The sequence below is a fragment of the Trachypithecus francoisi genome, unplaced genomic scaffold, assembly GCF_009764315.1.
Source record: "Trachypithecus francoisi isolate TF-2019V2 unplaced genomic scaffold, Tfra_2.0 Lachesis_group13, whole genome shotgun sequence".
Classification (NCBI taxonomy): Eukaryota; Metazoa; Chordata; class Mammalia; order Primates; family Cercopithecidae; genus Trachypithecus; species Trachypithecus francoisi.
The window spans coordinates 119,988,473-120,131,802 of NW_022681458.1; the positions used below are offsets into that span (position 1 = coordinate 119,988,473).

The window sequence follows — 143,330 nt, forward strand, 5'->3', positions numbered from 1 at the left end:
CCCAGGAGGCCATGCTTAATGCCACATGACCCTGCACCCAGTCCTTGGTCACAGCTTTAGGGGACAGCGATGGGCCCCTAGCTCTGGAGGAACTGGCTCTCAGACTGCTGGGTTATCATTAAACTGAGCAGCCTAGCTCTACTGGGCTACAGAGATTCTCCCTGAGGAATCTGAGCCCGGAAGTAGAGAGATCATTTGCCATGAGGGGTGAGGGCTGCTGTAGAGCCGCCATGAGCTGGAGTCCGGGCAGGAGGCTGCAGTGGGTGGCGAGGTGGGGAAGGCAGATGGTGGTGGGATAGCGAGATGCAGATGTTGCAAGTATGGCTGGGTTATCTCACCAGCACAGCAACAGGGCGGGTCTTACAAGTTCAACTCTTAAAAGGGCCAGCAGGTGACATGGAGGACAGACAGAGCCAGGGGTAAGACTGGTGGGGCCCACAGAGCATAGCCTGTCCCTAGGGCAGCCCTGCAGGGCTGTTGCCATTGTTCCCATCTGGCCAAGTGATCCTCAGGGTTCCAGACTGTCTCATTTTCAAGAGAAGTCAGGGTTGGGGCTCAGAAAATGATACCCCAAAATGTGGTGCTTTGACTTGCTGAACTGAAGAAAAAGCCTCTGACCGTCTCTCTGATCTTCCCCGGCTCCATCCTTACTCTCCCAAAGAAAAGAACGAAGTTGTTCTCTGAAGTTTCCTAATCTGCCTAAAGTCTGGACCCACTGAAGAAGAAAACAATGACTCCTGGTCCTTTCCCTAAGTTTTCATTAACTGAACATGGCAGGAAGCCCGAAGTCTGTCAACGTACCTGGGCAGGCTTTTGTCCCAAACTATTGTCTGCTCTGCAGGCTCAAGAGACTCTGTCCCAGGCCATTGTATGTTCTTCAAGACCACTGAATTCCCCTAAAGATCACTTAGCACCCCTCTGAAATCATTCACACTTCTCCATCTCCCTCTCCCCTAGAAACAAGAGTACAGAACCATCTGTACCCCATTGTGCGGTGGGGCAACCATGCTGTGATTCACTCCCTTGCGTGCTAATACATTTCAGTGCCACAACTCCTTTCTCAAGTTGACTTTTCAGCAAACCCTCAGAGGGTAAGGGAAGTTTTTCCTTGACTGACCCCTACACCAAAAATCCAGAATTTAGCCTAAAATCCTCAACTTTTTCTTTTTCTCCTTTTTTTTTTTTTTTTTTTTGGAGATGGAGTCTCACTCTGTTGCTGAGGCTGGAGTGCAGTGGCGTGATCTTGGCTCACTGCAAGCTCCGCCTCCCAGGTTCACGCTATTCTCCTGCCTCAGCCTCCCGAGTAGCTGGGACTACAGGTACCCGCCACCACACCTGGCTAATTTTTTTGTATTTTTGGTAGAGAGGGGGAGTTTTTTTTTTTTTTTAACTAAAAACACTTTGAGGCTGGGCATGGTGGCTCATGCCTTGGTAGGCTGAGGTGGGAGAATTGCTTGAGCCCAGGGGGTTGAGGCTGCAGTGAGCCATGATGATGCCACTGCACTACAGCCTGGCCAACAGGGTGAGACCCTGTTTCAGAAAAAAAAAAAAAAAAAGCCACACCCAACACTTTGTGGAAAAAACAATACAGGACTACAGGCTGAGGATGATGAGCAAGTGCTGGCTGAAGGTCCGAAGTCCATCCCCTTACCCTATTCTCATGGGGAGGCCACCCTGCCCCGAGTAAATTCCCCAAGAGATCCCAGTTTCCCGTATTGCTCCTCCCAGACCCTTTGACCCAGACTACTTTCCTTGTAAACATCTAATCTAACAACCTAAGTGGTGGGGTATTTCCTGGGTTTCCCCAGAGCTTAGACAAAGCCCTGTGTAAACCATTTAACTTCCATAGTCATCAGCCCAGTTATGCCCAGTACTCATGCCCACGCTGTTTCTTCTTCGTCCCTCATTGGTCATTCCGTGCTCACCAACCAACTCTTGGTGCCTAACTTTGCTTCTTGGGCATTTTGATCCCAGCAGGGGTACCCCGATGAGGAAAGAACACAGATCCACTCTGGGGAAGAGATGATCTGGCAGTCTGTGCTGTACAATAACTCTGGGTGCATTTGTTTACTGTCTCCAAGAGACTGAGTGTCCCAGAGTATGCTGATGAGTATAATGTCCAAGTCTGCGAAGAAAAAGTTGATGGAAGCCTCTCCCGTCGGGGTTCGGCGTGTGCCTGGAAATCTGTGGGGTCCTGATGCCTCCAACTGTCTTGAGGGAGGACTTGACTTTGGAAAGGCAGGCCCTACAGAAAGGCCACCCTCAAAGGTCCCATCTACATCATTCTCCCTCTCCCCACCTCTCTGGTACCACCTCTAAATACAGAAGCACCTTCAAAAAACTCACGCGGGGGAAGTTTCCCGTATATAGACACGTTTAGGAGAAAGTTTCCCATATACAGACACATTTAGGAAAGATACTAGTTCCTCGTTTCATTCATCGCTTCAAGCATAGCCAGCCCACCCCTGCATTCCCCCTTAGATGCTGGGTGTCCCCGATGAAGCTGCTGACTGACAGGCCCTTTCTTCAGTTGCAAGGTGAACATCATACCTGTGATCCTTCCTCACCCAGGAGAAAGGCAAGAAGGAAAGACTCAGGGCAGGGTGGGGAAACTCTTTGGCCCCCAGCCAGCTCACATTAAAATGTGGTAAACAAGCTCTGTGTTGCAATCAGGCGCCCGAAAGGAGGTCAAGGAGGTTGAATGCCGGGCTGGGGCTCAAGGCAGAGGAGGCAAAGGGCGTGGGGAGGCCTGGCTGGAGGGAAAGGAACCCAGCCTGGAAAGGTCTGGAATCAGGGAAACCATGGGGTGGGGGCTGGGAGAAGAGGAAGACCTGGTGGGTAAAGGCGGGGCAGCAGGAGGAGAGGAAAGGGAAGAGGCCATGGGCCACAGACAAGGCAAGGCCTGGGGAGGTCAGAAGTACAAGGCACAGGCAGCAGGGAGGGTGGGTCATCCTGGCACCACACAGCTGTAAAGCTTGCCCAGTGAGCTTCAAGAGACTGCTCCTTGCCGACTCCCTGCTATTACCTCTGGGTGTTTGAAGTGTGTCTGCCCCAACTCGTCCCTCCCACCTTCCATCTCCTCAAAAGAGAAACCTCCAGCACTGGGAACTACCTCCAAGACTAAATCTCCGCACAGAGGAGTCACCTCTCAGATCTAAGTTTCCCTGGGAGCAGGGACCACCCAAACTTAGAGCCCCTGGAAACTGGATGGTCAAGATCATGAGTTATTCGGACTTATGCATATGCGGGCCAGGACAGTGCACCTGACACCTTATGCACATTGCCTCATGGGATCCTCACGACACCAGGAGGGAGATGCTTTCCAATTGACAGAAAACTGAGAAGCACAGAGTGGAAGTATTTGCTCAGAATGCGTTCGAAGCCTGGTTCCTCTGTAAGCAAGCCTTATTGACCAACCCCTATTTAGGGACTGGGCATGGAGTGGTGAAAGAGGGAAAAAGTCCCAGCTCTCATGGAGCTCATGATATTTTAGAGAAGGAAAGAGACAATCCAGGAAATAGACAAATAGCCACGTTCAGCTAGTGATCAAGAATTTACAAAGGTAAAAGGGTGGCAAGTGGCGGGGGCGGGTGTTATTCTGGCTGGGAAAGTCAAGAGATGCCCCTGAAAAGGCCCTAAGGCCCTGCAGACACCCAGGGGAAGGTCTTGGCAGGAAAGTGGGGGGATGGGGGGCCAGGAACCAAAGCTTCATGAGCCTTGGAAAAGAGGGATGGGAAGATGCTTGAAGGGACAGAGGAAGTGAGAGTGAAGGCTGTTCCACAGGCATCCAGGCTAGAGAGGAGGGAATCTGGGGTGGGCTGAAGTCAAGCAGGCGCTGGAGGGGCAGAGAGGAGAGGATGGAGTATATGGAGGGTGTGAGGGCAAAGAAAACAGGAGGATGTGGAGCCTGAACTAGGGAGGCCCAGGAAAGAGGAGAAATGGAGAGGTAGGTTTTGACTCTAGCACTCAAGCACTGTTCCATTGACAGGGACTTTGTCTTTTTCTTCTTTGTCCCTCATTGGTCAGGACAGTGGTGACTACACAGTAGGTATTCAATCACTTCATTCATTTAGTCAATGAATATTTATTGAGAACCTACTACATACCTGGCTCTGTCATAGGCACCGGGGATACAATGGTGAACAGGACAATGTCCTTGGCCTCTTGGAGCTTACATTAAAAGGGGGAGACAGGACAAGTAAATATGTGTATGTGGGCAGAAGGGAAAAGAGAATGGAGGGGCTGTTTTAGATGTGGGGGTCGTGATAAGGTGACATCTGATCCCAGACTTTAAAGAAGTGAGCTGGTGAGTCTTAAATGGGAGAATCTCGGGGAAGAACATTTCAGGCAGAAGCAGCAGCAAGTACAAAGGCCCTGAGATGACGACTGTTTGTTGACCGAACAACAGATCTAGTGCTTGTTGACTGAATGATCAGGAATTGTGTCCCTACCAATACACCTGAAACTCTCTAAGGAACATGCCTGGGTCTTCCTCATCAGAAAAGAGTGGTCAGAGGGGTGGGAGGGAGCCACTTCCTGCCTTTCTTTACGCAATTCCTCTTTCCCCAGCCCTGGCCAGGCCTAGAAGCAGGGGTCAGGGAGGATCAGGTGCTAAGTCTGTCACAATCTGGAGAAAGGGCAGAGAAAGTCAAAGAATAGGCAGGCTCTGTGCTGTCCCACAGCCCAGCACTCATGCCCACCCTGTTGCTACTTTTAACACCTGGGGGTCCACCCGGTCATCCAACCCCCACCTCTGCCCCTGCCATGACCCCCCTCACACTAAAACTCCTTACTTCTCTGGTCATTCTCCTGGCGCGTTATTTGTCTCTGTAGGGTTTAAGGGAAAGCTTCTTCACCCTCTGAAGTTTCAATGAAAAATAAACTCACAAAAGGCACATTAAATGGAGAAAAAGGTATATCCATGAACTCAATGTGTACACCCGGGGAGAATGAGAGAGTGATGCCCACCCCTCAGCAGTGCTCAGAAGCTTCTATACTATCCTGGCAGAACAGGTGATGGGAGAGGGGAGAAGAGGAATTCTGTAGAGGACTGAATGGATCAGGGAATAGAGATTAACTTGCCCGGTGTGGTCACATTCTTGGTCCTACAGGGAGGAGGAGAAAAACAATCATTCCTTTTGGTGGCTCTGGATGTTAGGCAGATAAAGGAACTTCAATTTCATCCTGTGTTTTGGGAGAGATGGTGAAGGGAGGGAAGGTCAGAGAGACCTTTAGACTTCTTCAGTTGGGTAAGTCAAAGCGCCATGCTTTGGGACTTCTGACCCCAATACTTCTCTGGCTATCTCACCAGGATTTGAGAGGGCTGTGGATGCTGCCACTCCCCACACCACTCCCCACACCACCCCAACCCCCTAAGACACAGAGGTACCTAGGAGACTCCAGGTCTTAAAGTCTTAGCTCAGATTCCACCCAGATTCTGGCCATATTCCCAGTCCTCATGTGAGCATAAGATGATCAGAACTGGATAGTCACTTCCTCTTTATTATTCTTAAGTCATTTCTGCTTCTCCAACTATCTTGCTGACAAAGACATGTTGCTCTAAATTCTACTGATTCAAGACTTTTCTATTCTTACCAACAAAGCATAACAGGCTGTGAGAAACATGCCTGACCACACACAAAATTGGAAAAGGCATGCAGTGGGTGCAGATGACCCGACCTAACTGTTCCTTCTGATTTTAATTCCAGGCACTTCCCTCTTGGCCAGGTGCGATGCTATGATCCAGAAGGTGTCTCCCACAGGGCATTCTTAGGGCTCAGTGAAAGAACCCCCACCCCCAACAGGACAGGTCTTCCTTTCCCATGTGGGCTCTTTATCCAGAACCCAGAGCTGCGGAGGGTCTGGCTTCTGGGACCCTTGACTGGGGAGAAAGCAGGTGGGGGCCACCGAGGGAAGGCCGGAGAGCAGAGAGGCACCAGGTTGCCTGAGCCTGGCCAGCTGCCCTTTGCCTTAGCTCAGTGGTTATCAAAGCCTGGCCCCCAGGCCAGCAGCACCAACATCACTCGAGGCCTACTCAGCCAGAAACTCTGCAGTGGAGCCTCCCAATCTGTTTTAACAAACCCTCCAAGTGACTCTGGTGCAGAATGGTGGCAAGAACTCAAACCTGGACTAGGCCTGCCGGGTAAGTGGAGTCCTGGCTCTCCGGCAGACTCAAGTGTGGGTGGCCTGGACCAAGCCCGCCTGTGCCTGGGCCATTTCTCCGTTTGTCAAGCCCTAGGACTGGGGTAAAGGATTTGACAAGGTCTCTTGGGCAGGGATGGAATCAGATGAATATCTAAGTGGAAGATATATAGACAATTGTAACTACTCCTCTTTCTCACATGGCTCTAAAGGGGAAAACAGATGAGTGCAGTTGCTTTGTCTTTGGGTAAAGTCACTAGGAGCTGCCTGCCTGAGTGAACCAGACAATTTAATTTATGCCATTTAGTGAAGGGTCTTGCTTTACCACCACATTTGAGGAGGGGCGGCATGGAAGCCTCTCTGTTGGAATTTGTGACCCTTGGATGCTTCTCCCACCTCCACCCTTTTTGGGCGGGAAAAGCTTTTAGGTGCTGCCTCTTTAAGAACTCAGATCTGGCCGGAGGCCGTGGCTCACCCCTGTAATCACAGCACTTTGGGAGGCCCAGGTGGGCGGATCACCCGAGGTCAGGAGTTCCAGACCAGCCTGACCAACATGGTGAAACCAGTCTCTACTAAAAATACAAAAATTAGGAGGGTGTGATGGGGCGCGCTTGTAATCCCAGCTACTCGGGAGGCTGAGGCAGGAGAATCGCTTGAAAGAGTTTGGGGTTTGAACCCGGAGGGGAAGGTTGCAGTGAGCTGAGATCGCGTCATTGCACTCCAGCCTGGGCGACAAGAGCAAGACAATGTTATAAAAAAAGAAAACAACAACAAAAAAAACCTCAGTTCCTATCGAAGTGAAGAAAAAATAACCACATTCGTTTGGCGTTTTTGCACTTTTAATAGTCCCTGAAGAGTTCAGGAGGAAAGCAGGGTTTTACATCCCCTTTGAGGGACGCAAGTAGGATTGCCCAAAAGGTTCCACTCCGTTTACACTTAGCGAGGGCCCAGCAAGAGCCCCACCTTTCACATTCATTATTTCCCTTACTAACCGAGGCTCCGAGACGCTAAACAAGTAGCCCAAGGTCACACCGCAGGGTGAGGGCAGTAGAGCCCCGGCGCGTGCCTCCTCCCTTCGGACCCTGCCGCGTTCCCAGAGGCTCGACTCAGCAAGCTGGAACAGGAACCGAACCCTCGGGCCCTCTGTCGCCTTCCCGGCCCTCGAGGAATCTGCGCCCCAGGAGAAGCGGTCCTCGGAGGTTCGGGAGCGTCGGAGTGACTTCCCGATCCTTTACCCTGGGACCCGAGGGATCCCTCTCCCCGAGTGCCGGGTCCTCCCCGCGGCTCCCCAGGGCCTCCTCCGGCCGCCCTCGCTGACTCAGCGTAATCTGAGCTGCGGAGGGCGGCGGGGCTGGCGGAGCCCGCCCGGGGTTAATTGCCGAGCTTTGAACGCCCCCTCCCGCCCCGCCCGCCTCCAGCAGCCGCCCCGCCCCCGCGGAGAGGTCCGGGGCGGGCGCCAGCGGCCACAGCAGAGCAGCTGGAGGGAGCGAGGCTGCGGCGCGGCCGCCGGGCGCAGCATGACTGCTATCGGCGTGCAGGTAGCCCGCGCCCGGCGAGGCGCTGACCCGGGGTGCTGCCCCGCCGTGGGAGGTGGGGGTGGGGGACGGGGGGAGGGGCGTACCCACCGCGAACTCCAGCGTCGGCCCGGGGGTGTGAGCGCCCCCCGTGCCCGCCCCCTGTTGCAAACCTGGGTCCGGAGGAGGCTGGGCGGGGAGCAACCTCGAGGAGCCTGCCTCGCATAGCTGCTCCCGGGGCGCGGACTCTGGCTGCCTCTGTTCGCGGCCTTGCAAGCACCCGAGGCTCCCAAACTTCATTGAGAAATATTTCTTCTCTTTGGGGTCACCAGTGACTTACTGGTCGGTTTACTATAAGGGTTCCCCTTTGTGAGAAATGAGGCGCATCTGGGGTGGAGGAACAGAATCGACTTGCAAAGTGAGGCTTATGTAACAGGATGCGTCTCTCGGGAAGCTAGACTTTTCTGGGGGTGGAGGTTAGGAAGACTGTCTCCCTCCCCAAAGCTGCGTTTGGGGTGCTGGGCTGGTGGTGGACTCGCTGAGGCGCGAGTCCTGTGGGAAAGGCTCTGGGGAGGGAAGAAGCCCGTGTCTCTGAAGGCTTGGCTTCTCCTTAGCGGAGTGCAAGATGTTTATGTTGGCTAAGAACCTACACATTCCTACCCGCTCCCTCGGGTCTGCTGCTCCCCGAAGGGAAGTCAGTGGGTGGCGGTACCGCTCCCCAGCGGGCGAGCTTCTTTTCCGCGCAGCTCGCCCGCTGCAGAGTCTAGCCGCTGGACTGTCCCCGGGATTACAGGGGCCCGTTGACTTCGTGTTGAAACGCTCAGCCACAACACTGACCTAGTAGATACTGTTCGGCCCATTTTATGGATGAGGTAACCGAGACTCGGAAGTAACGTGCCCTCAGTGGCTGGACGAGGAACAGAATCAAGATTCAAACCCAGGCTTTCTGACTCCAAATCCCACTGGCTCCTCCTGCCTTTACCTAACGGGAGAAACCCTATCCACAGGCCACCCCCAAAACCTCTTCTATAGCCAGGACCTAGGCACCTGGGCGAAGCTGGGCATGGGGCGCAGGGAGTTCCTCCCCTTTGTTCTGGAGCATGTCTGGAATCCCGGCCAGGCAGCGTGCTGGGACAGACCAGGTGTGGTCCCTCCCCTCCAGGAGCTTACAGCCCATGTGGGGAGAGAGACTTGGAAACAGGGCATGGAGGGAGCGAATGCTCAATTAAGAGGTGCAAAAGTTGCCAGCTGGGGAAGAGGAGGAAGCCTGGTAGCAAGGTGAGAGCTCAGCTGGGGAGGCCACAGGCTCCAGGGGAAGGGTGGGTGCTGCGGCCACTTCTGGGGTAATAACTCTTCATCCCTACAACCATGACTTGCCGGGGGCAAACACAGGTAGGAGGCAAGTTCTGGGTCATGCAGGCAGGGGTGGGCCCAGCTGGGGCTGAGAGGAGCAGAGGCAGGGCCGCTCATCAGAGGCTGTGAACTTCCAGGATGTTGATGATGGTCATGGCCTCACCTGGGCGGCAGGGGGAAAGTGGGTGATGAGAGGGAGCAAATACTGGAGACATGTTGGGGATGTGGCGAATGAGTTGGGAGGAGCTTAGGTTGTCTACCTGGGGGTGCTTTGGTTAAGGGGAACGCATGAGGCCCTGAGTTAGAGGAGGAAGACCATGACATTGGACTCAGTACCCCAGTAGTGTCAAGTGACCCTATTCTATAGGTCACAAGAAATCATTCAGGGTTACAGATGAAAAAGGAAAATGCTTACATTTTTAGCGGAGAAGTTAAGGCTCAGAGAGATTTAAGTGATTGCCTAAAGGTACCCTGCAGGGGTCCTCTAGGTCAGGGGCAGGACTTGACCCCCGCCCCCGCCCCCGCCGTAACTTCTTTTCCACTGCATACCTGTCCAGCTGCCCTCCAAGAGCCGTTTCAGGCCCTGCATCACTGAAAGCTGGCGGAGGTGCCGGGTGGTTAGGAATGAAGACTTCAATATGTGTTGTTGTTACTAATATTAATAGCTACCATGAGTTGGGAGCAGTCCGTGTACCGTGCATCTTTATATACAGGATCTCATTGGGTTCTTGGGAGTTTCAGTGGTGGCTGGAGAGTTTCAATGAAGCTCTGCTTTGGGGCAGGAGTGGGAGGAAACGAGATGAGGTCAGCTGTCTTCAGTTTCTGATTCGGACGTGACATCTAAGGGCCTGGAGATTAAAGTCCAGTCTGCCTAGGACAGGTGGGGCTGGGGAAGGGACAGGACGTGCCTGTTTTCCAGCCAGCATGCTGTCTAGGGTTAAAAGGTTTCTGGGTCCTTTGACTTATTCTCTGCATGTGGTGCTCCTCCTTTTTAGGACCAATTATCATTCTCTAGGGACCTTGTAACCTTGCCAGGTGCCTTCATGGCTACGACTTTCCTGCAAGTGTCATTAACTTCATTTTCTTTTTTTTTTTTTTTTGAGACGGAGTCTTGCTCTGTTGCCCAGGCTGGAGTGCAGTGGCACAATCTCGGCTCACTGCAAGCTCCGCCTCCGGGTTCACGCCATTCTCCTGCCTCAGCCTCCCGAGTAGCTGGGACTACAGGCGCCCGTCACCGCGCCCGGCTAATTTTTTGTATTTTTATAGAGACGGGGTTTCACCGCGTTAGCCAGGATGGTCTCGATCTCCTGACCTTGTGATCCGCCCGCCTCGGCCTCCCAGAGTGCTGGGATTACAGGCTTGAGCCACCGCGCCCGGCCTATTAACTTCATTTTCTAGATGAGAAAACCAAGGGCTCAGTAAGTGAAGAAACTGCCCAAGGACAAACACCTCTAATGGTTTGTGGAGTAGACATAGGTTTTCAAAATTTCTTTGGTTTTTTTCTTACCGGTAGATTTGTTTTGTGTGTGTAATAAAATGCAATACAGACTCCTGGACCCCCAGTGTCCCAAACAGGTACAAGGCTCAGTTGAAGTGAGGAAGGGGGTGCAGCGCCAGCCTGCTCAGCTTCCCTGCCCACCTGGCTTCAGCACTGGAAGCCCCACCAGGAGCAAGGGGACACAGTTTGAGAAGCACAGCCCATACGCATAGCTCTGTGGTTTTGACTGCACCCAGGCTGCCTTCATCTCAGCACCTGGTCCTAGCTCTGGCATGGCCCTTGAGGCATCCCTCTGCATGCACCTTCTCACCAAGCCGGGCATGGGGCGCAGGGAATTCCTCCCCTTTGTTCTGGGGCATGTCTGGAATCCCGGCCGGGCAGCGTGCTGGGACAGACCAAGTGCAGTCCCTTCCCTCCAGGAGCTTACAGCCCATGTGGGGAGGGCTGTAAGGGCTCAGTACTGAGCCCCTAGCACAAAGGCCCTGTCCTTAGAAGGCCCTAGTCAGTATTTATTCACTGAATGGATTCCACCTCCTGTATATCATACAATTGTCTGGGCAACCATAACAAACTTCATTGCAATTTAAGTGAGTGATCTTGGGCAAGTCACCTGCCCTCCACATGGTTTCCTTCTCCGTACACCCACCATGGAGCCTCCTACTTTATCAACCTCATAAGTTTGAGAATAAAATAGGATCCTACTTAAGGCAGAGGTGCTGAAAGAAAACTGCATCCTTATTCTTGTACCCCTGAGGTTGAAATTAGTGGTAGCTCCTGTGTCTGGGGCATGTGAGCAGATACCCTTGCTGGGCTCTTTGATCAGGAGTCTCCCAGAAGCAGGGCTTTATTTTATGTCTCACACAGAGAGGAGTGGCCCAGACCTGCCTCAGGAAGCCTCCATTCGCCCACGGCCTAGGACACACCCTGTGTTCCTCATTGCTCCATTCTCCTAGGTCCTAGCAGTGACCGTCATGCGTGCCTATTTTGTCTATCTCCCAAATTGAGGTGTAACCTGGCATCTTCTAAACACACTTCAAAGCAGGTCATTTAATGTGTGACTGTGCAGGAGACTCGGTTTAAAGGGAGCTTCAGACGGAAGTGACAGTGGTTGCAAACGACCTTTGACTTATCTCACAGCTCTCCCTTGAGCACCCACTGAATGCCCAGGTATTGGGGACACAGCAGTGCATAAACACAGAATGTGGTGGTGTGGTGGTCAGGGGCTGCCTTCCCAGAGCACACAGTGTTGGAATGAGACAGAAATAATATGTAACTACAAACTGTCCTCAGAATGGTGAAGAATTTGAACAGGTGCCTGACACAGAATACCAGGAGGGGCCTGACTCTGGGTTGAGGGAGCAGGAAAGCGCTCCCTGTGGAGTAGACTTTAAGCTGAGACATGAAGAATGGAGAAGAGGTGTTGTCCTGGCGGGGTGGCAGGAGCTGCAGAAGAGCCTCTACAGGCTGAAGAGCCAGTCATCTGAGGAAAGAAAGTTCTAGACATGGGGAGAGGGGAGTGTGCTGGGAGTTGAGGTTGGGTAGGGAGGCGGAGCGGATTGTGAGGGGCTTGTGGGCAGTGTAAAGAGTTCCTGAAGTCGGCTGGGCGCGGTGGCTCAAGCCTGTAATCCCAGCACTTTGGGAGGCCGAGACGGGTGGATCACGAGGTCAGGAGATCGAGACCATCCTGGCTAACACGGTGAAACCCCGTCTCTACTAAAAACTACAAAAAACTAGCCGGGCGACGTGGCGGGCGCCTGTAGTCCCAGCTACTTGGGAGGCTGAGGCAGGAGAATGGCGTAAACCCGGCAGGCGGAGCTTGCAGTGAGCTGAGATCCGGCCATTGCACTCCAGCCTGGGCGGCAGAGCGAGACTCCGTCTCAAAAAAAAAAAAAAAAAAAAAAAAAAGAGTTCCTGAAGTCTTTCATTTGCTTTCTGGGTCAGGGCTTGGTTGCAGTGCCCGGGTGGTATCCTTGAACTGTGAGATGAGACACCTTACTGGACACCTAGCCTGGAGACCGGGGTGGGGGCACCTCCTTCCAAGGCTGAACCAGAAGTGGAGGAGAGCTGCAATGGCCTTCCCATGCCCAGAAGCTGCAGGAGCAGACAATGGGGTTGGCAAGCTCTGGATAGGGTACGGGCCGCACAAGCCTGAGGGCAAGATGCAAACATCACTCTCAGTACCAAGAAAAACAAGGCAATAACCTAGAGTCCTGGGCTGAACGTGGACAGCTCAGAATGATCAGGTGGGTGGAGGTTAGGACAAAATCGTGTGTCCTGGGCAGATGGAGGGAAACAGAGCCGTGTATTGATGTGCTAATGTCTCAGTGCTTGGTACAACCCTGGCAGCTCTGCCAGGCCGTATTCTTGTTTTTCGTACAAAGAAACCGAGGCAGGCTGCATGCTCAAGGTCATGGGAGGCAGGCACGACAGGTTTTCTGAACTCAGAACTGACTCAAATTTGTCAGTCGGTTTGGACTTCTCACCCACTGTGAAGATCACGAAAGAAAGCAAGCTCAGGGAACTCTTAGTGCCCGGTGAATACTGGATGGCAAATGCGCACAGGTCTAGAAGGGTGGAAGGGTTCCCCAAAAACGGTGTATCTGGTCTGTTCCGGGCTTCACAGGAGACCGGAGCAGAGACTAGGACTGTGTGGAGTGGGAAGGAGGCCTCAGGGGTGTTCCCTGCAGAGGTTCCTGGGGACATGGCAGGGCTGTGACTGACAGGGTGCTTCCTATGGTGTTTTCCAGGCCCAGAGGCCTTTGGGCCAAAGGCAGCCCCGCCGGTCCTTCTTTGAATCCTTCATCCGGACCCTCATCATCACGTGTGTGGCCCTGACGGTGGTCCTGTCCTCGGTCTCCATTTGTGACGGGCACTGGCTCCTGGCTGAGGACCGCGTCTTTGGGCTCTGGCACTTCTGCATCACCACCAACCTGAGTGCACCAATCTGCTTCAGAGACCTGGGCCAGGCCCACGTGCCCGGGTTGGCCGTGGGCATGGGCCTGGTGCGCAGCGTGGGCGCCTTGGCCGTGGTGGCCGCCATTTTTGGCCTGGAGCTCCTCATGGTGTCCCAGGTGTGCGAGGACAAACACTCACGGCGCAAGTGGGTCCTGGGTTCCATCCTCCTCCTGGTCTCTTTTGTCCTCTCCTCCGGGGGGCTCCTGGGTTTTGTGATCCTCCTCAGGAACCAAGTCACACTCATCGGCTTCACCCTGATGTTTTGGTGCGAATTCACTGCCTCCTTCCTCTTCTTCCTGAACGCCATCAGCGGCCTTCACATCAACAGCATCACCCATCCCTGGGAACGACCATGGAAATTTTAGCCCCCTCCAGGGACATCAGATTCTACAAGAAAGTGTGGTCAAGATGGGACTTTTCCAACATGTGGCCTCTGGTGGGGCTGAGGTGGGACAAGGACCTTGAAACGGCTGCCTCTTTGCCAGGGACTTGTGGGTGGCCAGCCAGAAATGGCCGGGGGACCTCTGCAGCTGATGTGCAGGACCAGAGGCCAGGAGGGTGCCTCAGGGCCACCAGCTGCACAGACCTAGCCAGATGTTGATTTTAGAAGAAGAAAAAAACATTTTAAAGCTCCTTCTTGAATTTTATTCCCTGGACTGGAACAGAGTTGGAAGCAGCGGCGTTAACTGGTGCCCGAGCTAGCTGCACAGCCAAGGATAGTTCACGCCTGTTTCACTGACTCGTGCTGGGATAGGGGCTGCAGAATCCGTGGGGCTCCCAGGGTCATTAAGAATGGATCGTTCTTCCAGCGAAGGGTCCAATCAGTTCCTAGGACTTTCTTCCACCAGCTCAAAGGGCCTTTGTATGCGTGTCCCTGGCTTTAGCTTTGGTCGTGCCAAAGAGGCAGAGTTCAAGATTCCCTCAGAACGCCCTGCACACTGTAGGTTTTCAAACCATTTGACTCGGTTTGCCTCCCTGCCCTTTGTTTGAACCTTTCAAACCCTGGATAACCCCAGCTTCTAGCAGCTGGCTGTCCCCTCTGGGAGCTCTGCCTTTCAGAACCGTACCTTAAGGTGGGTTTCTTTCTGAGAAGAGTTCTTGAGCAAGCCCTCCCAGGAGGACCCACCTGACTGCTAATACACAGCCCTCCTCAAGGCCCGTGTGTGCACGTGTCTGTCTTCTGTGAGGGCCAGACAGCCTTAGGGCACCATTTTTAATCCCAGAACACATTTCACAGAGCAGGTATCTAGATCTGCTGGACTCCGCAGGAGGTGAGGGGGAGCAGTGAGAGCCTGGGTAATGATTAACACCCATGCTGGGGATGCATGGAGGTGAAGGGGGCCAGGAACCAGTGGAGATTTCCATCCTTGCCAGCACATCTGTACTTCTGTTCATTAAAGTGCTCCCTTTCTAGTCCTTTTTCTGCCCAGAAGTAGGTGAGGTTATTGAAGTAGGTGAGGTTATTGCCCTCAGCCCATTTCTTTCTACACAGACTCCTTCCCCCTCCCTCACCTGGTAAATTCTGGCTCCCAGCAATTGTGTGGGTTTTTGGTCTCTGCCCCGCTCTTGTCACTGTTGCAGGTTCCTTTCCTGGTCTGGGCTGAGCACCTGTACCTACCTCTATTGTGATGTTTTAAAATTCTTATTCCAGGATGCATGGAGTCATGAAGCAGTCTGCTTTGTAGGATGTAAAGCCATGGACTTTAAGGTTGAACTATCAAGATGCCCAGAGTCCATGGAGATCATCCCAGAAAGGTTTCCATGAATTGCTCGGTTTTATGGAGTATGGAGCTCATCAACTACACAGGCGGCATCTTAGCCTGGGAAATGGGAACCTGGAGCAATCTACAAGTTTCAAAGGGGATGTGTAACCCCCTTGTCTTCACGCGGAGGGGATGCGTGGCGGTGGGGAGTCAGGGCCCAGAGAGGGATGCACTTGTCCAGGGTCACCCAAAGCCAGGAGTAGAGCTGACCCACCCACCAGCAGGATGCCTTTTCCTTGACACGGAAGGGAGTTTCTCTACTTCTCTCCAGAACGCTACCCCCTGAGCACTAGTAGGTTTGGTTTTGTAGAAGCATTCAAAAATTGAGTCCTTTTTCATCCTCTCATGGGGGCAGGGAGCGCAGATATTCACAGGAACCGAGAACGAGAGTGGAGGGTGAGACGGAAGTCCCTGGGGGCTTAGAGGGGCAGCAGGGAGAGCACAGACACCGCCTTGGAGCATGGGCATTTGAAGTCAAAGGCCCTGGACTGAACTTCCGCCACCTCTTTGCTTAGTAGCTTGGGCAAGTCATAGGACTTTAGTGGACCTGTCTTCTATGAAATGCGATCATGCCCCATTTCCTGCTGTGTCTGCCTCAGGCTGAGGACATCTGTGTGAAAGGGCAGGAAAAACAGGGGTGTGCCCCTCACACCCTGTTGGGGATAGGAAAAGGGACTGGGGGCCCTGGGGCTTCCCTGATCTCCATGGTGACTTTATCCTATTATTTTAGCTGTTGTCCTGAAGGTTTGGGTGCGAGCTACTAACCAGGTGAGTTACAGTAGGAGACAGACAGGATCTGCCGACGGCAAACATTTTGTGTTGGCTGGGCCTTCTAATCTTGTCCCTGAGTAACTGAGCTGGGGGACCAGCGAGGAGCCCTCCTCCTGCGGGAAGGGGTTGGAAGCAGGCCAGAGCATACACCCTCACCTTGTGTCAAGGCAAAAGGATGGACAAATACAGATCAAATCTCGTCCCAGGCACCCTTTATTTCCTTGTCCCTTTCTGGGACCCCTGAACTTCTCTTCCCAGAAGAGCAAACAAACCAAATCCCAGGCTCTTGTCCTGCCCCACAGTGCCCCACATCCCTTCGGAGAGTCCAAGGCCGGGGAAGGGGCTTCTACAGCTGAAGGAGGGTATATTATAGGGTGTCTGCTGGGAAGACGCGCTGTCCCGCAGCAGTGCCCAGCCGTCCCAGGACCTGTCTTGGTTTCTGTCCGTGGGTGGCCCTGCTCCAGCCTCTCAGATGATGCTGGTCCTGCAGGTGTCCTGGCTCTGCTCCAGGTGGCTGGCCTTGGTGCTGTTGCTGAAGGAGGAGCTGAGGGCCACGGGGTGCAGTGGGAGCTCACGGAGGTGCCACTGCTGCCACTTCTTCTGAACCTCCAGCTGCACCTGCCCGGGAGACCAGCCATCAGCCCAGGAGGAGAGGACAGTTCTGTGCCTGGAGCCCTGCTCACGCCCCCGGGGACTCCATGCAGGCCCTGCCGCTCCTGCCCAGCTGTCCTGTCCCCTAGCCTGCAGGCCACGCAGATTGACTGTTTCCAGCCCTAATGTCCAGTAGTTACTGAGGGTCACCTCTCTCCTGGGCACATGCACCTACAATCTCATTACATCGTGTCCTGAAGAAAGGACTTGTGCACCTTGGAACAAGTGGATACTTATTCCCATGAAGCCACCCAAGCTCAGAACTTATCTGGGACCCAGGGAGTCACTCTAAATTTCCTTCACAAGTGCCAGCTGCAGCAGCTGAACGTTTGAAGCTAGGCTTGATGTTTGAGTTTTGGGAAACATCAAAGGTCATCCCCATTCAAGTGCAACAAACCAGATAGATGGTCAGTAGTCACAGAAAGGCTTAGCTCATGTTGACTACATAGCTCTGTATGCCCAGAGCCTGGCGTCCTGACCCAAATGCTCTGTGTGAGGCTCGAGTCCTCAAAGTGAGTATGCAGTCTCCCAAGGAGTCAGTGCTCATCTAGAGGTCCCTAAGGACTGAGCTGCAGACAGTTCTGAGTCACCCATTTTACATATGGGCAGACTGAGGCCCAGAGCAGGGCAGTGACTGAGATCGCCCATTGAGCAAGCAGCAGGGCAGTCCGGAACCTGGGTTCTGCTGAACTTTCCTCCTGCATTTGCTGAACAGATCAACATTGGCACCAGGAGTGCTTGTTAAAAAACATTTTCTCAGACTCCAGCCCAGATCTACAGACTTTATTTCTGTGGAATGAGAAATTAGGAACAGGGTCCAGCCATGGTTTTAACAAGCCCTCCAGGTGATTCTGTTGCTCCCATTAAGACTTATAAAAAGGCCGGGCGCGGTGGCTCAAGCCTGTAATCCCAGCACTTTGGGAGGCCGAGACGGGCGAATCACGAGGTCAGGAGATCGAGACCATCCTGGCTAACACGGTGAAACCCCGTCTCTACTAAAAAAAATACAAAAACTAGCCGGGCGAGGTGGCGGGCGCCTGTAGTCCCAGCTCCTCGGGAGGCTGAGGCAGGAGAATGGCGTAAACCCGGGAGGCAGAGCTTGCAGTGAGCTGAGATCCGGCCACTGCACTCCAGCCTGGGCGGCAGAGCGAGACTCCGCCTCAAAAAAAAAAAAAGCCTTATAAAAAAACTGACCAAGCCCCCTGCCACCATATCCAGGACTCCCTCTGACTCTTTCCATCCCCCTTCCTACCACCCCTCCCAGGTAGCTCCTTCTGACCCGGAATCCAATGGCTAGGAGCTCTCCTGGGTACCTGGGTGACCTGAGACTACTCACCTCCCCGTTGAGGAAGCAGTAGAGGACGGCCACCACCAGTCCCTGCCAGACGAACAGAGGCAGCAGGGTTAGCTCAGGTGCTCAGCATGTGACCTGAACCAGCTGACCAGCTGCACCCTCCCCAGGTCTCTTAATCACCAGCTACAGGCTCATTTCCCCACCTCTCTTGCCTCACTGGGAATTAGGCTACCTCTTGTGGGCTGGGCTGCCCACGGTGCCCCTGGCTGTGCTGGCTCATCCAGCGTAAACTGTGAACTCCTTGCAGCCAAGGGTAGGCTCCCTTTCGAACACATGTGGTGTCAGGGACAGGTCAGTAGGGGCTGCTAACCCAGTTAGCCAGGCTCAGGAAGCTCACCTGGGAGCCACGGGGATGGGTGGCACCTGAAGTGTGCCCACTCTGCTGGGAGGGGTGTAGGCAGCCCAGGGTCTCACCCTGGGCCCTGCATGGTCTTGTTTCAAGATAAGCTGGAAATCTGAATATGTTTAAATGTAGATAACTAATTCAAATTGAAAAACAAATGTGTAGGCAGAACAAACTTTGTACAGGTCCCAGCCAGCCAGCGGTGAGCAGGGCTGGACCTCCCTGCTTAATGGACAGGTGGGTGCACCTCCATGCTCAGAGTTTTATGTTCCCTGGTGTGGTGAGGTCTGTGCCCGTAAGACCCTCTCTCCCTGGTATTTGGAGCTCCCGATTTCCTGATGGTGCCCCCAGGATCCTGGTGTGGAGCTCTGTCAGGGGAGGGACTCCAAGCAGGCTGGGGTCTTGCAAGATACAAAACCATACACATCATGATCCCAGTTATGTGTGTCTTTGTGAACAGAAAAGAGACGGAAGTAAACACACCAACATTTTAACAGAGGTTATTTCTGGGTTATGAGATTCTAGATTTTTTTTCTTATTATTTTTCTTTTTAAAAAAAACTTTTCCTTATTTCCCAAATTATTCACAACGAGCAAGCATTATTTGTACAATTAGAAAGAGTAAATACATTTTTTTTTTTTTGGAGATGGAGTCTCACTCTGTCACCCAGGCTGGAGTGCCATGGCACGATCTCAGCTCACTGCAACCTCCACCTCCCAGGTTCAAGCGATTCTCCTGCTTCAGCCTCCCGAGTAGCTGGGACTACAGGCACACGCCGCCATGCCTGGCTAATTTTTTGTATTTTAGTAGAGACAGGGTTTCACCATCTTGACCTGGGCTCATGCAATTCACCTGTCTCAGCCCCCCAAAGTGCTAGGATTACAGGCGTGAGCCACCGTGCCCGGCCGTAAATATACTTTTAAAGAGTATGTGACAGTGATGGTGTTATTACAGTTGTATGTGTTCTTCTTAAGCCCCGCCTTTTAGAAATGCACACTAAAGTGTTTGCAGATGAAATAACATGATGTTTTGAATTTACTTAAAAAGATGGGGGTAGTAGGTAGGGACAGAGATGAAACAAGACAGGCCATGAGTGGATACTGCTGAGGCTGAGGATAGGTAATGGGGTTCATTGTCCTACTCTCTTCACTTTCGTATATGAAAGACATTTTTATGTGTATATATAAGAATATATATGCACACATATATATTTATAAAACTTTAAAAGATCCTTTTCCTTCAACAACATTCCTATGAGAACATCAGAAAAGTGCTTTTGGTTTTCTCTTGACAAGACATTTTCCCAGGGAGGTAGTCCACAGTCCTAACCATTAGCCCCAACTCTGAGGGACAGGAAGTCTCTATCCATGGCCAGGCAGACCCGGGTGCAAACTCTCAGCATGGTCCGTTTCTGAGCCAGGTCAAGTCCTTCCACCCGACTGGTCCTCAGATCCTCTACCTGCTAGACAGGCCATCGTGTGCCCAGCCTCCCTGGACGTTACAAGAGCAGTGGTGGGGAAAGCTAGCTCCCTAGCCCCCAGGCTGAGAGGAAAAGAATCCTGGATTAAGCCAGAGGCTGAGTTCTCTGGAGGTCTGGGGCACTGACGGGCTACTGGGCAGAGCCAGCTTAGAGGAGGGTGTGGTCTGAAGGTGTGGGCAGGGCAAGACCTGACTCCACTTGGTGGGTCCCCAGTGATGCATCCTCCCTAGAACCTTTAAATAACAGGAAGACCCTACCCTGAACAGAGCTCTGGGGATGAGGGGAGGGTTTGAGCCCCTACTCACAGGCTGAGGCCACCCCATTGAAGGCTTGGCTGGACAGTCTTGCCCTACTGTGGAAATGTTATTAAGGACTAAGTTCTTTAAAAAAACCAACTGGGAGAATTTTGTCTCAGGCCCTAGAGCCTATAATCACTGGCTTCTCCTGGCCATTAGTTGGATTTTGTCTTATGGATATGAGAAATCCTGAAACAATTGTTTCGTCTTTGCTTTGGCTACTGGGAAGCTCCCTACCACACTTACGACCCATCTCTCCCTCCTGTATAGAAGTTTATCGTATTTGTTTCTGTGTAGCAACCCAGGCAGTTGTATATTCTTTTTCTCACTGATCCTTCATCTCCTTATTTTTTGTCCTTTGTATGTTTTTCCCAAAAGCGACACTGCATTATTTTTGGAAGGAAATAGCTATGAGTAAATAAAAAAACGGCATTGTGAAGTTTGGGATTCATGTTCAGGCTTCCTCTGTCCAAACACGTTTACTGTCGTTGTTTTTTTTTTTAACTTCACAACATCTTGTTGAATTAGTAGGTAAGTGATTTTCCACCTCACTTTATTTTTTAAAGTCAGTTTTTAGTTTTAGTAATTTGCATATGCACATGGTTTCAAAGAATCAAAGGATTCCTGTTACAGAACCAGCAGCCTCCTGACGCCCCGCCCTCACTTCCTATTCCTCAGATGCGACTACTCCTTGGAACTCTCTTAACTGCTCCTAAAAATTATGCTGATGTCGCTACTTGAGGAGTTTTCAGTCTAAGGCATTTTCTATGGACTTCCCAGTGTGAAGATGACGACAGTGTTCTCTTCCAAACATCCGCCCCACACTCTTGCAAGGCTCATCTTCCTGCCTCAGTGTTTGATGACTCAGCCATCTGCGCTTACGTTATTTTGACCATGCATATGCTATTGAGAGTTGTACAATATAGTGTACTGGGGCTACTTTTCCTTTTTATTTTCCCTGAAGTCAGTTTCTCTGTCTTAGTTTTATCTCCCACTTCCATTTGACTGGTGGGGACCAGGGGTCCCTCTCAGGGACCTGTAGCACTGTCAGGTCCGACCCCTTCTTCCCCTGGGCCTCCGCCAGATAAGGCATCTGGCTCACTGTCTCTACGCCCTCCACTTCTCCCTAAGCACAGAGAGAACTCCTCTTTTCAGCAGGCAGCCCCAGTCCCGGAAGCTTACCTGGAATGAGCCAAGGGCCAGTTCAAAAAACAGCTGGATCTCCATGGCGTCCTCTGGGGAGAAGGCGAAGACAATGTAGTGGATGCCAAAGAGGGGGATCAGCAGGAGAGTAGACCTGGCCAGGCGCCTGGGGACACACAGAAACTGCAGCCTCCCCTCTGCCTCCCTGTGCCCTTCTCCTCCTGCGGGCACACAGCTGTGCCACTCCCAGCTCGGGACTGACTGCTGAGGCTGGCTAGCAGTGCCCCACACTTTTTTGTTTTCATTTTTTATTTAGAAAATTTCTAACTCTCACGTATTTATCACTCAGATACAACAATTTTTGACTCATGGAAAAGCCCCAAACTTTCTGATCATGCAACTCCATCAGTAAAAAGAAAAAAAAATCGGTACCTACACCATTAACTTTATAAATTACATGCCTATATCACTGCTACTCTATGTCTAACATCATATAAGCAAAGCCGGCTTTCTCATTTGCTAGATAATAAATACCTATAAGGATAAATTCTTGTATTTGCTTCCCAGGTTAGAGTTGCCAAACTTAGCAAATAAAAATACAGAATCCCCAGTTAAACTTGAATTTCAGATAAACAGTGGACACTGTGTGGGGGTAAAGATACTGAAAAACGATTTGTTGTTTATCCATAATCCAAATGTAACTGGGCATCCTGTATTTTACCTGGCAACTTCATCCCAGGCCCCCAGGAATCTGACACCAGGTAATCCAAGCCACTGCCAGATTCTCAAACACAAAACACCGTGGAGAAGGTCTCTGGGGGACACTAATTTGTCCTGTTATTGTTTTGTTTTTTTCTTCTTTTTGAGACAAGAGTCTTGCTGTGTTGCACAGGCTGGAGTGCAGTGGCGGGATCTCGGCTCACTGCAACTTCTGCCTCCGGGATTCAAGCGATTCTCCTATCTCAGCCTCCAGAGTAGCTGAGATTACAGGCACCCTCCACAATGCCTGTCTAATTTTTGTATTTTTAGTAGAGACGAGGTTTCACCATCTTGACCAGGCTGGTCTCGAACTCCTGACCTCAGGTAATCCACCCACCTTGGCCTCCCAAAGTGCTGAGATTACAGGTGTGAGCCACCATGTCTGGCCACTAATTTGTCTTTAATATAATTTATGGGCTGAATTATGTCCACACCCACTGCCAAATTTTTACACTGAAGCCTTAGCCCCCAGTACCTCAGAATGTGATTGCATTTGGAGAAAGGTCTTGAAAGAGGAGGCTAAGTTAAAACGAGGGTGGAGTGGGGCCTAATCGATCAACTGGTGTCCTTAGAAGAGGAAATATGGACACACAAAGGGACATCAGGAATGCCCACACACAGAGCAAAGGCCCTGTGAGGACACAGACAGAAAGGCCACAGAGAGAGGCTTCAGAAGAAACCAAACCTGTCGCCACCTTGATCTTGGACTTTCAGCCTCCAGAACTCTGAGAAAATACGTATCTGCTGTTTAAGCCACCTAGTCTGTGATATTTTGTTACAGAAGCCCTAGAAAACAAACATATTTCTCTCTGACATTTGAAAGGTCTTAAGTATTTTTGGATCACACACGTCCCTAAAATCTGATGAAACCGAAGGTCATCCTCCTTTGAAAAATACACATACTGTTCCTACACACATTTGTGTGAATTTCAGTCTTTAAAGCCCATGTGGAGACTCCCTAGCCTTGCCCCAAGGATAAGATCTCTCTGCCTTCGGGCTTCCTGCTCAGATGTCTTAGTGTTTCCACCCCCATACAGTGTCTGAAGCTCTGCAGTCAGACCATTCCCCCCAACCGCTCCCATGTACCTGGTAAACTTCTTAGGACTAGGTCTGCAACTTTTCCTCCATCTCCAATAGCTAGCACCAGTTGAGTAAACAGTAGGTGCTCAGTAAATGCTTGCTGATTGACCATGCCTCAGTCTTTGCCCTTCACTTACTTATAATGGCTGACTTCATTTCCTCTTGTTTCTTGGGTTCTAAGTTTTCTCATCAGGATTCTTAGAATGTTTATAAAAAGGATGAAATTAATCTGCAAAACACAAGGCAGAGGTGGAGCTGAAAGTATCTTGCTTTTCCAGCCACCTCTCCTGGCCCTGTCCCCTGGACCTGAGGGCAGAGAAGACATTGCAGACATCAGAGCCAGGATGGCTCACCACTGCTGGCCCCCCTTTCCATCCCCTCCCCACCCCCAGTCCTGGTGAAACTGTCTAGAGTCCATGGCTGGAGGCAGCACTCCCTCCTACCCTGGGCTGCAGGAGCTCTAAGGTCTGCTCCGTTGCAGGGCAGATCACTCACCCTTGCAGAGCATTGGATGCCCCTGGGGATACTGTTAAAATGCAGGTCTGGGGTGGACGTGAGATTCTGCATTTCTAACAAGCTCCCAGGTAATACAATGCCAAAGCTGACTGACTTTATAGCAGTGGTTCTCAAAGTTTAGGGTACCCATTGCTGGGCTCTAACCCCATAGGCTACAGTTCAGTAAGTCTGGCGTGGGGCCCAATAATTATTATTTTTAACAAGCTCCCAGGTGATGCTGAAGCTGCTGGTGTGAGGACCAGTTTGCAGCTCAATTGCCAGCTTCAAGAAGCCACCCTTGATTACTTCCCTTTGCTGATTCACTGTATTTAGGGATAATATTACTGTTTAAGAGCACTTAAAATATCTTTTTTTTTTCTTACCAATTATGATTGGGAGATAAAAATATCTTAAAAGCCGAAATGCATGTGTCTGTCAAACATCTATGTGCCTACTTATCTGCCAACTCAACTGCCAGTTCCTGAAGGACAGAAATGCAGTCTTTTTATTCATTTTGGTGTCCCCTCCCCCAACCCCAGTGCCCAGTGCCAACAACATTAGGAAGTTGCCCACGTGGTAGCATCTCTCCCTCCCTCACCCACCTGCTCCATTTTATAGAAGCAGGGATCAGTGGAATCACCCAGCCTCACACCCGCATTGTTCACACAAGCAGCCCGGGGGCCTGGGAACGCTTGCCAAAAGACACAGGATTAGTGGCTGTCTAGGACTCCGGGCCGAGCACTGCTTTTCGGGGAACCCTGCTTCTCTGCAACTTGTTGTAAGCTGGCTATGCATGCTGTCAGCTCATTAAGGCTATTTAGTTTAATTTTGTTTGCCTTAGAGTTGTATTTAATTTAATAGGGAGCACTGGAAGGCAAAAAAGAAAGGAAGAAAGGAAGAAAGAGAAGGAAGGGAGGGAGGGAGAGAGGGAAGAAAGAAGGAAGGAAGGAAGGAAGGAAGGAAGGAAGGAAGGAAGGAAGGAAGGAAAGAAGGAAGGAAGGAAAGAAAGAAAGGAGAGAAAAGAAAAGAAATCTTTAAGGTCCCAAGAATGAGTCTATTTTTAAATAGTAGAATTCCAGGCCCCATGCTAGGTTGATAGGGAGATATTTTGCATCAAGAGTGCTCATCCAACATCCTCAATTGCTGAATAAACTGCCGTCCTCTGAAACCAGCCCCGGACACTGGAGCTGGCTGTCCTTCATCCAGGGTTGTCCTGGGCTGGGCTGTCCAAGTCCCAGAATAACAGCAGGGCTGGCTTAACTAAATGAGGAAACAGCCTCCGGCATGAATATTATGAAGCCATGGCAAATCAGTTTCTCAAGGAATTCCACATGAAACAGGAAAGCACACATCTATTGCTAAGTGAAAAACAAACAAACAAAAACCTAATTAAGGCTTTTGAAAAAGAAAAGTATGTCTGCTCAAAGAAAAAGATAGGAAGGCAAACACATGGTCATAACATATATGTAGCTGGGAGAATGATGAATGATTTTTTTTTCCTTTTTAAAAAATACATTTTGTGCCCGGCACAGTGGTTCACGCCTGCAATCTCAGCACTTTGCGAGGCTAAGGCAGGCAGATCACTCGAGTCCAGGAGTTCAAGACCAGCCTAGGCAACACAGTGAAAGCTCATCTCTACAGAAAATTAGCTGGGTGTGGTGGTGGGAGCCTGTAGTCCCAGCTACTCTGGAGGCTGATGTGGGAGGGTCACCTGAGCCCAGGAGGTGGAGGTTCCAGTGAGTCATGATTGCGCCACTGCACTCCAGCCTGGGTAACAGAGTGAGACCCTATCACAAAAAGTAAAACCAGAACAAAAATTTTGTATTTTGCATTTTTTGCTCAGATTATATACTTAAAAAAGAATAAAAGGTTGTCATAGAATGGCCCCCTCCTCTCAACCAATCCCAAGATGCTACCCAGGCAGCTACTGGAAGAGAAGGGGCCCTGTCCTGTGCCCTCTCCCCCTACCCCATGCCAGCGAGCCTGCACAGGGCATTTGCTTTCAACTGGTTCTGCAGCCTTGGGCATCCCTGAGCTGTCCGTGTGGTCGTTATTTCCAGCCGAGGGACTGCTTCCATCCACGAGATGATTCCCATGTGTCCCCATGTGCCTTCCCTCATCTGTCCCCCTGTGCTGAACCATACCCATGGGCTGGGCTACAGGACTCTACCCTGGACACAGCAGAATCGCCTGGGGACCACTACCCAGGCCTCTTGCCAGAAAAAGAAATAGAATCACTAGCTATCAGTATTTTTAAAAAACTTCCAGGTGATTCGAAAGGGCCACCAGGATTGACACCCGCAAGCTCCTGTCCAAGATGGCCACCCAGCATCTCTTCCCTGGGGCCGCCCCTCCAGGCCTGAACCCACTCGCAGCATTGCAAAGTCCCAAGACCATGGCCCCACTGAGCTTCTCCAATCTGCACTCCCACCCTCTTCAGATCTCAGCTTAGTGACTCATCCCAGGTTAACGAGCAAATCCCTAGAAAAATGCTCAAGGCCCACAGGTCTGAACCAGTGAAGGTGGAATTTCAGGCCAATGGGAGCCAGCCAGTTTAGAACAAGGAGCTCTGCTCACCACACTTGAGCTGCTGCTCGTGGGAAAGAACCAGGTTCGCAGGCTCTTGCCTCCAGCCTATCCCTCATCCCACTCCCCAACATTCTGTAGGGGGCAGAGCTTCCACACCCCCCGCTGCTTACCAACATCACAAACACTGTGGTTTATCCCTCCTGGCACCTACAGGGAGCCCTGTCCCTCCGCCCTCTGCACCTGTGGGCTGGTCACCATTTCCGTCTCTCCCACTGATCCCCAGCTCGGGAGAGGAGGGCCACTCACCAGGATGGAGAGGATCACAGGCCCACGAATGATCCACCAGATGGATGCGTTGGCATTGATGTCCCAGCACCTAAGGGAGGGACAGCTGGGCATGGTTACGAGTGGGAGCTGGGCTGACCAGCAAGAACATGTTCCCTGAGGTGGCCCTTGGTATGAAGGACCCATGTTTGTGGCACTGAGCCCCTGCAGTGGTGTGCCCAGTACCATTAGAACCCAGCCCCTCCTGCCACCCAGGAGCACTGCTGAGGCTGAGGGAATGGCCACCTGTCTCCCTGCGAGAACCTGAGAGCCGGGAGACTCCCAGATCCAAAAGTTAGCTCACTGTCAGAATTCACCAGCGAGCACGGTGGCAAACTCAGCTACCGACAGAGGCCAGGAAGATGACATCAGTAAGGGAAGTGATGGATGGCTGACATGCGACCTCAGGATCTGGGGACATCAGGCCTGGAGAGTACTTAGCAAACTGGGGAGTATGTGCCCTGTCCAAGACAGCCACAGCTCTGCTCCAGCTCATTTTTCCACGAGGAAAAATGGAACATGTTAAAGGACCTCTCCATTTTTTTTCCTAGACAAACTGAAAATCCAGACCTTTAAAAAAAGTGAGTTCACCCAATACAAAAATTAGTTCGAAGCAATGATTTCCGGCTGAATTTGGACTATAGACACTTGGATGTCTCATTTGACCTCATCCACTTATTGGCCTGGTTGTGTCATTATGCTCCTGAGAAATCAACTCCCATGCTGCTCCACTGCCTCGCCGCTACCCTGCTGCCTCTCCTCTTCCCCAGCTTCTTTCAAGCCTGCTTCCCGTGTACCTACTCCCAGGTGCATCCCCTGAGCTCACTGCCACCTTTAATGCCTGACTTCTTTAGAGCCTGGTTCTGCAGGGCTCCTAAACACCCAGGGGTAGAGAGGCATCCAGGAGGGAGATCTCAGGAGGAAGAAAAAGCTGGGCTGGCCCTTCCTTGAGCTTCCTCCATGGAGCAACACCTGCCTGGAGCCCCGTAGCTCTTGTCTGGCATCTGACCCACACACAGAGCGGACAGGCAGCAAGAAGACAAGACGGCCAGGATGGTGCAAGCATGGCCAAGGCTGCTCAGCCCACCTGGAAACTCACACCTTGGGCATTAGTCCAGGGAACTCATCTGTGGCCTCTATTTTGAGAAAAAGGCCTTTTCTAGATCGCTCCAAAGAAGTAACGATGCTGTTTGAAAAGCTGGACGATGTCAGAGACATTCTTGTTATCCTCCTCCCATTAGCTTACCCAACGTCTTCCAGAAAGTGTCTGGCGATAGCCCACAAAGCAACAAAAATGGCTGGAGAACCTGAGGATTAAAAATAAAGGGAGGGGCAGAGGAGAGAGGACTCAATTTTCAACACACATATGAGAACAGGACAATCGGTTACCCCAGTTACTGAGCAGGTGCCAAGATTTAGTTTCCACAGAAACTCCTCTGCCATCTTGTGCCATCTTGTGTAAATGTGGCACCATGTGCCTCAAGGGTGCCGGGCATGCCCTGGGGACTACGGCAGAATCAAAAGGATCCCAAAGGTCACTTGGTGTTAGGGGTCTCCTGGTAACCCAGGCCGGACTCCAGAGGACCACTGCAAAGTATAGAGGGGCTGGGACTCCTGGGCAGGCTCGTGGACCTATGGAGGCAGCTGGTAGATCCCCCTCCTATACTGCGATCTACCTGGCCATGTGCAACGGGGAGGAGGAAGCGGAGAAGGGGTGGACACAGCTCATGAAAGAAACGTTGATTTTATTCAAATATTGGCTTGTAAAAAGCTTGGCCATTTAACGGCTAAGGTAAGCCATCACTGTCATGTTTAAACAAAAATATATTTTGGACTAGAGATGAGATCAAGTCCACAAGAATTTAGAAGAGAAAATACAACAACATTTCCTGACTTGTAGTTAAACATGGCAAACTGAACTTATACATTTATCCCTACTTGCCCTGAAGCCCCTCTAAAATGATAATAAAGAAATAGAAACGGGGCCGGGCGCGGTGGCTCAAGCCTGTAATCCCAGCACTTTGGGAGGCCAAGACGGGCGGATCACGAGGTCAGGAGATCGAGACCATCCTGGCTAACACGGTGAAACCCCATCTCTACTAAAAATACAAAAACTAGCCGGGCGAGGTGGCGGGCGCCTGTAGTCTCAGTTACTCGGGAGGCTGAGGCAGGAGAATGGCGTGAACCCGGGAGGCGGAGCTTGCAGTGAGCTGAGATCCGGCCACTGCACTCCAGTCCCGGCGACAGAGCGAGACTCCGCCTCAAAAAAAAAAAAAAAAAAAAGAAATAGAAACGGTAAAAGCCTATAAGGACAAAGACTGAGAAGGAAGGGCAGAGGAGAGGAGAGACAGCAACAGGCTTAGGCACACAGAAGGTTGGCAGAGGAGTGGCAGCTGATGTCCCGAGCAGAGGAAGCTGAAACAGAAGTGTTTTCTGGGGCAATGCTGCTGGGGAAGTACCCAAGGATGCTCTAGGGCCAGGGCACTTGGTACCCAGGAGGCAGGTGGCAGGGTGGGGCTGGGGCAATAGGATGGTTTGAAGTCTGGATAAGAAACAGATAAGCACCTGAGGCAACCAGCATTACCCTCATGAGACCGAATAGTTAACTTCTGATAGTTTATTCTCTGCAAAAACTGAGCCAAGGAGAACAGGGCTGCAGCCCAGCAGAGGGCCGGAGGGGGTGCTCAGCTGAGCAGGAATGGAGTGATGGTCTACACCAGCACTCAAGGTGGCTCTTGAACACCTGGTATGTGGCTGGTCCCTACTGAGTTGTGCACTAAGTGCAAGATAGATACCAGATATTGAAGACTTAGTACAAATAAAATAATGTAAAATATGGCCAGACGCGGTGGTTCACGCCTGTAATCTCAGCACTTTGGGAGGCCGAGGAGGGGCAGATCACCTGAGGTCAGGAGTTCGAGACCAGCCTGGCCAACAGGGTGAAACCCCATCTCTATTAAAAGACAAAAATTAGCGAGGCGTGGTGGCTCATGCCTGTAATCCCAGCTACTCAGGAGGCTGAGGTGGGAGAATCGCTTGAATCCAGGAGGCGGAGATTGCAGTGAGTCGAGATTGCACCACTGCACTCCACCCTGGGTGACGAGAGAGAAACTTTGTCTCAAAAAAAAAAAAGAATGTAAAATATGTCATTACCAATTTTTATATTCATTATACATTGAAATGATACTATGTTGGTTGTGTTGGGTTAAGCAGAATAGATTATTGAAACAAATACCACCTGTTTCATTTTACTGTGTTGATTGTGGCTACCAGAAAATTTTAAGCTAGATGTATGGCTCAGATTCTTTTTTTTTTTTAAGCAGGAATACTTAAATCAGATTCTATTTCTAATGGACATGCTCAAGCTGAATGGTAAAAGCCCCAGGCCTGGGGCTGCTCAGTTTTCAGGCCTCTACTGAACAGGTTTCTACCCCTACCCCAACCCTCTACCCTCTGCCCGCCTCCCTGCCACTGCAGGCTGGAGATGAAAGGATTCTCTAGAGGAACTGAACAGCCCCAGACAAAAGGCCTATAGATAGCCATGGGGGGACCCTCCAACACTTCCAGCCCAGTGTCCCTTGAGAGACAAGCCCCACACCCCCGACAGCCATTAGCCGGCTCTGAAGTGATTCATCCTTAAATAGGAACAGACAGCCAAGGTCACCAACATCTTATTACATAAAAGACAAAGACCAAAACAATCAGAGAAAAGGAACTCAGAGGAAACAGACCATACAGGAAGCAGAAGGAACTTGAACAAAACAACTCTAAGGAACTCCGTAGGAGAGATAAAAGGAGAGATAAAAGGTCGCATCTACAAGACACAAACAGGATGCTGTCAACAGGGAGTGCTCGGAAAACAAGAAAGGAGGCTTAGGAATGGAACATATGATAACCACAACTCAACATGCAATAGATGGGTTGGAAGATAAAGACTAGGAATCTCTCAGCAGAATGAACAACAGCGGAATGAAAAGCAGGAAAAACAAATTCGAACATTAGAGGTTATTCCAGGATGTACAACATTAGACTAAAGGGAGTTTCAGAAAACAGAGGATAAAAAACAGAAAGAAAGAAACAATTAAATAGATAATGTAAGAACATTTTCAAGAAATGAAAGACATGAATTTTCAGATGAAAGGGACACCGTATGCCAGGAAAAGAGATGAAAAAAGACTTGCATCACAGCACATCCCTGTGACATTTCAGAACACCGAGAGAAGATCCTGCGGTTTATGTAGAAAGGAGTAAAAAGTTCAGGAAGCAAAATGGCATGGCACTCCCATAACGCTGATGCCAAAACAAAAGACCCTCAAAATTCTGGGGAAAATGATTTTTCAACCTTTTTTTTTTTTTTTTGGAGATGAAGTCTCACTCTGTTGCCCAGGCTGGATTACAGTGGTCTCAGCTCTCTGCAACTTCTGCCACCAGGGTTCAAGCTATTCTCCTGTCTCAGTTTCTTGAATAGCTGAGATTACAGGCATCCACCATCACACCTGGCTAATTTTTGTATTTTTAGTAGAGACAGGGTTTCACCAGGTTGGCCATGCTGGTCTCAAACTCCTGACCTCAAGTGATCTGCCCACCTCGGCCTCCCAAATTGCTGGGATTACATGTGTGAGCCACTGTGCCCAGCCTTCAACTTGTTTTATGTCCAGCAAAATGATGAATTAGGTGTGAAGGTTGAACAAAGATATCTTCAGATGTGCAATTTTAAAAAAATTCCTTCTAGGTGCTCTTGGTCAGACAGATACTGGAGGATGTGCTCCAACACAACTAGAGAGTAAACCAAAGACAGGGAGACGGGAAAGAAAGGAAACAGGATTTATGGAAGAAGGTGAAAGCTAAGGGAACTGAGTGAATCTGGAGAACAGCCAGCCCAAGTCAAACAAGAAGGCAGAAAGCTCTAGAAAAAACACTGGCAAGTATATCAGGTTGAATAGTGTCTCCCCAAAATTCATGTCAACCCAGCACCTCAGACTATAACCTTACTTGGAAATAGGGTATTTTCAGATGTAATTGGTTAAGATAATGTCATACTGGAGTATGGTGGGCCCCTACTCCAATATGACTGGCATCCTTATAAGAAGGCCATAAGAGACACACAGACAGAGAAGACACAGAGGAAGAAGTCCACATAAAGACATAAGCAGGAATGAGGCTGATGCAACTACAAGCCAAGGAATGCCAAGCATTGCCAGCCACCACCAGAAGGTAGGAAAGAGATATGGGACAGATCCTCTATCACGGCCTCCAGAAGAAACCAGCCCTGCCAACCCTTTGATTTCAGACTTCGGGCCTCCAGAACTGTGAGAGAGTAAATTTCTGTTGTTTTAAGCCACCAAGTTTGTGGCAATTTGTTAAGATAGCCTTAGGAACTAATATAGCAGGAAACAAACAAATACGAACTGATAGATTTCCTATTGCATTTGATGATTTGGAAAATAAATAGCTTTGGAAGGTTGTCCAGAGAATTGGAGAGAATTGATGCTAGCAATATATATATAATATATATATAAAAAAAGCAAATGAAAAATGATTCCAGGAAAATAAAAAGTTAAATAAGATTGAAAGTAAAATTATTGTATACCACTTGTCTCAGTAGTAAACACTATTTACATAGATATGATAATGTATACACTGAATCTGATTTAACCAAAAATTATAAGAAACTGTAATGGAGGAATGGAGGTAGAGGATTAAGAATTTTATATTCTTGGTCGGGTGCAATGGCTCACAACTACAATCCCAGCACTTTGGGAAGCTCATGCAGGAGGATCGTTTGAGCCCAGGAGTTCAAGACCAATCTGGAGACACGGCAAGACCCTGTCTCTATAATAAATGTAAAAAATCAGCCAGATGTGGTAGCATGCAACTGTAGTCCTAGCTACTTGGGAGGCTGAGCCAGGAGGATCGTTTGAATCCAGGAGCTTGAGGTTGTAGTGGGCTATGATTGCACCACTGCACTCCAGCTTGGGCAAGAGAGTGAGATTCTCTCAGAAAAGAAAAAATAATTTTATATTCTTATCTTCCACCATAAGGAGTCAATAACTAATGCTTCAAACAGACAAATCAAGAAATAGTAGTGTATTGTTTAGAAACACAAGAGTCAATCTTAGGAGGAACAAGTTAAAAGAGTAAAAGGGCATTAACTCTGGAGGCTGAGCTCGGGAATAAAAAGTGAAGGCAGGAGACAGCTTTTGTTTATTATAAACCTTGTAGTCTTTTGTTTATTATTTAAACCAATTACATGAGTGACTTTGATAAGAATAACAATTAAACAAATGCCTTGGGCTGGGTGTGGTGGCTCATGCCTGTAATCCCAGCACTGTGGGAGGCTGAGGCGGGAGGATCACTTGAGGCCAGGTGTTCAAGACCAGCCTGGGCAACATAGTGAGACACTGTCTCTACAAAAAATAAAAATAAGTAAATAAAAATTAGCTAGGTACGGTGGTGCATACCTGTAGTCACAGCTACTCAGAAGGCTGAGGCAGAAGGATCACTTGAGCCCAGGAGGCTGAGGCTGCAGTGACCCATGATTGAACAGTTGCACTCCAGCCTGGGTGACAAAGAGAGACCCCATCTTAAAAAAAAAAAAAAAAAAAAAATCTTGCCTCAATTCTTGGTGCTTTGGGCAAAGAACATGGGTTCTGAGAGGCACTTCTTCATTATCTTCCATCCTTGGTGCCAAGTTGGCGGGAAAGTTTGAAAAATTTGTAATGGTTTAAGTTGGTGGCTCAGTGTGGCCACTGGACCAACATGAGCATCACCTGGGAAAATGTCAGAAATGCAGTCTCCGGCCACCCCAGACCCACTGCCTCAGAGTCTCTGGGCAGGGAGTGCAGCAAGCTGGGTTTGGCAGATCCTCACCCATGCTGAGGCAGAACCGCCAGCGCCAGCCACTCACTCTCAGTCACTGAGTGGCAGCCTGGCTCATGTATAAAGCCTGCACTATCACTCTTTCCTGGGCACAGATTCAGACCTCAGCCGCTCTGAAAAAGTCAAAGCTTTGCGTAAGTATTAAAAACCTTAAACGTGCTCCCTCCTTTCCACTCAGGAATCCATATCCTGGGATTCTGTATTACATACAGAAAACACTTTGCCCATAAAGGTATTCATCACTGTGCTATTTATAATAGTGAGACAACCTAAATGTCCAAACAGTAGGTATGTGGTTAAATACATCTATATTACATCTATCCATCTATATGGTAGTTTAAAATGTTTATGAGAGAGTTGAAATAATATAGAACATGCTTATGTGTTAATGGGAAGAGGCGAAATTCAAAATTCTTCATAGAGAATGACCACAGCTATGTGAGGAAAAACTGCAAGTAGAAAAAAAGGTTGGGAGGAAATCTCAAAAAAAGTTCAATCAGTGGGAATAGGGTAATTTTTTTTTCTACTTAAAAAAAATTTTTTTTGCGAGGTTTTACAGTAAGCGTGTACCCATTTAAGCAACCTATCTTTGGGGAAGTCAGTATAATTTCAAGCAGGGGCCGTTACCTTTGCATGAAAAAAGCTTCTTACAGATAGAGGGGCTTCAGGCCTTCCAGGGACCCCTTTGGTGTCTGGCAAGCAAACAGGCCAGGAGGAAGAGAACCATTGCTGTTTTATACGTTACTCAACTCTCAGCACCCAGCACAGGGCTGGCGTATAGTAGATGCTCCATAAAGATTTGAAGAAGAAAGGAACGTTCTTATTATTTCTTTTTTTTTTTTTTTTTTGAGGCGGAGTCTCGCTCTGTCACCCGGATTGGAGTGCAGTGGCCCGATCTCAGCTCACTGCAAGCTCCGCCTCCGGGGTTTACACCATTCTCCTGCCTCAGCCTCCCGAGTAGCTGTGACTACAGGCGCCAGCCACCTCGCCCGGCTAGTTTTTGTATTTTTAGTAGAGATGGGGTTTCATCGTGTTAGCCAGGATGGTCTCGATCTCCTGACCTCGTGATCCGCCCGTCTCGGCCTCCCAAAGTGCTGGGATTACAGGCTTGAGCCACCGCGCCCGGCCGTTCTTATTATTTCATTCAAACATCTTAAAATCCTGTGACAGAGATGTTATCACAATGCAGCTTTGTAGTCTCTGAACACAGGAAGTGCTCAAAGAATGTGGAATAAATTACGATCCTGGTATTATAGATGGGGAAACTGTCCATGTTCATACAGCAGAATCCTGGCATATCTGGGACTTAAAGGTTAGTGAGTTGGGCTCAGGGAGTTGGGTGCTTTTTCCTGGCAGAGCCAGCTGCATAAGGCAAGTCCCTGGTCCCCAGGCTCTCTGGGATTGCTGACCTCTGGAGACACTGGCAAAACCCTACAACCTCCCGCTGGCCGAGGGTCAGGTGCTAACTGCGCTGCCAAGGTTCAGAAGCAGGAGGGCTCAGCCAGCTCTGCCAGCTCAGGCAGCTTCCCTGATGGGGAGACAGGGCCCTTGCAAATAAGGATTTAGACCAGCAGAAAAGGCAGCAGAGGGCACTCCTGGCAGGGACACTTCTTAAAGGCACCAGGAAGAAACCAAAAGAAGCTAATGCCGGGTGTACATGACTATCTCTGTAAGCCTTTGAGTCACTCACAGGAACCTGGCTCTCTGTCTAGAACTCCTTAGGGTAACTTTCACGTTTACCAAATGAACAACTAATGGATGAATGGATACAGGAATGGATGGAAGGGTGGGTGGATGTGTGCATGGGTGGATGGGTGGATGGGTGGATGGATGGATGGGTGGATGCATAGATAGATGGATGTTAATGGCAGGGTAAAAGTTACAGGGCTTTGGAAACAGACAAGTCTTGGCTTGAATCCTGAGGTCTGTCTTTGTTTACTGTGTGAGTTGAGTATGTTATGTTGTGTCTCTGAGCTGAGGTCTCTGAGAGGCCCCTGGAGATTGAGATTGCTGCGATGACTAAATGATACATGTAAAGTGCTGAATCCAATGCCTGGCACACAGCAAGTGCCCTCAAAATGGAAGTTGTTTATCGTCTTCATTGACCGGAAAGGAAAAGGGAGAGAGATGGAATGGGGGCTGGCACTTGGCTGTCTCGCTCTCATTTCCCCTCTTTCCTAGACAATGAATCCTGAGTTTCCTTTGGGAAGTCATGTGGTTTCAGTAGCTTAGGCCAATCAACATATTTCATTCTCTCAGGCCTCTGTGACTAGTTCAAGGCGTCTATGAGATTTAAGCAGTCCAACCAGAGTGCACCTTAGAATATTCGCTGTGAATGCTGGACAGAGTCTCTTCTTTCTCTCACTGGAGATTGGTACAAGGAAGTCTCTAGCCCAGAAGCTGTTGGCCATTCCACTAGAAACAGCAGCCTAACTATAAAGCCGATGTTACAAAAGGCAAAGTAGAGACAGAAAGAAACAGTGTTAAGCTGCTGGATTCAGCCTCTCCTGAAGTTGGTGATCCCTGGACTTTTCAGTTATATGAGCCAATTGATTTCGTTTATGTTTAAAGCTTGACAGATTTTCTGATGCCAGCAGTCAAAAGCATCCTAATGCAGAAAGGAAGCAAGAAAGAGGATGTAGGAATGGACCGCCTAAAGGCAGATGAGGCAACGAGTATTGGGTAGGAACGAACTGTAAAAACATCTAGATGCCAGAAACTGGGGCTAAATTTCCCACTTGACAGATAAGTAAGCTGAGACCAGAGGGTTAAACATCAAGGAACTTCTCTAAGATTACACAAGTTAGCTGGAGGCGGTGGCTCACGCCTGTAATCCCAGCACTTTGGGAGGCCGAGGCAGGTGGATCACCTGAGGTCAGGAGTTCAAGACTAGCCTGATCAACATGGTGAAACCCTGTCTCAACTGAAAATACAAAATTAGCTGGGTGTGGTGGCACATGCCTGTAATCCCAGCTACTTGGGAAGCTGAGGTAGGAGAATCACTTGAACCCGGGAGATGAAGGTTGCAGTGAGCCGAGCACCATTGCACTTCAGCCTGGGCAACAAGAGTGAAACTCCAACTCAAAAAAAAAAAAGATTACACAAGTTAGTTAATTGTGGAGCTGGAACTAGTAGCCAAACCCTCTGACTCTCGACTCAGCGCCCACATACCATGCAAGTACCAGACCCAGGGAGAAACATACCCCATCCGAGTGCCACAAATCCCTGGAGGTACTTTCTTTCGGAGAAGAAGGAGATGGCGAGGAGAGTGTGAAGGTAGAGGCCTTCCACCAGCAGCCAGGAGTAGTTGGCCATGATGCAGTACTGGAACAGCACCATGACCAGCTTGCAGCCCGCCTGGACAGAGAGAGGCAGCTGAGCCCAGGCCGGGTGGCAGTGGGGTTCCCTCTGGTGAGTGGCCCCAAAGAGAGCAAGAGGGTGTTGTAGGGGCAGGAGCCAGGCCACAAGAGCAGGCCTCTGGGGTTCAAGGCCATCTTCTGTGGCCTTCCTCCATCAGGCCTGCAGTATTTTCTAGAGAGTGGGAGTCCACAGGCCTAATGAGTTCAGTCAAGCTGGCCAATGAGCCATCACAGGAGCAGGAACTAGGTTCACATACTAGCACTGGCTGCCAGGCTAGATGAGGAGACAGTCCTTCAACTACAAAACTGTGCCGGACACTGCCCAATCCCCTCATGTTTTCAGATGAGGAAACCAAGGCCTAGAAAGGCAAGAGATGTCTGAGCAAAGGGTTAAAAACAATCTTTTCTAAGCTCAGTTCCCTTGCAAACACATAATGAAGGGATGTGCCAACTCTGTTAGGAGGCACCACTGATAATGGCAAAAATGACCCTGGCTGGTACATTGCACTCTCCACATATCCGATGGGAATGTCATTGAGTCAGACTTCCCGGATGCAGTGACTGACTCTTTTCACAGGCATGTCCCCTGCAGGGATCCCTGGAAGTTATGCTGATAGAATTGGGGGGCACCAGGTTTCTACACCAGCACAGCTTCTGTACCTCTGCCATGGTAGGGCCTTTGTCCTTTTCTTTGCATTGAGCTGTGGGATAGCCCTAGGGCTGCCGTAAAGACAAGCCGGAGAAGGAGGAGCACCCAGTGCTGCCTGTGAGACCGTGGTGGTTCCTGCCTTATGGCCTTCCCAGAGGCTCTGACTCCAGGCAAGGCCCATTGTTGACTTGTGAGTCTAATGTTTAGTAAAACTTGAGAAAGTTCCCTGCTGGGGCGTTGCTGGCCTTGTCCACTGCTGGTCAGTAATGAAGCGTGGCTAGGATTTAACGCTCCTGACTCCCAGCAGGTACTCTTGTTTCATCCTGGAGACCTCCTTGAGAGACATGGATCCTACTTGAAGAACCTCTCAGTCTGAGTCAAAACATACACACACACACACACACACACACAACTATGAACAATACAAACAGATGAGTGGTAGGAAATGGCAGGCAGGTTGGCTGAACTAATCTCAATTTCCAATCTCTTTTCTCCCTTGCTCGCCTCTACTATCGACACTGTGACAGTAAAAAACTCAATCACCCTGCTTCCTTTGCAATTAAGTGTGGTTACATGACTCAACTCTAGCCAAGGAGATGCAGGTAGGAGTTTCTGGGGAGGGTACCTTTTCTCAACAGAAAGGCAAAGCTGCCCAAAAGGAAAAAAAATGTTTAACCTTTTACCATGTAAAGCATGACATCAAAGGCCTACTCTAAGGATGGCAGTGCAGAAACAGGGAAAAAGACTGTGTTCCTCATGGCATCACGCAGCCATCGCGCAGCCTCATCTGTGGACTGCTTCTATAGGAAACAGCTCCCATTTGTTTAAGACTCCAATATATAGTTTTCTGTTATTTGCAGCAAAAGGAATCCCAATTGACACACAGGGTGATTGCAATGAATTGAGTCATCTGGGTATTTGTAAGGAGAAAGGGGGTTAGATTTAAGAAAACACAACTGTTTTATCACAAATGCATTTATACAGACATACTGGCCCGTGCTCACTCTTTTCTTTTTATGACCAACCCCCACCCTCTCCAGACTGGGTCATCTTTCTTCAGCTAGGAACTGGCAGAAGCAGGGAAAAGCGGAGTCTCCCTATATATCTAATTCCTAGAGTGGCTAGTTCACTCCTGGACACTGGGAGTTTACGGCAACCCCCACAAGCTTCTCTCCTACATGACCCAGATTGTGCACATGTGGCTGTGGAATCTCCCTGAACCTCCTGGCCCAGCGTCAGCACTGGTATTAAGTGCAGCCTCTGCAGGGGCTTGGGGGAAGGACAACTAGGCTACTTCCCTCTCCAAAGCTAGGCTGGGGAAGGTAGGCAGGCCTGGCGACACCCCGGGGCACCCAGGCTTATTACCCTGTGGGCATCGCAGTAGGCGACATCATCTGAGGAGAAGAGCACAGCGTCCTTGATGAAGTTGGACAGGGCGCGAAGGATGAAGGACACGAACAGGTGCATGTGGATGTAGTTGCGAGTGCAGTGGAGCCTCCTGCAGGGAGAGAATGTAGGGTCATAGAGTCCAGAGCCCGCTGAGGAGCTGGGACTCAGCCAGGCCCACCTGCCCCCAGTGCACTGGGGAAACTGAGGCCCTAGACTTCAGCTCTTTCTGGGTAACACATTCTGTGAGCATAACCTGAATGAGGACGTGGGTCCCCAGATGACCAGTCTAATTTGCTACATGCTGTAGTGAAAAAAAAAAAAAAAGGCCGGCCACAGTGTGGCTCACACCTGTAATCTCAGTACTTAGGGAGGCCAAGGCAGGAAGATCACTTGAGGCCATGAGTTGAACGTATTGCGACCTCTGTATCTACAAAAAAAAATTTTTTTTTTTTAGTTAGCTGGACATGGTGGTGCTTGCCTGTATTCCTTGTACAAGAGGCTGAGGTAGGAGGATCGCTTGAGCCCAGGAGTTCGAGGCTGCAGTGAGCTATCATTGCCACTGCACTCCAGCCCCAGCAACAGAGCAAGACCTTGTCTCTAAATGAATAAATATAAAGCTGGGGCTGTAGGGGCAACATTGTATTCTGCCCTGAACTACCACCATCTCCAGCTCCCAGAATTGTTTTGCGGGAGGGGTGAGGATGGCAACCAGAACAGGAGAGGGCTAGGGGCACAGAAAGAACACAGGCTGCGGGGAGAAAGCAGACCTTGGCTCTGCCACTTAGCAGCTATGTGACCTTGAGCAAGCCTTTCCACTTCCCAGAGTCTCAGCGTCCTCCTCTGCTGCAGGGGACAGAAGTCAGTTACTTGTTCTGCTTCTTCTGGGACCAGAAACAGGCTTTCTTCTGGGAAATCCATTCCAGCTCTGGATTGGAAGGGCTCCACCCTTCTCACCCTCATGACAGACTTGACCAATCAGAGTGCTCCATCACTGTCCATATTGATTGGCTCAGAATTGAGCATGTGACCTAAGCCTGGCCTATGAGAACTCGGGGCCGGGCGCGGTGGCTCAAGCCTGTAATCCCAGCACTTTGGGAGGCCGAGACGGGCGGATCACGAGGTCAGGAGATCCAGACCATCCTGGCTAACACGGTGAAACCCCATCTCTACTAAAAATACAAAAACTAGCCGAGCGAGGTGGCGGGCGCCTGTAGTCCCAGCTACTCGGGAGGCTGAGGCAGGAGAATGGCGTAAACCTGGGAGGCGGAGCTTGCAGTGAGCTGAGATCTGGCCACTGCACTCCATTCCGGGCGACAGAGCGAGACTCCGCCTCAAAAAAAAAAAAAAAAAAAAAAAAGAGAACTCGGAGGACTTTTACTGGAACCAGGAGGGAAGGGGCTCTCGTTGGCCCTGGTGTTGCTGAGCTAGCGGGATGAATGCCAGTAACTACTGGTGGTTGTCTCTGCCACTTCTGCAGAAAGCCTCCCAGAGGATGAGGCCAACCCAGAGCAGAGGAATGGAGGGAGACAGACCTAGCGCTGCTGATGCCGCTGAACACCTAGATCCAGCCACGCCTACAGCAGATGCCTCTGAACTTGCCACTTACGTGGGTCAGGTCGCCTTTGTTTTCCTTACGCTGTTTCGAGGTGGATTTCTGTCTCTTGCAACAGAATCTCGCTAGTACTCCTGTAAAATGGGGTTCCTGTTACCTATCCCATAGCATTGTGTGAAAATTAGAATAATACATATAAAGCGACCGGCCATAAGTTCTCAATAGTGCTTAGTAAATGTTGAACAAATAAAGGGATGAATGAGGTGACAGGAACATCGATGTTTTGCCATAGGTCAGCTTTAGATCAAGAGATGACAAGGTAGTTTACTCAGACCTTCCTCTTTCTGTCCTGGGTGGCTGAGAAGGGACCCAAAGTCTGTGCCTGCGGAGGGCTGGGGTATGGAGAGCTGGCAGTGTGTTCTCACCGGAAAGCACAGAGGATGCCAAGGGCGACCAGGAGCATGACCAGGGAGGAGCTGTAGCCCACGGTGTACATGACTTTCAGCTTCAGCAGGTAGGAGTGCTGCAGAGAGAGGCACGTGTCAGCCCCGGCGGCCCTCCTGGCTAGCTCTGCCCTTCTGTGCCTCACTGCACCCGCTTCAGGCAGCTTGAACCCCACCAACGCTGCTATTCTGTCCATACCCCAAGGACGCCAATACACAGACACATAACACCGTAACATCTTGGCACTGGAAAAGTCCTTAGGGATCATCTGATGCCAATTCAAACTTCCACCTTATGTATAGGGCCCCTTTCCAACTCTCTGAATTCAAGCCTTTGCTTGAATACCTCTAGAGACAAAGTGCTCACTGCCCTTTGAGAAAGTTATTTGGTGTAAAACAGCACACAATATTAGATTTTGTTTATGTGAAGTTAAAATATATTACTTGCACCACCTATTGGTCCATTTTGTGCCTTCTGGAGCCACTTAAACTGGATTTGTCTTTTATATAAGGCCGGTTTTATATATCAAAGTTACAAAGGTCATACAGGGAGGCCTGCCATTTTTTAACACAGCTATTCTGCCCATCTGTATCTTGTTCATTTTCTCTATGTCAAATATTCCCTGTGTCAGTCAGGTGCGGTGGCTCATGCCTGTAATCCCAGCACTTTGGGAGTCTAAGGAGGAAGGATTGCTTGAGCTGAGGAGTTCAAGACCAGCCTGGGCAACATTGTGAAACGCTGTCTCTACAAAAAAATTTAAATAGCCAGGCATAGTAGTGCACACATGTGGTCACAGCCACTCAGAGGCTGAGGTAGGAGGATCACTCCATCCTGGGAGGTCAAGGCTGCAGTGAGCTGTGATCCAGCCACTGCACTCCAGCCTGGGTGACAGAGTAAGATTCTATCTCAAGTAAATAAATACATACATACATACATACAAAAATATTCCCTGTGTCTTCAACCTCTTTCCACAATCCTTCAACCATTAGTTAAATTAATATGCTCCAGTTTGTTAATGTTCTTCTTAAATAAGACCCCCAGAACCACATAGCTGAAAAGCTCCAGAAGCGTTCTCTGACCAGGAAGAGGTAGAAGGGGTCCATCACCTCCCATCTCCCCTGATCTAGACATTGCGTGCCTATGCAGCCAAGCAGGCATTCACTTATCCAGCAGCCACTTCACACTACTGGCTCATCTTTGAGTCAAAATGATCTAAGTGGAATATTGGTCAGAAAATTAAAAGATCTGACCAGGTGTGGTGGCTCACACCTGTAATCCCAGCACTTTAGGAGGCCAAAGTGGGTGGATCACTTGAGGTTAGAGTTCGAGACCAGCCTGGACAACATGGAGAGACCCTGTCTCTACCAAAAATACAAAAATTATCCAGGCATGGTGGCGTGCACCTGTAGTCCCAGCTACTTGGGAGGCTGAGGCAGGAGGCTTGCTTGAACCCAGGAGGCGGGGGATTACCGTGAGCTGACATTGCACCACTGTGCTACAGCCTGGGCGACAAAGTGAGACTCTGTTGCAAAAAAAAAAAAAAAAAATTAAAAGATCTGCATTTAGGTTCAAAAAATAAAGTGGTCGGCCGGGCGCGGTGGCTCAAGCCTGTAATCCCAGCACTTTGGGAGGCCGAGACGGGCGGATCACGAGGTCAGGAGATCGAGACCATCCTGGCTAACACAGTGAAACCCCGTCTCTACTAAAAATACAAAAAACTAGCCGGGCGAGATGGCGGGCGCCTGTAGTCCCAGCTACTCGGGAGGCTGAGGCAGGAGAATGGCGTGAACCCGGGAGGCGGAGCTTGCAGTGAGCTGAGATCCGGCCACTGCACTCCAGCCCGGGCGACAGAGCGAGACTCCGCCTCAAAAAAAAAAAAAAAAAAACAAAAAAAAAAACAAAAAAAAAAAAAAATAAAGTGGTATCAAAAAGAATCAAGGGAATAAAAATTAAAAGAACAATGTTTACCAACCAAACTAACAAATATTTAAAAGTAATAATTTTCTCTGCAGGTGAGGGTATAGTGGGACTAAAAACTGGTTCAATTTTTCTGGAAGGTAATATATAAATATATATCAAGAATCTTTGAAATATGACCCTTTGACCTCCCTTCTTCCTCCAGGAATTGATTCTAAGAAATAATCAGAAATTTAAAAGCATATTTATACATGAAGACGTTTATCACAAAAGTATTAGTGATTTAAAAAACCCAAATGTCCAACAGTAGAATAGTTAAATCCATTATTTTAAATACAAATGACTTTCACACTATACCACTAATAAAATGTTGTTTACCAAGAGTTTAAAATAAGTCAGGACATGCTGATATATTATTACATGAAAAGGCAGAATTCAAACTTTACACGTGCAATGTGATTCCAGCTATATGTGAAAACATATTAGGTTGAATTATATGAAAATGGATTCTGCTGACAATTTTTTTAAAAAATACATTTTAAAAAGAATTATATGAAATTACCTTTTTTGTAGATCAAAAATGATTGAATATCAACAGAAAAAATAAAGAAAATTAAAAAATTGAATATCAGCCATTCCATGTGGTTCAATCTCATACATACAGAGAAACAAGATTGTAAAGAGATATGGTCGATGTTAACAGTGGTTAACTTTGTATTATAGGCTTGCAAATAGACTTGTTATTTTCTTTTATGATTTTTCTATACTTCTACTTTTTCTACAGTAGATAAGGGCTATTTATAACCAAAAGAAAAGGGTAATTAATGTTTTAAAAAGGCACAAGAATAGAATAGGGGAAACCTGGCTGACAATCTTCATGGGAAGATAACCTTGAGGTTAGAAAGTCCCAAGCTCCATGGTGTCACACAGTGTACTGTAGAGAAAGAACACAGGCTTCAGAGCCAGGAGACAAGGGTTCCAAACCTGGACTGTGACTCACCAGCTGTGTGACTTTGAGCAAATTATTTAACTTCTTTGAGCTTCATATTCCTCATCTGCAAAATGGGAATAATAGTATCTACCTTGCAAACTTGTTGGAAGAACAAATATGGTGTCAGATAGAGTACCTAGACAATGCCTTGGCATGTAAGGAAACACTCAGTGTATGGTAATTTTAATTTGTCCCCACCCCACCATCCTCCTTCAAAATGAGTCAGCAGTTTGAGATGGTATGAATTCTGAGGCATGAAATAGCTCAAAAATTAGCTCTATTCTCAGTTACACTGATGGAGTGCTGTGGGCAGCTGGCCACATGGGAAGGTTTGGAGAGGCTGGGCATGTTATTTTAAGAGTCACATTAATAAACTGAAGTATTTCTGGAGGAGGGTGATTGTGTTATCTGAAGAGTACATGAAAAAACTGGGTCCATGACACCTGGAGGGGAAAAACATGCACTTAGAGGAGGAAAGTGTTAGACTGAATGACATGTAGAGGAAGGGCCGGACCTCGTGTGTGAGCTCCAGTTGGGGGAAGTTTCCAGAAAGGAGGTAGATTTTTGACTCGGGGTGACTGAAAATTTTCTGACAGCGGGAGGTGGCCTTTGATGGGAAGGCTACCATGTGACATTGAGTTCCTCACTGATGTAACTGCTCTCCTGAGAGCCAGGAGTCACCTCTCAAGGATGAGAGGAAGACCCTTGAAGGGCAGTGAGTTGCCTTCAATTAGTGGTTCCTGGGCTTTGGGACATCAAAGACCTGTGAAATGTCAAAAAATTGAGGACCACTGTGTTAACCTGTAATCTCGCCATCTACAGATGAGCCGCATTGCGGAGGGCATCAGCCTCACTCCTGGGGATGCCCAGACTAGCCTGCAAGAGCCTGAAAAGGCACAGGGTGACAAGGGTGGGGTCAGGCAGAAGATTCTGCACTGTCCTGCAGCTTTGGCAATTGCCTGTCAGGTGACCAGCCCGCCTGTCATGTAGACCCGTTCCTGCCTTGTAAAGCAGGAACCATAAGCCCTCAGCCATCCAGAAACAGCCTTGCTCCCTGGAGGTTTCATGTGACCTTTGGTCCTTAGTTTTTTGTTTGTTTGTTTGTTTTTGAGACAGGGTCTCACTCTGTCACCCAGGCTGAAGTACAGTAGCACAATCATGGCTCACTGCAGCCTCAACCTCCCTCAACCTGATTGCTCCTGAAGCCCATTCTCTGCATTTCCAGTTACGCAAGCCACATATGCTTATTAAACCAGTTAGAAATGCGTGTTATTTGCAGTACAAAGCCTTCTTACGAACCTTCATCCTGCCACCCATCAAGATATCATTCCTTTTTAGTTTTATGGATTTTACAAATTTGATGCAAATAAGTCCCCTCTTTTCATATAAATCGATGATAGAACTGTTCCTCTGTAAAAGACAGAGCCCACTCACCATCCCTCCAAGACCACAAGTGCCCACTCCTTGTTGAATCTCCTTATTAAATCGTCCCACTCTGACCAGATCTGAAGACCTCACGTATATTCCCAATGGGATGACAAGCCCTGGGAAGGAAGGAACTGCATCCTTTCCCTTGGAGCTCGTCCTTCTTCACGTAGAGCAAGGCTGATGCGCTAGAGAGAGAGGGGTCTTTGCGAAATGCAGAAGAGGGTGTGCTCTGCCACCCAACTTCCTCCTTTCTCCTTGAATTCTGCCACTCTCCACCCGTGCCTTCTCCCATGACCTCACCCTACCCTCCTAGGGACAAGCGAAGCTTGCCCATATTCCTTCTAGGAAGTTTAGCCAATGGGACCTGCTGAAAGTGTACTCCTTGGGGGGACACACACCTTATGGGGAGGCATCAGAAGACAGAGGATGGAGCCCTGGCGCTTTTGGAGCTAGACTTGGTTTAAATCCTACCTCCACTACTTTATAAGCATCTTCCTTAATCCCTGAGCCTCAGTTTCCTCTTCTGCAAAGTGAGAAAAACAATGAATGTACGGGGTTATTTTGGGGATTTAATACTAGCCACCAGCCAGGAAGGCACTCAGTAGATGTTTAAGTGCATAGCAAATATTTACTGGGCGCCCATAGGTGCCAAGCATTGTACTGGGCACTGGGACCTGGAAACGAACAAGACTCTCTGATTTGCCCAGACCCAGCCCTGGCTCATAGCAGGTCCTCAGTGAGCGGAGTGAATGAATGCCTTTGAGGAGCGTGTATTGTAGTGAGGGAGGTGGAGGCGTGTGGCACATGCTGATCATTTTAATGTAACATGGTAGGTAGTAGTCAGAGGCCACCGCCGAGCTCTAAGGGAGCCCTTCCCGTGAGGAGGGGAAGAAAGGGCTGGCATTGATGGGCTCGAGTGGAGTCTCGAAGGATGTATAAGAATCAGGAAGGAAAAGAGAGGAGGAAAGTGCTTTCCAGGCAAGGGGCCCTAGCAGGGACAAAGGCCCAGGAGGCAGGCAGGATGGCACGGTGTGTATGAGATTTGAGAGACAGGGCCATCCTGGGAAAGGACAGTGATGCAGAGTGAGCTGAGCCCAGACAGGGCCCTGATGGCCACCCTCAGAGGAAGCCTCTGGAGGTCCCCAGAAGAGGTCAGCCAATTGCTGAAGGCAGCATCCTCTCAGCTCGGGTAGCTCTGCAGCCAGGAGACTCCTTCGAATGCTGTAAACATTTTTTTTTTTTTTAAGAGACAGGGTCTCACTCTGTCCCCCACTGCCCAGGTTAGAGTGCAGCGACACAATCACTGCTCACTGCATCCTTGAACTCCCTAGCTCAGGCGACCCTCCTGCCTCAGCCTCCTGAGTAGCTGGGACTATAGGCACGCATCGCCACGCTCAGTTAATTCTTAAACATTTTTTGTAGATACAGGGTCTCACTATGTCACCCCACTATGTTGCCCTGGCCTCAGGCAATCCTCCCACCTCATCCTCCCAAAGTGCTGGGACTACAGGTGTAAGCCACCACACGCAGCCAAAAGCAAACATTTACCGCGCACTTGCTGTGACCAGGCACCCATCTCAGCATGCACATACATGAATTCACTTAGTTCTCATGACAAGCCTACGTTGTCAACATTATTAACACCATTTCCCAGATGAAGAAACTGAGGCACATTGTGATTAAATCTTCCCCAGCCCCACGAAGGTCAAAGTCGGAATTCAGATGCAGCAGCCTGGCTCTGAGCATGTGGCCACGACGTTAGTGTCTCTTTCAGTTGAATGAATACAGCACCCCCAGTCTCGCGGTGGTGTGTGACGGTTCCTACCTGTGCCCGGGGTCCTCCTAACCCTCAGCTCCGGGTCGATAGACCAGGGCAGTGAGGCAGACCCACTGACACCTGTGGGAGTAGGAGGCGGGGGGACAGGGGGCAGCCCTTACATCCTGACCACTGTCCCAGGCCTGCGCCACCCTGTCCTCTCCCAGGGCCTCCTCACCCCACAGGTTCCTGTCCCCGGGTTTGTGGGGTGGAGGTTGACAGGCTTACCCGCTTCTCGTTGGAAGAGTCGTTCACGTTAACACCACAGGCCAGATTAGGCCTGGGGAAGGTTTCTGACCAGCCATCCTGTGTGCAGTTTCGGAACAAGGATCCTGTGGGTGCCAAGAGTCCTGTAGGTGAGCTGTGGGCCCAGGCACTGTGATTTTCACAGTAACATCTATTGTAACATGGAGCTGCTACAACCACTTTATAGTGTGGAAACCGAGGCACACAGCAGTTCTGGAACTTGCCCCAAAACCACGCCCCAGTGAATAGGGGGAAAGTGATTTGAACCCTGGGGCTCGGGCTCCAGAGCCCACGCTCTTAAGCACACACCACATGCCAATCCCCCTTCTAGCCCCAGCCGGGTGCTGCTCCTGACCCCAGACCCTGCCACCGGTTAACAGGCGGGTCCCCCGGAGAATCTGTGGTGGCTGCCCAGCACCTGGCCACTCCCATCGTGATTTTTTTCTCAGGCTCCTATTTTTACTCATCTTGCTCCACGGAAGTTCTGTTTTAAATGGAACTTCATGCCCTGCTCATGCAGCCATTTGAAACTCACCAGAGGCCAGGTGCAGTGGCTCAAGCCTGTAATCCCAGCACTTTGGGAGGCCGAGACGGGCGGATCACGAGGTCAGGAGATCGAGACCATCCTGGCTAACCAGGTGAAACCCCGTCTCTACTAAAAAATACAAAAAACTAGCCGGGCGAGGTGGCGGGCGCCTGTAGTCCCAGCTACTCAGGAGGCTGAGGCAGGAGAATGGCGTGAACCCGGGAAGCGGAGCTTGCAGTGAGCCAAGAGCCAGCCATTGCACTCCAGCCCGGGTGACAGAGCGAGACTCCGTCTCAAAAAAAAAAAAAAAAAAAGAAACCCACCAGAGTGCCATTGAGATGAACCCCTCCAGGCAGTGCCCCTCACGGAAGGGTGGAGGGTCCTTAAGCCACGACCTGTAGGCGACCCCTCTGCATTTCACTGCATAATAGATCGTGAGACCACCACAGTCCTCCAGTTCAGCTGCTCACTGCCCCCCACCCCTGGCACGAGGCCACATGCTGGGCCCTCTCACCACGTGGGCTGTGACTTCCCCGCCTCCCCAGTACCTGGCCCAGAGCCTCAGCTTATCAAATGCGGGCTGGCTGGCTGGACAGAAAGGCAAACTGAATGGGGATGAAGAGCCTGCCCTGAACTCTTCTCCTAGGGAAGAGGAGAGCGCTTCCCCACTGGAGCTTTTACAGCAGGAGCCCAGCCTGCTGAAGGGAACCATCAGCCAGGAAGGAAGTGTTGGAAGGCCACCGTGAGGAGTTTCCCTCCTCGGGCAGAATGGCCCGGCTGCATTCTGTACTCTAAGCTGCCAAGGAGGGCTGGGATCTGGCTCCCCAGCTCGGTTCGGTGTAGGCGTTGCAGCGTGCAGGGTAGTGATGGCTGAGTCCTGTGGGTGGGAGCCCTGCCACCCCTTTGCTCTCACTGGAGCCTTAACAGCCCCAGCTGAGCGTGGCATGCTCCTTTACACAGACCCCAGGGACTGGGCTCCTGGCTCACAGGGTTTAGGGTCTAATCCTCACAGTGCCCCACTGAGGGAGGTGCTGCTGCCCATTTCACAGGCCAGAACCTCAGGGCCCAGAATTGGGCTATGGTGCCCAGCCACAGTGTATGCCATCACTGTTCTGCCCTCACACCGGGCCCTCTTCCTGAAGTCTCAGGGGCAGCGTTAGTACCAGGAAACCGTGTCCTCTGAGATCCGGGCATGCCTGCCCTGTGAAGCCTCAGGAGGCCGGGGGCCCGGGTTTAGAAGCAGCCAGATCTGAGTTAGAAACCCAGTGCAGCCTGTTGGTCGCTGTGTGACCTTCGGTGCGTCATTTCTCTGTGCCACAAAATAATCACCCACACTGCAAGAGTGAGCAGGGAACATGAGAGCACACGGAAAATGCCCAGGCTGGTGCCAGGCACAGAGCGGGCACGGAGGCATCATTCCCCCTCTCCTTTTGGCCTTTCTAAAATAGGCAGGAGTGGGTGGGGCTTGGAATCTTGGAATTTAGGGGAGGGATGGGGAGGTTTCTGGAATTAAATCAGGGGAGTTAGGTTGTCAGATGGGAAACAACGGTGGTCAAATTTAGGCTGAGTGGACGGGAAGGCGATTTAAGGGAACACAAACTCCCCCAAGGCCAGAATCGAAGGTTATCAGACAGCGCATGCCTAGAGGCTGGGCTCCCTGTGGGCTCGCCCAGGGCAGCACGCCTGCCTGTTTGGGGCCCTCTCCTCACTGACCCAGCAGGACTCCCAAGACAATTGCTGCATGTGACCCAGGCCAGGTGCCCAGAGCTGCTAACAGGGCAGGGCCCCCGCCTTCCACTCTGCAGAGCTGCAGAGGAGCTGCCTCCCCACTTCCCCAGGGCTGAATTCCTAATAGGTAAGGGAACCTTAACTGGGCACAGGCCAGTGTGCACCACAGGGGACCCCCGAAAGGATGTTTGTGCATATGTGTGTGTGTGTGTGTGTGTGTGTATGTATGTATATATGCAGTTTGGGGAAAGGCCAGTCCGAAGCTTTTATCTGATTTTCAAAAGGCTCCGGGACCCTAATTAGGTTGGAAAACATGGCAGCTTTAAGGCCAGATCCTCACTAAGTAGGAAGAGAAAGAGGGCCAAGGGGACACCGCTGGGGAAATGTGTCTTTTGATAAGGAACTCTGGAAGACCAGCGTCCTTTTCAGAATCAAAGGAATACACCCTTGAGGGAGCATTCTAGGCCTGGCATGAACAGAAACAGCTGGGGGCAGAATCGGCCTGCGGTTTCTCCAGTCACACGGACCCCACCCCCCGTCAGGACCCATGTAGTAGCTGCCCTGAAGGAGAATTAATTTATTTTCCAGAGCACCTTGTCCTCACTGGGCGCTCCCCCTGGGGTTAGGGTTGGGGGCACCACCTAGGGAAGCCTGCCTTCCTGCTGGGAGATGAAGGGGCAGGGGTCTAATCAGACCCAGAAGTAGATCTATGGGGAGGAAGGTGGGGTGGGTGGGAGTTCTTGGTGACAAATTGAGGCCGGACAGGTGTTGACCTGTGCTCTTGGGCCACCCTCCCCGAGGCTGGGTATGAACAACGTGGCCCCCACCACCCTGGAGCGAGCCCAGAGCCCAATAGGCAGGCCTTTGGAGTGGCCCTGCAGCCCCACAGCGACACCATGTGGCAGCGAGAAGAAACTGCAGCAGAGTCTGCACAGGACCCCAGCTTCCATCCTCACGTTGTGCGGACATACCGGGACCCCCTGAGCTTCCTGCGGTGGACCATGAGCAATCCAAGGGTGGGGGAGCCTCAAGAGAGAGACACTGAGCCTTTACGTAATGAGGCGGGGAGGGGTTCAAGCAATTAATTGAGAAAGAATGTGACAGGACTGGCACCTGGTCCCTTTGCGGCCGTGAGCACCTGCTCTGCCTGTCCCCTCTGCAGAGGGGCAGAAGGGACGGTGCTGGGGGAGGCGGAGGCACTGTGGCTCTGGAAAGGCTGAAAAGGGAGGGCTGTAAAGGAGAAGAGCTTCGAGTCCTTTCCACCAGGAGAAAACCCCGTCAGCTGTGGAGGAGCACTGCACGGGAGTCAGAAAGCTAAGTCTGGGCCTGACCTTGCACCTGACCAGCCTGGGGCTCTAGGTCCCCCACATCTGGACTCATCTCCTGTGTCCTGAGCTCCCAGGACCCCAGAGGCAGGCATGGAGGGGCCACGCTGGCAGGTAAAGTTGGTAAGCTTGCAGGGGTGTGTGTGGCAGGGGTGAGGGAAGGAAGGTGGGAAGGAGAAAAAGGAAAAGAAGGGAGAGGAATAGAGGAGAAGGGACAAAATTTATTTCCAAGCACAGCCTTACAGGGCAGGTCTATTTATTTTCCCCATTTAACAGTCAAGAAAATTGAGGCTCAGCAACAGTGTGCAACTTGGATCCTGGGGCTGACTGGCACCCAGCTAAAAGACATTTCCCCAAGTCCCTTGCAGTTAGATGTTGCCATGTGACTGAGTTCTAGCCAAAGGAATGTGGGCAGAGTGGGGTCCTTCCCAGGCCAGCCCCTTATGAACCTCTGCCATGTTGTCCTCAGGGTCCCTTCCCCTCTGCCAGTCAGCCTGGAAACTGCGTGACGCCACAGTTGTGAGGTGTGGGGTGCTGGAGTCACTGTGTGGAGGAGAGCTGCATGCTAATCAGGAACACCTGTTTCCTGTTTTGGAGTTTTTGTTTTTGTTTTTTGTTTTGTTTTGTTTTGTTTTGTTTTTTTGAGACAGAGTCTCATTCTGTCACCCAGGCTGGAGTGCAGTGGCACGATCTCAGCTAACTGCAACCTCAGCCTCCCAGGTTCAAGTGATTCTCTTGCCTCAGCTTCCCAGGTTCAAGTGATTCTCTTGCCTCACCCTCCTGAGTAGCTGGGATTACAGGTGTGCACCACCACGCCTTTCTAATTTTTGTATTTTTAGAAGAGATGGGATTTCACCATGTTGGCCAGGCTAGTCTCAAACTCATGACCTCAGGAGATCCACTCACTTCGGCCTCCCAAAGTGCTGGGATTACAGGCGTGAGCCACCATGCCCGGCCTGTTATGGACTTTCTGTGGACAAATTTGCATGAAGGCTTTGAGATGTGGGGCATTGTCTGTTACAGCAGCCAGCATTACCACGCCAGGAAGTGGAGGAGCGGGGTTCAAGCCTGTCTACCTCAACCTCCCCAATTCCCATAGCGTAGGGTGTTGAGTGAGGCTTCAAGGGAGCAGCATGTTCCCCAAATATGTGTGTGAGTGTGCACACATGTGCATATGTACAGCAGAATTATGGTGAGAAGAATCTCCACTGCCTTCCCACAGTCTCTGACCCATGGTCATCTTTGCCTTGCCTGACTTTGAAAGGCTGGTGGGTTTTAGTGTTAAATCACCTGTTCTTGTTCAGGCTTCATCAGGCAGCTTTCCTGTCCTGCATGGACCAGGAAAGAGGGGCAGCTGCACAGCTTTTCTCAGTTCCTGTTATTATTACTCTTTACCGGATTAAGGGAAAAGGCCTGTGATCTGCAGGGCGGTTTATGGTGATTAAATGAGCCCATGTGTTAATATAAAAATGTCCAGTGCATGGTCGACTTCTAATCAATGTGAGTCAACTAGGAAAATTCTTAAAACTGCAGTTGTCCTCTGGTAAGAGAACCCCCTGCCCCAGGAGGCCAGGGGCTCCCAGGGAGCCAGTTTCTCAGCAGGGCCTGACAGAGGAAGGAAGAATTCTGGAAGGCCAGGCCATTAGGGAGCCTGCCACTGCCAGGAGGGGATCCAGACATGGGGACTGGAACAAGGCCCCTAGTTGCTAAGGGGACAGAAACATGGAAGGAAGGAAGAGCGCTCCTAATTGAAGGGCCTGGGGAAGACAGAAGCAGGCCCAGGCTGGCTCCCCTACTGCCTTCCCCAGTGCACTGCCTCCCGCCCCCTTGCTTGAGACCCTGAGAATTGAGTCCACCCCACATTCCCAAGCAAGGCTTCCGATTCTTTGCAGTGATCTCCCCCCATCATTGTACCTACACTTGTCCTCAGAGAAGGTTCCTTGGCCTCCTGCCTCTAAGCTGAGGCCCCACCCAGAGGGCCACCCCCCAGCCTCTCCGCCAGGCCCCATGGGCTGAGTGGTTACCATTTCTGCTGGTGAGCATCCGGAGGAATCTCGGGCACTCCACCTCCACCATCCGGCCAGGCACAGAAGAGGGCCAGCAGCTTATGTTGTCCCACATCCCCTCACAACCTGCCAAGAAAAGCAGCATCAGACAAGGATGGGGGATGGACCGAGGGCTTCCCTACCATATTGTTCACATCACCAACACCCTCGTCTGCCTGGACTTCCCATTAGACTACTTCCAAAGTTCCCAGTAGGTGCTGACTCCTTGGGATCAGGAACCAGTAGTGTCTAATGCACCTTTTCCTCTTCGGGCCCTTGGACTCTGCCATCTACATGGTAGTGCTCAGTGTTGAAGACAGAAGAAAGTAAGAAAGGGAGGGGGGAAGGGAAGAAGGAAAGAAGGAAGACACATCTGTCGGCCAATCAGTTTGCATTAAACGACTAAGGAGCAGTGGGCCTCCCTCCTAGCTGCATGGTACCACTACCTGGGGAGCTTTAGAAATAGACATAGCCGGTGTGGCACACAGGGATCCTGCACGAATTGGTTTGGGTGGGCCCAGGCATCATGTCCTTTAAAAGCCTTCCAGGTAATTCTAACGTTTGACTGCAGGGTTGAGAACTCTTGTCCCACGGTTCTCAAATTTCAGCTTGCATTAGAATCACCCAGAGGGATTATTAAAATAGATTGCTCAGTAGGTCTGGGGTGGGGCCTGAGTATCTGCATTTCTAACAAGTTCCCAAGTGATGCTGATGCCGTTTGTGCTGGGACCACACTCAGAGCCACTGCCCTGGCCTATGGACACAGCTCCACAACGGTCACCACTTATTTGCGGCAAGAATATTGTTGAGGATGTTGCTTTCTCCATCACTTGAGTTCCCTTGATGAGGCCCCTCCCAGAAGGAGAATCTGGTCTCAATGCAGTGAGAAGCTGAACTTATTGTGAACAGCTAGTATACATAGACACTGCATTTGAAGCTGGTTTCTTCTTTGATTTGGCTGCTAGGAAGCTCAGAGCTAGATGTGTGGCCCACTTCTGAAAACTGAAAGACTTTAAGATGAATAAAAAAAAAATCACTAGGGTGTTTTCAGTGCAAAACTAGGCATTGTCTAAGTACAGCTTTCTGGATTATCTGATTCAATGGGGTGTCAGGCCTTTTGTTGTCTTCGAGCTTTTCTGCAACTCTGTAACTTCTAGATGATTGGCAGCAATGCGAATGATTCTCGTCCATAGGCACAATAATTATTGTCCAGTTGAAATACGGTTAATTTCACTTCCCTCCCTGTGTATTCAGCCAGCTTTGCATCTATTTGTAAATTCATATTGCCATTCTGTCTTATAGGTATGGTACTGTATTAGTCTGTTTTCATGCTGCTAATAAAGGCATACCTGAGACTGGGTAATTATAAAGGAAAGAGGTTTAATGGACTCACAGTTCCACATAGCTGAGAGGCCTCACAATTACGGCGGAAGACGAAGAAAGAGCGAAGGGACTTCTTACATGGCAGTGGGCAGGAGGACGGGAGTACACGTGCAGGGAAGCTCCCCTTTATGAAACCACCAGATCTCATGAGACATATTCACTATCACAAGAACAGCGTGGAAAAAACCTGCCCCCAAGATTCGATTACCTTCCGCCAGGTCCCTCCCATGGCACTTGGGAATTCTGGGAGCTACAATTCAAGATTTGAGTGGGGACACAGCCAAACCATGTCAGGGACTTTGAATTCTATGAACCAATGATCAGATCTTACGGACTCCCTCACAAATTAAACAAGCTGTTCGGCAGGTATTCATTTTATATTTGCGTGTGAGTTGTGACTGTACTGTCTTTTAAGACATCATTTCACGTAACCACCCACCAATTCTCCCAAAGTTGATCCGAGGGCAGCCACGCAGGGAAACTGCTTCCTGAGACAGACTTCTGGAACCCGTGCCCTCTGAGAGGTCATCGCTGGGGCCAGGCTTGGAAGGGGCTGGAAATGAGCTGAGGGACACCCATGAGGCACAGGGCAGAGCCCAAAAAGAAAGAGCCTGGACTCGAGTCGGCTGACCCGGGCTCCAGGCCCGCCCCACCTTGCCAGCTGCCCTGCTCACTTGCTCGTCTCTTCTGGGAGGACCAGCCCCTCCCTCCTGAGGCTATCCAGAGGAAGAGCTCAAAGCCCACCTCAAAAGCCTGCCTGGAGCAGGCACTGGGACTGGCAACCCCTTTCCCACTGGCCTCCCCAGGCCTGTTCCTTTCTCATCTGGACTCAGGAGGTTGGACTAGGCTGGGTCTCCTGAATGGTGGCAATTCTTAGCTCTGGGGACTGGGCGATGGATGCGGTGTGCAGACATCGCGGGAGTACGCAGATGGCAAATGCTCAGCTTTTTAAGGAGCAAGAATCTATTTTCAGGCATTAATCTGACCAGACCCAGAGCATCCATACTGTCCTTGGCCCCGTCATCCCCTCTAAGTGAAATCTCCCTGGCGACCTGTCCCATTGCAGGAGCGTGAGCCTCCAGTCCACATCAGAATGAGCTGGGTGCCTGTCAGAGATATGCAGATCTCTAGGCCCCAGATCCTCCTTGTGAAGCCAGACCCAGGAATCTGCATTTTAAGAATTCCCCAAAGACGCTGCTGCAGTGGTTCCAGGACTTGCTTTGAGAATTTCCACTCTGAGCCTCCCTGCTCCTCACAGCTGAGCGTTCCTCATTTCTAGGCTCAGCGCTCCCCCTGGCTCCCAGGAGTAATTCACAGAAAGTGAGACAGGCAGTCACAGACCTACCAGTGGGGGTCACTGCCAGCTGTGTCTTCACCTTGGTGCCTGGGTACAGATGCCTCCGCCACCACCAGGCAGAGAGCCCAGGAGAGCAGGCTCCTGGGCCTATGATGGGCCAGGCATAGCACAGGTGCTCAGCAAACACAGCAGATGAACAAATGAAGGGACGCCAGCTGGAACCGCTGCCTCCTGCACCAGTCCTCGCCAGGCATCCCTCGTAAACGGGCTTTCACCTTGACACCCAGTTGACTTCTACATTCTGCATTCAGGGCCTGTCAGCTCTGGTGTGGCGCTGCTGGGGAAGAGCCCTGTGCATCCCACACTTGAGCTCATGTAATCCCATGGCAGTGCCCCCAGTTCCCGAGGTGCCTGGCTCTACCTCCACTTTATAAACGCGGCAATCAAGCAGAGCCAGAAGCGGTTTCCCAGGCCACACAACCAGGGAATGGAGGGGATGAAAGCTATCTTCACCCAGCCCTCCACCCACCTGACCTGTCTCCAGATGACACTGGCCCCAGCTGCCTAGTGCCCTCCTTGTTCAAGCCAGGCTCTGGGAACTGGAGAGAGGTGGGGGGGTGGGGAAGGGTAGGGTGGGCAGGGCCAGGGCCTGGGTCAGGGAGGATACTGGCCTAGAGCGGGGAAGCCACAGCAGGTGTGGCCTGTTTCTCCCTGAAGAGAGGCCCAGCCCCCTAGTGGGAGAGGAGAAGTGGGAGGGCCCAGAAAGGAACCCAGTCCTGAAATCACGATGCCTCTGGGGGCTTTGGAGGTGGGGCAGTCCCAGGAACCACAAGGGCAGGCTGCGGCCATGAGCAAGGGTATGGTAGAATTGGAGAGGGACACAGAAGGCCGTGTGTGGGTGGGGCTTTCATAGGACAGTGGAAGCATCTATGAGGCCAAGGAGCAGGGGTCTGTGTCCTTGGAGGCATATGGGAGATGAGGAACCCCTTGGATATTCCAGAAGCTTCACCTGCAAGAGGAGGAGCGGGAGCTTCCCTCTGCTGCGCACTCCCCAGGGAGGGCTCCGCCACTCTCCCGAGGCTGCCTGTTCACATTCCAGCTGTGGACGCTGCTGGGAAGAGCCCTGTGCATCCTGAGCAGGGTCTCGGGAACTCCGCAGGCCCGCCAGGTAACCCTGGGCCTACCCAGATGCCTGTGGGATGGAGACTTGGTCCTGAGGACCCTTTACGGACAGCCCACTGTTTGTCTCCGTGCTGACCTAACCTGGCACCTGGAGTTTCGGGAGGCGGAGGCTGACCCGGGGCCCTCTTTCCCTTTGCGACCATCTCAGGGTGGCAGCAGGATGCCTCGTTTCAAGTTGCAGCTCCCCTGCCAGCTTGGGTCAGCCTCTCTTGCATTGGAAGCAGCTGGGGCATTTCCAGAGCATGAAAAAAGGCAGGAGACTTTTGCCTCACTTGGGGAAAAACAGATTTAGCGCTGGCTGGACTGGCCAGGTCAGCCAGGGCACCAGCCGCAGGCTGGCTGGCTGGCTGGTTGGCCAGACAGATGTGGACGGTGCCAGCACGTCTGAGAAGCTTCCTAACTTGGGTCATGTCAGGCAGGGCCCCCAGGGACGCCTGGGGACAGGCCATGCCAGGCCTGTGCTGGATGCACATCACACATCGGAGCTGAGGTTGACAACAGCCCAAGGGTCAGTAGGGTCACTGCCCCACAGCAGAGAGGAGGGAGCTGAGGCTCCAAGAGGGGGAAGTGACAAGTGTGGGTGACAGAGCTGGTGATAATGGAGCTGGGATCCCACTCAGCCTTCCCATCTCACCAGCCTGGGACAGGCTGCCTCCTCCAGGCTGGCCTCGGTGGCAGAAGACCTGGCTGCTAGCCCCACACAGCGTTGCTCGTTTCCTGAGAACCAGTGACACTGCCTTGTTCTCTGCCAGCCCTGGCTCCACCATCTGGGCACAGAAGGCACAGAACAGACCCACGGTTTCCCAGCGTGCAGTGAGCTCACCACTCACTGGTGGCCTGTGCTTTTGGCTGGTATATGGTTGAACATTTTTTCATAGTTGCACTTTTTAAAAGAAAATTTAATGTGTATTAGAAACATTATAAAACTAGCATATCACAGCTGTGATTTTATAGCTACTATTGTTTAGGATGAGGCTATGTTTTTTAAAAGTCCATTGATGGAAAGGAAAACATAAGAAGGAAACCATAGTACAGGAGGCGTGTGGCTATAGCCGGGCTGGAGGGAATGTGGCTTGGGGGAGCCGGCCAGTCCGTGTGGCCTCCTCGGTGGAGGCTGCCTTGCACTGTCTCCAGGCTTTGAATGCAGCATCTCGGACCCCACTCTTGGACTCCCCAGTCCCCCAAGCCAAGCATGAATGAGAGGCAGGGGAGAGTGCTCCTGGCTTAGCTTCGGATACCTGTCCTGGCTCTGGCCTTCCCAGGCAGCCATGGCAGGGAAGGGACGCAACCCAGGACTGGGGTCACCCTGGGCAGTTCTAGTTCCAGAGCAGCACAGTTCACTGCCTGACTCGGGGGTGAGTGGCATTCATTGAGATAGGGGATGGAGGAGCTTTGTCAATAGTGCCACACTTACTGAGCCACGAGGGAGGGGTCACCGCCCCAGGAGAGCCAGGGCTAGAAGAAATATACATTAGCTGTGTGGGCAGGCACATCCAAAGCATGTGAAGAGCAGACCTCCCCACCCCTTGTTGTCTCTGATGGCCACCTCCGCCACCAGCTGTCTGGCTGGAGGGGGTTGGATGGAAGGCTGGGAAGTTTAAGTGGGGAACCAAGAGAAGACAATGCCAGCCCACAAACACCGCCTGGGGAGGAGGGGCTGCCTGCCCCAGTGCCCGTGGCCCAGGAGGACGGTATGGGATACCAGGTTGAGGGAGGTGGTGTGGTGGAGATAGAATGGGCTTTGGACCCAAGCCTACCTTGGGTATGACACTTAACCTCCATGAGCCTCAGTTTCCTCATCTATAAAATGGGCACAGTAATATTTCCCAGGATTTTTGAGAGAATTAAATGATACGTGGGTAGAGTGGAGTACTTTCTGATCCTTCCATCTCTTCTTCTTTCTTCTCCTGTTTTTTTTTTTTGTTGTTGTTGTTGTTGTTTGTTTGTTTCTGTTTTTTTGGTTTTGGTTTTTTTGCTTTTTCTCTCTCCTTCCTCTTCAGATTGAAGTCACAGAGAAAGGCAGGAAAACTTCCTGGCTTGGGTTTCCAAAGACCTCTGGGGGATGAAGAGGTATTCTGGAATAATCAAAGCACTTGGGAAAAACAGAAAAAGAGCAAGAATTCCCACAGGCTGGGGAGAGATGGAGGGGAAGTGATGAGTTGGGACATGGAAGGTTCTAGAAGGGGCGCAAATACCCTGCTGCCCAGCCAGCCTGAGGAGGTGGGATAGCCCAGAGGAGAAACGGCTGTGGGGGCAGGTCTAGATGGGCAGACCACACACAGCCTTGCCGAGCCCATGCCTCCCAGCAAAGCACACGAGGGGCCAGTGGCCCGGGATAGACGGCTCTGCCAGTCCCCACCTGTGACTGACAGCATTGTCAGCCGCAGGCAAGATCCCCCTGAACACGGTGGTGCTACGTGAATCTCTAGCCCCCTGGGAAAACTGCAGGGGAAGATCCAGAAATGTCTGCCATCCCAGGAGAATGCAATCAGAATTAAAGTCAGAAAATGGAGAAAGTTCTAGTTTCACCCAAAGGGGTTTATAGATAAAGATTCATGGTCTTTATATTTGTGGAGCCTCTAGTCTGAAGCAGACCCAGCAATGTCAGCTTCCTCTGGCCTGCCCACAGAGATAGAGAGGTGGCCCCAGAGGCAGGTCTGGGTGGGTGGGAGGAGGGCTGAGAGAGGGGAAAGGGCCATCTGAAAGGGCAGGACAGTGCCTGGGAGTTTGCCCTGCGTCTACCTGGCGTGGAGCCTCCATCCTACAGTCCTCTATTTATAAATAAGCTCAGATGGCCTGATAAAAATCTGGGACTATTTCTGGAGCAATGTGTCAGGCTGCAGTGGCATGGAGTCAGGCTGGGCCATGCTGAACTGGGCCACTCACACCCCTCCATGTCCCTGGTGCTCACTTCATCGGCTGATGGGGTCACTAGGGAAGCCACAGCTCCTCTTTGTCTTGCTCTTGTGTCTGTCCTCTCCTACCTTCTGGTTCTGCTGGTGTTTGCTCTTTCTTCTGCCTACGGACTGCCACATCCATTTCTCAGGCACCTCCACCCCTGCTCACCCCCACTCATCCCTTTCTCCTCCCCAGAACCCACAGTGGCTTAGGACGAGCTCCTGCACAAGAGCCTGTTTCCCAGTTGCATCGTGTCTCCCTTTGCCTCTCTTGGCTCAGCCCTGGCCCCATCCCCAGGCCAACCAAGGGGCAGCCTGGTGAGTTTTCCTCAACTTTGCTAATGGCTTGACCTACAGTCTTAAGTCAAGAGGGTGTCCCTGTCATTTGTGATGGCTGGAGCTGTGGTCAGGATGGGGCTAGAGGAGCTGAAATCCCAGGGCAACAAAGGTATTTAAAAGCACATCACAGGAGAAACAGCTAAAGAGTCTTGGAACCAGGAATCGTAAGCTGTCTGATGGGATGAACTCTCTTGAGAGTGATGAGGTGCCCATCACTGAAAGTATTCAAGCAGAGAGTCATGGAATTAGGAGACTGGGAAGAGCATCAGACACTGAATGAAGTCTGCACTAGATGAGATGAAGAACCCTTCCAGCCCTGAGACCGAGCAACCACTTCTCTGGAGCAGGCTGGCCCACCTATGTCCAGAAGGCCAGCCCCAGGCCAGCTTCTGAGCACGGGGAGCTAAGTCCCTCCCCTTCCAGAGGCTGCACAAAGTGTGTGCCAACCTCAAGGAACCCTCCTCATCCACCGAAGAACTCTTCCTCACCTGACCTAAAGCTCTTCATTTCACACCACCTTTCAAGCGAATTAAGGATAAATTGCCAGCAGCAATTTCTGTCTTTTTGTTTGTTTTCTCTAATGGAAAACCCTTCTCTCGGAAGGGTAAGGTTATCAGTCATTCACAGCTCAGTTGTGCTGTGTTTGATTAGACTGGATGGCAAAGCGGAGTCCTGTTTCAGCTCTGTGTGATCCTGGGCCCCTTGGAGCCTGTTTTCTCATCTATGAAATGGGAGTAATTATAGTGCTTATTGCACAGCTGTTTTAAGAACTAAAAATGTAAATTGTCTAGAATGTTATACGAACATAAGCTAACATATTTTGGAAAAATGAGCCAAGATCAGTGGTACCAAGGGAAGAATGGGCAGAGGTGAGCTGTGGGCAGCCGTGGAGAATGGTCCAGGGCGTGGCTGCCAGAGGGCATCGGGGGCCAGGAGACTCCAGAAAGGAGCTAGGAGCTAGGAATGTTAGAGAAAACTTCAGTAACAGCCAGCACGCGTGAAGAACTGATTCATACTACACCGTGGATGAACCTCAAGAACATTATTCTCGGCAAAAGCAGACAGACACAAAAACTCACATAGCAAATGCTTCCGTTGATATGCAATGTCCAGCACCGGCAAATCCACAGAGACAGAAAGCAGATTAGTAATAGCCAGCAGCTGGAGAGAGGGATGGAGGGGAATGATGACTTAATGGGTACAGAGATTTTATTTTGGGGTGATGAAGATATTTTGGAATGAGATAGAGCTGGTGGCCGCATACAGCATTATGAATGTGCTAACTGCCATTGAATTACTCACTTTAAAATGGTGAATTTCATGCTATGTGAATTTCACCTCAATAAAAAAGGTACAAAATAAAAAGCCTGTTTTCCTGGACCCGTGCTCTGGGAGTGGGCAACCAGCAGGCAGACAAGAAGGAAAAGGGGATGACATGACCCCACTTGAAGGCAAGGACACTAAGGCTCAGAGAGGACCAGCGTCTTGCTCAAGGTCACAGAGCACCTGTGTGACAGAGCAGGGCACATGCCCAGGTCTGTCTGACTGTCGAACCCACACCTTGCATGTCACCACACTGTCCTTCTGGAACATTCTTTCCCTGGGGAGAGCCATAGCCCTTCCACCAGCCAGCTCTGAGGGGGTATTGACTTCTGTAAACAAAGTAATAAATAGCCCTGTGGGGCAGGCCATGCAGTTATTAGGGTGACCGTGAAATGTTCCCACAAAATGCCAGTGAGACCTTGGCCACCTAACCAGGAATAGCTGAAGAGTTAATTTTTTATTTGTGATAAGTGTGGCAGGCTCGGTGACAGCTCCTTGAGTGGTGTTTCCTGTAACTCCTCTGGCGTTCAAATATTAACCTCTACCCCAGGGAGCTTAACCATTAACCCTGCACCCTCCACGGAGAGCCCCAGCAGTCCCGTCCCCCACGCAGGTGCCATGATAGAGCCTCAGTGCTGAGAGAGGCCCCCTGGGCACCAGATCTAGGCCTTGGCCATTTCTCCTCTTAGTCTTTTAGGGGATTTTTCCTCAGACATCACAGTCGCTCCACAGTCCCAGATGGAGCCCTTGGCCCTGGCTTCTGACACCCTCAGTGCAGCAGACCTGAAGACTTTTCCAGCAGGCAGAGTCCTTGGACATCTTTAGGGCTTTAAAACCATGTTTTCAAAGTAACAGATCCCCTTTCCTAAATGCACCCTGCAGAAGGTCAATATGCAAAACAGATCCCAGTGACAGCTGTTTGTGATGCAAGGGTCAGCTGAGCCACCCTTTCACCCACCTGCATGCTGGCCCTCCTTGGTTCTGCCACCAGGGCCTGGCCAGACACCGCAGCTCTTGCAAAGCCAGGGGAGCCCTTTTCTCAGGGAGAATAAGGTCCGGAAGAGAGGGGTATGGTCGGGGCTTGCCCAGGTCCCCCAGTAAGTGTGAGGCAGAAGTCAAGCCGGAATCCCCAGTGAGCTTTCTCAGCCCTGGATGCACAGTCAGGACCTGGCAGAAAGGGCGGCTGCACTGCATGGGGAGCCTTAGGGAAGAAAGATGACCAATTCCGCTCAGATGAGTCAACCCAGAATTGAGATATGGACGTGGGTGCAACTTCCCACCCACATATGAATGTGCACTTGGCATTGGTAAGGTGACTGGGCAAGAGGTTCGCAGAAGAGGCACCACCCACAGGCAGGGCTGAGCGCCTAACTGGACCCCAGCCATTCATGGCAGAGGTCAGCCTGGCTGCACCAAAGGGCTGGGACAGAGGCCATGAGAGGAGCTTCTGCCTTCTTCAGGTAGTAATTCACTTATTCCCCACAACAGCATCATGAAGTTGATCTGATTATTTTCCCCACTTTAAAATGGGCACATTGAGGAGTGGGGAGAATCCTCTACCCAAGAGCCCCAGAAAGGAAGAGTGGCACCGACTCCGGCTGACTCTGTTTGCTTCCTGCCTGGCATTCAGCCCTGCTCATCTCACCAGATCCAGCCGTGAGTGGCCTCACAGAAGACCCTCTCCCACCATGGTGGGGAGAGTCTCTTCCTCGAACTGTGACAGCCCAACAGGAATTCTGGGTGCCCAGAGGGGAGCAGGAACCCCAGCCAGCATGGTCACTAGTCAGGGCCTGAGTGAGGCAGGCAGAGCCGGCTCACCACTCCATAGCAGAGGGCCAGGGAAAACAGGGACTCACCTCTCTCCCCCAAAGCCAGACCCTGGAGGGCATCCCTCCACCGGTGACCAGGACCACATTGCTCGCCTCAGCTAATTTGTGACAAGTTGGGCAGCTGGGGGCATTTGTGTCCTCTGCAGGGGCCTCGCCTGCCACCAAGGCTCCATCTCATCTCCCACTCTCTCCTTGGGGCTGGCGGTCTTTTGTTTTCTCTTTTCTCCCTGCTCTCGGTCATGTATCTGCCCTCATTCACTCAGTAAGTCAGTCAACAAACACACAGTGAATACTCGGTCTGGCAAGCCCTGTGTCAAAAACACTGGGAAAGAAGGAAGGTGACACTGTTGCTGCCTCAGGCTGGGGCAGGGAGAGCCCAGGAAACACACCTTTACAGTGCAGTGCAGAGGTGCGAGGAGAGAGAAACAGTCCTGCAGGAGTCGGGGTGACTCGCTTGGCCAGAGGAGCTATGGGCATTCAGACATCATTCCTAGAGGAGTCTGAAAAGGCGGGTGGTTTCAGAGGGAAGAAGATGGAGAATGGTGTTGTAGCAGAGGGGTCTGCATGTGCAAAAGCTGGAGGCAGGAAAGAAATGGACAGGCAGGAAATTGCAAGCAATTTGGTTGAGAGTTGAGCTGATTGGCATGTTTGGGGTGGAGATGTGGACAGGGGCCACGTCAGGAGCTGGGCCTCATCCTGGAACCGCTGCAAAAGAGTGGGACTTTTTTTTTTTTTTTTTTTTTTTGAGATGGAGTCTCGCTCTGTCGCCAAGGCCGGAGTGCAGTGGCCGGATCTCAGCTCACTGCAAGCTCCACCTCCCGGGTTTACGCCATTCTCCTGCCTCAGCCTCCCAAGTAGCTGGGACTACAGGCGCCCGCCACCGTGCCCGGCTAGTTTTTTGTATTTTTAAGTAGAGACGGGATTTCACCGTGTTAACCAGGACGGTCTCGATCTCCTGACCTCGTGATCCGCCCGTCTCGGCCTCCCAAAGTGCCGGGATTACAGGCTTGAGCCACCGCGCCCGGCCACAGTGGGACATTTTAAACACATCTCGTGTTAAAATAACCATCCCTTACTTCTCAGTGTAAACGAAAGTTCACCATCAGCCCCCCGAGCGGCTCCGCATTCTAGGCCCTCTCATAGGGCTGCTGTCATTGGAATTTCAGGCATTGTCCTTGGGGAGAGGAGGTGGGGCACACCCGCGATTCGGCTGCACCTCAGGCTGGCCTTGTTGGTGCCTTGCTTCTTCCTGTCCCAGACACAGTTGCCGGGGGTAGCAGGAAATCAGAAGGCTCTCTCTGGTTCCCCCATGAATGCCATAAGACCATGGTCTGGCTCCCCAAGTGCAGTCAGAGCCAGAGGGAAAGTGCAGTCAGGTAGAGGGAAAGCAAAGGCTCACACTATGGGAGAGATGTCTGTTCTGTCCCTGTCCCTCGCGCAGTGGCCGAGTGCATGGGCTAAAGCACATTTGCCACATCCACGCTGCCGCCTCTGCTGCTCACACACCCTCATGTTCCTCTGCTTCCAGCTGCTCCTGACAAATGAGGGCCGGGAGGGCTCCAGACTGGCTCCTGGGTCCTCTTCCCTTCCCGTTCCTGTACTCTCCTGGTGCAACCTCTGCCTCACCTGCGCCTATGCGGAGGTTTATCCCCAGCCCTCATCCCCACTCTGAAGTCTCACCTCTACACGTCTAAAACTACATCTGTGATTTTTTATCTCCTCTCCTCCAAAATACTGATCTTCCTTTACTTCTTCCTCCAATTGCTCAAGTCAGACACCTGGGGGCCATCCTGGATTCTCCGTCTCTCACCTCATTCCCAACCCCGCTCATCACCATGTGTGGTCAGTGTCTCCCACCCACACAGCTCTGCTATGGGTGTACGCCTCTCCAGCCCTCGCAGCGGGACCTGCTTGTAACTCCTTAGCCTTAACCTTTTCTGGGCATAACCAATCTCACTTTCACCCACTGGCCCGGTATCCCTTTGTCTGGGGCTTTCTCTAGCTACTGGAGGCAATTCTGTCCCTAAGCACAGCAAGCTGGCAGTGCAAGGGAATGAAAGCTGTGTGCCCTGAAGCAGCCCCGCCTCTGACTGATGGGACACTGGTGGATGCATCCTCCAGCTCCTGTGCGACTTGGAGGCGTGTGTTCCACACGTGCCCACAGGCGATGACGCAACATTTACCAGCTTTCTTCCCTTCCCTGTCTTGGTTCCCAGTCCTACTGATCTGGCCTGGAATCACCTGCTTCTGGGGAATCCAAACAATGACATCCTATCCAGTCCCAATGATCCTATCTCTTGCCTAGACCACCGGGCTTCCAGCGGGTCTCTCTGAACTACTCATGTCCTTTTCCAGTTCACCTCCCACACTGTGGCAGAGTTGATCTTTCATAATGCAGACAGTCACACCCCTGGACTCCTAAGACTCTCCAGGGCTTTTGGCCGCTCTTAGGATAGGATGAAAATCTCCCAAGGGCCGATGAGCCCCTGTGTGCTCTTCCTGCAGTAGGATCCTTCATGTCTGTGCTCAGTAACCACCAGTCAGGCTCAGGCCTTGGCTCAAACATCATTTCCTCAAGAAAGCCCTCATGGAGGCCCAGGCCAGGTCAAGCCTCCTGATTAGACACTCAGGCAGACCCACATACTGCTCTTACCTCATCATTTTATATGAGTTTCTTTCTTTCTTTTTTCTTTTTTCTTTCTTTCTTTTTTCTTTCTTCTTTTTTCTTTCTTTCTTTTTCTTTCTTTCTTCCTTCCTTCCTTCCTCCTTCCTTCCTTCTTTTCTTTTTTTGACAGAGTTTCACTCTTGTTGCCCAGGCTGGAGTGCAATGGCGCAATCTTGGCTCACTGCAACCTCAGCCTCCTGGGTTCAAATGATCCTCCTGCCTCAGTCTCCTGAGTAACTGGGATTACAGGCGCCCACCACCACACACGGCTAATTTTGTATTTTTAGTAGAGATGGGGTTTCACCTTGTTGGCCAGGCTGGTCTCGAACTCCTGACCTCAGGTGATCCACCTGCCTCGGCCTCCCAAAGTGCTGGGATTACAGGCATGAGCCACCGCGCCTGGCCATGAATTTCTAATCACTTGATCCATGTCTCCCTCACCAGGCTGAGTCGTGGTGACAATGGCAAAGCCTGCCCACTGCCATCCTTCTCTTCTTTCTTATGAGGAGGACCTGGTTTTGCTCCAGGTGGTTACATGCACAGCTATAAACTCAACCTGCAGTATCCATTGCAGCTGGGGTGGCCATGCAGTCCTATTCCAGCTGATGCAGTATACGCAGAAGTCACCGGGAGAGTGTCAAGAAAGTCTGGCTTCCCAGTGTATCTCAACCTTCCTTCTAGTGACTTTCTTCTTTCTCCTGCCAGAAATGCAGGTATTCTCCTCTCCTCCCTGGAGGTACAGCAGCCATTATATGACCATGAGAACAGACGCCACACATTCAGGCAAAAGAGAGGAATCCGGAATATGGCGACATCTTGGAACTTTGCTCCAGCTCTTTTTGTAATATGCAACAAACAAATTGCTATCTGGTGAAGCCAGGGTATTAAGCTCCTGCCACGCACCGCAAAACACATTCCGACACAGCCGACAACGCTCCTTTCTCACCACTCACCTGACACCACTAAGTGCTAAATAAGCATTCTTTGAATGAATGCTTTTCGTTTCACACCAACTCCATAAAACAGATGTGAAAACTGAGGCCTTGTTCAAGATCAGTCTGTTCTAATTTAAAAACCTGGGCTCTGTTTTTCTTTCCCTCTCTCTTTTTAAATTGAAGAAAAATCATATAACATAACATTAACCATTAACGATTTAAAGTGTACGGTTTAGTGGATTTAGTACCTTCACAATAAAATATTGTGGAAACATCACCTCTATCCAGTTCTAACACATTTTTACCAATTCCAAAAGGAAACCTGTACCCCTCAAGCAATCACTTCCCGTCGTCCCTTCCTTCAGCCCTGGTAAGCACTAATCTGTCTCTATAGGTTTGGCTCATCTGCACATTTTATATTAGTGAACTCATACAGTGTGTTCCTTTATTTTTTTAATATTTATTTATTTATTTTGAGACAGAGTCTCACTCTGTCACCTAGGCTGCAGTGCAATGACATGATCTCTGCAACGTCCACCTCCCGTGCTCAAGCGATTCTCCTGCCTCAGCCTCCTGAGTAGCTGGAATTACAAGTGCCCGCCACCATGCTGGCTAATTTTTGTATTTTTAGTAGAGATGGGGTTTCACTATGTTGGCCAGGCTGGTCTTGAACTCCTGACCTCAAATGATCTGCCCACCTCGGCTTCCCAAAGTGCTGGGATTACAGGCATGAGCCACCACGCCGAGCCACAATGTGTGTCCTTTTGTATCTGGCTTGTTTCACTTAGCATTATGTTCCAAGGTTTGTCCATGCTGTAGAATGGATCACCACTTCATTCTTTTTTTTTTTTTTTTTTTGAGACAGAGTTTTGCTCTTGTTGCCCAGGCTGGAGTGCAATGGCGCCATCTCGACTCACTGCAACCTCTGCATCCCGGGTTCAAGCAATTCTCCTGCCTCAGACTCCCTAGTAGCTGGAATTACAGGCGTGCACCACTAAGCCCGGCTAATTTTGTATTTTTAGTAGAGGTGGGGTTTCACCATATTGGTTAAGTTGGTCTCGAACTCCTGACCTCAGGGGATCCACTCACCTCAGCCTCCCAAAATGCTGGGATTACAGGCGTGAGCCACCACGCCTGGCCACCTCCATTCTATAAATCAGAAAATGGAGACTCCAAGGGCTAAATAATTTGCCTGTGTTCACACAGCCAGTGAGTGTCACCCAGTAGGCAGCCCACACTATTGTGGACCCAGGCTGCCTTTCCTACTACCTCACTCATGGAGCTGGCAGGGAGGTGGGAGAATGAATGAGAGGAAAACTGCCTTGCAAAGAAATTCCCACCAAGCTCTTAAGTTGGCCAAGTCAGCACGCAGAAGCTAATGGTAGGAAAACACTGGCTATGTTCACTTGCCCAGATGAAGAAGAGTGGTAAGGATGTGGCTTTGGGGTCCATGTGATCTGCTCACCAGAACCACTCCAGCCCTGGACCCCCCAGCTGATTGTCTGAGTAAATAAAGCTGGACCAGCCTCCCACATCCAATCCTGGCCCAGGACAAGCTCCTCCTGCCCAGCAGGACTGGACATGCTCCACCCCCAAGAGAGGACATGGGCTGTGGCAAGCCTCATACCTGGCACTGGCTGCTCGGTGCCCAGGTCTCCTGTCTGCTCTCTGGAGAGTTCCTGCAGGCACTGGTCTTGCTCTTCCCACAGCACTTGCAGCACGTCACATAGTCGGGGAAGGGCTCCAGTCTGCAAATCCAAAACCAGGGATGCTCATCATTGCCACTAACTCAATCCTGCCACACAAGGACTTTCCGTGGGGGAGAATGGGGCAAGACAATGGGGATTCAACGGGGATTCGAGTAAAGCAAAGCCCTTGCCTGCAAGGATCTCCTGGTCCGCAGGAAAGGTGGAGGCAACCACTCCTGGGGAGAATTCAGAACACAGCTGGGAAAGCTGGGATGTGTAAATCATCTGGCTTGTCCACTGCAAATTTTGCTCTTAAGTTTATCGAGGCTCCTAAGCCCAACAAGCTATTTGCTTTCTCAGTACCTTACTCTTTGTCTGTGGGACTTACTTTATGCTACTCCAACTCTGTGAGTCTTTTCTTTTTTGAAAGCTTAGTGTTTTTTGTTTTCTTTGGTCTTGTTTTCTGTTTTTCTAGAGACAGGGTCTTTCTCTGTCACTCAGGCTGGAGTGTCGTGGTGTGATCATAGCTCACTGCAGTCTTGATCTCCTGAGCTCAAGCAATCCTCCCACCTCAGTGCCCCCAGTAGCTAGAACTACAGGCCAGGTATGTGCCACCATGCCTGGATATAGATTTACACACACACACAAATGCACACACACACACATATGTACACACACACACGCACACATAATAGAGAAGGGGGTCTCACTATGTTGCCCAGACTGGTATCAAACTCCTGGGATTATAGGCGTGAGCCACTGTGTCCAGCCTGAAAACTTACTTTTGATTCAGACAAATTCTTTGAAACATACACTTAACCATCTTCTCGTCCCACAGAAGACAGCATACATCCCACCGAGAACAGCAACTGCAGGGAGGAGTTGGACAGGAGGATGGAGGAGGGACTGGCACTCAGCTGTGACTTCCTCACTCTTTCCAGTGGCACACAGCTCACACACTACTGCTCTTGTCCTCTTCCTTGTGGGGTCTCACCTGGTTCTTGCTGAAGCCCATAGTCTCTGGAAATTCCAACATAATGGAGCAGGGAGAGAAGTCCTTGGAGACAAAGCCACACTCCAAATTGGCCCAAGTAAACAAAAGCTCTGGGCCAGAGAAGGGCAGCTAAGGTAGCACTATGGTCAAAAGGCTCAGAGGCAAACAGAAGTCATTCACTACTCTTTCCAGAGTAGGCTTCCTATCATGGCTCCATTATTTGGTGCCTGAGACTTGATAAGTATAATGAATGAATGTATGAATGAACAACTGAACAGATGAATACATTGCACTCCTACTTTCCTTACAAAGTACAGATGTGGCATTTTAATATTAGAGTCCTTTTACAGACATTAACTTAATCAGGTCTCAAAATAATGCAATAAAAAAAGAAATGGAAGGAAACTGAGACCCATGGTGTTAGGGGATATGACAGGGTCATCCACCCAGCCTTCCAAGAGGTTGAGGGCCAGGTCTTATACTCCCTTGTCAATCCTCCACTAGTGATTTGCAGATGGAAATTCCAACATAATGGAACAGGGAGAGAGGTTCCTGGAGACAAAGCCACACTCCAAATTGGCCCAAGTAAACAAAAGCTCTGGACCAGAGAAGGACAGCTAAGGTAGCACTATGGTCAAATGGCTCAGAGGCAAACCGAAGTAATCCTCTGTTTAGTTCCTATTCTGGATCTTTCATGTTACCACCCTTCACTAGTGCTGTCGGAAAGGATCTACCAGCTGTCAGCAACTGCTCCTTTCCCCAACTCCCTGACACCAACTGACCAGGGTTTATGTTCCCCATGAAAAACACACATCACCTCCTCTGGCCCAGAGCTTGTGATCAGTCATGGCCGGCTGCTGCAGAAACACCTGGGCCCAGCCAGCTCTAGGATTATAGAACGCTCATTCTTTCCCCACCGCTCAGCCCTAAGTTTCCATTTTATTCTCTACACAATACAGCAAATGTGTTAATCACGTTGTTTGTCATTTAGACTCTTGATCGAAACAAGTAGTTTCCCTAAGAATATAGCAGTTGTCAAGAGGGCTGGCATTGGCACACAGCTCACGCACTCCTACTCTTGTCCTCTTCCTTGTGGGGTCTCACCTGGTGCTTGCTGAAGCCCACAGTCTCTGACACCCTCTGGCTTCTCAGTGGAGGAAGTGGAAGAGCTTGAATGGAAAAATCCACCTAGAGATGGCCAGGCACTGCCTGTTAGGTCACTGGTCGGCACACATTCTGTTCAGAGCCACTTAGAAATTAACATGACTCTCAACAGGAGAGAAAGTGCTGGAGGTAGTGAGACCAGGTATAATCTTTTAAGGAATGGTAAGAGTCACAGTAAGTAAGTAAGTATAAAGAAATTAACATGACTCTCAACAGGAGAGAAAGTGCTGGAGGTGGTGAGACCAGGCATAATCTTTTAAGGAATCGTATAAAAGAAGCAGTGACCCAGAAGACAGAACAATAGAAATTATACAACCTGAACAACAGAGATAAAATAAACTGAAAATAAAAATTAAGAAACCTTGAGGAACCTGGTGGGGACTATAACAAAATATCTAGCATTCATTTCTTAGGAGTTTCAGAAGGAGAGGGGAAAGAGGGTGGAGTTGAAAAAAGTACTCCAAAAAATAATGGCTACAAACTTCCCAAATTTGGCAAGAGACATACACTTGTAGACTGAAGAACACAAACCAGGCTTGAAGAAGATAAAACCGTAAAAGTCCACACCAAGGCACATTATTTTTGAAAACTAAAGAAAAAATCTAGAAAGCAGCCAGAGAAAAACTACACTTTATCTAGAGGGAGAAAACAGTTAAGATGACAACTGATTTTCCATCAGAAGTTAGAGGAAGATGGCACAATATTTTTAAATAGTTTTAAAGTGCTGAAAGAAAAGTATTGTCAACCATGAATCCTATACCCAGTAAAAATACCCTCCAGGAATGAAGGGGAAATCAAGACATTCTCAAATAAGAAAAAGTAAAAGAATTTGTTGCCAGTAGACTCACCCTAAAAGAATGGCTAAAAGAACTTCTCTAAATATGAAGAAAAAGTTAAAGAAGGAAAATTGGAACATGAGCAAGGAAGAAAAACACAGTAAGCAAAAATGTGGGTAAATGTGATAGGTTTTCCTTCTCTTCAGTTTTCTAAATTATGTTAATTATCGAAGCAAAAATTACAACACTGTCTGATTTTGTTCTAAATGTATATCAACTACATATTTAAGACAAGTATATTACAAATGTGGGATGATAAAGAGACAAAAATAGAGGTAAGATTCTATACTATCCTTGAACTGTGAGTATGAGAACACCAGTAGACTATTATAAGTTATGTATATATAATGGAATATCTATGAGCAACTTAAAAAACTGCTTAAAGAGATACACTCAAAAGCACTGTAGATGAATCAAAATAGAATTTTAAAAGTTGTTCAACTAACCCACAAGAAGGCACAGAAAAGTAAACTAAGAAATAAAAAACTTAGAGAACAAATATAAAACAAAAAATAAAAAGGCAGACTGAAGCCTTCACATATCAATAGTGACATTAAATGTAAATGGTCTAAACACACCAATTTAAAAAGAGAGAGATTGGCATATTGGATTTTAAAACATGATTATACACTGTCTATAAGAAACTCACTTTAGGCCGGGCGCGGTGGCTCAAGCCTGTAATCCCAGCACTTTGGGAGGCCAAGACGGGTGGATCACGAGGTCAGGAGATCGAGACCATCCTGGTTAACACGGTGAAACCCCGTCTCTACTAAAAATACAAAAACTAGCCGGGCGAGGTGGCGGGCGCCTGTAGTCCCAGCTACTCGGGAGGCTGAGGCAGGAGAATGGCGTAAACCCAGGAGGTGGAGCTTGCAGTGAGCTGAGATCTGGCCACTGCACTCCAGTCCGGGCGACAGAGCGAGACTCCGCCTCAAAAAAAAAAAAAAAAAAGAAAGAAACTCACTTTAAATATAATCTAGGTAGGTTGAAAGTATGGAACAATATATATTATGTAAATATTAATCAAAGAAAGCAGGAGTGACTATATTAATGTAAGACAGAGTGTAGAGCAAAAACAATAACCAGAAACAGAAAGACACATTACATAATGATAAAAAAGGCAAGCTATCAAAAATACATAGCAATCCTAAATGTGTATGCACCAAACAATTATGCTGTAAAATATGTGAAACAAAACCTGATAGAACTGAAAGGAGAAATAGGCAAATCTACAATTTTAGTTGAATTCTACACACCCTTCTCTTAACAATGGATAGAATAACTAAACAGAAAATCAGCAAAGATGTAGGAAAACACCATTATCAAGACAATCTAATTAACATTTATAGAACATTTCACCCAACAACAGCAGAATACACATTTGAATCAAGTATTCGTGGAACATACAACAAGGAAATCATATTGTGGGCCATAAAACAAGACACAACAAATTTAAAAGAACTGAAATCATATACAATGTGTTCTCTGGCCACAACAAAAACAAATTAAAAAATAAATAACAGAAAGAAAAATGGAAGCTCTCCAAACACTTGGAATGAAGCAACACACTTCTAAACAATCCATGAGTTTAATATTGAAAATCAATCAATGTAATTCATCATATTAACAGATGAAGAAAAATCACATGATCATATCAATAGAGGCAGAAAAATTATTTGAAAAAATTCAATACCTATTAATGATAAAAACTCTCAGAAAAATAGGAACAGAGGGAAACTTCTACAACTTGATAAAGAGCATCTACAAAAAACCTACATCTAAAATCATACTTAATGTTGACATTTCTTGCCTTAAGGATGGCAAGATGTCTACTCTCACAATTCTTATTCAACACAATATTGGAAGTCCTAGCCAATGCAATAAGACAAGAAAAAGAAATACAGGCATACAGATAAGAAGGAGGAACATACATATATATACGAGACACTCAGACAACTCAACAGCAAAAATAAATATATAATTCAATTTTAAAATGTGCAAAAGGACTAAATAGACATTTCTCAAAAGAAGACATACAAATGGCAGCAGGTATATGAAAAAATGCTCAACATCACTAATCATCAGAAAAATGAAAATCAAAACCATAATGAGATATTATTTCACCTCAGTTAGGAGGGCTACTATTGAAAAGACAAAAAATGATAAATGCTGGCAAGGATGAAAATAAGGGAATGCTTGTATACTGCTGATGGGATGTATTGTAGTATAGCTATTATGGAAAACAGTATGGAAGTTTCTCAAAAAACTAAAAATAGAACTATCATATGATCCAGGAATTCCACTTCTGGATATATATCCAAAAGAAAGGAAATTAGTATGTCAAAGAGATATATGCAGTCCCATGTTTATTGCAGCACTACTCACAATAGTCAAGATATGGAATCAACCTAAGTACCCATCAGCAGATGAGTAGATAAAGAAAATGTGGTATATATACACAGTGGAATATTATTCAGCCATAAAATCAATGAAATCCTGTCATTTGTGGCAACACAGTTGGAAATGGAGGTCAGTATGCTAAGTGAAATATCCAAGCGCAAAGAGACAAAAAAAAAAAAAAACACACACACATATTCTCACTCATACATGGGAGCTAAAAAGGTGGATCCCATGAAGATAGAGACTAGATGGGTGGTTACCAGAGGCTAGGAAGGGTACGGGAGAGAAGGGGTTGAAGAGAGGTTGAATAATGGGTACAAATATAGTTTTGATAGAAGAAATATGATTCAGTGTTTGATAGATCAGTAGGGTGACTATAGCTTAAAATAATCTCTTGTATGTTTCAAAATAGCTAGAAGACAATAATTTCAATGTTTCTAGCACAAAGAACAGACAAATATTTAAGGTGATGGCTATGCCAATTACATTGATTTGATCTTTACAAATTATATGAATGTGTATGATTATCACATGAACCCCCAAAATATGTATATTATATGTGCCAATTAAAAAAATTTAAATTTATCATAAAAGGTTGAAAAAGAAAAGAAATAAGCCAGGCTACAAAAAGACAAATATTGCATGTTCTCACTAGCATGTAGGAGCCTAAAAAGTGGATCTCATGGAGGTAGAAAATAGCATGGTGTTTACCACCTGCTGGGAAGGGTCGTGGGGAGGAAGGGATGAAGAGATGTTGGTTAATGGGTACAAAAATACAGTTAGGTAAAAGGAATAAGTTCTAGCCTTTGACAGTATAGTAGGGAGATGATAGTTAGCAATAATTTATTATACATTTCAAAATAGCTAGAAGAATTGTAATTTTCCAACACAAAGATAAATGTTTGAGGAGATGGATATCCCAATTACACTAACTTGATCATAACATATTGTATACGTGCATCAAAATATCACAATTACCTCCAAAATATGTAAAACTATGATACACCAATCAAAAATACAAAGAAGAAGAAGAAAAACCTATTTGCAGATAAAATGACTGTCTACATAGAAAATCCCAAGGAATCTGCCAAAAAATTCCTAGAACTAGTAAGTATGTTCAGCAAGGTCTCAGGATGAACACTAAACACAGACAAATGAATTGTATTTCCATATACTTGCAGTAAGCACATGCACAGTGAATTTAAAAAAAAAAACCAGTGGCCAGGCATAGTGGCTCATGCCTATAATCACAGCACTTTGGGAGCCAAGGTAGGTGGATTTCTTGAGTCCAGGAATTCAAGACCATCCTGGGCAAGATGTCAAAACCCCATTTCTACAAAAAATACATGAATTAGTTGGGTGTGGTGGCATGAGCCTGTAGTTCGAGATACTTGGGAGGCTGAGGCAGGAGGCTTAAACCCATGAGGTTGAGGCTGCAGTGAGCAGAGATTGCACCACTGCTCTCTAGACTCAGTGACAGAGTGAGACCCTGTCTCAAAAAAAAAAAAAAAGAAAGAAAGAAAATACAGTGTCACTCAGAATCAATTAAAAAAAGAGGTGCTTAGGCACAAATCCAGCAAAACATGTACAGAATTTATATGCTGAGAATGACATAATGCTGGTAAAAGAAATCAAAGGTCTAAATAAATGAAGAGACATACCATGTTCATGGATTAGAAGACTTAACATAGTAAAGATATCAGTTCCTTCCAAACCATGTTTAGCACAATTCCTATCAAAATCTCAGCAAGTGTTTTGGAGATATAAAGAAGATTATTCTAAAATTTATGTAGAAAAGCAAAAGAATGAGAATACCTAAAAGAGGTGTTTTTTTAAAAGAAATGAAACAATTTATTTATAAGTGCTAAGACCAGGAATCAACTAGGACTTCCTTCAGTAGGTCAGTGGATAAACAGATCATAATACAGACATATAATTGATGATTATCCAGTGATTAAAAAAAAAAGGACTGAGCTGCTGGGCACTGTGGCTCACACTTGTAATCCCAGTGCTTTGACAGGCTGAGGCCAGAGGATTGCTTGAGTCCAGGAGTTCAAGACCAACCTGGGCGACAGAGTGAGACCTCTTCAAAAAAAAAAAGAAAGAGAAAGAAAGAAAAAAAGAAATGAGCCATTAAGTTACAAAAAGACACAGAGTAATCTTAAATACAGATTGCTAAGTGAAAGAAGTCAATCTAAAAAGGTTACAGGCTGGCAGTGGTAGCTTACACTTGTAATCTCAGCACTGTAGGAGGCCGAGGCAAGAGGCTTCCTTGAGTCCAGGAGTTCAAGACCAGCCTGGCAACACAGTGAGATTCTATCGCTTAAAAAAGTTATTTTAAAAATTAGCCTGGCATGGTGGCATGCATAGGATTGCTTGAGCCTGGTAGGTGGTGGCTGCAGTGAGCCATGATAGCACTACTGCACTCCAGTCTGGGGGACAGAGTGAGAAATAAATAAATAAATAAATTACATACTATACAATCTCAACTGTATGGAAAAGGCAAAAACTTTGGTGACAGTAAAAAAAAAAAAATCAGTGGTTGCTAGGGGACAATAGGAAGGGAGAGTGGGCTAAGTCAGGAAGGAAGAATAGGTGGAACGTGGGACTTTTAGGACAGTGAATCAATTCAGCATGATACTGTAATCATGGATACATGTCATTATACATTTGTCAAAACTCACAGAATATACAACACAAAGTTTATTGTAAACTATGAACTTTAGTTAGTAAAATTGTATCAACATAAGCTCAGCAATTGTAATAAACAAACCACATTGATGCAAGATGTTCGTAATAGGGAAAACTGGAGAGGAGGGATTGAAAGGGTGTATGGGAACTCTTTGTACTTTCCACTCAATTTTCCTGTATACCTAATTGTCTTCAACAAAATTAATTCTGTTAATTTTCAGAAAAGTGGAAAGAATCGGTTTACCTGATTTTCAGATGTATTATATAGGTACAATAATCAAAATAGCATATCAATGGAAGAATAGAAAAGCAGATCAACGGAAACAATAGAAAACCTAGGAATAGACCTACATAAACATGCGCAACCAATTACTGACAAAGGTACAAAGGGATTCAATGAAAGGATCGCCTTTTCAACAAATGGTGTTGAAGCAGCCAAACATCTGTAGACAACAAAATGAACCTTGAGCTAAGTCTCACACTTAACCCAAAAAGTAACTCAAAATGGATCACGGGCTTAAATTCAAACTATAACACTTTTATTTAAAAGCATAGGAGCTTGGGTGCAGTGGTACATGCCTGTAATCTCAGCACTTTGGGAGGCTGAGGCAGGCGGATCACGTGGGATCGGGAATTTGAGACCAGCCTGGCCAACATGGTGAAACCCCGTCTCTACTATAAATACAAAAATTAGCTGGGCGTGGTGGCGCATGCCTATAATCCCAGCTACTAGGGAGGCTGAGGCAGGAGAATCGCTTGAACCCGGGAGATGGAGGTTGCCGTGAGTCAAGATTGTGCCACAACACTCCAGGCTGGGCGACAGAGTGAGACTCTGTCTCAAAAAATAAAAACTAAAAATAAATAAATAAGTAAATAAAAGCATAGGAGAAAATCTTCAAATCTAAAGCTACACAGAGTGCTTACACTTGGCACCAAAAGCAGGATCCATATAAGGAAAAATTGACAAATTAGACACAATAAAAATTAAAACCTTCGCTCCATGAAAAACCATTTTAAGAAGATGAAAAGACAAGCTACAGAACCGGAGAAAATATTTACAAACTACATATTCAAGAAAGGAATAATACCTAGAATATACAAAGAATGCTCGAAACTCAACAGTAAACAAGCAAAAAATCTAATTAGAACGTAAGTAAAAGACACGAAGAGATAATTTACAGAAGATATACAGATGGCAAACAAGCACATGAACATGTATTCAACGTTGTTAGCTATTAGGTAAATCAAAATCAAAACCTTTATATGGTATCACTCCATATCTATCAGAATGGCTAAAATACTAAGGTATCAACACCCAATGCTGGCAAGGTCATAGGGAAATTGGATCACTCAGACATTGCTGGTGGGAATGTAAAATGGTACGCTCACTGTAGAAAACAAGTTGGCAGTGTCTTGAAAACCAGCCAGGCAACTAAACATTCAACTATGACAGTCCTGGGCATTTATCCTAAAGGAATGAAAACCTACGTTCACAGAAAAACCTGTCCATAAATATTTATAGCAGCTTTCTTCATAATGGCCCCCAAACTTAAACAATCCAGATGTTTTCCAATGGGTAAGAAGTTAAGTAAACTGTAGTACATTCATACTATGGAACTCTACTCAGCAGCAAAAAAGAGCAAACTTATTATTGATTTATGCACCAACCTAGATGAATTGCCAGAGAAATATGCTGAATGAAAAGAAGCTAACGTAAAGAAATTACATACTATATGATTCCATTTTTCCATGTATATAGCATCCCTTATTTTATTTTATAACTTTTTTTCTTTTTCTTTTTTTTAGAGACAGAGTCTCTCTTAGTCACCCAGGCGCTGGAGTGCAGTGGTGCAATCCTAGTTCACCACAGCCTTGAATCCTCGGGCTCAAGAATCCTCCTGCCTTAGCTTCCTGCACAAGTAGGGCTACACATGTGCCGCCACAGCCAGGCTAATTTTTTAAACATATTTTTTGTAGAAATAAGGTCTCTGTTGCTAGGCTGATCTTGAACTGGCCTCAAGCAATCCTCCTGCCTCAGCCTCTCAAAGTCTTGGGATTACAGACATGAGCCACCATGTCTGGCCTATATAATGCTCTTGAAATGACAAAATTATATAAATGGAGAAGAGATTCGTGTTGTCAGGAGTTAAGGAAGGGGTGGGCATGGGAAGGAAGTGGAAATAACTATAGCAGGGTACCATGGAGGGCCCTTGTGGTGCCAGAAAAATTCTATATCTTGACGGTAGCAATGTCAATATCATGGCTGTAATCTTATACTATATATATATGTGTGTATAAAACTGTATATATATATATATAGTTTTGCAAGACATTACCATTGGGAGAAACTGGGCAAAAGTTACAAGAGAGCTCTCTGTATTATTTCTTACAACTACATGTTAATTTACAACTATTTCAAAATAAAAAGTTGAATTACAAAAAAAAGACAACTTAATTATCTGCGTATAAGAGAACATCTAGCTGGGTAAATTATGGTGAGTCCATTTAACAGGGTATGTTCAGACATTACACATGATTATTTAAAGAAAGTATTTAGCAGTACAGACTATTAACAGTAATACTATGATGTTAAACAGAAAAATCAAGACACAAAATTATATGTACAGTATGATTGTAATTATGTTAAATGTACCAATGTTTCAGAGAAAAATCGGGAAGAAAATGCATGAAAATATTATGAGAATTATTTTTTAAACCTTTTAAAATAATGTTTAAATATGCAGAGGAAGGTAGACAACCAATGTGTGCACAGCCCTGCTATCACTACGTGAGTATGTCAACAGAGCTGTTGTTCGTCAGGGGAACAGGAGAAGAATGTGTCCTGTGGCTGTCACTAGTAAGGCAGGTTGGGGGCTCAGCAGAGGTTACTTTATTAGTTTAAAGAAAGAAATTATTTCTTTAAATCAAGGTTTCTGAACTGAGAGCCAAATTTGCTATGGGTGTCATGTATGAAACGCAAGTTCGCATTCCACCTCCTCGTTCTCATTTTTTTTTTTTATTTTTGAGATGGAGTCTCGCTCCGTCGCCCAGGCTGGAGTGCAGTGGCGAGATCTTGGCTCACTGCAACCTTCACCTCCGGGGTTCAAGTGACTCTCCTGCCTCAGCCTCCCGAGTATCTGGGACTACAGGCACGTGCCACCACACCCTGCTAATTTTTGTATTTTTAGTAGAGACAGGGTTTCACTATGTTGGCTAGGATGATCTCAATCTCTTGACCTCGTGATCTTTGGCCTCCCAAAGTGCTGGCTCGTTCTCGTTGTTACCACCAGTGATAACCTCTTTTGGCAGAGACTGCTTCCCCAATAAACATTCTTCCCTTTCTCTAGTATAATCAAAACTTAACTGGGCAATTGTTTACCCACCACAGTTACCAATTTCCTTGCAACTAAGGTGTGCCCATGAGATTACATCCTAGCAATAGATTGGAGTGAAAAACACATATGCAAATTCTGTCTCATGCCCCTGAAGGAAAGGGACGTGCCTCCCTCTTCCATATGTGGATATCACGGTGAACCATATTCAGCCATGGGGATGAGAGCAACAGCCCTAAAGCTGATTGTTCTGCTGGACTCAGAGGACTAAATCCATCCTGGACTTTGCTTCTGAACTTCCGCATTCCATCACATTATCTTTTTAACCTACCTTTCTTTCTTTCTTTCTTTCTTTCTTTCTTTCTTTCTCTCTTTCTTTCTTTCTTTTCCTTTCTCTCCTTCCTTCCTTTCCCTTTCTTTCTTTCTCTTTCTCTTACTTTTTCTTTTCCTTTTCCTTTTCCTTTTTTTTTTTGAGACACTCTCGCTCTGTTGCCCAGGCTGGAGTGTAGTGGTACAATCATAGCTCACTGCAGCCTCAACCTCCCAAACTCCCAGGCTCAAGCCATCCTCCCACCTCAGCCTCTTGAGTAGCTGGGACAATAGGCGCACACCACCACACCCGGCTAGTTTTTGTACTTTTTTGGTAGAGACAAGGTTTTGCCATGGTGCTCAGGCTGGTTTCGAACTTCTGAGGCTCAAGTGACCCTCCTGCCTCAGCCTCCCAAAGTGCTGGGATTACAGGTGTGAGCCACCATGCCTGACCTAAGTTAATTTTTTTCATTGATAAAAAAAAGTGTATAGATTTGTTATGCACATGTTGTTTTGGAATATGTATACATTGTAGAAAGGCTTTAATTGAGCTAATTAACATAGGCATTATTTCACTTTCATGTGTGTGGTGAGGACACGTAAAAACTACTCTCTAAGCAATTTTCAAAAACAATACATTGTTATTATTATTATTATTATTTTTTTTTTTTTTTTGAGATGGAGTCTCGCTCTGCTGCCCAGGCTGGAGTGCAGTGGCCGGATCTCTGCTCACTGCAAGCTCCGCCTCCTGGGTTTACGCCATTCTCCTGCCTCAGCCTCCCGAGTAGCTGGGACTACAGGCGACCGCCATCTCGCCCAGCTAGTTTTTTGTATTTTTTAGTAGAGACGGGGTTTCACCGTGTTAGCCAGGATGGTCTCGATCTCCTGACCTCGTGATCCGCCCGTCTCGGCCTTCCAAAGTGCTGGGATTACAGGCTTGAGCCACCACGCCCGGCCAATACATTGTTATTAACTTTAGTCGTCATGTTGTACATCCATTGCATCCTCTTGGTGTTAATATACAGGAAGTAACTCAGACTTAAGAAATGTACTGCCAGGGACAGGAAAGAAGTATGCTGTAGTTGGAAGTACTGGTCTCAACTCCCTATGGGATTTATACATATGCCTCCTATCATGGTGGCCGAGGTGTACTTCTTTGCTTGGCCTTGGTCATGTGACCATGGTCAATGGGACATTAGTGATTTGATGTGAGCAGATGTTTGAAATACATTTGCACACTTGTCCTTGCTCACCTGCATTTTGGAACCTGGGGTAGCCAGCTCATCTTAGAATGAATGATAGGTGTAGCAGACTGAACCTAACCCAGGGGATGGAACCAAGCCAGGAGAGCCCAGCCCGGATTAATCACACCCTAGCTCAACTGTAAATGCCAAGAGGGAAATAAACACATTGCTGCAAGGCACCGAGATGTGTGCAATTGTTATGCAGCCTAGCTGACTGATACAGGGTGGGAAAGAATCTCTAGGGCAGCATCAATGTGTGTGGCTAGTGAATGAGGTTTCCCAAAAGTAGGTGGCAATTTCCACTGTGAGAGTTTAAAGAAAGGGGTACTCTGGCAAAGAGGACTGTCTTAAGAGCAACAGAGCAAGGTTAGAAATGGGATAACATATCTATAATGGGAAGCCCCGTGCAAGAAAAGTTCAACTTCCTTGGTGATTTTCCTTTGAACTATAGAAACAGTAATAATGGAGGATAGTTTAACTTTCTCTTCTCATCCAACATTTCTTTTTTTAAAACTGTGGTAAAATATACATAACATAAAATTTACCATTTTAACCATTTAATGTGTGCAATGCGGTGGTATTAGGTACCCTCACAATGTTGTGCAACCATCCCCGGTATCCATTTGCATTACCCCAAACAGAAGCTCTGAACTCATCATTTAACAATAACTCCACATCCCCCCAATCCCCCAGCCCCTGGTAACCTCTATTCTGACTCTAAGAATTTGCCTGTTCTAGGTACCTCATATAAATGAATCACACAATATTGGTTTTCTGGCACCTTGCTTGTTTCACTCAGCACATTTTCAGGGTTAATCTATGTTGCAACATGTATCATCATTTCCTTCTTTTTTTATTATGCTGTAAGTTCTAGGGTACATGTGCACAATATGCAGGTTTGTTACACAGGTATACATGTGCCATGTCGGTGTGCTGCACCCATCAACCTGTCATCTACATGAGGTGTTTCTCCTCGTGCTATCCCTCCCCTAGCCCCCCACAACCCGACAGGCCCCTGTGTGTTATGTTCCCCATCCTGTGTCCATGTGTTCTCATTGTTCAACTCCCACTTATGAGGACAGAAAACCAGAATTTCCTTCTTTTTTTTTGGAGATGGAGTCTCGCTCTGTCGCCCAGGCTGGAGTGCAGTGGCGCGATCTCGGCTCACTGCAAGCTCTGCCTCCCGGGTTCACGCCATTCTCCTGCCTCAGCCTCCGGAGTAGCTGGGACTACAGGCGCCACCACCATGCCTGGCTAATCTTTTTTTTGTGTGTGTGTGTTTTTAGTAGAGATGGGGTTTCACCGTGTTCGCCAGGATGGTCTCGATCTCCCGACCTCGTGATCCACCTGCCTCGGGCTCCCAAAGTGCTGGGATTACAGGCGTGAGCCACCGTGCCCGGCCCTGAATTTCCTTCTTTTTAAGGCTGAATAATATTTCATTGTATAGATAGACCACATTTTGTTTATCTGCTTAACTGTTGATAGACACCTGGTTTGCTTCCATCTTTTGGCTATTGTGAATAATGCTGCTATGAACATGGGCGTACAAATACCTGTTGAGTCCCTGCTTTCAGTTCTTTGGGGTATATACCCAGAGGTTGAATTGCTGGATCATACGATAATTATATTTTTAACTTTTTCAGGAACTGCACAACTGTTTTCTACAGGGGCTACCCCACTAGCCAGGTACAAGGGCGCCAATTTCTCCACGTCCTCACCAGTACTTGTTCTTTTTCTATTGCTATTGTTGTTTTATGATGGCTATCCTCGTGGGTGTGAAGTGGAGCATCCCACATTTCTTTCGCCCTTGATCCTTCCTCTAAAAGGTAACAAGCCAAGACAATGCGGTGGTGGTGGTGGTGGGCGTATCCAACTAAAGAAATGCGTGGTGTCCACCAACATCTGTGAGACAGGAATGTCATTCTGCTGAGAGGACTGGGTCCATGTTTCCAGGTGGTGACCAGCAAGGAGGAACTGGAGTCCCCAGGGTTACTGGCAGCGGCTGGGAAGAGCATGTGGCCCCATGGAGCAACCACCCAGAAGATGTGGGACATGAGAAACAAGCCCTCTTACTATCTCCATCAACCTAGAGAAGACGGGGAGAGGCTGATAGTTAGTAGCTATATGCATGTGTATATGTACACATATTGTATATACTCATTACATTTAAAAGTATTAAATACAATTTTACTTGTAATTCACAGGAGGGACAAATGAAGATGAAAGAACTGCTGAACTTTATGTAAAATGTTCCTCAAAACAAGAGCTATTCATTTTTTTAAAAATCCCTTTAAATTTTTGTAATTGAGTTTGGATAACCACATTGAGCTTTTTTCTTTTGTACTAGTACCAAAGAGTATAATGACAAATAGTAGTTCCCTTCCATAACCTTTACCTGCTCTCCAGGCAACCGTTTTCAACTCTTTTTAGTTGTTTATTTTCATTTTCATCTGCATGTTTCAAAATTATATTCTTGGCTGGGCACAGTGGCTCACACCTGTAATACCAGCACTTTGGGAGGCTGAGGCGGGCGGATCACGAGTTCAGGAGATGGAGACCATCCTGGCTAACATGGTGAAACCCCGTCTCTACTAAAAATACAAAAAAAAAAAAAAAATTAGCTGGGCGTAGTGGCGGGCACCTGTAGTCCCAGCTACTCAGGAGGCTGAGGCAGGAAAATGGCGGGAACCTGGGAGGCAGAGCTTGCAGTGAGCCGAGATCCCGCCACTGCACTCCAGCCTGGGTGAAGGAGCGAGACCCCGTCTCCCAAAAAAAAAAAAAAAAAAATTACGTTCTTATATTGTTGCTATTTCTTGTTTTTTAAATCCAAGACAGTCAAAACTTCCTATTAGGGAAGATAAAGATGAGATGTTTTAAAATCTTCCTACATATACTTCTCTCCCCATATATTACATATACTAATCTTCATTTCATTTTTAGTGAAGAATGGTCTATATTTATAATGACTTATTTTGACTATGAAATATTGTCCGCTGCTGAGTCAAATTACGTAAAATGATTATGTGTCTTTCTTGTACATTTTGTTTTTCCTGAGGTCAATCATTACTGTTTTTTCATTGGATTAGTTTTCCATGTACATATGGCTAATTTTTCCAAGTGCTCCCACAGCTCTGTTACACATCTATCCACAGTCCTATTGGTTTTTCCTCTGGAGATTTCTGTCTCAGAGTTCCCCTTCCTCTACTCCACACAGGCCTGCTACCTGGCTGTGGTTTGGGGTGCCCTCTCCGTCTCCTGGCCGGAGTCTCATTTCCTAGTTATCAAGGCTTTTGCTTTGGTTTGCTCTCATTTTGAAAAAGCACAGAATTCTCTAGTAACCTCCTAAGAAAAAGTAGGTGGGGGTAACTTTTTGAATCTTTGCAGAAGTGAAAATGTTTTTACTAATTTAATTAATTATTAAACTAACAATCTGGGTAGAAAACACTAGGGTGAGATAATTTTCCTTCACAATTTTGAAGACATTTCTCCTCTTCCTGTATTGTTAATAAGAAATCCAATTCTGATTCTAAACCTTTTGAATGCAACTTTTTTGTTTTGACCCTAGAAATATGTAAGATTTTTCTTTGTTTTTAGGTATTTTGAAATTCCTTGAGGAAATGGTTCTTTTTAATTTATTGATTGGATACTCAGTGGGCATTTCAATCTGAAGACTTGTGTTCATTTCGGGAATTTAAAAAATATTATGTTTTTAATTTATTATTTCCTCCCTTCATATGTATGCTGTCTCTCTGGAATTTCTATTAGCAGAGTATTGGACGAGGTGCACTGATCCTCCAATCTTTTCATCCTTCTCTGCTCTTCTACCATTTTGTCTTTGTGATCTTCTTTTTTTTTTTTGAGATGGAGTCCCGCTGTGTTTCCCAGGCTGGAGTGTCGTGGTGCAATCTCAGCTCACTGTATCCTCTGTCTCCCAGGCTCAACTGATTCTCCTGCCTCAGCTTCCCAAGTAGCTGGGATTACAGGTGCGTGCCACCAAACCCAGCTAATTTTTGTATTTTCAGTAGAGACGGGGTTTCACCATGTTGGTCAGGCTGGTCTCCAACTCCTGACATCAGGTGATCAACTCTCCTCAGCCTCCCAAAGTGCTGGATTACAGGTGTGAGCCACCATGCCCAGCCTTTGTGATTTTCTTTATAGAAGATTTCCTTGACATTATCTGTAGAGTTTTTTTATGAGTGTTTGGTTTCATACATTTAACTTCCAAGAATCATTTCTTATTCTCAGATGATTCCTTTTTCATAGCATCCTTTTCTGGTTTTGTGGCTCAGGCATCCTTTTCACAAAGGATTTCCAAATATTAGTTGCATGTCTTGTCTCCTCTTGTCTGCATGATCTGTTTCCTCAAGGCACTTTTCTCACGGTTGCTTGCTTCCACATTGGAGGCCCTCTTCAATGTCCGATCTAAGCCTGAGACAGTAACACAGTCCCTGGAACCACTGTGGACCTAAACATCTTCTTGCCTGGTGGCCTTCACTGTAACATAACCAGGCCAAGAGGGAGCCCACTGCTGGGGTCTATGGGTGGACTCTCCTCAGTGTCTGGGGCCTTTCCAGGGTGCCACAGGGTGACTTGACAGTTTCTCTTCTGCCTGCTACAGGCATTGAGGTTATTTTTTCCATACAGCTATCACTTCATCCACTTTTCATTTTCCAAAGATTTCTGGAAATTTCTGCTTCATCTCTGTCTCTTGTTTTGTTCTCTTTGTATGGGTTTATCCCTTTTCTATTCCTTTACTGTCATTTTAAAAGTGTTTCCAGAGGCAGAGCAGATAAACACATGTGATCAATCTGTCATCTTAAACTGAAAGCCCTAAGCATATTAAAAAAAAATCCTCATAAATTTAATAAGAGACTGTCAGAGAAAAATCACTAAATGGTACTTTCCTATATTATTTTATTATTTTTATTAACTAAACAAAAACATACATTACATATTCTTTCCTCTTTGGTTTCAGAGACTGAGTCTAAGCCATCATTACATGGAGTTTTGGAAATATTGCTAAAATCACGTCAAAGTTTGGCTTTTAAAATATTTAGACCACAAATGCTTTGTATAACTTTTGTCTCTTCCTAGAATTTTAAATCCACTTTCTTTTTTCTTGTTCCTCACAAAATTCACAGGCCTTCACCTCGTTAATTACACGTCAGAGCTGTACTTCAAGGTTCTGAAGAGAGCAGCTTTGTGTAACACTGCCTATTTCTTCTCTGGGGTGTTCTTCAAGCAGCCCTTTGATTTGCTGAACTGAATCTTTTCTAGGGTCTTTTGCAGAACCATGGAACTGGTGCCCATCCACCGCTTTCCTGGGTAAATTCCACTTTTTAGTATCCCGTATTTTACATTGAGTTTTGGTTTGGCTACATATAATCACGGTATTTTTTAAAAGAAGAGGTGCTTAAGTTGTAAACTGTGTGAGTCTCTGCATGTCTAATAGCGTCTCTGCAGGGAGTATCACCCTTCGTCTCACTCAACACATAGTCATGTTGGTCCCACTGTAGTGTAAAAGTTCACCTCTTGCTTGATGATTCTGTGATGAACTTCCACCATCTCTTTCTTCGGGGTATTTTTCCAGATGGTAGACATGTTTTGAGGTGTCTACTAAGCCTCTGAGCCAATAACTTCTTTGTAGGAAGAATCCTTTCATGCCTAGGCTGAGTGGTTTATGCTGTGTGATCCTATCCCACTGATTAGACCAAAGGAGAAAACCTAACTAGGTGTGGGATGATCTGCCTTCCTTGGGTATTTGGTGTTGGCATGGGGAGAAATCCAATCTCTCCCATTCCCAAAGCATGCAAACTTGGAGGCCATGGAGCAGCCATATTCTATCCCATAGAAAGCAACAGAAAAGTCCAGTCTGCAGAGAGAAAGAATAACAAAGCTGAACCAATAAGAGAGAAAAGATGTCAAGGGGGTTCTGTTAGCTATTTTGGAGTTTAATTTTGGACTCTTAAGTCTGAGATGGTAAAATACGGCAGGTTATATAATAAAAATCTTTTAAATTCTGAATAAGGGCTGGGCACGGTGGCTCACTCCTGTAATCCCAACACTTTGGGAGGCTGAGGTGGGTGGATCACAAGGTCAGGAGACAGAGACCATCCTGGCCAACATGGTGAAACCCCGTCTCTACTAAAAATACAAAAATTAGCTGGGCGTGGCGGCACGTGTCTATAATCCCAGCTACTTAGGTGGCTGAGGCAGGAGAATCACTTGAACCTGGGAGGTGGAGGTTGCAGTAAGCCGAGATCATGCCACTGCTAGACTCTGTCTCAAAAAAGAAAAAAAAAATCTGAATAAGGTAGAGACTCAACATCATTTCTCTTCTCATACTTTATAATTACTTGCCTAACAACCAGAGACTGGAAAGAAATCACTTCAAGAGTGGAAAGGGAAGTAGTAGTCTAGTTTGTATAATGAGAAATAAGAACAGGAAAGTCATCATTGTATAATCTATTCAAAACTCAAAATTTTAGCAAACATTTATTGGGCACCTACTATATGCTCAGCAGTCTGCCCATCACTGGTGACATGAAGGTGAATGGGACATAGATTCTGTCCTTGAAGCTCATGGTCTCCAACAGGGGCCAAAGAAGTCAATGGCCAGATAACCCAAGCCCAGCTAAATTTTGTATTTTTAGTAGAGATGGGGTTTCACCATGTTGGCCAGGATGGTCTCTGTGGTGAGTGCTGTGAGGAATTGTAAATGGGAGTCGCATTGCCAAGTCTGCCATTTTGAGAAGGAAGGAGGTTGAGGTCAGAGTAGTAGTAAAGAACCCCTATGAGATGGCTCTACCATTTAAGCAAGAAGTGAGGATTGTCTTTGAAATGGTTAATTTTCAGGGTCAACTTGACTAGATTAGGGACTAACTGCATAGTTGTTGGTAAAACACTATCTCTGGGTGTTGCTGGAGGAGATTGGCTCAGGAGTTGGTAGACTGAGTGGGGAAGATCTGCCTTCAATGTGGGCAGGCACCATCCAATCGGCTGGGCCCTGAATACAACAAAAAAGGCAGACAAAGGTAAATTCACTCACTCTCTCTCTCTCTCTCTCTCCTGGAACTGGTACACCCTTCTTCTCCTGTCCTTGAACAGCCGAACCCCAGGTTCTCCAGCCTTGGATTTCAGAACTTGCACCAGTGGTCCCCCCATGGTTCCCAGGACTCTGGCTTCTGACTGAGTTCCACTATCAGCTTCCCTGGTTCTGAGGCCGTCAGACTCAGAACCACGTTGGACTGAGCCATGTTGCTGGCAAGATGGAAGGGAACGAGGTGCCCAGTACTGCATGCCTCTAAGATGCGCTGGGTATTTCCTAGTGTCTCAGTGTAACTATTTATAGTATCCCTTCTCTCTCAAAAATTGCATGGATCACCCTTGGTAGCATCAGGACTGGAAAGCATCCAGTGCATACAAATGGCCAACAGGTAAATTAAAAGCTGCTCAGCATCACCAATCATGAAGGAAATGCAAATCAAAGCCACAATGAGCCATCATCTCACACCTGTTAGGGTGGCTAATGAGGAGTGAGAAAAGCGCTAACAATGATGTGGAGAAAAGGAGACTCTTACATACTATTAGAAGAAATGTAAACTGGCTTAGCCATATGGAAGACAGTATGGAGGTTCCTCAAAAAATTCAAAATAGAACTAACATATGATTCAGGAATCAGACTTCTGGTCATAAACCCAAAGGAAATGAAATCAGCACCTTGTAGATGTACCTGCACCCCCATGCTCACTGCAGCACTATTCACCATAGCCAAGATGTGGGAGCAACTTACGTGTCTATCAACAGATCAATGGATAAAGAAACATGCTACATATATACAATGGAATACCAGTCAGCTTTAAAAAAGGAGATTCTATCATTACTGACAACATGAGTAAACTTGAAAGACATGGTGCTAAGTGAAATAAGCCGGTCACAGAAAGGAAAATACTGCATGATCTCACTTATATGTGGAATATTACAAAGTTGAATGCAAAGCAGCAGGGAGTTGAATGATGGTTGCCAGGGCCTGGGAGGGGGTGGGAATGGAGAGATACAGGTCAAAGGGTATGAAGTTGCAGTTACACCAGGATGAATAAGTCTAGAGATCTAATGTACAGCATGAGGACTATAGTTAATAATACCGTATCAGGCTTGGTGTGGTGGCTCAGGCCTATAATCCCAGCACTTTGGGAGGCTGAGGCGGGCGGGTCACCTGACGTCAGGAGTTCAAGACTCGCCTGGCCAATGGGATGGGAAGCCTGTCCCCACTAAAAATACACAATTAGCCAGGCATGGTGATGCATGCCTCTAATCCCAGCTACCTGGGAGGCTGAGGCGGGAGGATCACTTGAACCTCTTAAACCCGGGAGGCAGAGGTTGCAGTGAGCCGAGATTGTACCATTGCACTCCGGGCTGGGCAAAAAGAGCGAAATTCTGTCTCAAAACTAATAACAATAATAATAATACTGTATTGTACACTGGAATTTTACCAAAAGAGTAGATTTCAGGTGCTCTTACCACACACACACACACACACGCACACAAATGGTAACTTTGTGAAGAAACCTATGTTAATTTGCTTGACTATAGTAATCATTTCATTGTGCATTTCAAAATACCATGTTATACACTTTAAATACTGTTTGTTTGTTTGTTTGTTTGTTTGAGACAGGGTCTCACGCTTTCACCCAGGCTGGAGTGCAGTGGCACAATCATGGCTCACTGCAGCCTCTACTTCCTGGGCTCAAGCATTCCTCCCACCTCAACCTCCTAAGCAGCCAGGACCACAGGCACACACCACCACACCCAGCTAATTTTTTAACTTTTTTGTAGAGACAAGGTCTCCTATGTTGCCCAGGCTGGTCTTGAACTCCTGGGCTCAAGCCATCCACCTGCCTGAGCCTCCCAAAATGCTGGGATTACAGGCGTGGGCCACCGCGCCCCGCCTAGGTGGACTCCCCTAAACCGTCTGGGAAATGGTATCTCCTCCTCTTGGATTTTATGACCCCATGCTCATTCCTGGGCCCCTCAATAAACGCTGTGTGTAACTCAGTATTTTTTTATGTTTCACAAATTGATTAGTTTAAATGAAAATTAATGCTATTTTGAAGTTTGGGAGAGAATTTTATGACAGCCCCTTGGGCACCAGAAACCTGGAGCAGGCCTCTCTTTTGGAGCAGATGCATGTGCTGATTAAGAAGCTCTGCAGTAGCTCACACTTGTAATCCCAGCATTTTGGGAGGCCAAGGCGGGTGGATCAAGAAGTCAGGAGTTCAAGACCAGCCTGGCCAATATAGTGAAACCCTATCTCTACTAAAAAATACAAAAATTAGCCAGATATTGTGGCGCACATCTGTAGTCCCAGCTACTCAGGAGGCTGAGGCAGGAGAATCGCTTGAACCTGGGAGATGGAGGTTGCAGTGAGCCAAGATCTCGCCACTGCATTCTGGCCTGGGTGACAGAGTGAGACTCTGTCTCAAAAAAAAAAAAAAAAGAAAGAAAGAAAGAAAAGAAAAAGGCAAAAGAAAAGAAAACAAAGGTTTTGGTTTCTTCTTTCAGGTTTAGGTTTAAGGTCTCATGTCACCATGTCCAGCTGGATGGTCTTAAGCAAATGGCCTCACGTCTCTCCAAGCATCCATTTCCTCATTTGCACCATGGGGCTAATAACTGTTGATGTGAGTGTTAGTGTTAGGAGGGACTCAGCAGAGTGTCCGGTGGAAAATAAGAGTCAATTAAAAGAGGCTTCATCATCATCATCATCCTTCACTTATTAACTTCAGGGATAATAAACATTTAAAAAGAAATGCGCAAATACTTCTTCAGGAAACTAGAAAGTGTTTTTCCAGGTACACACACACAAAAAATCTCCAGTGGCCTTCCTCTGAAAACTCATCAATAATCAGCTCCCAGGCTGGGCATGGTGGCTCATGCCTATATTACCAACAGTTTGGGGGTCTAAGGCAGGAGGATCACTTGAGCCCAGGAGTTCAGGACCAACCTGGGATACATGGTGAGACCCATCTCTCAAAAAATAAAATAATTAGATGGGGATGTTGGCAGGTGTCTGTAGTGCCAGCTACTTGGGAGGCTGAGGTGGGAAGATCACTTGAGTCAGGAAGTTAAAGGCTGCAGTGAGCCATAATTGCACCATTGCACTGCAGCCCGGGTAACAGGGCAATTATCAGCTCTGCAGGCAATGCTTGCAGGCCTTTCTAAGGTTCTGCTCACTGTGCAGCCACAGGGCTTGTCAGTCTCTGGGTCCAGATACATGACAGGACAGGGCAGCGACCACCATGTACCGAAGGCTTCCACGTGCCAGACCCCGTGCTTGGAATTGTTATATTTCTTAGCCATCAACTGAGGAGGGATGGAGACAGGAGGGGAAAGAAGGGAAGGGAGGGTGGAATAGATCAAGGAACCCATTCTCCGCAGAAGTCCTTTGTCCAGTTTGGAGACTGGTTTTCATCAGGCACACCTGTTTCCATTCTCTGACTCAGATGCCCTATCACCAACCCCACTGCCCCAAACCCAATGTGAAATGAATACCTATTGTTAGTCCTATCTGTATATCTGTCCTGAAACATGACAACCTTTAAGGCAGTGGTTCTCAAGCAGGGGCAATTTTGCCCTCCCTATCCCCAGAAAAATTTTGGCAGTGTCTACAGATACATTTTCTGTTGTCACAGTTTTAGAGAGATCATGAGCTGCTAGAGGGTAGCAGTCCATGATGCTGCTAGACATTGTGCAATGCAAGGACAGTTCTCACAATAGAGAATTATCTGGCTCCAAATGTCAACAGTGTTAAGAAACTCTGCTTGAAGGAAAAACCAGCCCCACACACTTCACTTAACTCACTAAGGTTAACAAATTGGCGGTTTGCCAAATGCCATGGATTAAAAAGCCCTACCTTGAGTGACTCTTTTTCTATGGCCTGACACATTTCTGTACGATTTAGCAAGTAAAGAGTCCTTTCAAGGAATGATTCTTCATTATTCGTTGCTGGATCATCATCATTTCATTCAGTCATCCATGCATTCATTCAACATACAGTCATTGAGCTCCCTCTTACACTGGTGACAGACTCTAGGGATAGAAGATGAACAAGATGAGGCTCCATGTTCAACTTTAAAGTATGTGTATTGGGGTTTGGGGGACAGATGTGTTAGTAAATAATTACAGTGATGTTCCAGGTAAAAAGTTCTCATGAGATGCATGGGGATGGGGTTGCAGAGGGGGGATGTGCTCAGTATTTCTTATGGGAGGCCTCAGAAAACTGCCCCATTCGGCCATCACCACTTTTTGGGTTCCACTTACAAGGGTCACTTCTGACGCCTCCCTATATGGAGTAAAGGGAGAGTGGTAATAAGCAATTTGCCCTCAGTGACCCCCCTCCATTAGGAAGATGCCTATAATCCCCCTCGAGGGGGAGCTTCAAATGAATAAAAAATTATTTGAACACACTTAGATTTCAGAATCAAATGTCTGACCACCCAGAGTCAAACAGAAGGAAAGCAGGGCTCCAGAGGCTGGGAAATATTCCAGCCAAAGTAGGTCAGTTTCACTCCTATTTATTACAGACGTTCTTAGCCAAGAAGTGTGAGATATAAGGTCTACAGAAGCCATAAAGTAATCCGAAGACCACGACTTCTACACAGAAAACCATCTTATGATTATGTAAGACAGTAATGCGCAGTGGCTCATGCCTCTAATCCCAGCACTTTGGGAGGCAGAGGCAGGCGGATCACCTGAGGCCAGGAGTTTGAGACCAGCCTGACCATCATGGAGAAACCCCATCTCTACTAAAAATACAAAAAACTAGTTGGGCATGGTGGCGTATGCCTGTAATCCCAGCTACTCAGGAGACTGAGGCAGGAGACTCGCTTGAACCTGGGATGTGGAGGTTGCAGTGAGCTGAGATTGCGCCATTGCACTCCAGCCTGGGCAACAAGAGTGAAATTTCGTCTCAAAAAAAAAAAAAAGAAAAAGAAAAAAAGGGGCATAAGAGACAGAGCCCTGGATGGTTGGGAATCAAGAGACCTGGGTGCTAACCTTAGTGGGTTAAGTGGGGTGTGTGGGGCTAGCAGAGCCGCTAGTCCTGGCTCTGATGTCGGGCAGCTCCCTTCTCTCTGAGGGCCTCAGTGTGCTCATTTTTAAAATAAGGGATTGGGGCCAGAGCATAATGAAGCATCCTTCCAAGGTACACTGAAGACTTAAACCAAGGGAAGCCTTTCATTTTCTCCTTCCACTGATTCCTGTGATAATCCAGGGATTTTCTTGAGACAAAAATGCAGACTGAACCTCAGTCCTGCACTCGAGGTACCAGTTATGACAGTCTCAGAGTCACTGCAAATACTTAAGAAGGAGGCTGGGAGGGTCCCAAGGAAGGAGCTATTGCCTCTCCCACGCCTAGCCACGGAATAACACACCTCCAGGCTCTACCTGGCTTGACACTGTCCCCAGTATCCCAGTTGGCATTTCTCCAAATTGGGAGTCGAAACTCAAGAGTGCATGCTATTGCTCTAGCATCTTCCAAGGCCAGCACTGCCACTGAAGAGAGGAGGCTCCATTGTGGAAAGGGAGTTCTAAGCAAGCTCCAAATTGCACTCATCCCAACTACTGCTACTGAAAGTCTTGGGGCTACCAGAAAAATGAGCATCTCCTGAGTGTCAACACTCTGGTCGGCTCTGGGAGCATTGGTTTTCCTTATAATCCAACCGGAGGGGACTACAGGAAGACAAGGAGGTTGGACACCAGGAGACTTGCCCAGGACAGAGATCAGAAACTCAACTGGGTCCCCAAGCACTTTCCCTAAGGAGCTTCTTGGAACAGACGCCTTGGGGACCAGTTTGCAATGCTAGTGGAAAGGGATGATTCTGGAATCTAGCCCCCACCTCTAACCCCCACTCCCTCCTCATTCCTTCCTTTCTGCTGGTCTGGGTGGGGCCACTCCCTTTATCACACATCCCAGGGCTCCGAGAGGCCCGGGACTCCCAGGAATTTCTGTAGGAAAGAAAAACAAACCACCCATCCTGCCGCTATTATTATTAGTAGTAGTATTTTCCTCCTCCAGCCCCTTGCCAGGACCTGGCTTTGGGGAACAGCAGCACCCAGCAGCCATCAGACACGCAGACATTAGGGAGCCGCATCCCACACGAGAGGGTGTGGGGAGAGTGGCAGACGGTCCCGTCGCAGACCCGGAAGCTCTTGCCAGAGCTCCTTCAGGTTTTCCCATCTGCAGCCCGTGAGTGTGAAAATGTCAAGGTTTGGGGGCAGACTGATACTGATGTGGGTTCCAATCCTCTTCTTCTGACTTGGAGCAAGAATTTTTATTCCCCTCTCATTTCCTTTCCTTGTCTATAAAGTGAGGATGACAATAGCAGCCTCGAAAGGTGATTGAGAGGTTTCAAGGAAAGATTGGAGGCAAAGCGCCCAGGACACGATAGGCACTGCCCAGGGCGGCTCCAGAATTTCCGTCTAGGAGGGTCCCAGAAGCCAGGCTAGAGGAAGGGGTGGGTGGGGGGCACGGGGATTCATCTTGGAGCTGCCTTCGCCTGGCGCGCACGATGTTTTTCTTTGGGAAGGGGTCCCTCCGGAGAAGGGCTGCGAGAGATTAATGTTGGGAGGATTGAGAGGGAAGAGTCTCCATTCCTCAGCGGAAGATCTGCTAGTCCCCTCCACCCGCATCCTGCCGAGGCCGGAGAAGCGGCGAGACTGTCGCTCCCTGGGGCCCCTTCAGAAGGGGGCAGTACTCACCGAGTGCGCGGCGCAGGCGAGCAGCACCCGCAGTAGTAGCTGCTGCAGCGGCGGCGACAGGTGGGGACGCATGGTGCCCGCACGTTCCCCGAGGGCTCCCCGACGTCCACCCGCCTGTGCCCTCTGCCCACTCGGGAGCTCAGCGCCCCGCGCAGGATCCCGGGCTCCGGCCGGCCGCTGCTCCCAGAGGAGCCATGGCTGAGCCACCCGACCTGCGGCGGGCACGGGGACTGCTTCTCCTCCGACCAGGTGGCCGCGCGCGCGCTAAGCCGCCCGGCCCATTGATTAGGACGCGGCGCCTCCGGCGCGCTTCCTCCACCCGGCGGGGGACTGGCTGGGGGCCGGCGCGGAGGCCAGCAGGGGAGGAGGCAGAGGGAGGGCACAGGGGCCGGAGTAGGCTCCCGCAGGCTGGGCCCAAGCTGGAGGAGACCAGGAGAGGGCACGCTGGCTTAGTCTTCCACGCGGCAATCCCGCCCGACCCCGGGTCCAGAAAGAGCACTGTTTCTGGAGTTCACGGACCAAAGGCGCAAGCTCGCTGGGGGGTCGGTGGGCAACTTAGGTCACCTTGTAAGCCTCGGCTTTCTCACCCCTAACAACACATCTGATAATACCCACTCTCAGACTGAAAGCTGTGACACAGTCAAGGCCCCTTGCATCTATTCTCCCCGGACAGCTACTTGCACTTTATTTCCGATTTTCTATATTTTTTTCTTAATTATTGAAGTCATTAGCGCTCATTCCGTGAAGTTTCACTCCGATGAGCTCCTCCTCTGATGATGACCAAGGAAGATCTGTGGTACACTCAGGCATCTGGGGACTGTCCTGAGGATGAACCGCCTGGGAGGCTATTTAAGCCTCAGGCAGATAGTCCCAGTAGCCTACTTCATGGGTGCTCCCTATCCTGGAGTACTCCTGGAGATTTCCTTTTGGCCTCTTAGCACAAGGCGCCCCAGATGGCCTTTTTTTACTGTCACATAAAAAAGAGGGTTTCACCATGTTGCCCAGGCTGGTCTTGAACTCTTGGGCTCAAGAGATCCTCTTACCTCAGCCTCCCAAAGTGCTGGGATTATAGGCATGAGCCACTGAGCCCAGTGCTAGATGGGTCTTGTAAATTCAAGTTTTCTTTGTCTGCACTGGTGCCTACTCCCTTCCCTCTTCTCTCTCCCCCTTTATCTTTCTCCCAGGCACTTGAAGTACATCAGCTCATTTAATTCTCCCCCAAACCCCTAGGTGATATGATGCCCATTTGACAGAGGAGGGCATTGAAAGTAGAGGAGATTTCATTACATGTCTGGGTGCTGCAACTCAGAGGCTCAGAAAGGAAAGCCTGGATCTACCCTTCCATGGCTGACCTGACTCTCTGTAACCGGCCTCTACTAAGACGGCCATGCAGCTGATAAAGTAACAATGTGCTCTTGTCCTTAGCAGCCTTCCCTACCAGAAGAGACTGTTAATAAATTGAGGCTGGTAAATCCCAGAAGTAATAAAAGGGAGGAAAATCCATTCAGCTTCTAGGTCCAAAATCAATGCTCAGTACACATCACACCTAAAGTATACATAATCACCAACTCCCTTCTAGAAACTCTTTCTATATAAATACTCACCCAAGGGCCTAATGAAATGTGCAAGGATGTTTGCGGAAGCACTGTGACAGTGGCAGGAAACAAGATGATATATGGGGAAAGGGAACCACCCTTATTTCTTTCTTTCTCATGGGCAGCAGTCATTACTATAATGCTCCTGACTTGTTTCTACCCCTTCACCCTCTCTCTGTCTGTCTCCCTCTCTGTCATGCGCACCCACACGCATGCATGCATGCATGCACGTATACACAGGTGAGACCAGCTTACATGATTGATGCATTCAGAATAAGGAACTGGCATGAGTTCGGTCCCCTCCTCTCTCCTTCCTTTGACAGTGTGCCCCGCTACAGAGAACCTGTAACTGGATTTCCCTGGGCCAGGCTGTGATTGGTGGTCGAGGCTCTACTGGAACTGATCCAGTACCACCAGTAACAGGGTAGTGGTCTCTCTAATTCTGGGCTTTAGTTACGAAACCACTTGCCCACAAGTACAAACCACATTCCACAACACTGACTTCATAAAGTGGTACTTGGCCCCATCTGTCTTGATCTTATTTCTCAATTGGTTCAAGATTCAGGCTGGAAAGAAAAATGTTATTTCCTAGGCTCCTTGAACCTCAGCACCCTAAATGTCCATCGCAAAGTGCGTGAGGTAAGGACTCGCAGTTTTTACTATACAGACTTCTGTGTTGTTTGAATGTTTTCTGTAACAATGCCGTGTATGGCTGTTTGGGGTTGAAATAAATAAAAAGAAAACAACACAGAAATGCAATCCGTGCTTTATACCACAGCCTCGTGATATCTGATGAAAAAGCAAAACAACATTAGTTCTGGGCAATTCAATAAGTTTCTGGCCTGTAGCAAGCCATTCTTGCTTAAACGGGAAGCTCTGCCTCTCAGAGAGTTGAGAAAAGGGATTGAAGTGCTCCTTGAAAGGTCCTTAAAACCTGCCTGAGACAACAGTTTCACAATAAGGGTAGAAGGGAAGAGGTAGGGAAACTAACCATATATTTACCACCTGTCGTACGCTGGGGAGTCTGTTAGGAAGCTCGGATGTGTTATCATATCCAGTCCTCCAAGACCATATAAGAGATGGGAACTTGAGGCTTAGGAAAGAGAAATGCTTGCCTCTATCAGCACAGCTAATAAGGGGAGGAGCTAAGATTTGAATCCAGGACTGAGCCCAAGCCTATGTGGTGAAGGAAACCAAATATTTCGCCCCAAAATATACTTATTTGAGATATTTTGAGATGACTGTTCAGAGGGCCTCCAAACAGAAGTAGCCCTGCAAAGCTGTCTTTTATTGGGGAGATTGCCTCTGGAGACAGAACTCTGCACTGATGCAGCCAGGCTTTCTCTGTGGAACCTCCCCGTGTCCAGATCTAAGAAAGGTTAACTGAGAGTTAGACACCTTAACGGTCTGAAAGACATGCACATACCATTTGTCCTCTCTTAGGCCTGCTACCTGTGAGGTTTCATCTGCGTAACAAGCCCAACTTTACCAGCCAGGCCTCCTCTTCTCCACCACCCCCCAACCTATTTTGCCACACACCATAAGCCCCCATTCTTCCTGTAACTTCAAGATGGTACATAAAAGTGTCTGCCCTCTGGCCATTTCTTTGAGTTCTTGTATTTTGAAAGACTCCTGTGCACATTTTAAAATTTGCATGCCTTTTTTCCTATGAATCTGCCTTTTTTTTCAGTTGATTTTCAGTGGAACTTCAGAGGGCAAAGAAGAAGTTTTTCCTTGGTGCCTACAGCTCTTTACACAGTACTAGGATTCCTCTCCAACATGGAGATGGTCTCCTTATACTTAGGGCTTGGCAAGCTCTTTTGTGCACATCTTCTTATTAATTAAAAGAGCTATGTGAGGTAGGTAGGGGCCAGCAGGCAGGGGCCTGGCAGGAGGAGAAACTGTTGCTCAAATGGTTTAATCAAAGGGAGTTTAATGAAAGGACTATGTGCAGGGCGTAGGGAGGAACCAGCAAGGGATGGTGAGGTGGAGGGATTGGCAACAGGAGGTCTGAAGGGTGATGAAGACTCTCCTTGCCTAAAGTTTAGTCAGGCTCCTCTAGCCCTCTTCCCAACTAAGCCTCGACCTTGGCTCCCCGTCCTGTTTCCAGTTTCCCTAGCCCAGTCTCGGTAAGGATCCTGTGAAGTGAGTTTAGGAAGAACTCCTACTCCACTCTTGATATCTCATCACTTTTGATATCTGCTTCAGTTCCTCATTCTCCACCTTTGATATTTAAGCCCTTGGTCTGCCTTTAGCAAGAATCCTATTTAGAAGGTTTAGCAAGAATCCTGCCAGCCTTGATATCTCCTCTTAGTAATTTTCCATCCACTGACCCTTACCGTGCTCCTTGGCTGTAAATCCTCACTTATCACCTGGTTGTATTTGGAGTAGAGCGATTGCTCCTCCCCATTGCAAAGCCCATGTTGCTATAGTCTTGAAGGAAATCATCCTTACCATTTTAGCAAGCGTCAAAAGCAGTGCTTCTAAAAGCTGGCAAGAGTTGTTCTTGGGAGGGGGTCACCTGTAGGAGCTGTTGGGGGCTCAGAAACTGTTACCCCCAAATATGACGTTTTGACATGATGAACTAAAGAAGGCTTCAGGTCTCTCTGACCTTCCCCTCTACACCCCCGCCCCCGCCTTGCTAACCCCTGTCTCTCCCAAAGCATAGGATGAAGTTTTTCCCTGAAGTTCCTTTATCTGCCTAAAGTCAGGGCCCACCAAGAACAATTGTTTTTCTTCTCCTCCCTGGTATCTCATCATCTATTGCAGAAAAGAAGACCAAGAATGTAACCACACCTGAAGAGACCCTTTTACAAGATGTTTGTGTCTCAGACTCATTCAATTCCAAAGGAAGCTATTTACCAGTTAATCTCTGTTCCCCATCCATTCATTCTTCTTAGAAGTCATGTTGCCCCTCAACAGAATGACCCTTCTACCCCACTCCATAACCTGTATTGCCACAATCTAAGCCCCCCATTCTTTCTGTAACCTCAAGATGGTATTGAGAAAACTGTTATTTGAGGAATGCAAATTCTTTTAATCATCAGGCCCAGAAAGACATTAAAATGAGACCGTATTCACATCTTTCTCCCCACTTTGACCTATGTATTTATCTTTATCTTTTTTTTTGTTTCTTTCTCTTTTTTTGTTGTTTTTTGTTTTTTGAGATAAAGTCTGTCTCTGTCGCCGGGGCTGAAGTGCAGTGGTGCCATCTCAGCTCACTGCAACCTCCTTCTCCCGGGTTCAAGCAATTATCTTGCCTCAGCCTACTAAGTAGCAGGGAATACAGGTGTGTGCCACCACACCCGGCCAATTTTTGTATTTTTAGTAGTGATGGGGTTTCACCACGTTGACCAGGATGCTCTCGAATTCCTGGCCTCAAGTAATCCTCCCACCTTGGCCTCCCAAAGTGCTGGGATTACAGGTGTGCACCACCACGCCTGGCTTATGTATTAATCTCTTGAAATCACTTGCTATTGCCACAAATAGCTACAAATTAACCTAATAATGCCACACTGGACACTATAACCCATACACTATAGCTTACCATGTATAACCAAACACTAACCAATGTTATTCCTGTAAACCAATGAGAATTCCTAACAAACAACTTTGCATCAGCCCATTCCCTGTCCCTCTTTTCTGCCTTTAAAAATTCACTTGTAACTGCTGATAATTCAGAGCAACTTGATTCTGTGCTCCCGGATTGCAGTCCTCAAGCTTGGCCCAAATAAATGCTCTACTTATATTAACTTTGCCTCAGCTTCTTCCTTTTAGGTCGACATATCTGGCATATGTCGGCAGTATTCAGCGTGACTCCCCCAGACCAGCTGGTGTCTCTCTCTGAAAGCAGTACTTGGTACCAGCACAAACATTCCCTCTTCAGAAGCCCCACTGGGTATTTCAGATGTTCTCCTACATTCAAACCTCCTACTCTTTGGTTGGTGATTAGACTTTTGGGGGGCTGTTTTTCAGACCCTCTCTTTATTTTAAGAGTGAGGGCTTCAGTCCATCTTTGGACAGGAGGTTTAGGTGAAGAGCACTGCAGAGAATGGCTTTTTTTCTGCCTCTGTCTCAGGACTGGGGTCAAAGCTTTTCTGCCTCTGTCTCACAGCGGAGGTTTGGGTCAAAGTATTGGCATTAGGCGCCTGCGGTCTTGCTTTACATAGCATACTTTAAACGTTGTAGCTGCTTTCCTGTTTTTGAAATTCGGGTTTGATTTTGCATTTGTGACCAACTCCTTTGAGTTAACCAGCAGCTGGCTTTGTGTACAACACTCATGGGGCACTGTCTTGTGGATGTCTATGAGACGGGACCCGCCTAATCCAGGATGGTCATAAGCAACTGTGACCACAAGAAAAAGTGGAGAGGGAATCTCTTGAAATACCTAAAGTAATTTATTTGCACACACAATCAGAAAAAGCTGTCTGTAGAACCAGACCACTTAAATGGGGGACTTGCCCCCAGTGGCACCCAAAAGCCTTCTAAAATAAATTCTGAGAAAAATTGCCTTTCATTCAGGAGGCAAACCAAATATGTCCATCATCAACACCTGAAGAAGTTCCCCAGGTCTTTGAGCCCTTCCCTGAAACTCCTACTGTGGCAGTTCCAGAGTCACTATGAACCGCATCTGGTTCTAAACCGTTCTGTGCCCAATTAAAAAGACCACTCAATGAACAAGATGAGTCTCCAAAACACAACTTTGTTGCCTAGCTGACAATTGCTTAGGGTAATAAAACAGGTAATTAAAAGATTAATAGTCTTTTAAAAGGGGAAATGGATGAAAATAAAAGTGTTGAGCTTATAAAAATGAGGTTCCAATGAATCTTTCCTGCACCAGAAGTAATCACTGATGCTGATGTTGAAATGCTAATATCCAGGGAATTTGCTATGCAAGATCAGATCTGGAACAAGTTAAAAATCCTTTAAATGCAGCCAGGCACGGTGGCTCACGCCTGTAATCCCAGCACTTTGGGAGGTCCAGGCAGGTGGATCACCTGAGGTCAGGAGTTCAAGACTAGCCTGACCAAAACATGGAGAAACCCCATCTCTACTAAAAATACAAAATTAGCCAGGCAGGTGGCACATGCCCGTAATCCCAGCTACTTGGGAAGCTGAGGCAGGAGAATTGCTTGAACCCAGGAGGCAGAGGTTGCAGGGAGCCAAGATCGTGCCATTGCAGTCCAGCCTGGACAACAAGAGTGAAACTCCATCTAAAAAAAAAAAAAGTCTAAAAATCAATAAATTAATTAAATTAAAAATTAAAGCAATCCTTTAAATGCTCAAACTACCTGCTTTGTATCACCTGGAAGATTTGCTAAAAGAAAAAGGAAATGAAGTAAATAAAAGCACTCCATCCTGTGGTCTAGGAGCAAGGATCTGGAATCCAGAGCTCTCCCTGCTATGGCCAATGTTCAATTCCTAGTCAGGGAACCAGTTCCTTTTGGTTTGATGTTTGCACGACTTTCGACTTTTAGCGATATTGCTTTGTCACTTGGGAGGGTGTCTTTGGGAAAAAAAGATTCAAAAGTCAGAAATATCAGCCTTTTGTCCTGGCTAAAATCTAATCATAAGAGATTTGAAAGGAATTTTTATAAAAAGAGCTCTATGGCCAATCTGTTAAACACACACACACACACGGAGCAGAAAAAAAATTTGCTTTTTCTCTTTGGATCTTGTTTTTTGGATTTTTTTTTTTTTCCAGTGGACCGAAATTATGTGCTTGGTCCTTGTGTTTACTTCCCTTCTTAAGGATTGTTCTTTTATTTGCTTCTACTCCTCCCTATTCTTTCTTTCTCTTTGCTGCCTTCAGTACCACAGAAAGGATCTAGGGTTGACATCTAATGATGTCAGAAAGAATCTAGGGTTGACATCTAACACTTTAAGGAACACAGGAAAAGTACCACTGCCCCCTTTTGGTGGTCTTCTGTCTTCCTGTAGAGTCTAAAGAGTTGTAAACAGATTTTTCTCATGTCTAAAACTCTGCTCTCTTTTGTATTGTGTTACCTGTTCTCTTTGGCTTTTGGGGATACCAGAGATTGCTTCGTAGTGTGAGAGAGAACTTGACCTTGGTGTATGCGTGATGACTGGCAACAGCTGCAGTTTTGGAGGTGGTCGAGAGCACTCATTTATAGTAAATGGTTATTACTACAGGAAGCTACTCATTTCTTTGTGTTTAGATAAGAAATGCGTGGTTTAAACACTTATAATGTTTTGTAGCAAAGTGCACTCTGAAAGTGTTGCATGTGCTTCCCTCCTTTTGGGGACCTGGAAATCAATATAAAAGTGAGATTCTCGATCTTTAAGGGTCTAAATGTTCTGCCTTCAATTGTGCCTGCTTTTCACATATTTAAATCATTAGGCACTAAAAACTGTAAATGCTTCATTGGTCCTGTTCCTTAATGGGCTCCACCCTGATCCCAGTGGTCCAGCTGGAAAACAGACACTAAATTAAAAGCTACCTATCTAAATAAACTTGATCTCTTTATAAAATTCTATGGTAAATTCCTATGATTTTGTATTACTTTGACATCCATTTTTAACCTTCCTCTAACACACCCAAACTCCTTGAAAAGCTTAAATTCTCTGTGTGTGTGTGTGTGTTTGGAATGTAAATTGCTACCTTGCTTTCTCTAAAATTCAGTGAGTGCTTGGACCATGTGGGACAAATAACCTTTAACTTGTTCCATTTACAAAGGCATAGTTTGAATCCAGCCATCCTTTTAAACTGGTGAATTTTACTTGTCTTATGGCCAAAATTATAAAATCAATACTATAAAGATTTTGTGTCTATCTGTATCTTTACATGTATGTGTATATGTCTGTCTATAGACTGTCTACATGAGTATCAAATTGACTTATAAATAAATGAGTACTCATGTTAAGTAAATAAGCTCAAATGCTTTTCAAGTCCACATGACTTTAATCATCTTCAGCAAATAAAGAGTTTCAATACTGTTGGTAAAATCAAATAGAAATGCCTTCAGATATTAATGTAGACATTTTTGCCTGGGTTTCTATTATAAAATTTCCTGAAGGTTTATCATATCTCTGCTAGATGTTTTTTTCAATCCCCTGGGTTTACTAGGAGCTGCTTTTGATCTTCTGTCTTCTGTCTATAAGGGGACACACGGATTTGGGACCTTTGTCTGTGGACACTCAGCTGAGACCCTAGAAAATAAGGCCAGACAAAAAATGTGGGTTGTACTAACAAAACTTTCCTTTTTTTTTTTTTTTTTTTTTTTTAAGCTGTCTCCCTTTGTGTGTCCTTGGTTAAATCATAACCTTCATTACAGCTTACTGGCTTTGGTAAGTCACTTAAAAGGTAACTTTTGTTTAAAACAAAAAAAGTCCAAAAGTCATAAATATCAGCTGTGTGTCCCAGTTAAAATCTGATAACAAAATATTTAAAAGGAATTTTTAAAAAGAGCTCAGTAGTCAAAAGTTTACTTAAAAGTTTACCTTCAAAGGGCAAAAGGGAAAATTTCCCTTGACCCCTACAGTTAGGCACAGCTGGTAGGACCAAAGCTCTGCTCTTCTGGAAGCCACAGTTAAGGGAATCCAAGGCCTGAGTAGCCCTCTGAAAGTTCACTGAACAATCAACTCACAAAGCACAAGTTAATTGCAGAAAGGCATGCAAAATTTATTACATATTTACAGAGACCACAGAGTGATTGCCTACTCCCCAAGAGAGTACAGAGGCTTATATATCATCTTTAGGTTACAGAAAGAGCAGGGACTCAGAACATGGCCAAAACCAGGTTTTGGTGGTAAATCAGATGATAGTGGCAAGACAGGATGTAAGAGAGAGAGAAGAGGAGGCTTGGCTAGCAAAGTGGTCACATTATGTGGATGAAACCTCACAGGAATTTCTATGGAAACAAAAGAAAAACAAAGGTTAATGGTTAGAACAAGCTATAGTCTATAGTTTTATCTATCATTTTTCCTTCAATTGAAAACAACTTTTAAAGTGCTCTAATTAGATAAAATTATTTTCCCTTCAACAAAAACCACACTTTCATGCTTTTATAAGCTCACCGAGAAATTAAGTAACTATCAAAAAGATCATAGAAGCAGCAGCTTTATGATCTCCAAGTTGAAGGTCTCTAGTCTCAGAGACCTCCACATTTCTAGTCTAAACCTGTCTGACCAATAAACCCAGGCAAAGAATGTCTAAATTAAATTGTAAAGATATTTTAATTTTATTTTACCAAAAATTTGAAAACTCTATTTACCACAGGTTACTAAAGTCACATGAACTTGAAAAGTATTTGCGCTAGTTATTTAATTTATGAGTGCTCACTCATCTTTAAGTTAATTTGGTATCATGTGTAGATAATATATAAACATATGTATAGACATATACATGTATGTAGACACAACATGTAACATACACATGCACACATGTATGTATTTTAAAACCAAAGAGATAAAGGAGTTTAATGTAAAAGAGAGTAGTGCTTTAGGCTTGAGAGAAATTTGTCCATTTATAACATATGAAGTTTCATGAGATAAAACAGAGATTCCTTCCAAAAAGAGGAGTCTGGGTCACCTTTTCTATGTTCCTTCAGGAATTTCAAGCTATTAGAAACTGTTTTGTGTCCCCTTATGTGGCATCAAAGGTGGCAAGAGGGAGGGACAGACAGAAGTAAAAAGAAAAACAGACATGGGCAGTACATAGAGTTAACAGGGATTTAAGAAGAAAACAATTCAGTCAACTAAGAAGTTTCTACAGAGAGAGAACAGAAGCCTTTAAACAATATGTATGTATACATATGCAGCCTAAATGCCAGTTTTAATTATGTAAACTTTTTATTATTGAGCTCTTTTTAAAAATCCTTTTTAATATTTTATTATCAGATTTCAGCTGGGACACACAGCTGATGTTTACAGCTTTTGAACTTTTTTAAAAACAAAGTTACCTAAGTGACAAGTGACTTCCCAAAGCCAGTAAACCTTAATGAAGGTTATGACTTAACCAATGATACACAAGGGGTATATAAAGAGGTGCAAAGCAGTCCTTACAAGATCCAGAACCACCCTAAAGACAGCTCAAAAAAAAAGGAAAATTTTGTTAGTACAACCCATATTTTTGTCTGGCCATATTTTTTAGGGTCTCAGCTGAATGTCTACAGACCAAGGCCCCAAATTCCTGTATTCCTCTACAGACAGAAGACAGGAGATCAAAAGCTGTCCAAGGAAAGGGAAAGGATCAATAACAAATGAGTACCCCAAAAGCCAAGAATCACACAAATACCAAACCAAATTTTATAAATATTTCTTCTCCTGGGCTAAAGAACTTAAATTTGCAGGGACTGGTGCTCTGGCTGGGAATTAAGCCCAGGCTGAAGCAGTGAAAGTGCTGATCCCTAGTCACTAGATCACAAGCTGGAATGTCATTTAATGTTGATACCATAGGGAAACCAAAGCAGGAAGTTTGAGGATACAAAGGATTTTTAACTTTGTTTTTGGTCAGAGTTTTGCTCTCTCATTTAGGAAAGAGAATTTTTAAGGCTAGCCATGATCCCATTATGTGTCTTTCCCTTGATTGGATCTTATCAATTGTTTAGAATAAAAGATCTCTAAAATTTCTTTTTAAACTTAGGAGTCTTTCTAATTTAAAAGATCCATCTTTTGGGCACTGATTAATTTTCAATGGTGTATTTACTCCAAGAGCAACTCAATCCAATATGCTTTTCAGAGAGGAAGCAATCCTCCTGCTCCCCAAAAAATTCACTCCCAGGAACAGGCTGAGATGGCAAAAAACTCTTGTTGCCACAGATGGTTAAGAATGGTGTTTGCCTCCAGTAACCCACAAATTTGTGGAGGGTTCACCAGTCACAGACTCTGTGACATTGTGTAGGTCCTCCTGGGACTGAACTTTCCCCACAATAAGGGTTGGTTGAGACAAGAAAAGCCACTTATGGGTGGGACTTAAGACAAATTCTCCCAAGAGCTTGACATATTCACAGCAAAAAGTCTCAGGTCCGGCCGGGCATGGTGGCTCGCACCTGTAATCCCAGCACTCTGGGAGGCCAAGGCAAGCGGATCACCTGAGGTCAGGAGTTTGAGACCAGCCTGGCCAAAATGGCAAAACTCTGTCTCTACTAAAAATACAAAAAAGTTAGCCAGGCATGGTGGTGGGCACCTGTAATCCCAGCTATTCAGGAGGCTGAGGAAGGACAATCGCTTGAACCCGGGAGGCAGAGGTTGCAATGAGCTGAGATTGCACCACCGCACTCCAGCCTGGGCAACTCTGCCTCAAAAAAAAAAAAAAAAAGTCTCAGGTTCTCAGCTATTTTTAGGCTGGCCCCCTGAGAGAACCCAAAAATCATGTCCCCCCGGATGGCAGAGACCAAAAGAGAGTGCTCCCACTTGGTCACAAGTCAAGCTTTCAAGGATATAAACAAGATGAGAGGGGACTTTATCTGGTAGTCCTCTTTATGACAACACAGAAAGACAAAAACAAAGACTCTTTCTGGGGAAAAGGGATCAAATGATATGAATATTCATACCACAAAGTACCAAAAAGTACACTAGACCAAGACTAGTCACACAAAGCCTTTTCTCTCTTCAATAAAAATTTTGCAGAGGAAACAATGATTTTTACTGTCTGCTTGACCTAATTGCACAGAGAGAGAAGCTGGGAGCTAGACTGGTAAGAAATTCCGACTCTTATGCCTGCTGATCAGATTCTGGATTCCCTTCACTATGGCTTCCAGAAGAGCAAAGCGACTTTGATGATTCTCCTCACAGAGCCAGACTGTTGGGGCCAAGGGAAAAATTCCCCTTTGCCCTCAGAAGGATCACTGAAAAATCAACTCACAAAAAAGCAGATTAATTGGAGAAAAGGCATACAAATTTATTTAATGTGTATACATAGAAGCCTTTAGAATGAAGACCCAAGCTACCAGAGAAATTGTCCACTTTTATGCTCAGGTTCAGTATGGACAGCCGTGTAGAAATATGATTGGACAAAAAGGGTCTGAACTCAAGTTAACAGACTGAGTGGAAATGCCCAGCAAGGCCTATCTACATAGATTCTTCTTGGCCTCTCTGAGCAGCATTCCTTCCTCCTGGGTACAGGGCAGAGAGTCCTCTCCAGAATGGAGGTCCTATGACCTATAGTCAAACGAGGTCAGATGGTTTCTTTTTTTTTTTGAGACAGAGTCTTGCTCTGTCACCAGGCTGGAGTGCAATGGCACGATCTCGGCTCACTGCAACCTCCACCTCCCGGGTTCAAGTGATTCCCCAGCCTCAGCCTCCCATACCTGGGATTACAGGCACCTACCACCACGACCAGCTAATTTTTTTTTTCTATATTTTAGTAGAGATGGGGTTTCACCATGTTGGCCAGGATGGTCTCAATCTCCTGACCTTGTGAACCATCCACCTCGGCCTCCCAAAGTGCTGGGATTGCAGGGGCGAGCCACTGCGCCCAGCCGAAGTCAGATGATTTCTTTATAGCCAGTTTTTATACAGAAAGGCAGAGGAAAAGTTAGAGTAATATTTTTTGGTTTTGTGGTTGGCTTTGGGGAAAAGGGGTTCTGGTTTCTATGATCTGCCCTAGGGAAAAGGACCAGTTTCAGTGGCTGGTCTTTGGAGAGAACAGGACTGAGAGATAGGTGGGCAAGAGAAGGTCAGAGAAAAACTTTTGCTTCTGAGGCCTTCATTTTGGGCTATTGTTTTCTGAGTCTCAAAATCATGTATATTCCAAAATAGCCATAAAAGAAGAACTGAAATGTTCCCAACACACAGAAATGGTAAATACTCAAGGTAATGGACACCCCAAAGACCCTGACTTGATCATTACGTGGTCTAAGTATGTCACAAAATGTCACCCGTACCCCATAAATATGTACAAATATTATGTATCAATAAAAACAAAAACAGAAAAAAACAGAATAAGGAATCCTTTCTCTGCGTCTTTGAGATATTTGCAAATCTTTTTAAAACCTAAACAAGCCTCTTGCCAGTTTGCATCCCAGGAATGTCTTTCTTGGAGGCCTTAGATCCATCTCACTGAAATGTGAACACCCAGGAGATGATCCCCTGTCTTCCTGTCTCTGTGGGAGTTTAGCCTAGGCATTTGGCTCCTCGTTGTGATTTCCTGCTTCTTGCAATTAGGAAATCTGACATATTTTCTTTTTCTATTTGATAAAGACAATTACATGTTTATAAAAGGTTGTATCTGCCTGGCCATATAAAAGGGTGAGGTTTCTGTCTCTCTTGGCAAACTCCTGTGGCTTGCCAGTGATGCACATCACAGTCTGGCTTGATGCTTCTTCCATCATGAAATAGTTTCATTGCTTTCCTCATTTTGTGGAGCAGATTCACCAGGTTGACAGAAGATCTTACTTTTAATTACTTTTCCAATTATGACTTATGTTTCTTTGCATTTTTCCAACAGCAATAAACACTTATTGGAGAACTAACTTTCAGTGGATGAGTATTTACTGAACGCCCATCCCAGGTGCTATGCTAAGATGATAGAGACTTGAGGAAATTGCCTTTGGCAGCCCCAGACCCACATAAAGCCAGGATGCTATGATAGCACCCCTCCCAGGAGGCCCAGAAGGATGACTGAGGCTGGTATTAAAGAATTAAGAGACTTGCGTAATCACATAATTAGCAAACCTATTGGATGGCTGACACTAGCAACTGCAGAATGTATGGTGGATGATATTGCAAACTGTGATAAATTCTATGATAGCATATAATAAGAGACCAGGCCAAGCTAGGAGGATTAATGCATTAGCTTGAGTCGTATCAGCCGTCATTTTTGCAGGTCAAATGCATTTGAATATCAACAATGTTGTAAGATTCAAGTTAACGGACATCTGTTGGTTTTGCTGTCCAGACTTCATTCCCCCTTCCTCTGGCATAAGAACATCCTTTCCCCCAATCTCAGACCACGTAACTTGGGTCGGGCTTTCTCCATGAGCAACTCCAAGAGTCAGCACATGACCCAGGCCTGAATAAAGAGCTTTACCCCAACCCTCAACCAACTAACCACAGTGATTTCTTCAGGGATGGGCACAGGACTCAATGTGGACCAATAGGAGTGGCACCAACAAAACCTATGTGTTGGTATGATGATCAAGCTAAAAGGAAGATGGTAGCCTTTTCTACAGCATGAGGAGATCCTGGCTGAGAATGAAGCCAACTTGGCTGGGGAGAACCAAGAGATAGTGTGGGACAAAATCCTGATACCATCATGTGGCACCTAGATGCAGCTGTGACTGACGCTTCTCTCTCTCTTCCCCCCCACACCCTCACCCCCTTCCCATATATTTCGACTGTTTAAATCAATTTCCATAACTTGTAACTGAAAGAGCTCTGACTTATACTTAGGGAAGGCTTTCTGGTGAAGTGATCTTTGAGCTGAAGCAGCTGATTTGGGGCCAGGAGTGAAGGTAGGGGGTGGTGAGGGAGAAGGAGAGCTCTGGGAAGGAAGTGAGAAATTGGCTACTCCTGTGTGTCTTGGTCTAAGGTCTTCACCACATGACTACACAAGTGCAATGAACTTGCTCTGCCCCTTTGGGGTTTTGAATAAACCAAACAAAACGATCTGTCCTCTCCTGAATGTCAGCTTTACTGGGAGCTAAGCTAATGTATTATTGATGAGCCATAAATAATGGGACAAGCGTGATTTCCTATTCAGTCCTGAAGTACAAAGGTATAACACTAACATTTTAATGAGGTTACTATGGCCCAGGCTCACTGTTTACACTCTGGAAATGTGGACTGGCTTTCTCAGGAAAGCAGGCTTTTCTTTACTTTTCTTAGTTCTCTCCTCCATTTGTCAGCATCCTTTTGAATATTTATATGAATTATTATAATTAACACAGATCGAATAAAAGAGAGCAAATAAGAACCATGCCTGAAACACATGGTTACTAATCTTCCCAAGGCCTTACCTTCACTGGATGGAGCAAAGAAAGGTCAGGTGCACCCCTACCTCCCAGAGACTCCCCACATTTCTGCCTGATAAGACCTTTGAAATAAAGACAAGAATGTTGACATCAGGCAAATCTAGTTTCAATAGTCCTGACTCAAACTGGCTTAAAGAGCAATTAAGTTGTTTCTTGGCTCATATAACGAGAGTGCAGACACAGAGCCTGTTTTCAGGGTGGACTCATGCATGGACCAGCCTCTGTTTGCCTATGGTTCTCTTGGCTCTGCCCTCCTTGGAGTTGGATGCCATCAAGATGGTGGCCAGGTGGCTACAGCAGTTCTGCAGCCTCGCATCCACAATTACCCCCGGAAGAACAGAGACTGTGGTATTCGCTCAAACTGTTGACACTTGGTTGGGTGCAGTGTGGCTCACACCTGTAATCTCAGCACTTTGAGAAGCCAAGGCGGGCTGATCACCTGAGGTCAGGAGTTCGAGATCAGCCTGGCCAACATGGTGAAACCCCATCTCTACCCAAAATATAAAAATTAGCTGGTGTGGCAGCGCACACCTATAGTCCCAGCTACTCGGGAAGCTGAGGTAGGAAAATCGTTTGAACCAGGGAGACAGACATTGCAATGAGCCAAGATCGTGCCACTGCAGTCCAGCCTGGGCAACAGAGACTCCGTCTCAAAAATAAATAAATAAATAAATAAATAAATAATAAATAAAAGATGTTGACACTCCTCCATCCAAAGGTAGAGTCTATGTTTCCTCTTCTTAGACCTAGGTGGGCATTCACAACTGCCTCAACTAATGGATGAGGTGGATGTGATGCTCCATGACTGACTTCCAAGGCTAGGTCATAAAAGGAAATATAGCTTAAGCCTGACTCTCTCCTGGGACACTTGCCTTTGGGACCTGTGGCCAGGTTGTGAGGAAGTCTGGCCACATATGACTATGTTGACCAAGAGCCTTGTCAGGCTACCAGCTGACAGCTTTAGGATCAACCACCAGATGATGCTGTGGGCAGTCAGAATATGCCACCCCAGAATATCCTTTTTTGGCATATTTCAAGTTGATGATTTAGAGAACTGCAGATAGGAATAGTTTTGAAAGCTGTCCTTTTATAAAGGAAATTTATATCTATCTACGATAGTAAAGTAAACAGCAGATATAAGCAAAGGTTTTCTCTGAAGCCTCTTTACCTGCCCAAAGATGGATGAAGGTCTGATATCTTTCCAAGACAGAGATTATCACAGGCAGTCACCTATTCTTTTGATGGCTGTTACCTGAGAGACCTTATCTGCACAATAAGATAACCTTTGCTCACAGTGCATTTCCTCCTCTCACCCTCCCATAGTTTGTCACCAGCATCTCCTAGGAACATTTAATTCTCTTTTTATAACTCAAAATACTATATAAGCTTCTAGACTTCATTGGGTTATTGGATACTCACCTTTTTGTGATACCTCTGTGCATGTAAATAAATTGGCAGGCTTTTTCTCCCCTTAATCTATTTCCTGTTTATTTCAGACCCAAACCTTCAGAGGGGCGAGGGAAAAATTTCCTTTGCCCCTATGATGACTTTGGATGATTCTGTCTTCCAGCTTTCGTATCTTCCACCTGGCGCCCCAAACATCCATGGAGCAGAAACAAATCATCTCTGCTGTGTCTTGTCTAAATTTCTATCCCAGAAAAAAACATAAGAAAAAATAAAGAATTATAGTTGTTTCAAAACACTTCTAGTTTTGGAGTAATATGTTATGGAGCCATAGATAAGAAACACAACATAATTTTTAATTCTGCAAAGTAAAACCTATTAACAGCACAGTCAAATGACAAACTGGGAAAAAATTTTGCAACAGCTATCACTAAACAAAGGATGAATGTTTCTAATATATAAAGAGCTCCAACAACTCAATAAGAAAAAAACCAACAGCCAAATGGAAAAATGAGTAAGAGACATGGCTCTACAGAAAAGAAAACATAAATGTCTCCTAAACATATGAAAATATGCTCACCTTCACTCATCATTAGAGAAATGCAAAATAAAACCTCGCTGAAATACTATTTTTTACCATCAGATTGACAAAAATATAAAGGTTTTATAATATACTCAGTGAGGCTGTAAAGAAACAAGCACTCTTATGCATTACAAATAGGAGTAGAAATTAATACAACACCCATGGAAGACAATTTAGCAATAGTTATCAATATTACAAATGCACAGATTTTTCGACTTAGCAATTCAACTTTGGAAACTTTTGCTTCAGATATACTCATATGTATATGAATGGATGTATATATGTGTCTGTAGAAGTGATGTGCACATCTACAAAAATAAGTAAAACATTGCTTATAAAAGCAAAAGTTCAGGAACAACCTAATATCCAACAATGGAGGACTAGTTAAAGAAATATGGAATATTATGTGGTCATATAAAAGAATGAGGAGGTACTTCACGTACAGGTATGGTATAATCATTTGGATATATTTTTAAGTGAAGAAAAGGGAGTCACAAAAGTAAGCAATTTGGGTTTTTTAAACAATAGGTAAGGCCAGGCACAGTGGCTCACACCTGCAATCCGAGCACTTTGGGAGGCCGAGGTGGGCTTCCCTCAACACTTGAGCCCAGGAGTTCCAGACCAGCCTGGGCAACATAGCCAAACCTCATCTCTACATAAAGTGTAAAAAATTAGGCAGGCATGGTGGTGCATGCCTGTGGTTCCAGCTACTCAAAAGGCTGAAGCCAGAGAATCACCTGAGCCTGGAAAGTCAAGTCTGCAGTGAGCCATGATTGCGCCATTGCACTTCAGCCTGGGTAATAAAGAAGACTCTGTCTCAAAAATATATAAATAAAATAAACAAGGGATAAACTTCTTACAAATACAAGCATACACACAATTGCTTTGATATGTGTAATATATTCCTATAAAGATAAATTCAAATCTGATAACATGAGTTACCTCCGGGAAAGAGAACTTGATGGCAAAAGGCAGAGTAAGGAGAGAGATTTTTTACTTCTTGAATTTTGAACCACATGACTATATTACCCATATTCCAAAGACATATAATTTAAACTTTAGAAATCACTTGGTATAACTCATTAATGAGTGAATTCTACAAATATTTTTGAGGTCCCAGGATGTGCCAGGTAATGTGCAAGGCACTGCATACACTGTGGTGAACCAGTCAGCCTTCACTGAACTTACAGTCCAAGAAGACAGATATCAAAGAGGTAAACCTAGCAGCTATGGTCTGAATGTGTCCCTCAAAATTCCTTTGTTGAAACCTAACCCGCAAGGTGATGGCATTCAGAAGTTGAGCCTTTTGGAACATGTTAGATTACGAAGGCAAAGCCCTCGTGAATGGGCTGACTGAAACAGGCCTAAGTGAATTGGGCTTATGAAACAGGCCTAAGAGCTCATTTACCCCTTTCACCACGTGAGGACACAGTCCATCTATGAACCAGAAAGTGGTCCCTCAGCAGACACTAAAAGTGCTGGTGCCTTGATCTTGGACTTGCCAGCTTGCAGAACCATGAGAAATACATTTCTGTTGTTTGTAAGGAACCCGGTCTAAGGGATTTTCCTATAGTAGCCAGAATAGACTAAGACAGCTATGAAGGGAAAGAACACAGTACTAGAAACAGCACGAAGGTGCAGGACCTAATATAGAAAGAAGGGCAGGAAAGGCCCCTCTGAGGAAGAAACCCTTAGGCTGAGTAGCAATCAGCCAAGTTTCTCATTATTTATTGCTACAGAATAACCTACTATCCTAAAACTCAAAGGAATGAAAAACATCATTTGATTATAGCTCACAAATTCTGGTGTCAAGAATTCAGGTAGGACGCCATTGGGCAGTTAAAGCAGTCATAGACCCACCCGGACTCAAGAGGAGGGGACAGAGACCCCGCCTCTTCTTGGGAGCAGTGCCAAGAAATTTGCAGCCAGCTTTCACTCTCTATACCAGGCAAAGGGGAGGTCGGGGAACAAAATGAAGCAGGGTGAGGAGGAGATGAAGCAAGGGGCCAGCAGCTAGGTCCTACAAAGCCCTAAAAGAGTGTAAAGGATTTTTTTTGCCAGCCACTGTGGCTTGCACTTATATTCCTAGCATACTGGAAAGTTAAGGCAGGAGGATCACTTGAGTCCAGGAGTTCAAGATCAGCCTGGGTAACCTAGTAAGACCCTGTCTGTACAAAAAGTTAAAAAAAAATTAGTCAGAGTCCTCAGAAATAATACCACACATCTACAGCCATCTGATCTTTGACAAACCTGAGAGAAACAAGAAATGGGGAAAGGATTCCCTATTTAATAAATGGTGCTGGGAAAATTGGCTAGCCATAAGTAGAAAGCTGAAACTGGATCCTTTCCTTACCCCTTATACGAAAATTAATTCAAGATGGATTAGAGACTTAAATGTTAGACCTAATACCATAAAAACCCTAGAAGAAAATCTAGGTAGTACCATTCAGGACATAGGCATGGGCAAGGACTTCATGTCTAAAACACCAAAAGCAACGGCAGCAAAAGCAAAAATTGACACATGGGATCTAATTAAACCAAAGAGCTTTTGCACAGCTAAAGAAACTACCATCAGAGTGAACAGGCAACCTACAGAATGGGAAAAAATTTTTGCAACCTACTCATCTGACAAAGGGCTAATATCCAGAATCTACAAAGAACTCAAACAAATATACAAGAAAAAAACAAACAACCCCATCAAAAAGTGGGGAAAGGATATGAACAGACATTTCTCAAAAGAAGACATCCATACAGCCAACAGACACATGAAAAAATGCTCGTCATCACTCGCCATCAGAGAAATGCAAATCAAAACTACAATGAGATACCATCTCACACCAGTTAGAATGGCAATCATTAAGAAGTCAGGAAACAACAGGTGTTGGAGAGGATGTGGAGAAATAGGAACACTTTTACACTGTTGGTGGGATTGTAAACTAGTTCAACCATTATGGAAAACAGTATGGCGTTTCCTCAAGGATCTAGAACTAGATGTACCATATGACCCAGCCATCCCACTACTGGGTATATACCCAAAGGATTATAAATTACTCTACTACAAAGACACATGCACACGTATGTTTATTGCGGCACTATTCACAATAGCAAAGACTTGGAATCAACCCAAATGTCCATCTGTGACAGACTGGATTAAGAAAATGTGGCACATATACACCATGGAATACTATGCAGCCATAAAAAAGGATGAGTTTGCATCCTTTGTAGGGACATGGATGCAGCTGGAAACCATCATTCTTAGCAAACTATCACAAGAAGAGAAAACCAAACACCGCATGTTCTCACTCATAGGTGGGAACTGAACAATGAGATCACTTGGACTCGGGAAGGGGAACATCACACACTGGGGCCTATCATGGGGAGGGGGGAGGAGGGAGGGATTGCATGGGGGAGTTATACATGATATAAACGTCATGCACATGTACCCTAGAACTTAAAGTATAATAAAAAAAAAAAAAAAAAAAAATTAGTCAGGCATGGTGTCATGCACCTATAGTCCTAGCTACTCTGGGAGGCTCATCTGAGCCCAGGAGTTCAAGGCTGCAGTGAGCTATGATGGTGCCACTGCACTCCAGCCTGGGCAACAAAGCAAGACCCTGTTTCTGTGGGGGAAAAAATAAGAATGTTAAGGAACTTGAATTTTATCTTCTGTACAATTTGAAACCACCAAAGAGTTTTAGGCAAGGAAATTAATGACTCTCCCTGTACTACTGAGGCTTATAGCTTCCATGCCTTTTATCACACTTGTCTCATTGCACTCATATGGCAGATGCTGTGACACCTTTGTGTTCTGCTCATTGTAAACTCTAAGTGAAATAAATGTGGACCACATAAATAAATTGATTAAGTAATTGATTATCTAATACAGCTATAATTGTAAGGCTCCATCAGTTTAATGATTCTCAAACTTTAATGTGCCTATGAATCTCCTGGGGAATCTTATTAAAATGCAGGCTTTGTTCCAGTAGCCTGAACCAAATTCTGGGATAGCCCAAAACTCTGCATTCCTAACAAGCTCCTATGCCACAGTTTACACCTTGACAAGTAAGTGTCCAGAAGTCATTATATGTCAGTTGTTTTCAGTTGGAAGGAAGAGAAAAAGGAATGTAAGGACCAAACAGATAGAAGTGAAATGATATCATCCAGGCCCAGGGTCTCTCTGTCTCCTTGTTCTCCTGTCCTTGTTACCTCTTTAACACTCGGGCCCCTCATGGCCTCTGATGGCAGCTGCAGTTCCAGAATCACTTCCTGACACTCAGAAGTCCAGAAGAAGAAAAATATTGTATCTATGTACATCTTTCTTAGGAGAAAGAAAGTCTTTTCTAGACCCCCAGAACCCTTTTCCTGTCCCTATGACCAGAATGGGGCTACGTATCCAACCCTAACTAAATCACAGGCAATGTCGGCAAGGGGATTGGGGATTCCATAATTGGCCTGGATTGCATTGTTTTGTTTTGTTTTGTTTTGAGATAGGGTCTCTGTCACCCAGGTTAGAGTGCAATGTCATGATCATAGCTCACTGCAGCCTCCAACTCCTGTGCTCAAGCTATCCTCCCGCCTCAGCCTCCTGTGTAACTGAAACTACAGGTGTGAGCCACCACACTGGGGTAATTTTAAAAATTTTTTGTAGAGATGAGGTTTCACTATGTTGCCCTGCCTTCTCTCAAACTCCTGGGCTCAAGTGATCCTCCCACCTCAGTATTTCAAAGTGCTGGGGATTACAGGCATGAGCTACCACACCTGGCCTGACCTAGATTAATCAGGGTCTACTGTTAGAACTGGGAACTGGGGAGAAACTTGAGTAAAGCTGTGGTTCCATTAGAAAGAAAGTGGAAGTAGGCAACCAGCAGTGTCCACTACACTATAATATTCAATTGGATTTACTGCTTATATAGAGACCTATGGGTTATCTATACATAATAGGAACTTTGGTGATTTTTCTCAAGAAAGTTAAGTACAAATGAAAAGGTGCTACCCAATATCCATTAAGAAGCACATGGAGTTTAAGGCAGAAAAATTGCCTGAGGCCAGGAGTTCAAACCTAGTCTTGGTAACACAGCAAGACCCCCACCTCTATAAAAAATTAAAAATAAAGAAGTATATGAAAACAAATATCTCGTGTGCTGGGTGGAGAGGTCTGGGACTGTGGGAAGCATAGTACCTGTTCTGAAATCTACAGCTTTGGGCCAAGAAAACAGAAGGAACTAAAGCAACCTACTCTATAAACAAATGAATTGTTTCACCCCCTTGGCCAACAGTTACTGAGTAATCAATATGGACAAAGAACTGTGTCAAAGTGGCTGGGTGCGGTGGCTCATGTCTGTAATCCCAGCACTTTGGGAGGCCGAGGCGGGCGGATCACCTGAGGTCAGGAGTTTGACACCAGCCTGGCCAACATGGCGAAACCCTGTCTCTACTAAAAATACAAACAATTAGCCAGGCGTGGTGGCGGGCACTTGTAATCCCAGCTACTCGGGAGGCTGAGGCAGGAGAGTCGCTTGAACCTGGGAGGCATAGGTTGCAGTGAGCCGAGATAGTGCCATTGCACTCCAGTCTGGGCAACAAGAGCAAAACTCTGTCTCCAAAACAAAAACAAAACACTGTGTCAAGGACTTTAGGAGATCCTAAGACAAGGTACAGTTCCCAACCTTAGGAATTCTGCAGTTTAAGTCACAGACATGAATCATGTTGGGTCAATATACAGATAAAGATGGCGGAACAAGCGGTTATGGAAGCCCAGAGGAGGGAAAGAGTCCTTCCGGACTGGTGGGTTAGGAGGAGGGTGGGGAGGAGAGGAGATCTTATCTAGAGCTAGCCTTGAAAGATGGGGAGATTTTTAGTAAGTAATAATGGTGGGGGACAGAGAAGAATTGGAGAATGGGAAGATGGAAAAAATGAACATTTCTCCTTGGGAAGGAGCAGGGAGGGAATATACGCATCTAGCACAAGTGGCAATGTAGCAAGACAGGTACCCTCACTGGACTCTTACTATACCCTCTCATCAACATGAAGCCATAAATAACATCAAGCAAGTATCAAAGCCGTACAAGCAGGGAGTGAGACAAGGACAATTCATGGGAAAAGAGAAGCTTGAGTTGTCTTTGAAAAAAATAATGTTCATGGATGAGCAGGGTGGAATGGACAGGGCAGGAGGTCAGAGGAGCGGGGGCGGTTTAATTTTTACAACCCCTAAATATCAGTATCAAGGACAGAAACAGTTTCTTCAATGAATAAATTGCAACAACTAAAAAAAGAGATGCAAGAGGAATCTGTTGATGAAAAGAGACCTAAAAGACACGTCAATCTATTTCAATATACAAATTGTATTTGAACTCTTAAATATCAGTATCAAGGACAGAAACAGTTTCTTCAATGGATAAATTGCAACAACTAAAAAAGAGATGAAAGAGGAATCTGTGATGAAAAGAGACCTAAAAGACACATCAATCTATTCCAATGTGTAAAATGTATTTGAATTATGATTCAAACTCTAAAAATAAATATGGCATGAGATAATTTGAAGATGGTAATAAATTATAATTTCTAAGATATTGTGGTTATGTTTTTTTAAAGAACGCTTATCTTTTGGAGGTATATTTTGAAAAATTTATTGATGAAATGATATCTGGGATTTTATTCAAAATAATACTAGGAGTCAGGGAAAGATACGGATGAAACAGGATTGGCTAGGGTTTGATCATCGTTGCAGCTGGGTGTTGAAGGTCTATTTTACCAGTCGGTCTGCCTTTGTGTATGTTCGAAATTTACCGTAACAGAAAATGTAAAACAAACTACAAGAAAGTGGGCGTCAAGAGTGAGCCGTGTCAGGTGAAGCCCCGCCCACTGGCTCCGGCGGCTCCGCCCCGTCCGGCTTCTCTCCCGCGCTCCGCTCTTGCAGGGTTCCAGTGTGTGGTGTTTCCAACTTTCTCACGTCCCCCTCGGAAATCCATTCGCATCCCATGCCATAAGTCGCGCTGTCAATTCTTGGCCAGGCCCTGCAAACCGCTCCGAGCTCCCAGGAATCACCCGCCGCCTCTGGTGCTGGCCCGCAGCCGCCCGGCTCCCCCGCCCTGGGGCGTTTGGTCGCGCCCGGCCGCCAGCCCTGGGAGCGCGTCCGCGTCGTCATGGCGACGCTCCGAGCGGGCGCCGGCGCCTGCAGAATCCGGCCCGGGAGCCACCTCCAGGGTAAGCGGCCTGGGACCTGGGGCCGGGGTGGCCCGGGGTCAGCCGCTGGGGCGCCGCAGCCTAGCTGCTGAGGCGACCGAGCCCCAGGCGGTGTCCAGCCGCAAGTCGGCCGTAGCTTGGGTCCGAGGAGAGGTCGGGCCCAGAGGGTGACAAGAGGATGGCAGCGGGGCGGTGCACGGGCCTGGGGCGACCCTGACCCTTAGCAGGAGTGGAATGAAAGGTCGCGGAGGGGAGGAGGTACTTGGCGGGGGTGAGAGGGCCTGCCCGGAAGAGGATGGGGCGAGGGGACGGGGGTGTGGCGGTGAGACCCCCGGAGCCAGGCCTACCGGGGCGGTGGGCTAGCCGGCGTGTGGGCGGCGTGGAGACTGCCTGGCTTCTGGGCCTGCCTGAAGCACAGGGGATGTGAGGCTACAGGAGGAGACGGGCTGCAGGGTGAGTCTAGGGCGGGCGTTGAAGGGCTGGAGGGAAGGGAAGCAGGTGAGAAGAGGGCCATGCAGCCGTCAGTGATGCTATGAGAGGTGGTGCGAGGGAAGGGGAGAACTTCTTTCTGAAAGTGATTGTTAAGCGCCTCCTTCCATAGATTCACTGCGTGTCGCTTGATGCTGTCCGTCTCGGGAGTCTGAAGCTATGAGTCTTCTCCAGAAAAAACAAAACCAAAAAAACACATAAAGATCCACACTATTTAACATTCCATCTCAGAGGCTTCACCGGCCAGCTCCATGGCTTGCACAAGGGCCCCAAGTTAAGAGATTTAGTTGTGGAATATATAAGGGAATGTGAGATTTGTAAAATGTTCTTAAAGGGCTATAAATTATTAACACCAAATTAGCAGTAGACGCAGTGATTGCTAAAGAATGTTAAAGTGTGTTGGGATCACTGGGATCACTGTGAACCTCATGAAGAAAATGGAACTTAAAATGAGTGTGATAAGGGAAGGCAAGTCGGACACAGGGTTTGCCCTGAACTGAGATCCACAGAGTTGGAATGCACCCATGTCTGGCACCTGGCTGGCCGTAGGTTTCACCCCCTCCTCCTCACCCCCTCCTCCTCACTCCCTCCTCATCACCCTCCTCCTCATCACCCTGTTAGCAGAGGGATGGAGGAGGGTAACTCTGAAATGCCAGTGTCCTGTAAACAGTGCCTTCAAGTGTTAAAGACTTCCATAGTCACATACTCTAAGAAACTCATTTGGAGAAATCTCTGAAAGAAAAGTCTTATTTAACTGTCTACATCAATATTTTCCAAATTTGTTTGACCGAGAGCCTTTGTTTTTCCCTTCTCGGGCTCCTGCAATGAGCTCAAGAAGCATCTCAGAAGTACATTTCAAGAAAAGCTCCTGGGGAGAATCAAGGACCACAGAAGGGTTTGGAGCAATGGCATGACATTGGGTTGCAATGGGTTATGTAAGAAGATTAATGGGACAGCCATGTGTGGGAATGGAATGGCCCGCAGAGAGGAGAGCCAGGGAGGGCATGAACCACAGTAAACCACACAGAGACGAGGTACATTTATCAAAGAAAGAGAAAAAAATGTGCATGGTTTCTCATGGATGATTATACTGCTGCTCTTTCCTCCCCAGGACATGACCTTTGGCTCTAAAAAGAAGACTCCATTTTTCATGAGAAAATGGCAGTGGTGAAAACCTCCAGCAGAGGACTAAAGAATGCTAAAGAACCCTTTAATAATGCATCGCCCCAGCTCTTGAAGGACCTAGTGGAGGAGCCGAAGAAAAGAAAAGAAGTACCTAATCACCTCCTGGAATCAAGTAAGTGGCTAGAAGACAGATTTGCTTTACAACTCACATCTTCACAGGCGAGCCAAAGTCCAGAAAGCACAATGGGATTTTTAGTGCAGATTTATCTATACCATTTTATAGGCTTATATGAATTTTTATTACTAAGAACAGTCATTCTTTTTATATCCATCTGCTTAACTGATAGATTTTTGTGGAGTCTGTAAATTAATCAAGTTCTGTTGCTTCCACTTCTTCTAATGTCTTTCCTATCTGCTCCCCCCATCTTGCGTCTCACGTTCAGTGGGCCACTGGGACTCCTCCCCCACCACATTCTCCTCCTGTCAGTTTGCTTTCTAAAATCCTGGCTGGCTCTTATCCCTAATCTGCTCAAACTCCCAACAGTCCCCCTTTGCATACAGAATAAAGTCACAATTCCTTTGCTTGGCCCCCTTCACTGTCTAATCTGAACCTGTCCACCCAGCACCATCCCCATCGCCATGCCCCACTCATTTCTAGCTCTGGCTACATGAGGTTCCTTCCTGCCCTTCAGACCACATGCATTTTAGACCTTTTTGCCTTTTCATGTGCATATCCTGTAGCCTGGAAAGCCTGAGAAATCCTACAGCAATTACGGAAAAGGATAATCATTTTGCCTATATTCTTTCCATTCAATCCACACAACAATACATCATGAGGTAGGATCTCTTTACATTTTACTCTTGGAGAAGGTGAAACTCAAAGAGACCACATGATTTCCCCAACATGGCATACCTAGTAAGTAGAGAGCTGGCGTTCAGCCACCAGAGCCCTGGGTCTAGCTCTTAACATGCTTGGTTACCCACCACTCATCTTTCAAAGCCCATGTCAAATGTGGGGACATAATACTGTATTTGGATATGGTTCTGTTGTCACTGTAGAACTTGTCAAGTAAAAATTGATATATTTGGCCATTTCTAGGCATTAGAAGAAAAATGCCAGTTTTATATCTACTTTGTGGCTCTAAAATAAAATCTTTCAACATTAAAAACATTATAGAATAGGCTGGGTGTGGTGGCTCACTCCTGTAATCCCAGCACTTTGGGAGGCCAAGGTGGTTGGATTATTTGAGGTTAGGAGTTTGAGACCAACCTGAACAACATGGTGAAACCCCAACTCTACTAAAATACAAAAATTAGCTGGGTGTGGTGGCAGGCACCTGTAATCTCAGCTACTTGGGAGGCTGAGGCAGGACAGTCACTTGAACCCAGGAGGCAGAGGTTGCAGTGAGCCAAGATCGCGCCACTGCCCTCCAGTCTGGGTGACAGAGCGAGACTCCCTCCCTCTCAAAAAAAGATAATCAATAAATAAAAATAAATAAATTTTTAAAATTACAGAATATGGTAATTTCGGTGCTTAAAAATGACCAAATAATAACCTACGGAGATCATCAGTTCCCCTACCACACCAGCCTCAACCCATTCTAGCTGTTCAGTTTGACCCAAGTGGATGACAGTGACAGCTCACCTGGTGAGAAGAAAAACAAACACCAAATATTTCACACCCACTTCAGATGTACCCTAGAATTATGATGATCAAAGGGATGGGGTGAGGGTGTCTGTGCTTCACAAGATTTGGATGCAGTCAAAGTCAAATGCTATCATTTGTAAGAAGGTGGACGGTACATTCATGAGGAAGGCAGATTACTGGTTGGAATCCGACAGACCTGGGCTTGATTTTTGGTTTGTTTGTTTGTTTGTTTTATGTTCTTTTGAGACAGAGTGTTGTTCTATTGTCCAGGCTGGAGAGCAATGGTACAATCACAGCTCACTGCAGCCTCGATCTTCTGGGCTCAAGTGATCCTCGCACCTCAGCCTCCCATGTAGCTGGGATCACAAGTGCACACTACCACACCCAGCTAATTTTAAAATTTTCTGTAGAGAGATGGTCTCACTGTGTTGCCCAGGCTGGTCCCAAACTCCTGGGCTCAAGCACTCTTCCTGTCTCAGCCTCCCAAAATGCTGGGATTACAGGTGTGAGCCACCATGCCTAGCTTTGATTTTTGATTACCAGCTGTAGGCAAGTTTCTTAACCTTGTTAAGTCTTACCTCCTTCATCTGTAAAGTAGAAATAATACCTACCTCAAGGGCTGGGGTGAGGATTATAAACAAATGTATGCATACCACTGCCTGGCACAAAGCACATACATAGAGTGGGTTCTCAGTACCTTCTCCACACGTTTGCTGCTGCCTAAATAAAGAGCTGGGAAAATTTTTGTAGACCTGAACACTTCTGTGAGCTCAGCCATTTAAAAGGGACATTCACATGACACCAAAAGCAGTTCGAGACTTACCGTTCCGAGTGCTAACTTTTCAGAGCTTTAAGTTTTAATATTACTCTACATCACATTGTAATTCTAATCAGAGGAAATCAAATAAAAGTTAAATACATAGTAATAAAATTAAGTGTGTGGTATTTGAATCCTTTGAGCTGGGTATTCATTACGTAATAAGTAATCTCAGTGCCAGGCAGAGCAAAGACAGGCCATGTGCTCTTTATGAGCTGGTGTTTTATGACAAAGACGTGTACAAAATGTGTGAAGAGCAAATTCTTTCACTAGGTAACAATCTGCCTGAATTTGTATTGTAATGATAGTATCTCCCAAGTGATGTTTAAAAATAGAGAGGGAGAAGGAGTTCAGTTTATTTAGAATAGATAATTAATCTTGTTGACAGCTGGATCCAATGTCTACAACTTTCATATGCTTAAAATGCCCTAAATTAAAGAAAGCTATGTTAATAAGGATCAACTTTAATATTTTCTTTGATGTCTCATGATGTGCTTATCTACATTGTTTTTATAGAGGTTTATGCAAAACTTGTGAATAATAAGGTCATACAGGCCAGACCTGGCATAATACATTTTGGAGGCTATCAAGTAGAAAAACAGCACCAACAGATTCTGGTAGGTACTTTTTAAATGGGATAATTAATTATCATAATGAAGTGACACAAATGTTCTGAATTTATATTATTCATTTATCTAAAGGACAGCGTAATCAGCCGTAGTGCAAGTGTAAATTGGGCCAGAAAGGTAGTTCTATGATGAGAAACTTTAAGGTTGCATCAGTGTCTTGGACAAGTTACTTTCCTCCTGCCAAAGGCTCCCCTTGCACTCTTTCCAAATATGTGTCATTGCTGAGTGACTCTTAGGGGCCAGGTGCTGTGCTTCGTGATTTACATGATTTAATTTAATCCTTATGCTAGCTCTGTGGAGGCTACATTATTCCTCTCATTATATATATAGGTGAGGAAACAGAGATTCCTAAAGGTTAAATAATTTATTCAAAGACACAAAGCTGCTAAGTGTCAGAGGCAGAATTTAGCTCCTAGGCTGCCTTTCTCCACATCACTCTTGCTCCAGGCCTGTAGCACCAGGAAGAGGGGTGTCCCTTTCCTACGAAGCTCCAACCAGGGCTTCCTTTGACCTGCTTGGGTCAGATGCCCATGCCTAATCAGTCACTCTGGCCAGAGAGAATTTGTCTAGGTCCAGGGAGGCAGGGGTCAGCCCCTCTGAACAGGCTCCTGAAGAGACAGCTGAAGGGCTGGACTGCAAATGAGCCAAAGCCTATAGCAACTGCAGCTTAGCACAGAGCCACACTGAGGCCCAGCCCTTTCTGGGTCCCCTTCACTGACCTGGATGTTGACTGGGGTGGGCTCTGCCTTACTTCAGGGGCCACCTAAGCATCCTGTGCACAAATGGACCTGAACAACCTCAGTGACTTCACCATAATCCCCTAGTCATGCCTGGCAGGACTTCTCAGAACTACTCCAATTCGGCCCTAGATCCAGGCCAAACTGTCCCCATGTATTGTTGGGGAGGGGTGGAGGTGGGCTGTTTTTACATGTGCCCTCTGAGACTCTGCCTTTGTGTGTGATGGCCCTCCTCTGGCCCTGTCTCCAGCCAGCACAAGACTCCACTTTTAGATGTACAACATTCTTAGAAGCCGTGTCTTAAGGTAGATCATTTTAAGAAAGTTCTAATTATCACGTTCAATTGTTCAGAGTGAGGCAAAACACTGGAGGAAACTGACAAATAGTAAAGTTATCGGGAAGGAAATTTCTCTCAGGAAGACTCCAAAGAACAGAGGAGAACACAGTTTCCATGAATCCTTATACAATGAAGTGAGTAGCGAGAATGGGTGAGGAGGGGAACCTGTTAGGTGCCAAGTATTTCCTCTTAGGAAAAGGGCTAGGATTTGAACCTGTTATTAGGAACTTCACCCATCAACCTCCAGGGTCACATTTCTTACAGCACAGCATCAAAGACCAAAGTTAATGATTCATTTTGAAGCCTACTGATGCTGGTTATAAGGGTTGCTGTCTATGCTGTGGTAGGATAGATCTAAAATAATTATGATTCATAATTACTCATTGTTTATAAATGAAATATATGCCAAAGACTAAGATAAAATTTTATTACTTGCTCCTTATCCTTTCTTTCTTTTCTTACTGCTTTATTGAGTGATCATTTATCATCATAAATTTACCCATTTACAGTATATATACAATTCAATAATTTTTAGTATATTCTCAGAGTTGTGCAACCATTGCCACAATCTAAGTTGAGAATGTTTTTATCACTCGAAGCAGAAACCCCACACCCACTTTCAGTCCCTCCTCATCCCCTATTCCCATCCCACTCCCACCCTAGGCAATCACTCATCCAGTTTCTGTCTATAGATTTGCCTCTTCCTGGACATTTCTTGTGAATGCAATCATACAATACATGGTCTCTTGTGACTGACTTCTTTCACTCAGCATAGTGTTTTCCAGGCTCATCCAAGTCATAGCATGTAGCAGTACTTCATCCCCTTTTATGACTGAACAGCATTCCGTTGTGTGGATAGATCACATTTGGTTTATCCACTCATCAGCTGATGGATGTTGGGTTGTTTCCACGTTGGGGCTATCATGAATGATGCTGCTTATGAACATTCATGGGCTTGCTTTTGTGCACATATTTAGCATTCTCTTGGAGATATACATAGGAGGAGCATTGTTGGGTTATATGGTTTGTTAGCTTCCTGTGGCTGCCATATCACAAATTTAGGGTATTAAACAAACAACTAATAAAGTCGTAAAGACTTACTCCTGTGTTTTCTTCTAAGAGTTTTATAGTTTTAGCTTTCGTATTTAGACCTATGGTTTATTTTGAGTTACTTTTGATGTATTGTGTGAGGTAAGGGTTCAACGTCAATCTTCTGCATGTTCTACCATTATTTGTTGAAAGGACTATTCTTTCCCCTATTGAATGGTCTTGGCTCTCTTTCTGAAAATCAATTTACTGTAAATATAAGGGTTTATTTCTGAACCCTCGGTTATACTCCATTGATCTGTACGCCTGCACTTATGGAAGTATCACACTTCATTACTGTAGCTTATGGTAAATTCTGAAGTCAGGAAGTGTGAGTCCTCCAGTTTTGTTCTTTTTCAAGACCATGTTGGTTATTTTGGGTTCCTTGTAATTCCAAATGAATTTTAGGATCAGCTTTTCAATTTCTGCAAGAATTCTTTTGGGATTTTGATGGGAAGTGCATTGAATCTGTAGATCAATTTGGGGAATGTTGCAACCTTAAGAATATTAAGTCACAATTCTTTTTTATGATAAATGTTTTATAATTTTTGTCACTAGCCTTAGGATATTTTCCACCTGTGTGGGTTCGGAAGATGATGGCTCACCTTCCTTAAAATAGACTTTCCTCAGAATTACATAGGCATAATTAGCTTGCTAAGAGTCCTGTAGTTTCAAGAAATATTGACATTTTTTAAATGATGGCAACTATTAGAGTTAATAATGAACTGGTAAGTTAAAAAGTTGCTATATCAAAAAAATTAACAACATAACATTTTTGGGTCACAACATAGCTTTTTAAAACTGGCCTCTTTTTTTTTTGCTTACTATAATGTTAGTGATTCCAATAGTGTTACTAAACTTAAAATTATTTTAGCCTCCTCATAATTTTAATCATATTATTGTACACTTTACTATTTATTTCTTTAATTGTTCTCTTTTTTTGCGTATTACTTTGTTATCTCTAACAAAGTTGTACTGTCTCGTTGATGTTACCTTGTTTCTAATAGAGTTAAGGGTTTTCTTCTGTTTAATTCCACACACAGTTGGTGAGAGTCCCCATTACATGCCAAACAAAGTGTTAAAGCATTATGGGAAATGCTAAGGTGAATAAAATCAAGGAGTTTTCCAAGTAGCAGAAAGTGTTTCAAAACCACCAAATAGCTCAAACATGAGACTAGGAAAGCAAGGTGGCATGAGGAAGTCAGAAGAAAATGTTCTGTAGAGAAAAGGCACCATTTCACCTCTGTAGGAGGGTGTTAGAGGCACGTGGAGGAGAGGCCATTGAGAATAGCCCAAAAGCTAAGTAGGAAGTGGGGAGAAGGCATTCGGGACCCAGAGGAAGACATGCAGGGGCTCGAGTTGAGCCAACAAATGGCCTATTTGGAGGCTGGTTTGCCTGGATGGTAGGGCTTTGGAGTGGGTAATGGAGAAGGTGGGACATGTGGGTTGGGACAAGAATATTAACGTAAGGAGTGTGCATGTGATTCAGAAAGCAGCAGGAAGTTAAGGAAGTATTTTTGAGCAGGGTTATGATGCATTTGAGGAAGATCAACTTAGTGGAATCTTAGAGGATGATGTGGTTCTTTTCTTTCATTAGCATCCCCTAGGAAAACATGAATGAGATAAACTAAATACTAAGGAATAAGATTTTGTCAGGTAGGATTGAGCTTTGGAAGACTGCAGCCATCACAATGTCTAAGATTCCTTTGTCCTCCCAAGAATCAATTTTGACTTCCTTCCTTTGTGGATGATTTCATCCCCACTTAGAAATCATGGGGAGCAAGGGAGTATGGTTTAGTTATTGAAAAAGGCATGAAGCCTCAGCTCGGCTCCATCCTGCTGCAGAATGGAGGCCATGTCTGTCTTTCATATTGCTGCTTCCCTGGCACCTCGTGCAGTGCCTGAGTGAAGGCACCCAACAAGCACTTGTGAGTGAAGGATGTGGAACTCACTTTATTATAAGAGTTGTGAGGTTATTAGAAGAGTGGCAGAGGCTCACTAATTCCAAGGAAACACAATATAAAGTCTAGGTGGTCATATTGCTTCTATCAGACATGACATCAAACAGAAATAGATAAAAGCCAAGTGATTTCATCTTAATGACATTCTCAGAAATCTTGGAGGAGCCAGCCCCCAGTTTCCACTGGCAAATTGAAGCGGAAGCTTAAGGCAATTGCCTTGAAATTCTTGCCAAACAAGGTGGAAAATCCAACAACTGCTTTTATCTTGGTTTTGCTACAGCAAACTATGCAAATTGCCCAAGAATGGAATGACTGAATGTGTATTTAAAACCACAAATAAATTGTTCATTAACATTTCAGATCAATCCAGCTCTGGCTGAAGGATCTGAAACATTTTGCTCACGTTCATATTGAGATCAGTGTTTCAATTTACTTTAAAATTTGAAATAATGGTCCCTGGTTGTCTCAAAGCCAAGACCCCTTAAATTTGTTTTTACCTTTGTGGAGTGATTTGGTCCTGGAAATTATTAAGTAAATAATCCATCACTTTTCCTTCAAGACAACCAGTGTTGCTGTTGCCAGCCCAAAACAAACTTGTTAGCCTAAAAAGTCTTATCTTAAATAAATGAACAGTTTCTTCTGGCATTGTCAAATAATACTATTTGTTTTTATATTACTTTACATTAGAGACCTGTTCTATTGCAGCCTTAGACACCCCCAAGATCTTGCATTTCAAAATCAGGGCCATGAATCCCAGTGGCTGCTCAGAGTGTGGGGATGGTAGAATTGAAGCCACAGTATAAACATAGCACATTTTTCTAGAGCATCAATTTCACTCTTACATTTTGGAGAAATGCAATAGAGAGCAAAATTTTAGAGCAAATGCATGATGAAGATGCATTTTAAAATAAAACACTTTAAAGAACTTATAAGGCTGCTTGAATTTTGTCCCCAGATCCCTCATGTTAAGTATGAACCCTCTTTGAGAAGCTGTGCCACTGAGCTTACAACTTGCAGGCTGAAGTGTTGTGTTTGAAGGTTAGCCCTGACCCACTCCAAGCCAAGACTTCACTGGAGGGCAGATTCTGCCGTTCCGTCTAGAAGGAGGAGAATAGACTCTTCTGAGGAGACGCAGAAGGGAGCCTGAAGCAGCATGGGATTGGGGGTGAAGAGAGCTGGGAGCCCTCTTGAGGAAATTCCTGAGTAACAGCTGTTAAACCACACTTGATGTGTGGTTGATGGTTTTTGTGGGGTTTTTGTGGAGTGGGAAGCAGTTCTGAAAAACTCTAGAAGGGGCTGAATTTCACTTCGGAGTAAATATGGTGCCCTGCGGAGACAGCACCAAGGAAACGGGACCCCTGGGCCAGCAGAAGGTCAGCTCCCAGGGGAACAGAGATCCCAGAGGGACTGGGAGGTCTACTGACCCAAAACTGAAACACAGGGTAGGATTTTAGGCAATTTTATCTTGCCTAAGGGTAACGTTGGGTTGCTTGTGTTTTGTTATGTTTTCAAATAAACTATTTGTATTAATTTAACGTACACTTTCTAAGCACTTGATTCGTTTTCCCAAGGTTTGTTTTTCCTTTGAATGATAATTATTTTCCCCAGTTTTAGTTATAAATGGAAAGGCAAGACTGGCATTTTATCTCTGAAGGGATATTATTTATAATGATCTAAAAATAAAGCTGATCTGCTGATAAAGTATAAAAAGAAAGATAGGAAATGCAGGCTGGGCACTGAGATGCGCTGAGCCATCAGACAGTAGGATGTAGTGGAAAGAGCCCTAGCCCAGAGCTGGAGACTGGGTTCTAGGCCCAGGTCTTCCACTCACCCTATGGCATGGACAGTTCCAGGTCACTGTGTCTTCATGAAATAAGGACGTTGCACAAAATGGCCTCTGCAGTCTTCCTGGGCTCAGACAAATCTTTAATAGGACAAAGAACATGGATGATTATGGGAAGCAATGAGTACTTGCAACCAAAAATTGAGAACTGCAAAATTAATAAAATCTTCCTGTTTTGGAAGTCAGTCTTTTGGATATTGACTTTGTTTACTAAAGCGTAGAGAATAAGCTGTTCATTTTTTGCTATAATTTGTCATGTTTTGTTGTTGTTTTAAGTTCATTGAAAAAGCTCATTGGCACAATGTCCCCTGAAATTGTCTTAGGCATTATTTGGTGGAAATATCCCTGCCCGCACCATCACTGTGTCTGCTGACTGCCTTCTCTGCCATCTGCCATGTGGATCACAGCTCACTGCAGCCTCAAACTCCTGGGCTCAAGTGATCCTCCCACCTCTGCCTCCTGAGTAGCTAGGATTACAGGCGTGAGCCGCTGCACCCAGCTACCCAGGCCTTCATTCTCCACTAGTGTCCGTTTCACTTGCGATCTCAAACAGAAGCTGAACATTTTCTTCCTGTTTCTGAGCTCTTATTAAAGAAATATCTATATTTTTGTTTGAGTTTGTTGTTTCTTATTTCTCTGTTGATCCAAATGAACAATTCCAGATCAAGAATCTTTTAAAGGTGGACATGGGAAACTATAGTCAAATAATGTATCTTTTACTCTCACAAATTGAATCTATGTTATTCTTTAAGAAAATCATCGAGTGTTTTCTTATTGCTAATTTTTTTCTTTTTCTGTTTTTTTTTTTTTTTGAGACAGAGTTTCGCTCTTGTCGTCCAGCCTGGAATGCAGTGGCGTGATCTCGGTTCACTGAAACCTCCACCTCCTGGGTTCAAGCGATTCTCCTGCCTCAGCCTCCCTAGTAGCTGGGATTACAGGCTCCCACCACCACGCCCAGCTAATTTTTGTATTATGGGGTTTCACCATGTTGGCCAGACTGGTCTCGAAACTCCTGACCTCAGGTGATCCACTTGCCTTGACCTCCCAGGGTGCTGGGATTACAGGTGTGAGCCACTATGCCTGACCCTCCTATTGCAAATTTTTTGCTCACTTGACAATATAGATATTATGTCATGAATTCTAGCATGCCCCCTTCATGTTCAAATGGGTAGTGGTTAGATTTGGATTTGCTCTGACACACTCAGGTTGGAGGAAAGGTAAGGTCTCTTTATTTGTCCATAGGTGCTGGCTGGATCTCCAGTCTTGGGAGTTTAGGTTCCTATCTTCCTTGGGACCATTCAGGAATACTGGAAAAATGGAGCCAACCCAGCAGTTTGGAGGACAGATCTCTGTTCTGGTCTTCTGCCCATATTGTTGCTTGTTGGAAACTGACCTAAGCCAGTGAGCTTATTGCTAATTGTCAGGCAGATATTGAGAGTCTGACCCTGACAGCATGTGGGAGTCATAGGTCCACTCCTCAGCAGCCTTGCTACCGGTGGTCTGCTGCAGCGAACAGGTCTGAGAAGACACTCTGCAACACATATGAACACTTACTAGCAAGCAGGCAGAAAGATCATTGTGTTTGTAGTCTCACAAACTCCCAGCTATAGCTCCTGGTGGGGAGGCTTTGATGGCAGCAGATGTGACAACTGGCTGACTGAATGCTTTAGTAAAGTACACAGCATGGGGCCTGGGAGGGAGTCCGGGGCCCTTGAATGTCATTCTAAAGGATATTGGTCTTTTGCGCTCACCAGATTCTCATACCCCTTTTGTTTGAGAGTGGAAATGCCTGGATAATATTTCTAGTTAATCCATAGATTCTGAGTATCCTTTCTGCTAATATAGAAGACTCTCCAGAATGAACTTAGGTGGCATAATTTAAACACTCTGGGGGCTGCCTCTGGAGTGTAGATGCTGGTTTAGGATCCTTCGGTGCTCACAAAGCACTCCTAGAGGCCGGTCGCGGTGGCTCATACCTGTAATCCCAGCACTTTGGGAGTCTGAGGCAGGTGGATCGTGAGGTCAGGAGTTCGAGACCAGCCTGACCAACATGGTGAAACCGCGTCTGTCTCTACTAAAAATACAAAAATTAGCCGGGCCTGGTGGTGCGCACCTGTAATCCCAGCTACTCAGGAGGCTGAGGCAGGAGAATCACTTGAACCCGGGAGGCAGAGACTTCAGCGAGCCGAGATCGCGCCACTGCACTGCAGCCTGCACAACAGAGCAAGACTCCATCTCAAAAAAAAAAAAAAAAAAAGCCCTCCTAGAGTGCAGATTGCTCATTTCCTCTGAGCTTAACCACTCCCAGGGTACATATTAAAACCAGTTTATACACCCTTGTTTGTTGCAGTGTTCTTACTGAATTATTTTTAAGTAATAATAGATGACAGAACCACTTCTGCTTCCAGTTCTTCCTGGACTCCAGCTTGAGAACTTCACAGCCCTTCCCCCAGTGAGAAGCATGGAGACAGAGCTCTTTATTAAGGTTCCAGGCCTGGGACTGAGTGGCCCTTCTCCATCCTCAGGCGGGTCCTGTCACCCCAGGACTCTGAGTGTGATGGACTCAGCACACCACTCCTCCCAGCCTCTCTCACAAGAGCTGCTCTCATGGGTCTGGCCCCTGGGAGCTCATCCCTTCACCAAGACTTCCCATGTGCAGGGCCCCTTGGAGGCCAAGAGAGGCCTGGGAAACTTTTTGTTTGGGCTTTTAACAAGTTTTGTAAGAAAAGGAAGATACACCAAAACAGGGTCACAAAAATTGTAGTGCTTTAAGAATGTTTGCATGTAACAAATAAGAACGTTTTAAACACATGCATGACCAGACACAGTGGCTTATACCTGTAATCCCAGCACTTTCAGAGGCCAGTGTGAGAAGATCCTTGAGCCCAGGAGTTCAAGACCAGCCTGGATAACATGGTGAGACCCCATCTCTACAAAAAATAAAAATTAGCTGGGCATGATGGCGCATGCCTATAATCCCAGCTACTCAGGAGCAAAGGCAGAAGGTTTGCTTGAACCCAGGAGTCCAAGGCTTCAGTGAGCTATGATTGTGCCACTACACTGTAACCCGAGCAACAGAAAGACCTTATCTCAAAAATAAAAAAATAAAAAAGCAACAACAAAAAAACCACAGGCAAACACAGTGTACCCTCATCAGGAGAGAATGTCTAAAGTCTTACTTAGAGCATTGAAGAAAGTCAGGCCTCAAGCAATGGGCCTTCCAAGCCCCTGGGACAGGCCCAGCCTCTGGCCTAGACTTCAGAAACCAAAGGTCTCTTAATCTTCCCCTGGCCCAGGCAAAGCCCAGATCCCCAGATTTCAAAGTTCTTGCGTCTCTTTCAAACAAAGGAAGGAAAAACACCTCTTTCCTCAGAGACCCAGCTGACGTATCCACCAGATGATCCTGCCTCACAGGGGTGGCCTTCTCCTGTCACTTTCAGAGAATTCCCACCCTCGACTTCCTTTTCATCTGCCCAGGCATGGATTGGAGGCTGTCTTAGCCATGTTCCTTTTCCTGACTTTGTGATAGTTTCAGTGTCCTCTGGCCCCTAAACCAGTGGCATGTAATTAGAGAACCTGTAGGAGTTGGTGCCTGACTTCTTAGCTCCATTGAATCACAGGACTAAATTGAATTCAACAAAAAGCACTTGCAGTTATGTTCAGGACTGTGGGGAGGGGGCTCAAAATGATGCTGGGGTTGGGGGAGGGGTACTGCAGGCTTTGGTATTGTTCCTAAGGGGGAAAGTGTGGACAAGGGGAATTCTTGAAATGGTGTGTGTTGTGTTTATTATTCTTCGAATGGTGTATGATGTATTTCAAATCTTTTAAAAAGTTAAAAAATACAGGATATCTCCTCAAATTCTTTCAGGAACAGATGAAGTCTACATAAATGAGATGAATATGCAAATAAATAAAGCTGTGTATTTCCTCTGAATACTTCTTTTTCTCTCACAGCATCTGGTCAATGTTTCCAATGAAGACACAAGTGTTCATATTTTACCCCCGCAAACCAAATACTTTGAGATCAATTATGTAAGAAAGGTAAATGTCATTGGTTTCCCTGTTCTCCCACGGTGTGGCTGTCTGCGTCTCAGGCCTGTGGAGGGTGGGTATGTGGTGTATTGTCATCCCTGGTGCTGCTGTCTGTGCAGTCCGGGGCTTGTCCCGACAAGAGCCCACCTGTCTTCCAGGAACACCACCTGGTCCCTGGCTTGTCCCTCACGGTCACCGTTACATTTTCTCCAGATGAGTGGCGATACTATTATGACTGCATCCGCATTCACTGTAAGGTGGGTCTCTTAACATTGCTTTTTTTTTTTTTGATGGTGGGTTAAAACTTACATTCTCAAGGGTGGCAGGAAGAGAGGTGGAATGACCACTGAGAGCTTTCTTGGCCCATACCGGGTGTTCCCCGGGTCACCAGTGTGACTGGTGTGCAAGGCTTGTTGCCCAGTGACATGGCCCAAGATTGGAAAGTGTCAGGCTGCAGAGGACCTGGACAGAGTCAGGAGATGCTGTTTGCTGCAGACTTCCCACTGCCCTGTGCCTAATGCTACATCTATCATGTGGTACTGGCAGTTGCTGAAGCCTTTTCAAATAACTTTAACATACTCCCTTAAATGCTAGGTTGAAAAACAAACAACCATCCAAGTTATGATTATAAACACCAGCCACTGGTCTATGCCTGGGATTGCCCACAGAGGCAGCCCTGGTGCAGGGATGGGGGTGGTTCCGGGAGGTGGGAGCTGTTTGAGTTCTTCTGAGCCTTTGCTAGGTCACCTAATTCATCCTTTGGCCTCCAGCCAGAGCTGCTGTCATTCCTTCTCTTAACACTGTCCCCTCTGCCCGTCCCTTTGCTCTATGGTCCAGACCCAGTCTTCAGCTTGAGAAGCCCTTAGGTTAACTAAATTATTGATGTTTCAAAACCAAAACAGAAGAGTATACATTAGTAACAAATGAGTTTCTACTATTTTTCTTTTTAAGCAATGCTTTTATTTCTTACAATCTGTACAATAAGGTGACTTGCCTTGAAAGCATTTCACTTTTTCTTTCCAAAAAAGTTATAAAAATTTGCAAAGTTAACTTTTGTCAATTGATGGTGTTGTCTCTGACTCCCATCATCATAATAGAGACGCATTTCCACAGGGGGAGGGGACGAACCTTAGACCCAACACACCCACAGTAGTATTTTAGATCAAGAAGCGCATTTCCTTAAGAATGTGGTAGACCATTTTTATTTTTTTGGAGTTTCAATTAAAAAAAATAAAAATGTCCAGGCACAGTAGCTCATGCCTGTAATCCCTGCACTTTGGGAGGCTGAGGCAGGTGGATCACCTGAGGTCAGAAGTTCAAGACCAGCCTGGCCAACATGGTGAAACCCCATCTCTACTAAAAGTACAAAAAATTAGCCAGGCCTGGTGGTGCGCACCTGTAGTCCCAGCTACTCCGGAGGCTGAGGCAGGAGAATCACTTGAACCCAGGAGGTGGAAGTTGCGGTGAGCTGAGGTCGCACCACTGTACTCCAGCACTCAAAATAAAATAAAATAAAAAATAAAAACAAAACCAGAATATTGCTTTCAGATGGAATATTCTGCGCTGAACAGAAGAAGAATCCCTAGAACAGGCGTTGTATAAAATGCCAGGACACATTTCCTGTTACTACCAAATAATGCTAATAATAATACCTCACTTTTATGCAGTACTTTTGACTTTTTAATGCCATCATCTGCTTTAATTCTTAAAAATGCCCGTAAGAAAAGATGTGATTATCTCCATTTTGCAAAGAAAGAAACTATGCCTGGAGAGGCTAACAGTCCTTCTGAAAGTTAACGTCCTATGAGACAAGAAGCAGGTTTCTCTGCCCTCTTGCCGATGCATTGTTTTCTATTCTGTGCTGTCTGGATCAGATGACTCTGTGCTGGTTCTCTTTTTCTTGGGCTACTAAAGATTGTGTTTCTTCATAATTTTCTGAAATAGAAGCAGATAGATTACTGTCTTCATATCTCTCTGAGGCGTCATTATCTTTAACGTCCTTGGATAATAGTGAACATCATTTCAATAAAGAGTACTTAAAATTTTCTACGCTTTGTTTTTGGCTAAGAAAACTCAGTATTTCTAATGTTGTAGTTAAGTGCCGAAGTTTCTTAAGGAAATATTTTTTAATGATAGAAAACAAGATAAGAAATAAAGCATCTACAAGTTTGTCTAAAAGTCGTAGTCTTCAAAATGTTAAACTTGACTTTTTCTGATTAATTTTAGGGAGATGACACTTTGCTTGTTCCTATTCATGCCTATCCAGTAATGAACTCACTGGACTTTCCTTCATTTATAAATCTGTCAAATGTTCTACTTGGTGAAAGGTGAGTTACCAAAATGTCAACAAAATGTATAGGATGTGAAAAACTAAGAGATACTCATACAAAACCTTAGACTTTTGTTTTTCCTAATGGAAGTTCATGCTTCCACCTGAAATAGACTGGACTTGTCATTGTAAAAGGCCAAAAAACAAAACAAGAAAGAAAGCAAAAACCAAAACCAAACATGAGTCAAAAGATCATAAGCAAGAAGGGGAATTTATTGGGTCAATTAACGGAAAGGTGCAGGCCAGGTGGATCTTCAGGTGCCTCTGGGTCTAGGGATTTAAATCCAGTTGCAGGAGCCTGACTCTTCCCATATCTTAGTTCCACTGTCTTGCGCTTCATTCTCAACAGGTCCCCTTCATGGGGGCAAGATAGCCTCCAGGAGCTCCAGACATTAGCCTGGGGATGGGGTGATTGGAGAGGGTGGAGAGGTTGGTGATATTCAAGCAAAACCCCAGGACTGAGGCTTATCGGACCAACCTGGATCATATACCCATCCATTAACCAATCTATTTTTGAGATGAAAGCAAAGACAACAGAATTTCACTACAGAAGCCAAGGCTCAGATTCTCTCCCTTTTTTGGGAAAATGGTGAATGATTCCAATATAACTTAAGGAATGTCTTGTTCTTTCAGTAAATACTAAATGTCTAGTACCAGGCATACTGTTGTCTGTCCCTAGATGGATATTGAGCTGTTAGATATTGATATATAGTTGCCCTTCAATGTCCATAGAGGATTGATTGTTCCAGGACCCCCCACAGGGTCCATGGATGCTCTAGTCCTTTACATCAAATGGCATAGGCTGGGCTTGGTGGCTCACACCTATAATCCCAACAGTGTGTGAGGATTTCTGTTTCTCCTACATTGTTGCTAACAATGGGAATTATCAGACTTCTGCATTTTTGGTGACTTTTACATTCTTAGCCCCATGCTCTTCCATTCTCTATGTATTTTCCCCAAAAAATTCTGCAAGAACTCCACCCCAGTACTTCCTTCTTCCCGCTCACCAACCCTTCCTGTGTTCACTCACTCCTCCTCAGTAGGTCTGTACAGGGACCCCAAGAGTTTAAATAGGTGAATCCTTCCTTGCAGGGTCCACTCACTCTTTGAATTTTGAGAACAGATATTTCCTTTGAGTGGGCAAATATAGCAATTTTTATCAAAGTTGAAGTGGCAGGAAACAACTAACTCTGTAGTTTACTAATTCTTTTTTTTCTTCTTTTTTCCCTCCATAAATTACTTTTTGTTTGGATCATAAGCCAGACGTATGAGTTGAGAACAATGATTTATAAAACTGGTGAAAATAATATGCCTAATAATGCAGACATCAGCCTTGGGTTCTTGAAACAAAAATCTACCAACCTCCCTAGAAGCTGTTCCCAAGCTACTTTGTATATAATACCCTTCATTTGTAACCAGAATGAAAATTTCAGCTAAACGGTTTATTTAACTGAGTTATTGTATATAATGATGTGCTATTTAAAAAAAAGTCTTTCAAAAGATAAGCACGCTACTCTTTTCTTCCAAACATAGGCAGCAGGCATAGCCTCCCAAGACTTCATGCCGTTAATGTAATGGCTTGTAATCAACTTTTAACTACTCAAACTGTGCTATCCTACATCCAGTCCAAAATGTGTGGTAACAGGACAGGGGGTGACTACTGGAAAAGGCTTTCAGCTAAAGTGTTTTCTATTAATCCTAGGCTGTCGTGGGGTTGAAGGTATCATTTGGATGAGTTCTTTATGCAGTATTCATTCATTCAGTCAGTTAACAAACCTTTATTGAATGCCTGCCATGTGCCAGGTTCTGAGGATGCAGAGATGATCAAGACCTGGTACCATGACTAAATAGACAGTTTCCATGCCTAATTGAGTGTATACTGAGAAGAGATGACCCGGCTTCATTGAGGTGAGTTGAGGGCAGGTAGGATGAGGCGCTCAGGCAACACTTCCAGGAGGAGAACATGTCTGAGCTGAGTTTGGAAATTTGACTAGAAATGAGCCAGCAAAAAGAGGGTGTGAAGTAGAAAAGAAGAGGAGGTGTTCCAGGAATCATCATCTGTAGAAAATTTTAAAACAATTAAGTCTACTAAAAGTGAGTCAGCTTTTGCATATTACCATGCACTGACAATTCTTAATATTGCCAATGATAAAATACTCCTCTCTGCAAGGGTGGACTTGCTGCTAGCCACTGCCTCTGATGCATGAGAAGCTATCACCTTATATGCCAATCTCGCCTGTGGTCTCCAAGCTTGCCACTCTCATTTTTGTTGGTATCACAGCACTTTGTTTCCTGTGACACCCATCGAGCCATCCTACTCTGTGCCGACTGCGGTCCAGCCTTGCTCCTTCTCTGCCTTAGCATGAGCACCCCCCAGCCCTTACCGACATGAGCACCCTCAATGTGGCTCCATTCCTGTCTGCAGGGGCAACTTGTCATCGGATTATGGGCCTAGAAATGTGCACCTCTGAGTGCTGCCTCTCGGCACGTGTCCCAGCTACCTGGCGGCTGCTGAGCCCTACCTCACTGGTCTTTCCATCCTGCACACCCCACTCAGAGGCAACTCCTGGGTCAGTGCCTCTTTTGGCTTCACCATCTACTTGTCATGGTGCCTTTCAGTGATGGGACCTCTGACTGTGCTTGCAGGGTGGTTTTTTTTTCCTTCTAAGTTTTAGATTTTATTTTTATTGTAGTGTATCAAAATATATGTAGCATAAAATTTACCATCTTTTTTTTTTTTTTTTTGAGACAGAGTCTCGCTCTGTCGCCCAAGCTGGAGCTGTGGCCCGATCTCAGCTCACTGCAAGCTCCACCTCCCGGGTTCACGCCATTCTTCTGCCTCAGCCTCCTGAGTAGCTGGGACTACAGGCGCCCGCCACCTCGCCCAGCTAGTTTTTTGTACTGTTTAGTAGAGACGGGGTTTCACCGTGTTAGCCAGGATGGTCTCGATCTCCTGACCTTGTAATCCGCCTGCCTCGGCCTCCCAAAGTGCTGGGATTACAGGCTTGAGCCACCGCGCCCGGCCAAAATTTACCATCTTAACCATTTTTATGACTAATTATCTTACCATAATAGGGCCTGGAGTTTTTTGAAGACTTTATATTCTTATAGCAGTTTCATTCAAAGCAAAATTGAAAGGAATGTACAGAGATTTCTCGTATCTCCCTGCCCCATGCATGAAGAGCTTCTCCTTATCAACAACCCCCACCCAAGTGCCATATTTGTTACAATCAATGAACCTACATTGACAGATCATTATCACCCAAAGTCCATAGTTTAGGGTTCACTCTTGGTGCTGTATAGCCTATGGGTCTGGACAAATGTGTGGCATGTGTCCACCATTGTAGTATCACGCAGAGTATTTTCACTGCTCTAAAAGTCCCATGCTTCTCCTATTCATTCCTCCCTCAACACCCACAACCCCCGGCAACCATTTTTTTTTTTTTTTTTTTACTGTCACCATAGTTTTTCAGAATGTCATATAGTTGGAATCATATAGTATTTAGTCTTTTTCTGATTGAATGCTTTCACTTAAAATATGCATTTAAGATTCCTCCATACCTTTTTAGGGCGTGGTAGCTGATTTCTTTTCAGTGCTGTGTAATATTCCATAGTCTAGATGTACTACAGTTTATTTATTCATCCACCTACTGAATGGCATCTTGACAGCTTCTAAGTTTTGGTAATTATGAATAAAACTGCATTAAACATCCATGTGCAGGTTTTTGTGTGGATGTAAGTTTTCAGTTCCTTTGGGTAGATACCAAAGAACATGATTATTGGATTGTATGGTAAAAGTATGTTTAGTTTTAAAAGAAACTACCAAACTGTCTTCCAAAGTGTCTATAGTGATCTACTCTGATGATTTCTTTTAACTGGTGCAGTTAGACTACTGATGTTCACAGTGATTATTATACAGTTCTATTAATATCTACCGTATTTGTTAGTTTTGTATTTGTTGCCCTTGTACTTTGGTTCTTTTTGTCTTCCACTATTTATCTTCCTGTGGTTTTAACCGTGTATTTATATGATTCAATTTTTTCTCTTTTCTTTTAGCACATCAGTTATATTTCTTTGTTTACTTTTTTTTAGTGGTTGCCCTAGAGTTTGCAATATGTATTTACGACTAATCCAAGCCACTTTCAAATAACACTGTACTGCTTCACAGATAGTTTGAGTACCTTAAAAGAGCAAAATAATCCTAATTTCTCCTTCTCCTTTCATGTATAATTGCTATCACTCATTTCACTTATATATATAAGCATACATAAGCATGATATATACACATATATGAATATTTGTACATATAAGATATATACATAGAACACACAATTGAAATCATTATTGTTATTATGCTGAACAAACTGTTAGCCGTTAGATCAATTAAATTTTTTTAAAAAGTTTTAATTTTGCCTTCATTTACTCCTTCTTCAATGTTCTTCCTTTATTTTTATTTTTAAGTTCTGGGATACATGTGCAGGTTTTAAGTTCTGGGATACATGTGCAGGTTTGTTACATAGGTAAACGTGTGCCATGGTGGTTTGCTGTAGTATCAACCCACCGCCTAGGTATTAAGCCCAGCATGCATTAGCTATTTTTCCTAATGCTCTCCCTCCCCTAGCCCCCCATCTCCCGATAGGCCCCAGTGTGTGTTGTTCCCCTCCCTGTGTCCATGTGTTCTCATTGTTCAGTTCCCACTTATATGTGAGAACATGTGGTGTTTGATTTTGTGTTCTTGTGTTAGTTTGCTGAGGATAATGGCTTCCAGATCCATCTGTGTTTCTGCAAAGGACATTATTTCATTCCTTTTTATGGCTGCATAGTATTCCATGGTATATATGTACCACATTATCTTTATCTAATCTATCACTGATGGGCATTTGGGTTGATTCCATGTCTTTGTTATTGTGAATAGTGCTGCAATTATTGTTCTTTCTTTATGTAAGTCCAAGTTTTGACCCATATTATATTAATTTTCTCTAAAGAACTTCTTTTAACATTTCTTTCAAGGCAGGTCCACTGGCAACAAATTCCCTTTGTCATTTTTGTCTGAGAAAGTTTTTATTTCCCGTTCACTTTTGAAGGATAATTTCACAGAGCACAGAATTCTGAGTCGGTGGTTTTTTTCTCTCAACACTTCAAATATTTCACTCTACTCTCTTCTTGCTTCCATGGTTTCTGAGGATAAGTCAGATGTAGTTCTTATCTTTGTTTCTCTGTAGGGAAGGTTTTTTCCTTCTGACTTCTTTCAATATTTTTTTCTCTCTCTGGTTCTCTGTAGTTTGAAGACAATATGCCTAAGTGCAGGATTCTTTGCCTTTTTTTTTTCTTTTCTTTTGCATTTATCCTCTGTGGTTTGATGTCTGACATTCATTTATGGAAATTATTAGTCATTATTTTAAATATTTCTTCTATTCCTTTCTTCTCCATCTGGCATTCCCATTACCTGTATATTATACTTTTTGTAGTTGTCCCATGGTTTTGGATATCCTGTTTTTGTTTTCGTTTTTCAGTCTTTTTTCCTCTTTATTTTTCTGTTTTAGAAGTCTCTATTGATATATCCTCAGACTCAGAGATTCTTTCCTTAGCTGTGTCCAGTCTGCTAATAAGTCTATCAAAGGCATTCTTCATTTCTGTTATTATGTTTTTGACCACTAGAATTTCTTTTTGGTTCTTCTTTAGGATTTCCATCTCTCTGCGTACACTTCCATTTGTTCTTGCATGCTGTCTACTTATCCATAGAGCCCTCAGCATATTAATTATAGTTGTTTTAAATTCCCTGTCTGATAATTTTAGCATTTCTGCCATGTCTGGTTCTGATGCTTCCTTTGTGTCTTCAAACTGTTTTTTGCCTTTTAGTATGTCTTGTAATTTTTCCTTGATAGCCAGACATCATGTACTGGGTAAAAGGAACTGCTGTAAAAAGACTTTTGTAATGTGTTGGTAAAGTCACAGCAGGAGGGTATTCTACAGTCCTATGATTAAGGCTCAGTCTTTTAGTGAGCCTGTGCCTCTGGACTGTGAACTTCACAAGTACTTCTTAGTTGTCCCCCACCCACTTAGGTGAGACAGAATGGCTAGTGGGCTGGAGCTGAGTCTTTCCATTCTCCCATGTGAAGACTAGAGCTAGCTAGAACTGGGTATTTCTCTTTCTGATTTCACAGCATGAACAAAGACACACTTATACTTTCCAAAAAAAGTCTTATTCAGGTATAATTCACATATTATAAAATTTGCTAATTTAAAATGTACGATTCACTCTTTTTTAGTATATGCAACTATCACCACATGCAAGTTTAGAACATTTTTATAACCCCTCCAAAAAACCCATACCAACTACCCATATCCCACCCTCAAACTTTCCAGCCTCAGCCAAACCTGAATTTACTTTCCATCTCTGTAAATTTGCCTGTTCTGGACATTTTATATAAATGGAACCATACAACATGTGGTCTGGTGTGACTGATTTCTTTCACTTAGCAATCATGTTTTCAAAGGCCATCAACTTGTAGTTTATGCAACTCAAATCACTACTTCATTCTTTTTCATTGCTGAATAACATTTCGTGTAATGGATATAACACATTTTATTTA

At 46.3% G+C, this 143,330-nt stretch overlaps 3 protein-coding genes and 1 long non-coding RNA gene across 5 annotated transcripts in view; 3 read left to right on the plus strand and 1 right to left on the minus strand.

Annotated features, from left to right (window-relative positions):
* The first annotated feature begins 7,522 nt into the window (after positions 1–7,522).
* On the plus strand, positions 7,523–15,114 carry TMEM37 (transmembrane protein 37). The gene is made up of 2 exons (XM_033231760.1): positions 7,523–7,679; positions 13,254–15,114. Exons 1-2 carry the CDS (start codon positions 7,659–7,661, stop codon positions 13,824–13,826), a joined length of 594 nt encoding a protein of 197 aa, XP_033087651.1. The 5' UTR covers positions 7,523–7,658; the 3' UTR covers positions 13,827–15,114.
* A 1,076-nt stretch (positions 15,115–16,190) lies between these two features.
* Positions 16,191–95,346, minus strand: SCTR (secretin receptor). The gene is made up of 13 exons (XM_033231759.1): positions 95,007–95,346; positions 68,221–68,341; positions 52,723–52,830; positions 47,102–47,205; positions 40,703–40,800; positions 38,702–38,834; positions 36,532–36,685; positions 27,696–27,756; positions 26,432–26,501; positions 23,239–23,330; positions 21,302–21,428; positions 17,983–18,024; positions 16,191–16,613 (listed from the first exon to the last, which is right to left on the minus strand). The coding sequence occupies exons 1-13, from the start codon at positions 95,076–95,078 to the stop codon at positions 16,464–16,466; spliced, it is 1,332 nt and encodes a 443-aa protein (XP_033087650.1). The 5' UTR covers positions 95,079–95,346; the 3' UTR covers positions 16,191–16,463.
* LOC117095124 lies at positions 50,306–61,206 on the plus strand. Its single transcript, XR_004441827.1, has 2 exons — positions 50,306–50,821; positions 59,699–61,206. It is a non-coding gene; the product is annotated as an uncharacterized LOC117095124 (long non-coding RNA).
* A 24,124-nt stretch (positions 95,347–119,470) lies between the features above and the next one.
* Positions 119,471–143,330, plus strand: part of CFAP221 (cilia and flagella associated protein 221) — a 126,533-nt gene continuing 102,673 nt past the window's right edge. Inside the window, exons 1-6 of one of the 2 annotated variants that reach the window (XM_033231761.1) lie at positions 119,471–119,725; positions 121,305–121,490; positions 124,300–124,400; positions 134,331–134,417; positions 134,567–134,665; positions 136,635–136,735. In XM_033231761.1, the coding sequence (XP_033087652.1) occupies positions 121,352–121,490; positions 124,300–124,400; positions 134,331–134,417; positions 134,567–134,665; positions 136,635–136,735 (527 nt within the window). In that variant the 5' untranslated portion in view covers positions 119,471–119,725; positions 121,305–121,351. Of the gene's footprint in view, positions 119,726–120,033; positions 120,158–121,304; positions 121,491–124,299; positions 124,401–134,330; positions 134,418–134,566; positions 134,666–136,634; positions 136,736–143,330 lie in introns of those variants that run through there. The other variant, XM_033231763.1, reaches the window with a different exon arrangement.

Excerpts from the sequence above, each read along its gene's own strand:
- TMEM37 (XM_033231760.1), top strand. The coding sequence starts at position 7,659 with ATGACTGCTATCGGCGTGCAG. Across the intron at positions 7,680-13,253 it reads TGACTGCTATCGGCGTGCAG|GCCCAGAGGCCTTTGGGCCA; the intron begins GTAGCCCGCGCC and ends GGTGTTTTCCAG.
- SCTR (XM_033231759.1), bottom strand. The coding sequence starts at position 95,078 with ATGCGTCCCCACCTGTCGCCGCCGCTGCAGCAGCTACTACTGCGGGTG. Across the intron at positions 68,342-95,006 it reads TCGCCTGCGCCGCGCACTCG|ACTGGAGCCCTTCCCCGACT; the intron begins GTGAGTACTGCC and ends TTGGATTTGCAG. Across the intron at positions 18,025-21,301 it reads TGGCCCTTGGCTCATTCCAG|GGACTGGTGGTGGCCGTCCT; the intron begins GTAAGCTTCCGG and ends TTCGTCTGGCAG.